We start from the raw sequence: 144179 nt of genomic DNA on the forward strand, positions 1-144179 counted from the left end.
TACAAGTCAAAATAGGGAATTAATCATTTTGTTAACTGATGCGTCGAATTTAGGAACTATGTACGGTTTTATTTCATAACATTATTATGATTTTTTTTAGTCACGAACGTGTCTATCTCCGGCCCAGTTTCACTTTTTTCACATTTTACAAGGTCAAAATATGTCGCGTTGTCTCATTGTCGTCCTTTGGTAAAGATGAAAAATATTATTCAAAATGCGACAATGCGACAAATGGTCACTTTGATGAATTTTGACACTTGATGCTTGTTTTTTTTTATTGACGACAACGGGACTTATAGTCCTTGATAGGCATTTAGAAGTTGTGAGAACATGAATAAATGACACTGATTCACTTGATGAAGAAGCAAGAAGTAGCTCTGAAACATCGTGGCAAAGAATGAAAGACCTTGCTATCCATAAACAGTGTCATGTGTTCATGTTCTCCCAACTTCTAAATGCCTATCAAAGACTTCATTCGACATCAAGATGGAGATGAGGCCATAAGTGGGAGCATTCACCTGACGAAGGAGCTCTCAAACGTCGTGACAAAGTGAGTGAGTGAGTTGGGTTTAACGCCGCTTTTAACAGTGTTATATCACGGCGTGTCAGCTTAATGTGTCAGGAAAGCCCGAAGTGATGCAGGTCTCAGACGTTTACCACTTCGGTGAAACCCACGAGCACGGGTATGGTGCTGACAAACCTAGAAACATAATCGGGGTGAACCGGGATTCGAACCCACAATCATAGGTTTCTGGCGTGCCCAAGGGACGCAACTCTGCACAGCGAATCGCGGCGCCTTAGGCGACTGGGCCACCCGTGCCTCTCGTGACAAAGAATGAAAGAAGTTGCTACCCATACACAGTATCATGTATTAATGTCTCTTCTATACGGTGGCCCATAAGTACGGTGGCCCATAAGGGACATGGAGTCTGTTTTTCAATAGTTTGATATTTCACTTACTTTTATGTTAACCTTTTGCAAATTAAAACAATTCGTCATACAAATATGTTTTAAATCATGAATAAAAACAACCGAAAACATGGAAAATGTACTTTCAAGTAGCTATAGAATCGATGAAAAGTGAAGCGAAAATGTCAAAAACTAAAATGGAAAAGTCAAAAACAAAAACGAAAAGGTCAAAAACTAAAATGAAAATGTCAAAAGCAAAAACGAAAATGTCAAAAACTAAAATGAAAATACAGAAAACTATTTCCACCGCGGTGGAAATAGTTTTCTGTATTTTCATTTTAGTTTTTGACATTTTCGCTTTTGTTTTAGATATTTTCGTTTTTGTTTTTGACATTTTCATTTTAGTTTTTGACATTTTCGCTTCACTTTTCAACGATTCAATATCTACTTTATACATGATTTATCACATATTTTTATGCCAAATAGTGTTAATTTGCAAAAGGTTACGATAACACTAAGTGAAATATCAAAATATTGAAAAACAGACTCATGTCCCTCATGGGCCACCGTACTTCTAGGATTACATAGTATGGGATGTTCTACGTCGTTTTCTTTGCAAGATGTTAGATTTTTATGAACTGCCTTATTGTGAAAGTTTCAAAAATCGTTTATCGTCAAACATATTATAGAAAACAATTATGAGCCTCTTTTGTGTCGATTTCCACATGGTTTTGTTTATTGTTTGTTTGTTGTTTAACGAAGCACTCAGCAATATTCCAGCTATATGACGGCGGTCTGTAAATAAGCGAGTCAGGACCAGACAATCCAGTGATTGGCATCATACGCATCGATCTACGCAATTAGGATAGGATGACATGCATCAACCAAGTCAGTAGGCCTGACCACCCGATCCCAAAGCATGGGTTGCTGAAGACCAATTTGTAACCCGGATATTCACTCGTACAGATTCACTTGATACCTCTAATGATAAAAAGTGAGGTGAGGTGAAATGGGGTTTAACGTCGCGTCCAAGATTATTGCGCTTATATAGCGACGTACATGTACGTGTGTGTGGCTGCTTGTACTAGTCCGGACTGATGCCGATTTATAGTGCTAGCTCACTGAGATACCATGCTTTAACCATTGTTTAACATGAATATCCCACTCAGACACAGTATGCTGACTCCGAGCCGACCAGTCCTTGTTTTAGCCACTTAATGCCGAGCGCCAGACAGGGTAACAAAAAGTACCATCTTTTAACGTCTTTTGGTATGACGCGGCCAGGGATTGAACCCCGGACCTTCCGCTCTCCGGGCGGACGCTCTGCCACTAGACCACGTAGGCGGTCTCTAATGATAAAAACAACGAAGATGGGTAAAATGTAAAACATTTATTCATGAGTAATTCATTTATTTTCTTATCTAAAATGATGCAAACATTAATTCACTTGTCATGTTGTAATTAGCAAACATATTGTTAAATATACATGTACATCTTGTTTTGGAAATATATTTTTTCACGTAACAACAAAAATATAGAATATATTTCAACCAAGTATCTCATGAAAAAATATTTTTGGCATGATGAATGTGTGTGCATGATTCAGGAACTAGAAATATAACACATATGATGAATACCACAAATAAATATATGCAACAATATACATTGAGAACTTGGTCCCAAAATCACCCAGATGAAGATTGAATACTGAAAACAAACTGTATACTGTCCCCCAAAAGAAACACAAAAGAAATAAAACATATTTAAAGCACCAGTGAGAAAAATTTCATTGCGATAAAAATATCTTTATGAGTAATTTGAGGTTCAAGCCTGTGTGTACAGTATTTAAGTTATATCACTGCATGCCAGTCTGATGTTGGAGGAAAGACCGAAATGATTAAGGCCTAAGGACTTATTTAGCACTTTGTTGAAAAGGATATGGTGCAGACAAACCAAGAAACAATCTGGGCAAACCCGGATTTGACCTCACAATCACAGGTGTCTGGCACACTTAGGGGACACAAGTAAGTGAGGGAGTGAGTTGTGTTTAACGCCGCTTTTAACAGTATTCCAGTTTTATCACAGTGTGTCAGCTTGATGTGGGGGGAAAGCCTGAAATGATCAGGTCTTAGACGTTTACCACTTCGGTGAAACCCACGAGCACAGTATGGTGCTGACAAACCTAGAAACATAATCGGGGCAAACCGGGATTCAAACTCAAAATCATAGGTTTCTGGTGTGCCCAAGGGACGAAACTCTGCACAGCGAATCGCGGCGCCTTAGACGACTGGGCCACTTGGCCACCTGTGCCCCTTTAGGGGACACAACTCTGTAAAACCCATTGCAGGACCTAACACCATTTTAAACAATGTATGGAGTTTAATACCATCCCCCATCCCATGTTTATGTCCCCTTAGGGATTCCAGGCAAAACAGGCCACCAGTATCCCATGCTTATCTCCCCTTGGGGATTCCAGGCAGAACAAGCAACCAGTATCCCATGCTTATCTCCCCTTAGGGATTCCAGGCAAAACAGGCCACCAGTATCCCATGCTTATCTCCCCTTGGGGATTCCAGGCAGAACAAGCAGCCAGTATCCCATGCTTATCTCCCCTTAGGGATTCCAGGCAAAACAGGCCACCAGTATCCCATGCTTATCTCCCCTTGGGGATTCCAGGCAGAACAAGCAACCAGTATCCCATGCTTATCTCCCCTTAGGGATTCCAGGCAAAACAGGCCACCAGTATCCCATGCTTATCTCCCCTTAGGGATTCCAGGCAGAACAGGCCACCAGTATCCCATGCTTATCTCCCCTTAGGGATTCCAGGCAGAACAGGCCACCAGTATCCCATGCGATGTTCAAGCAACATCAAAGGATTGGTCTTCACCCATACCCAAGTGTGGAATCAAACCCTGGTCTTGACAAGCGAAGACTATAACCATGAGGCCACCCAATCACCTAGGAGATGGGTCTGCAGTGACATCAATAATTAATATCAAGTTATTTAATCTGGCAAGATAGGATAACTTTTAGGAAGCAGTTCAAGAGTATGATCGATATAGGATAAAAAGCCTTTTTCATACCCCCCATTCCCCATAAAACTTAATTGTAAACGTATTAACATTATCAGTCTCTTGAACTGTAAAAATTGTATTGGGTTTAAACTGAAAATAAAATAATAATGCCTTTCCACTTTATAAAGGATCATACATCTTGGGACAAGGACTAAAGAAGAAAAAAAGCAAAATTAAAGTGCATCAATGCAGTAGTTAAACAAATGTGTCAATGACTGAAAAGGAAATTATGCCAACTAAACTAAATAGGACTTCTTCAACTTTTCCTTCTGATCCAAACTACCACACTGCTTGCACACGAGTTAAATGAACTATAAAGGGCACTACTAAGCCTTTACATTACAAGTGAGTGAGTGAGTAGGGATTTACACCGCTTCGGGCAATATTCCAGCAATATCACAGCAGGGGACACCAGAAATGTACATTGAAAGTGAACTTATTCGTTCGTCATTGGAATCGGAACAAACAGATTGTCAGCTTTGAAAACCCTGGGATCAGTTAATGCTATGTAAGTCAACTGAACCCAAGTATCAGATTATTATACATTAGTCAACTGAACCCCAGTATCAGATTATTACACATTAGTCAACTGAAACCCCAGTATCAGATTATTATACATTAGTCAACTGAACCCCAGTATCAGATTATTATACATTAGTCAACTGAACCCCAGTATCAGATTATTATACATTAGTCAACTGAACCCCAGTATCAACAAATTTTATGTACGTCAACTTGACCCCAGTGTCGGCGAAATCAATGAAAGTTGGTTGGTTTGTTGTTTTACGCCGCACTCAGCAATATTCCATATACATGACGGCGGTCTGTAAATAAATGAGTCTGGACCAGACATTCCAGTGATTAATATCATGAGCATCCATCCACATAATTGGGATCGATGACATGCTTCAACCAAGTCAGCGAGCCAATATAAGTCAACTAGACCCTGTTATCAACTAATTTTATGTAAGTCAACTAGACACTGGGATCAGCTTATCTTATGTAAGTCAGCTAGACCCTGGTATCAGCTAATTCAATATAAGTCAACTAGACCCTGGTATCAGCTAATTCAATATACGTCAACTAGACCCCAGCTTCAGCTAATTCAATATCAGTCAACTAGACCCTGGTATCAGCTAATTCAATGTAAGTCAACTAGACCCCAGTATCAGCTAATTCAATATAAGTCAACTAGAACCCAGTATCAGCTAATTCAATATAAGTCAACTAGACCCTGGTATCAGCTAATTCAATGTAAGTCAACTAGACCCTGGTATCAGCTAATTCAATATACGTCAACTAGACCCCAGTATCAGCTAATTCAATATAAGTCAACTAGACCCTGGTATCAGCTAATTCAATGTAAGTCAACTAGACCCCAGTATCAGCTAATTCAATATAAGTCAACTAGAACCCAGTATCAGCTAATTCAATATAAGTCAACTAGACCCTGGTATCAGCTAATTCAATGTAAGTCAACTAGACCCTGGTATCAGCTAATTCAATGTAAGTCAACTAGACCCTGGTATCAGCTAATTCAATGTAAGTCAACTAGACCCCAGTATCAGCTAATTAAATATAAGTCAACTAGAACCCAGTATCAGCTAATTCAATATAAGTCAACTAGACCCTGGTATCAGCTAATTCAATATAAGTCAACTAGACCCTGGTATCAGCTAATTCAATGTAAGTCAACTAGACCCCAGTATCAGCTAATTCAATATAAGTCAACTAGAACCCAGTATCAGCTAATTCAATATATGTCAACTAGACCCTGGTATCAGCTAATTCAATATAAGTCAACTAGGCCCCAGTATCAGCTAATTCAATATAAGTCAACTAGACCCTGGTATCAGCTAATTCAATGTAAGTCAACTAGACCCTGGTATCAGCTAATTCAATGTAAGTCAACTAGACCCTGGGATGAGCTAATTCAATATAAGTCATCTAGACCCCAGTATCAGCTAATTCAATATAAGTCAACTAGACCCTGGTATCAGCTCATTCAATATAAGTCAACTAGACCACAGTATCAGCTCATTCAATATAAGTCAACTAGACCCCAGTTTCAGCTAATTCAATGTAAGTCAACTAGACCCCAGTATCAACTAATTCAATATAAGTCAACTAGACCCCAGCTTCAGCTAATTCAATATCAGTCAACTAGACCCTGGTATCAGCTAATTCAATATAAGTCAACTAGACCCCAGTATCAGCTAATTCAATATAAGTCAAATAGACCCTTGTATCAGCTAATTCAATACAAGTCAACTAGACCCCAGTATCAGCTAATTCAATATAAGTCAACTAGACCCTGGTATCAGCTAATTCAATATAAGCCAACTAGACCCCAGTATCAGCTAATTCAATATAAGTCAACTAGACCCCAGTATCAGCTAATTCAATATAAGTCAACTAGACCCTGGTATCAGCTCATTCAATATAAGTCAACTAGACCCCAGTATCAGCTAATTCAATATAAGTCAACTAGACCCCAGTATCAGCTAATTCAATAAACGTCAACTAGACCCCAGTATCAGCTAATTCAATATAAGTCAGCTAGACCCTGGTATCAGCAAATTCAATGTAAGTCAACAAGACCCAAGTATCAGCTGACACGATGTAAACACAACTTAACTCTGAGGACAGAGTTGTAAATATAAAATAAATTCTGATAATCTCCTAACAATAAACAGCTGACATCAAAATACAAGGGTCAGACTCATACACCATCAACTGATACATCATCACTTATCTCCCTTCAGCATTCCCTCAAAGACACACTTGCCCCCGTGAGACATAGCATCGGGATGAGGAAATCATGGGACTGAAAGTTCTAAATATTGCCTTCATGCTTGTATTGAATACAGTTCTCATTTTTGACCTCGAGTATCCTTGTGGAATTGTGAGTGAAAGACATTAATTGTGTGACCACAGTAGTATCAGTGTGTCTGGTAACTAAATGGACATTGAAAGAGTGAGTGAGTGGGTGAGTTGGGTTTAACGCCGCTTTTAACAGTATTCCAGTTATATCACGGCGTGTCAGCTTAATGTGGGAGGAAAGCCTGAAGTGATGCAGGTCTAAGACGTTTACCACTTATGTGAAACCCACGAGTACGGGTATGGTGCTGACAAACCAAGAAACATATTCGGGGCGAACCGACATTGAAAGAGGCATGTCAAACTTTAATTATCGCCAGATGAATAATATTACAAAATTCCATACAAAGTAACAAATGTATGACAGAATATGCCCTCATCATGTATAGGACCATCTTTCTGAGGCAAGAGCGTCCACTAGCCATTTTATTAAAGTCTTGTTTCTACCCTTGCTACACCAAGCCCACTTTCCTGTGTTAAATATGATTGGACCATCGTACATATTGATAGTCCAATCAGAGAACGTTAACAAAATCAACATCCACGACGGATACACCTTCGTCTGAAAGTGATTTACTGTTGGAATACATCTTTTTCATTTTCTAAATCCCCAAACAATGTTGTTGTGTTAGGAATGAAATCACAAATGTTTTGTCGCCTATGGTAGTCGCCATCTTTTGTGAAGCTATGCGAGATAAGAACAGTGATTTGATTGGATATCGCCTTTTCACATTACAAGGGGCACAACTCGTGATCTACGCGAGGTGGCGCCAGGATCGGGGCAAGAAAAGTGGCCTTGATGTGGCAAGGGTAGAAACTCGGCTTTGACATGCTTGCCTCAGGAAGATGGTACATGACAGAGATGGCAGGCTCTTGTCAACATATTAATTACTTTAAAAAAAAAGAATTGCTCCGTAAAGGGCGACAGATTGCCCCTTTTCTTTCATTACATGTTGATATTTTGGATTCAACAGAGATTTAGCCAGGATCACTGAATGACTTTGGTGGGCAAATTTTGAAAAATACCTATTATCTTTTTTCTGATGTAACATTGTATTTCAACATTGTATTCTAACATCATATTATGATATTATATTTTAAAATGATATTTTGACATTGTAATAGGACATTGTATTTTAAGATTATATTATGACATTGTATTTTAAAATTGTATTTTAACATTGTATTATGACATTGTATTTTGACATTGTCTTTCAACATAGTGTTACATTGTGTTATGACATTGTATTTTAACAATGTATTTCAACATTGTATTTTAACATTGTGTTATGACATTATATTTTAACATTGTATTTTGACATTTTAGTTTAACATTGTATTTTGACATTGTATTTTAACATTGCATAATAACATTGCATTCAATGCATTTATTTAAAAACAGTAGCATTCAAGCCTCTTCCATTTTATTGGTCCTATTATCAGTGAAAAACAAGTCATACAAAGATATAAAATTTGACGACACAAATATGAATTAGGAAAGTTTTTACTTAAAATTTAGGAATTTTTACTGTATCTGCTGTGGAGTTGCGGCCGTTATCAGCTTCTGAGCAGCCTAGAGGAATCACTGATACATTTATAAGATCATTTCAAAAATATGCTTTTGTAATTTTTGTCAATTTTTCTTAAAGATATTTAACAATTACCGTATATTAAGGATCTGATAGTACTGTTTCTTCTTGTACTTCTTTCCTGCACATTTCCCCCAAACACTACAGCTGTGTGGTAAATATGACATATACAGTAAAAGCAGCAACTTAAATAACCCCAAACTTAGCTGTTTATATTTCTTCTACCATAATAGTTTCATATACGACTACTTCTGCTGTTGTGTTTTTCATCTGAATCCCCTGTAATCACCGGAGCACAACTGCATGCATAAATGATTGCTACTTCCAGCTTATCTTAAGAGAAAATTACAGGCAAAGGTGTTAATCTCTGCATCTGAAACAATATCTATCAGCACAGGAAATACAATTGAAATTGTAAATCATCATATCTGGGGATCTTACTCACAAATTATACATTCATATTGACAAAGTTTGTTTTCTCCAGTTCATTCACCTAAGCGATACAGTATAGTTTTGTTTTTTCACATTCTATGAGATAGCAATTTTTTCCCAAGATGGGACCGTTAACATTAAAGTGTAAAAGTTGGATATAAGTCTTTTGATATCAGAAATCATATTTCTATAACCGGGACAACAGAGAAATTTATTTACATCTTACTACCATCAATAAATCAACCATCACATGGACATTTTTATGGTAAGCAAACACTTAACAAATGCTAAAAGCATGCCTGCAATATGATTACTATTGAATATGCAATAGTTACAAAAGAAAACAAAACAATATCTGTTCATATTCAATGAAAACAAGACACCCTACTCATCAAAATCACACATTTCTTGACCTTCATGTTCTTTAATCCAAAGGACAGAATAAGACATCTATCTGAAGTATAATTCACTGGTCAATGAGACTCCCCACCTCCATACTTGCAAAAGGTCATGAACTTAACCTTGACATCACAGTGACCCTTTTTATCAAGGTCACAAGAGGCACATGACCACTGGTTCACAACACAGTGTAAAGGCCATTTCAGAAAGTTTCTCTCCAAAAATATCCGTACAATAATCCATATTTTGAAAGTCAGGTCCATTTGTATATTGGGGTCAATTCTTTGCAATGGAGTGGCATCATTTTCTCGAAAGGTCACAGGTTAAAGGTCAAAGGTAATGCATGGTCACAAGTCAAGGGTCAAAGGCCATGCATGGTCACAGGTCATAGGTAATATGACTATTCAGTGTGAACCTGAACAACACCAAATGAACTTGATTTCAAACACAGTGTCGACACAGAAAATATATGCTCCATGGATTTTTCAGCTTGTGAACAGGTTGTCCTGTAGTTGTGATTGGGGCACATTATTATAAGTTGGAAAAAAGCTGTGCAGCGGGAGTTTGGCATAGGCAGACTTTATGATCTTGATGCGCTCTGCCCGAGAAACTGTCCGATTGCCATCAATAATTCGTGTAGACAGGCTGTCATGGTCCATGGTGCCTACTGTTGGAGACGGCAGAGGCATCTGCTGATTGTGCGGCTGTGTTGAAGTGTGGCTCGACATGGCCGGAGGACTGGTGTCCCATGAAGGATTACTGACTAGGCTGTCCACTCTGTGCGAATAGTCTAACACAGGCTGGGAATACCCATTGGATAAAGATGGGAGTGGTGACAGCTGCTGGTGATGGGGGGATGGAGGAACGGAGTCACGATTATGATGATTTCTTTGAGCAATTGGCAATTGATGGGTGTGAGAAGTTGGTGAGAAGTTGGAGCCTGAATGAGGAACACTGCTCTGAAGAACAGACATAGACCTGCTTGATTGTGAGGGTGAATGTATCCTTGTGCTGGGGCTAGATGCTGTGAATGAAGCACTGTTCATTGATGACTGTGAGTATGTGCTGCTGGGGGAGGGGGCGAGACTTCCTTGGGGGGACGTCATCATGGAACTTTCCTGGATACTGTGATTGGGGGACTGGCGTAGGCTGCTGGGAGATGTCTCTGTGAAACTGGTGCGGGGAAACTGTCGGCTACCTTTGTCAGAGAATCGATAACTTGTTCCCGAAGAGTGGGAACCTTCACTTGAAGCATCCATCATTGTTGGGTAAAACGTGGGTTCGATCTCGCCAAGGTCAACCTGGGTGATGGTGGCACTAGCTGTCGACTGTGCCCTCGGGAACGTCATATGCCCAAGTGTGCACTGGGGCACGTCTGTCTCTGGCACTGTCGTCTGCTGTGGTGTCCCTTCCGGGGAAGTCATCTGTGGGGTTGATGGACTGAATCTCTTCTGGTGGTTAAGCTTGTCCTGAAGACACTGCAGTTCTGCTTGTTGCTTAGCCTTGCTGGCCTGGAAACAGAGTACATGGGTTTAATGCAGATTATTTTAGTCATATCACAGCATGTGATTTTGTCTTGTTTATCTTGTTACTGTACTTGTAGTTATTCTTGTGACACATGCATGTGCAGAAGCAGATGAGGTTGTCACGTGGTTACATGAAGCTTGTGATCATGTGCATATTCCAACTAACTACACATTCTTCAGTGAACGGGGGATGGGTGACCCAGTCATCTAAGGTGCCCCAATTCGCTTTGCAGAGTTGCATCCCTCAGACATGCCAGAAACCTATGATTGTGGGTTCGCCCTGATCATGGTTCTAGGTCTGTCAGCACAATGCCTGTGCTTGTGGGTTTCACCAAAGTGGTTAACGTCTGATACCTGCATCACTTTAGGCCATCCTCCCACATTAAGCTCACATGCCATGATATAACTGGAACTACTGTTATAAGCGGCGTTAAACTGACTCCCTCAATCACTTCAGTGAACAAGTTATAGCACATGTTGTGCCCAAGAATCTAATAAAACTTGAAAAGCTGTTGTGGGTGCCAGTAACTTCCATATTATGTTCATGTTTAGAACCAAAAATAATCAATATACAACGAATAATTTAAAAGACATCTGGTGCGGTGCAGTGCGGTGCGGTGCGGTGCGGTGCGGTGCGGTGCGGTGCGGTGCGGTGCGGTGCGGTGCGGTGCGGTGCGGTGCGGTACATGCATGTCACCAGTCCTTGCTTTAGCCCTTTAATGCCAAGCACCAGGCAGGGTAACAACAAGTACCAACTTTTAACGTGGTTTGGTAGGACACAGCTAGAGATCTAACAACCCCAACGTGACATTCTCCAGACAGACACACTATCCACCATACCAGGGTCACCAGATGATGGGATCCAATACCTTTATTGAGTGAAGACGTTCACATATTTTCTGGAAAGTGGCAGAACAATGTCCGACTTCCTGCACCTTCTTCAGTTCCGACTCCAGCATCGCAATCACAGCTTCCTGCTCCAACAGACTCCGCTGCATCAACATATGCTTCCGCTTCAGCTGTTCCGTGAAGTTCCGGACAAAGTTCGGCAGAGCTTTCATTGCAGCACTACCTGGGGACTCTGGGGACATATTCTCCTGGAAACATCAAAGAAAGAACACTTCAGAATGATGCCATTCCCTTTCATTAGTGAATCTGGTTTAACATCACTTTGAATTTTATAGTTACTAATCATCAGAGACCATATACCGATATCGGTATATGGTCTCTGCTAATCATGCATGTTAGCTTGATGTGGGAGGAAAGCCTGAAGTGATGCAGGTCTCAGATGTTTACCACTTCGGTGTAACCCATGAGCAAAGTATGGTGCTGACAAACCCAGAAACATAATCAGTGTTAAGCAGGATTCAAACCCATGAACATAACCACTCGCAATTTGCAGCATTCCCAAGAGATGCAACTCTGCACAGAAAACTGCAGCACCTTCGATGCCACCCATGCTCCCCCGACCTTGGGTTTAACACTGCAATGACCACATGTCACTTCTGTAAGGGCATGCAGGAGTGAGTGGTTGTGAGAGATTTATGAGAGAGATTTGGGTTTGACATTGCTTTAAACATTTTAGTTCTATGACAGCATGTCAGCTCGAATAGGTGAGTGTGTATGGTGGGTGAGTATTTACGTTGCTTTTACCATAATTCAGCAATATCACAATGGGGGACACCAGAAAAATGAACTTATTGTACCCATGTGGGGAATCGAACCCAGCCCTTTGGCATGTCGAGCGAACACTTCAACCACTTGGCCATCCCGACACTCACACCCACCCCCCCACACCAACCCCTCCCACACCCACCCCACCCCCCGTGTAAACTTGATGTCAGAGGTAAGCATATGTAATGACTATGCTGGTGAAGACCATGAGCATTGGTTTGGTGTTGAAAAACCAAGAACCTTAGGTTTGAGCCACAGGATTCAACACACCAAAGTTTAAACATTCTGCACATCTGCTTGAAGAGCCATATCCAGCTGGGTCTTCAGCATTGACTTCACCTACAACAGCATTGACGTGACCTACAACAGCACTCACATCACCTACAACAGCATTGACTTCACCTACAACAGCATTGACTTCACCTACAACAGCATTGACTTCACCTACAACAGCATTGACGTGACCTACAACAGCACTCACATCACCTACAACAGCATTGACTTCACCTACAACAGCATTGACTTCACCTACAACAGCATTGACTTCACCTACAACAGCACTCAATTCATCTACAACAGCATTCACATCATCTACAGCAGCATTGACTTCATCGACAACATACCTGGTCAGAAACAGTTGATGATTTACTTGGTGAGGCAATATCCGTACCCACAGACATCTCAGACACTGAAAGAAAACCGGAGTTATTACTCTGTCACAGGTGTGTTCTGTTGTAACAGTCTATTGAATTAATTCATCTAAACCATCATGTACAATGTACCGGTACTAGGATGTAGGAGACACCACTTACTGTTCACTGATGTTGGTAGGTTGGTTTGTTATTTAATGCTGCATTCAGCAATATTCCAGCTATATCACGGCGGACTGTAAATAATTGAGTCTGTACCAGACAGTACAGTGATTGATATCATGAGCATCGATCCACGCAATTGGGATCGATGACATGCATCAACAAAGTAAGCGAGCCTGACCACCCAATCCTGTTAGTCGCCTTTTACGACAAGCATAGTCACCTTTTACGGCACGCATGGGTTGCTGAAGACCTATTCTACCCCGGAATCTTCACGGGCCGTTCACTAATGTACATTTAGGAGATAAACAGTATATGATTTCAAATTTGCAAGCATTGTTGAGTATATCAGCTAAGTTTATAGTTTATAACTTCCTTAAAGAAATAAGAGAGTCCAGGTTTTTAAATATATCAGTTAAACATAAAATGAAATGTGTGTTTTTAGACAACCTCTTTACAGTATTGATATTCAGAGAAAATATAGAATTATATATTTAAAGAAAAATCTACTTTAATTTTTTCACTTACAAAATCAGTAACTGTTTTCAGTATAATAAAATTATTCAACATTTATGAAATTTGGGTCTGCGAACCGTAAACCAAGAAATTGAAAACATGTCAAGTCCAAAAAAAAAAAATCCACAAGTGAACATACTTGGGCTTTCGTTGTTCTGGTGTCTTGGTGATGGTGTTACCCTTGGATCGGGAGTCGATGCTTCCTTTGACGTCCGAGGGGAGAGTCCACTCTCACAAACTGGTGCCAAAACTCTGGGTGACTTCAAAACAGGCATTGGCGCCTTGTCAGCATGGTCTGTCAACAACAGTTTTAACATGGAGCCAGCAGGTCTTTCGCTGGAACAACATCCTTTTGGACTAGACATTTGTGAGTGGTTATCTCCCTTGGAAATGGTGCCCATGCCCGGTGGCCGGCTTCCTTCTGCCCTGGGACAACAGTTAACCTTACCATGTCTATCTATTGACGAGGCAATGACATTCACCCTACTCATATCTGCTTCACTCATGATGCTTTCTTCAATGAGCTTAACAAAAGGATCAACAGCTCTTTTCCGAGAATTTTGAGGTTTCGTAGTTGCAGATGGTGTGGCAGACATTGTTGTGTCGCTCTGGGGATGCTTTTCCACTGATGATCGGATGACATTGCCAAAAGGTGTTGTATACTGTGACTGTTGCCAGTTGGCACTCTCACACGTGTCGTCATGCACTGTGTGGTCGTTGGAGCCAATCAGTGTGTCCGACATCATAGTCAAGATGTCATCTGTGAACATCTTTTCAGCCTTTGTGGAATCAATTTCTTCTTTCTGAAGGGCAAGTTTTCTCTGTCCTTCTTCTTGTCTGGAAAGTACAAAGAAAATTAAGTGTGAGTGAGTTAATCTGCAGTCTTTAAGTCTTTTTTTAAGACTTGGATCAGTCTGACAACAAAAACTTTGAGAACACTATCAACTTCTCTAAGACTTGGTTCAGACTGACAATGAACACTAGGATAACACTATCATCTTTCCTAACACCTGGTTCAGACTGACAATTAACACTTGCATAAGACAAAAAAATTCTCTAAGACTTGGTTCAGACTGACAATGAACACTAGGATAACACTATCAACTTACTCTAAGACTTGGTTCAGACTGACAATGAACACTAAGATAACACTATCAACTTACTCTAAGACTTGGTTCAGACTGACAATGAACACTAGGATAACACTATCAACTTACTCTAAGGCTTAGTTCAGACTGACAATGAACACTAAGATAACACTATCAACTTACTCTAAGGCTTGGTTCAGACTGACAATGAACACTAAGATAACACTATCAACTTACTCTAAGGCTTGGTTCAGACTGACAATGAACACTAAGATAACACTATCAACTTACTCTAAGACTTGGTTCAGACTGACAATGAATACTAAGATAACACTATCAACTTACTCTAAGGCTTAGTTCAGACTGACAATGAACACTAAGATAACACTATCAACTTACTCTAAGACTTGGTTCAGACTGACAATGAATACTAAGATAACACTATCAACTTACTCTAAGGCTTGGTTCAGACTGACAATGAACACTAAGATAACACCATCAACTTACTCTAAGGCTTGGTTCAGACTGACAATGAACACTAAGATAACACTATCAACTTACTCTAAGGCTTGGTTTAGACTGACAATGAACACTAAGATAACACTATCAACTTACTCTAAGGCTTGGTTTAGACTGACAATGAACACTAGGATAACACTATCAACTTACTCTAAGACTTGGTTCAGACTGACAATGAACTTGGCCCTTTTAGTCCACTGGTCCCGGGCAACACAGGAGGAAGATTGTACGAAAATGTAGGTACCACTGGCAGTCTTCACACGGAATATTGTCTGTGGGACAAGGTCGTCTTTCATAACTGTAATGTACACGAGAACATTCATATAACTCCACTGTAGCACAACAGTGAAAACACAATGTGTTTTATCTTGATACACCATGTACCAACATAACAGTTCAATCAGACTCCTCGTGGGCAGTTCCTAAGTCAAAAGCAACATGCCACTTGTTTCAAGAGTTTCAAGATTCATTCATGAAACAAGGACGATGACGATCCAGTGATTGACATCATGAGCATCGATCAATGCAATTGGGATACGATGACATGCATCCACCAAGTCACTGAGCCTCACCAAATCAATTTAGTCGCCTCTTACAACAAGCATAGTCGCCTCATACAACAAGCATAGTCACCTCTTTCGACAAGCACAGTCGCCTCTTACGACAAGCATAGTCGCCTCTTATGACAAGCACAGTCGCCTCTTACGACAAGCACAGTCGCCTCTTACAACAAGCACAGTTGCCTCTTACGACAAGCACAGTCGCCTCTTACGACAAGCAAAGTCACCTCTTACGACAAGCACAGTCGCCTCTTACGACAAGCACAGTCGCCTCTTACAACAAGCAAAGTCACCTCTTACGACAAGCATAGGACAAGCATGGGTTGCTGAAGACCTATTCTACTCCGGATCGTCATGGGTAGGTAACAAGTACCATATTACAACACACATTTGGAAAATGTTGACTGGTGTTAGAACTTGACCTACTGGAGATAATTCCGTTTAATTCAGCGGTATATGACGGAGGTCTGTAAATAATCCAGTGATTGACATCATGAGCATTGATTTTCGCAATTGGGATATGATGACATGCATAAACCAAGTCAGCAAGCCTGACCACCCGATCACGTTAGTCGCCTCTTATGACAAGCATAGTCGCCTTTTATGGCGCGCATGGGTCGCTGAAGACGTATTCTACCCGGATCTTCACTGGTTGACACACTATCAACCAAGCCCCCGAGCCTCACCCAAATCATGTAGTAGCTTCTTACAACTAGCACATGTTGCTGGATACTTATAATGTTCTGAACAGTGATCCCCACAGGAAATAACAATACTAAGAGAGACAGGCCATTTTAAAGGGAAGCCTCGCTAGGACTGTTTTTTCAAAACAATTTGTTCTTGGAAATACTTGAAAAATAATTTGGCCACTGTGTTTTAAACAGACGATAATTATTCACTGGATGTCCTGAAATAATTTAAGTAGTAGGTGATAATTTTGGGGTCCTTATTTCAGAGTGAGTGAGTGAGTTGGGTTTAACGCAAATTTTAACAGTATTCCAGTTATGTCACAGCATGTCAGTTTAATGTGGGAGGAAAGCCCCGAAGTGATGCAGGTCTTAGATGTTGAGCAACTCGGTGAAACCCATAAGCACTGGTGTGGTGCTGACAAACCTTGAAACAAAATCGGGGCTAACCTGGATTCGAACCTACATCATGGATTTCTGATTTGACTTCTTTCATAGAAAAAAATGCATGTCTAAAAGTCTAAGCAAGTGACTGAATTTTGTTGTTGTATCTAACAAAACCACCCCACTAGCATATTTCCCTGAGCAACCAACTGGTTTTATTTGTTCGATTTTGCTGCATTTAATCAGTGCCTTCCCACCAACTAGGGAGGGGAATTACTAGATTTGCTATTTCTGTGCACCGTGATACGATTGAGCCATTTCATGAGCAGCACACTTGGATGGGAATTGTAATAAGTATACTGCACGCAACTGACTTTGCCTGGTGATTCTCAGAGAAGCTATTAATGGAGTGTGGTTGTGGGATTCTCAGAGAAGATAGAAGTGGGGGTTGGGATTTCTCAGAGAAGATAGAAGTGGGGGTTGGGGTTTCTCAGAGAAGATAGAAGTGGGGTAGGGGTTTCTCAGAGAAGATAGAAGTGAGGGTTGGGATTTCTCAGAGAAGATAGAAGTGGGGGTTGGGATTTCTCAGAGAAGATAGAAGTGGGGGTTGGAATTTCTCAGAGAAGATAGAAGTGGGGTAGGGGTTTCTCAGAGAAGATAGAAGTGGGGGTTGGGATTTCTCAGAGAAGATAGAAGTGGGGTAGGGGTTTCTCAGAGAAGATAGAAGTGAGGGTTGGGATTTCTCAGAGAAGATAGAAGTGGGGGTTGGGATTTCTCAGAGAAGATAGAAGTGGGGGTTGGAATTTCTCAGAGAAGATAGAAGTGGGGGTTGGGATTTCTCAGAGAAGATAAAAGTGGGGGTTGGGATTTCTCAGAGAAGATAGAAGTGGGGGTTGGGATTTCTCAGAGAAGATAGAAGTGGGGGTTGGGATTTCTCAGAGAAGATAGAAGTGGGGGTTGGGATTTCTCAGAGAAGATAGAAGTGGGGGTTGGAATTTCTCAGAGAAGATAGAAGTGGGGGTTGGGATTTCTCAGAGAAGATAGAAGTGGGGGTTGGAATTTCTCAGAGAAGATAGAAGTGGGGGTTGGGATTTCTCAGAGAAGATAGAAGTGGGGGTTGGGATTTCTCAGAGAAGATAGAAGTGGGGGTTGGGATTTCTCAGAGAAGATAGAAGTGGGGGTTGGGATTTCTCAGAGAAGATAGAAGTGGGTTTGGGGTTACTCAAAGAAGATAGAAGTGGGGTTGGGGTTTCTCAGAGAAGATAGAAGTGGGGTTGGGATTTCTCAGAGAAGATAGAAGTGGGTTTGGGGTTACTCAAAGAAGATAGAAGTGGGGTTGGGGTTTCTCAGAGAAGATAGAAGTGGGGTTGGGATTTCTCAGAGAAGATAGAAGTGGGTTTGGGGTTACTCAAAGAAGATAGAAGTGGGGTTGAGGTTTATAAGAAGATAGAAGCTGGAACAACCAAATGATCCCTTTGTTCTACTGATTCACCTGCCTACCTCTTGTAAAAGGGTAGAAACAAGTTGTTTTGATTGAAAGTAAAATCCTAGCAACCTTTATGTGTTTCCATTAAATCCTTAATTCAATGGCTCAGCCATACATATGAACACCTTGATAATCAACGGTGATTTCAACATAATATCCGATGCCCTGAGTTGTCTGATGATTCTTGGTTAATGGAATTACGAGATTTCATCGATTAGTTGCCAGTATGTCTAGACAGTGCTGGGATCGCTTAGACAAATTATACTGACAACATCCCCCATGTTGCATGAGGTGCAGTGTGACGTTGGGGTTGGTTTTTTGTTTGCTGTTTATTGCCACACTCAGCAATATTCCAGCAACCTGGGCAGGTAATTCAGTGATCGATATTATGAGCAAAACAGTCCATGTTGTTGAAATACAAAAATGGAGGAAGAAATATAATTTTCACACAAAAAAATAGTTTCACGGATATGCTGGAAAATGTAAACAATAGTCTGCTGTGGGTCCTAACGCAAATGTTTGGTACCTCCATTTGGAGAAACAAATTGTATGTCTTGACAGAGCTACAGCTAAGCAGCGTATTTGTGTAAAATACCCCAAAAAATATATTCAAAACCCGATTACATTAACTTGAGTACAGAAACGCATGCATTAAATGAAAAACTCATATGTATAAAAACTGCATGCGTAAATACCCAATGAAGCTTTACAATTACAAAGGAGCTAATTTTCAAATTAAATTACGAACTAAGTTACTTTCCGAGTCAAGCCTATATATTCAGAACAGTCAAATACATCTATAACATTATTTCATTTTTCTCTAAATCTTAAAATCTTCACTAATTTTGGGAAAACCCAATAGAGTCATGAATAGATGAGTGAAGAAATATTGGTTACCCAATGAAAAATGTATTAGCCCAATTAAAAAAGAAACCCAAGAGTAAAACTCAATTGCTCAAAAAGTTATCTGGAGCTCTGTCTTGAGTGCTGGCTTAAGTTACATTCAATCTCAGGGGTGGTAGGGTAGCCTAGTGGTTGAAGCGCTCACTCATCACACCGAAGACCCAGGTTCAATTCCCAACATGGGTACAATGTGTGAAGCCCATTTCTGGTGTACCCCACCATGATATTGCTGGAATATTGCTAAAAGTGGCATAAAACCATACTCACTCACTCACTCACATTCGGTCTCAAACAAAGATCCCAGTCCCCACCCCTCCATCCCACATCCCACCTAGGGATACACCCATGCATCCAACCTAGGGCTGGGATGAGTCCAAATTTATGACCCGGGTACCCGCCCCCCTATTACCCTACCCTACCCGGGTCCCCCTATTACCCTACCCTACCCGGTTACCCCTATTACCCTACCCTACCAGGGTACCCCTATTACCCTACCCTACCCGGGTACCCCTATTACCCTACCCTACCCGGGTCCCCCTATTACCCTACCCTACCCGGTTACCCCTATTACCCTACCCTACCAGGGTACCCCTATTACCCTACCCTACCCGGGTACCCCTATTACCCTACCCTACCCGGGTACCCCTATTACCCTACCCTACCAGGGTACCCCTATTACCCTACCCTACCCGGGTACCCCTATTACCCTACCCTACCAGGGTAACCCTATTACCCTACCCTACCAGGGTACCCCTATTACCCTACCCTACCCGAGTACCCCTATTACCCTACCCTACCAGGGTACCCCTATTACCCTACCCTACCAGGGTACCCCTATTACCCTACCCTACCCGGGTACCCCTATTACCCTACCCTACCAGGGTACCCCTATAACCCTACCCTACCAGGGTACCCCTATTACCCTACCCTACCCGGGTACCCCATATTACCCTACCCTATCAGGGTACCCCTATTACCCTACCCTACCAGGGTAACCCTATTACCCTACCCTACCAGGGTACCCTTATTACCCTACCCTACCCGGGTACCCCTATTACCCTACCCTACCAGGGTAACCCTATTACCCTACCCTACCAGGGTACCCCTATTACCCTACCCTACCAGGGTACCCCTATTACCCTACCCTACCAGGGTAGCCCTATTACCCTACCCTACCAGGGTACCCCTATTACCCTACCCTACCCGAGTACCCCTATTATCCTACCCTACCAGGGTAACCCTATTACCCTACCTTACCCGGGTACCCCTATTACCCAACCCTACCCGGGTCCCCCTATTACCCTACCCTACCCGGGTACCCCTATTACCCTACCCTACCCAGGGACCCACTCCAGGTCTCAGGACATGTCTTAAAATGTCCGATTTGGAATATTTTTAGCATAGCCCTGGCAAAACATATTTAGATATATGTATTAAACAATCTGGTCATGCAAACACTGAAGTTGACTACCCGAGTTAATCCAACCCAGGAGATATTCTCCCAAGTGTTAAATGTTCGTTCCGTAACAACTCACTCTTTAAGTGGCTTGCTGCAACTGCTTCCAAGTCATCGTGATGAAGAAAGTTGTAGGGCGAGTACCCCACACGCTCGGAGGGAAGGAACCCAGTGATCCAACTAGATCTGGAACAATAATCATAGCTTATTGTTACACCTCTCTTAAGAATCTTGCCATTCCATCGATTAATCCATACCACGTGACAAAATACATTTCAATGTGGTCCCTGAAATCATGTGACTGACACTGACCTCATCACATGATCAGTCTTGACCTGTCCATGATGAATATTGACTCTGCTAGGAAACAAGAAAGATTTGAACTAAAGTGAATTTCAGAATAACGTAACAAACGGTTCCTCTTGAAGAGGTGAAGAGGCGAAAACAAGAACCCTCAGACCCGACCCCTTCCCCGGTCCTCAAGCGTTTATCACAATTATTTGTATAGTATGGTTGCAGAGTGATGCGGGTAGTATACACTTTACCATCTTCTTGAAACCCACAAGCATGTTTATGGAGAGCAAGTTTGGTTGAAATGAGTGAGTATGCATGATTTAACGCTGCTTTGAACAGTATTCAAGTTATATCATGACATTTGGTTAAATTAAGACTCGACTTCAATATTATAATGTTTATAACTCCAAAATGCAAAAACAAACTCAATTCTTATAAAAAAATAAGTCAACAACAACAATCATAAAATAAACTGCACAGACTGTTTATTTAATCAACACAAACAGGCCTGTAGTAGGTGATATGAAATAAGTGACATTGTTCACCCATAATGCAACGCAAGCCTCGTTCTCTTGTCAGCCAATCAGGAAACAGTCATCTGTTAGAGGTGAGGTGAGGTGAAATGGGGTTTAACTTCACGAACAAGATAATTGCACTCATATAGCGATGCGCATGCATGTGTGGGGCTGCTTGTACTAGTCCGGACTAATGCTGATTTTATTGTGCTATCTCACTGAGATACCATGCCGCAGTTTAACATGAATACCCCACTCAGACACAGTATACTGACTCCGAGCCGACCAGTCCTTGTTTTAGCCCCTTAATGCCAAGGGTCAGACAGGGTAACAACAAGTACCATCTTTTAACGTCTTTTGGTATGATGCGGCCGGGGATCAAACCCCGGACCATCCACACTCTGGGTGGATGCTCTACCACTGGACCACGGAGATGGTGCATCTGTTGGAGGCCAAAGCGAGGAATATCATGCTTGGTTAGCCGATCAAATGCCACAGAATCACTTGCAATTTATTTATTGCCTTTTGAACAATATTTCAGTCTTATCAAAGGGGTGAAGGTCATAGAAGTTTACAGTTTTTATGAGTAAGTGAGGGGTTTAACGCCGCTTTTAACAGTATTCCAGTTATATCGCTGCGCGTCAGCTTAACTTGGGAGGAAACCCCGAAGTGATGCAGGTCTCAGACGTTTACCACTTCAGTGAAACTCATGAGCATGGGTATGCTGACAAACCTAGAAACATGATCGGGGCAAACCCGGATTCGAACCCACAATCATAGGTTTCTGGTATGCCCAAGGGATGCAACTCTGCACAGCGAATTGCAGCATCTTAGACGACTGGGCCACCAGTTCCCCCACAATTTTTATAAGATCTTAATTCATGTGCATGTACTGATAGTGCAGGGATCATATAGCAGCAAATCTGTACTGTTGTCGCTGTTCCAATAAACGCCTCCCGGCCAACATTTAGATAGGGCTCAATTTAACCAAGAAAAACATGCACAGATCACTTTTTATAACGCCGAGCGTCAGGCAGGGTAATAACAAGTGAGTGAGTGAGGGAGTTAGGTTTAATACCACCTTGGTCAGTATTGTGGTTATATCCCGGTCACCTTAATGTGGGAAGAAATCCCAAAGAGATGCAGGCATTAGACATTTACTATTTTGGCGTAACCCACGAGCATAGGCAAGGTGCTGACAGTCTAGAAACATGATCCGGGCAAACCAAGATTCGCGCCTACGATCATAGGTTTCTGGTGTGTCCAAGGGAGGTAACTCTGCATAGTGAATTGTGGCACCTTAGATGACTAGGCTACCCATGCCCCCCGTAATGAGAAGTACCATCTGTTAACGTCTTTTGGTATGACGCAGCCGGGGATCGAACCACCATTCTTTTGCAGGCAGACGCTCTATCCACCACCACTCTAGACGTAGTTCGAAAGTCCTTGTATCAAAGTGGCGATGCCATGGCATAAATCATAACAACATGGTTGAAATAAGTTCCAGGGCACTGGAGATTGATAACTTTAAGACCTAAATGCACAGAGTGATTCATAGACTAAACCTGGGCTTTGGACATCAAAGCTCCATGAAGAGGAAGGGGTGAAATATCTAGAGTACAACTGCTTATCATCTAGCTCATGTTGAAATGACATTCAGCAAGTATGAAAAGGATCTAAAGTATTATTCTTGGTGGCACACTTAAATTCCAAAGGGCACATCTAAAAATCTAAGACATCCCGGTGGCATACTTGAAAAAATGCATCTCTCTCACATATTACAATGTATCCAATTTCAGCACAGACCTTTTTGTATTTCATCAAATTCATGGTTATTGAATTTCTTGCAAAAAAAACAAGTCAGTATCTAAGAAAAAATAGTTTATAAGAATCATTTGAATTATTTTGTTTTGTACTTCAAAAAGTTATCTGAATATACTGTCATCCATTCAGAGTAATAAGTCCTCACTGAGATGCTGTGCCGCTGAATGCGGAGATAGGAAGTAACGGATTTCCCAAAGGCTGTGATTGGATGACACAAACATAGCATCAATTGGTCCTTGGTATGGAAATTAATAAATTGCATATGACATAAAATTTGTGAGGTAAAACTTACCAAAATTAGCATAAACAAGACAGATTGTTATCATTTTTCAACATTCAGGAAGTAGATATGTCACTAGGTTAATTGCATTCCTAAAAAAGGACTCTATACAAATTATTGACATCGCTATTTATTATTTATCTTTATTTCAACCAACTATGTGTGGAGAAGCAGGAATGAATCGGTGAAACATAATATTAAGACAGTGTGGCCTTAGTGTTAGTGAAGCTTGTCTTTTCAGATAACACCATTGAAGTCTAACCTATTTACTGGGCAAAGCAACAACCCTTATGCATATTTCTTTTGCAAACAAGTCTGCATTTATGGAATGAAAAAAAAGAGCTTTCAGAAATGTTTTCACTTCTCATTTTTGTTAGGTCTGGAATCAATACCAGCTTTAAAAAACAGCCTCGCCTAAACAAAATAAAACTGTTTTCCTTCTCTTATCACATTTGTAATGTAAACGAAGTAAACAGTTGTCAACGTTTGCGTGCAGAGGACTGAAATTGTCTCCAAGCCAACCCAGCACCGAGCTCCACCTCACTGATCCGCACACTTGTGTTTTCTCAAATATTGTCCAGGTAAACAAGTTTCCGGATGTTTGAATCCCTTGTTAAATGACCAGAATTATGTCCTCTACCCAAATTCTACCGACGCATAAAAAACTCTATTATATACCCTGCTAACACTCGGTCACCATTTTTAGTGCATGTTGATTGATCAGATCATCTCAAACCACACCTAAAAGTCACATGACAGTGACTGCCCAACTAACGATCTAAAACTCTATTATATACCCTGCTGACACTCTGTCACCATTTTTTAGTGCATGTTGATTGATCAGATCATCTCAAACCACACCTAAAAGTCACATGACAGTGACTGCTCAACCAACAATCTACACGTGTTACTACCTAGGATAATTAACAACGAGATCACATGATACCCGCCAATTTGATATTTGAAGGCAGATGATTTGCAAAACAAACATCATTAGAAAGAAGCATTGTATATAGTTTTGTTTTTGTTTTGTGAATATCGTCCAGTAGGCGAGGTTTCCGGGTGTGCAGGTCCGGAGAAGCAGATTTCCACTGTACTTAAGAAATCAGTTATCTTCATTATGATCCATTTGACACAGAAAGGTGTTGCATCTGTTGTTTTTTGATTAATTGTTTGGGTTAATTTTATATTTAGCGGGCTTCATTTAAGTTGTAAAGGGAAGTAACTCTTTCTTGTTGTTGGAATCACTATATGCTCCTAGGAGACTGCTGTGGGCGGGTGACCTTAGAGGTTAAAAACGGTAATTATTCAATTAAATACAAAACTTCAGTAACCGAGAAGTATAACATAATTAATGTGACCATTTATTTAAATATTTGTGTCTAAATATTAGTATATTTCATGCCGTTTCTGCATTGTATTGCAGTCAATCAAGCCTCAAGCGCAATCTCAGTATTTGTGGCAATGGCACCCTTCAACTAGAACAAGTGTTAGAATATGAGACTAAGATCTAGAATATATTTGAAGTTGCAGAATGTTTTGGCTTCCTCAATCCTCGAAACCCACAGCATCATATTGACCACACAGCTCGCCACTGACAGTAAATACACTGTACATTGAGATCATAATACTCGCATGTGTGTCAAACTGATTTTACAAAACCAGTGTCAGAATTCTTGTACTTCAAGAGGGTAATACTAAATTCTTTGAACAAACAATGCCATTTAGGGCAATTTTTAACACTTTCTTAGTAAAACACAGATTCTAGTACTTTTTGGAGATGAGTCCCATCAGGGATTCAAACCCACACTGCCAGCTAATCGCCAGCACACAAAGTCAGTTATCTAACTCCCTCAGCCACTGATGTTTCCACAAAATGAAAGTCTGACAAGTGTGAAACAGTACCAGCCAGTCGGCCAAGCTACATACCGTATTCGATGTAATAAGTGCCCTGCCCTAATTAGCTCCCACAGCGACATTTGCTGATATATTGGCTAGGGAACAATCCCAATTAGCACCCCTTCCGATTGATCAATGTACACAAGACTTACTTATTCGTGTATAATATGCACTCGTGTGTAATATGCACCCTTTATTGTGGGCAATGAAATTCTGCAAAAATGGTATATATACATTTCAGGCTTTCAGTATAAACCACGAAATTTATCTTTCAACTCTGTTCATTTCACGAAAATAATATTCTAATAAGAGCCCCCTATTTGTAATTTTGAGAGCGCCCTGGGTGCTCATTACCTCGAATATGGTAATTGATTATTATCCAATTTTAGATTTCAGTTGCAAATTTTTTGATCCACCAAATTCCACCTGATATCAGATACAGATACTAAACATGTTTCAAGTTTCAGCAAGATTAGAATTTGTGTCTGAGTGAAAATAAATTAATATGGCAGAGCAATAGCCTGTGGAAACACAAGTAAATTAAGAAAATATGACACAATCAGATACCAAAAAGTTGTCTTCTTCTAGTAAAGTTGTGACAAATGAATAATAAGGGATATTTCTGAATATGGATGTAACTATTTTTCAAGTGAACAGTTGCCTTTTGAGATGAGGGAAGAAGGATTATATATTCCAGCTCACAAGAAAATAAGCAGCCAGTCAGGCTACCGTATTCGACGTAATAAGCGCCCAGGGCGCTCTCAAAATTAGAAATTGGGGCCTCTAATTTGAATATTATTTTGGTGAAAAAGACAGAGTTGAAAGATAAATTTCGTGGTTTATGCTGACAGCCTGAACTGTTTATATACTAGAGATACATCTTTCCAGAATTTAAATGCCCTTAATTAAGGGTGCATATAACACACCTACGTATTATACGCGAATAAATAAGTGTTGTGTACATTGATCAATCGGAAGGGGTGTTAACTGGGATTGTTCACTAGCCAATATATTAGCAAATATCGCCGTGGGCGCTTATTAGAGCAGGGTGCTAATTACGTCGAATACGGTATCTAGATTATTTCCACAAGTCAGAAAGTCACGAAAGCAGCCATGGGCCAGTAGGTGCTTATATTGTACACTGGCTCCCAGTGTTGTGGAGTAGGACAGAGCGTGTGCTTGTCATGCCATTACCCAAATCAAATTCCTAGGTGAACCCATCTCTCTAGTCATTAATCAAGTTTCCTAAGTAATTTCTCGATATTTATCAGATGACAAAATCAAGGCCACTTGTACAATTAACTACCTCAAGCTAGACCAATTTGATTACAGTATTAACAGGAAATAATCAAGACCAATAACATTTCATCTAAATATTCACACTTACTTTGATGGTTTGACCGCGTTGGTTCGCGCCCACTTGCAATGTCTTCACATGACCAAAAATGATGGAGCCTTTTCAAAACCTACCCCTATATATGGATGTGCATTATACACAAGAACATAAGGTTAAAGGTTAGCGCAGTTCTAAATTTGGAGATTTATGGTTTAAAAATTATTTTTTTAATGTTTTTTACCACCTGCCTTCAGATACTCAGGGATAAATATCCTTAAAACAATTAATTAAACTGGCTTTAGGTTATAAAAAAGCTCTAGCATGCACACTCATGCACATTAATCTAGAGCTCTTAGAATTCTGTTGAGCCTTGGTAAGAGTGAGTGAGCGACTGAGAGGTTTGTTTAATGCCCCTTGAAACACTCCATCAGTTACTTACTGCCGACATGTGTCAACTCAATCCAGGACAGAACGTCCAACATGATGTAGGTCTTATTGGCTTACCTCCAACGCTGTTGAAACCCATGAGTATGGGCACGGCGCACACTGATCAAAGTTCACAGTTCCATTTGTGCCACTACTTCAACCATTACGCTCTTTGTGAAAATAAAGCAATTTGTTGATATTTCGTTGCTATTTCTCCTGTTAATATAGGGACTTATGTTAGTTTGAGAATGAACACTTTGTCTATCATTGTACCAAGACAATTTGTTTCTCAGACAGGGGCCATCACTTTTTTGTGTAAACCCAAACCAACATCATCATTTTAAGTAAATGAACAAAAAAAACTTTTTCACCACCAGCATTCCAGAATATCTAATGGGTTTGTCACTAAGAACAATATATACCGCTAATCGTGGTTGCTATTGATAATGGTCAGTTGGTGCGATCGGCCCGATTATTTCACAATCGATTTTGCTACAATTAGAGTACACAAGGTTTGATAAAGCCAATCCCACGTGCACGCCTACTGACACTGAGGGTCCTTAGAATTCAGTGATCTTCATGTTCAGCTTTACTTGATGGAGAGTATGTTTGATTAAACACTGCTTTATTTACATGGTATTAAGTAGAATCACAGAATGTCAGTCTAATCACTGAAGGAAAGCCCTAAGTGACACAGACGGTAGACATTTTTCCACTTTGGTAAAATCCACACACCTATCAGGGGGGTATGCTTGAGAGGCATGGCTTCCGACTTCGAAACATTCGAAAAATAACCGTCAGTCAGACACATGAATTATTCATTGTAGATGGTGCCTTTTCTTTCAATTGGGTTCTGTTACCGATCTTTGTTACCTTGGCACTTCCGTTAGACCAAAAGCAATGTCATCCCAAAATGCCGAAATTATTCGACTGGCCATGGGCCATGTTGGACAGGATTCAAGGGCAAAAAGCAGACACAGCTCCCAGACAACATTTCGGGAAAACATTTCTCATTTAAATAAGGATGTGACACAATGAAATGAAACTGACCAGCAAATTTTAACAACGTTCTATTTACTTTTGAGGCCAGCTATGACGCATGTATAAACCCATGAGGAAAAATGTCAAGGCGACTACTTTGTAAGGGACACAACTCTGTCGAGCAAAGTGCAGCATCTTAGGGCAAAGAGCTTTCCCTACCTCTAAGTCTTGATAGGGTAGTTTGTTATATCACATCCATAGACCCGGACAGTGCGATGATGTTTGCTTCAAATGAGTCGTAACATGAAGGCAACTGTTGATGAGCGCATATGAACCTCAAGCTCGTAAAATCAATGCACACCACGCAAGTGACACATGTCATGAATTTAACATTACAAACGAAAAAGTTTGTTTGACATTTAGACAGTTAATGCTCGCCATTGGTAACAATTGCAACTCAGAGTGCAAAGAGGGTCAATTGTGACAATCACTGATCATGAAGTGACTTTCGATGTTCTGTTCTGATATCTGCCCAGCTAACTTGTGTGTGTTTCTAAAAGACTGGCCAAGCAGAAACAAAGCTTGTTTTATGAGAAAAGATCAGAAAGTATCCAAACAGAGGTTTTCTAAATTCAAATAAAGGGTATGTTTTTTTGTATTTTGACATCCTTGACACTAGGGCTGGGATGGGTTACTCGGGTACTCGGGTGGTCGGGTGGGTACTGAGTAGGACCCTGGTACCCACAGGACTACCCAGACCTAGTTTGTAAGTCACATGATATATTGTTTAATGAGAAAAAATATTTAAAACTCTATGGGTACACTACAAGTCACTAATGTTCCTATTTCTTTCTGACAATGTACCCATTCCTTCTGACTTTTATATGTTCGAATAAAGATAAAACTCCATGCATTAAACTTCAGCGTATGCATGACCAGATCGTTTAGCACGTTATCTAAATACATTTTGCCAAACTTCTCCAAATCGGAGAGTCTGTAACTATCTCTAAATATCTACAACGGGTACCCAGGTAGGGTCGGGTAATAGGGTGGAGGGTACCTGGGTAGTAAATTTGGACTCGTCCCAGCCCTACTTGACATGAATGTGTCTGTGGAATTAAGGGCCACGTTTCTTAGATGACATATACGCCAAGTTCCTGTATAAGCACCGCCATGAGTGAGGGTTGTTTAATGTTCCTGCCAGGTATATGAGTGACAGGTTATGTACATCTGGGTCAGAGCAACCTACTTCACATGGTAATTTAACCCACACAGAAAACGCTCTCCTGGCCTACTGTTTCAACAATCAGATAGCTAGGGCCATGTACATCTGGGTCAGAGCAACCTACATCACATTGTAATTCAACCCACACACAAAGTACTCTCCTGCCTACAGTTAAACATTCAGATATCTAGGGCTATGTACATCTTTCTTTGTTTGTTGTTTAACGCCTCACTCAGCAATATCCAAGCTATAGGACGGCGGTCTGTAAATAATTGAGTCTGGACAAGACAATCCAGTGATTGATATCATGAGCATCAATAATTGCAATTGGGATATGATGACATGCATCAACCAAGTCAGCGAACCTGACTATTCAATCCCGTTAGTCGCCTCTTACGACAAGCATAGTCGCCTTTTCTGGCAAGCATGGGTTGCTGAAGACCTATTCTACCCCGGATCTTCACGGGTCCTCAATATTCCAAAAATATATCTTTTTCAAGGTAACCTTAAATGACATTGCATACACATATGTCAAAGAAACTGTTTTCCTACACATGTCTACAGTAAATGATATCTAGAAGGGAAATATGAACACCTTTTGTTTCAGTAATGAGATAAGATAAAAAAAAATGTGACTAAATTCACAGTATTAAGTGCACAGCTCCAATAAGTCGTTTACATAATAATTTTTTATTCCTGATATGTTGTATATATATATGATATGAAAACACGCTCGGTTTACAATCTATTCTTATTACATGTCAACAAAGGACTCCCACGACAGTTCGAGTTTTGCAGCGAACTCAAGCACATAACAGCAGACATCCAGACACATGACTTCACATAAAATCTTTTGTGACATTTATACAAATTCATACATCTATATTGGTGCTAACAAACCTAGAAACATAATTGGGGTGAACCGGGATTCAAACCCACAATCATAGGTTTCTGGCGTGCCCAAGAGACGCAACTCCGCACAGCGAATCGTGGCGCCTTAGACGACTGGGCCACCCGTGCCCCCGAAATTCAGAAAGTGAAGGTCTTACCCTTAGCCTAGCTAGAGTTAGAGGCTAGATGACCCGGGTCACTAACACCATCACTACTATCACTATGTGCTGACCTGACACATAGTGCTTCTTGTATATATATTTATCTACCTGTATAAAGTAAACTTGAATATACCAAAAACCATCTACTCCATGTTGTCACTTCCTACCGAGAACCGCACACCGACCCCTTGCAAATAGGACGATGAGGTAATCACTGTCAAGATAGTATGCAACCAATGCATCCATGCATCACCCGTTGTAACATCTCTTAAAAACTCTTCCCTCGGACAGCGAAGGTTAGGAAAGAAAAAAAGGCAATAAATACCCAATTGATGAATGAGTGAATGTTGTGTTATCTTTTATCACAGTCTCATTCAAATCAGATCTTAGTTTTCGCAACCGCTAAACAAAGATCTGAGGACATCCCACTACTGGTCACGTCAGAACGACCTTTCGCGAATTTTGACCGACGAATGAAATGACTGACAAGAAATCGACATTAGCCAATCAGAAGGCAGCTTTCTCGAGCTTTACGACACTAGTTTCAAACTGGCGACTATGCTTCGAAACATATTTTGACGTATTCTCGATTAAAAAAATTAAAACTGATAAGAAGAACATTCTGGAATGGCTTATAGATGGCCTAGATTGTATGGATATAATCGTAAAACCCATAACTGTTGCATGATTAGAAAACACATTCCAACGGTCACTTTCATGATCAGTTAAGTGACACTCTGATTGGTTAGATGAAAGGTCGTTCTGACGTGACCCCTAATGGGATATCCTCAGATCTTTGTTTAGGGGTAAGGAGAACGAAGATCTGATTTTAATGAGATTGTCTTTTATCGATTATTATAGTTTTCCAAGCACGCATTGAATGGGTTTCAGACAATATACCCATGCATAATACTCTAAGAACTTTGTTATTTTTACAACAAGTCCAGAGGACCAATTGAAACTTTGTGTTCAGTTCACGAGTCTTCAGAGTTTGTAGCTAGTCTGACAGTTTAAATGAGATATAAATGTTTACGTTTTCTTTCAGTTTTAGTCAGTTCCAATTTGTAGCAAACTTGAAGCATTGAGGAGTGGTTCAGAACTATAGCCCTCAAATACTACTTTCATTAGTCAATGAGTGAGTGAGTGAGTTTGGTTTAATACCGCTTTTAACAGTATTCCAGTTATATTGCTGCGTGTCAGCTTAATGTGGGAGGAAAGCCCAAAGTGATGCAGGTCACAGACGCTTACCACTTCGGTGAAACTCACGAGCACGGATATGGTGCTGACAAACCTAGAAACATAATTGGGGCGAACCGTGATTCGAACCCACGATCATAGGTTCTGGCGTGCCCAAGGGACGCAACTCTGTACAGCGAATTGCGGCGCCTTAGACGACTGGGCCACCCGTGCCCCCAATTAGTCAATGAGGACTACCATCATTGGATTTCCTTGTCCTCAGCACCCTCTGGTAAGTCTTGGGGTCAGTAGCAGACCTTAGGTCGTAAACTATCATTTTGGCACCTGGTTTTTCATGATTGTTTTTGATAAAACTCGTAATCATACGCCAAAAGTTGGCTATCATCAAATAATAAACATTGATCTAACTGGAAATACCAGTTTTGTAATATTCAATGTTCAAATATAAATATGTTCTTAGCTGTTATGTAAGAATGTGATCATTGATCTCTCCCTGTAGGGGAGGGTTGATCTCACCCTGTAGTGGAGGGTTGATCTCACCCTGTATTCGAGGGTTGATCTCACCCTATAGTGGAGGGTCGATCTCACCCTGTAGTGAAGGGTTGATCTCACACTGTAGTGGAGGGTTGATCTCACCCTGTAGTGGAGGGTTGATCTCACCCTGTAGTGGAGGGTTGATCTCACCCTGTAGTGGAGGGTTAATCTCACCCTGTAGTGGAGGGTTGATCTCACCCTGTAGTGGAGGATTGATCTCACCCTGTAGTGGAGGGGCAATCTCACCCTGTAGTGGAGGGTTGATCTCACCCTGTAGTGAAGGGTTGATCTCACCCTGTAGTGGAGGGTAAGATAGTTGTTTGATTGTTTGTTGTTTAACGCTGCAATCAGCAATATTCAAGCTATATGACGGCGGTCTGTAAGTAATCGAGTCTTGATCAGACAATCCAGTGATTGACATCATGAGCATCGATCCACGCCATTGGTATACGATGACATGCATCAACCAAGTCATCGAGCCTGACCACTGGATCCCGTTTGTCGCTTCTTATGACAAGCGTAGGCGCTTTTTACGGCAAGCATGGGTTGCTGAAGACCTATTCTACCCCGGATCTTCACGGGGGGAGACAAGCATGGGTTGCTGATGACCTATACTACCCCGGATCTTCACGGGTCGAGGGTAAGAGGTGTAACATCTCACAACAATGACATAATGTGTGTCACATGTTTGCGTCCTGCATGTTGACAGAGTATAGAAGGAATTTCAAAGGTTGCATCACAGTCAGACTCTGAACCCTAGTCAATTCATTTAAGACATTAGCAAACAAATAACTGCTTATTGTAGAAATTTGCTTACCATTTATATGTTGGTTGCACAGATAAGTCTTTTGTAAGTAAATTACCTTCTTCAAGACAGTATTCTGTAAACAGTATAGTAGATTCAACCCATTTCATGTAAGTACTTTTTTCACATTTATATGCATAAAAAACAGAATTTTTAAATCAACAACCACAAATCTTTGGTTATAATTCCTAAAATCCAGTTTAAAAACTGACCTGTTCTAAACCCTAATCACGAAACCTTGCATCATGGCATGTTTAGTATGAACATCACTAAACAAAAATAGCATCATTTAATCTGGCCCTGACAACAATGGAAAACTGAGGAAAAAGTATCTGAAAGAAAACAACCAGAGCCACCAAAGAACAGCATTAGTTGTTTGCCATGTAACCGAATGATTCTTGGGTCCCCAATGCCATGATGGTGCCACCACACATCGGACAATCAATGCCACAGAGATGAGAGATGATTGATGCCAACCAACACCACAAACACACCTTGAGCAGCAAAGTACTTACTTGTGAGAAAGGTAACCTCCAATGTTTAACAGTTGCTATCTACTCCTACAAGCATGACAGTCACAAGGGTACCGAGTACTTGGAGAGCAGGTCAACACAAGACCAATCCATCATGCTTTATCCTGATGAACAAACACTTAAATCTGGAGCAAGCATCATACTTACATACAGAAAGTAGACTCCAGTTATAAACAGTGCGAATCACAATTAATGAGCCTCTCTGAACAAGCCAAGCTAAGGATGTTATCATGGAAGCACATGCCTGAATGTAGATCTATAGCACAACCAATCGTGTGGGAAGCTAGTCATATAATCAATACAAGGTGTCCTAGATACACTATTGAGTGTGTGTGTCCTTGAGGCCAATACCAGCACAAATGATTTACCCTTTGCCCTAGTAATTGTCCTCAGTGTAGCATGAGATGCACACATCTTATCTTTAACTCGGCTTTTCTTAATTCTGTATAATTCACAATCATTTTTTGGAATTCATGTTTCCATCATTGTTGAATTTCATCATAAGTTTTGGGGATTCTGGATTGGCAGATATAGGCAGATTAAGGATATACCTTGATTTGGGTAACATTGTCTTTCAGGGCAACATTGGAATTAGGGCATATTGAATTAAGGGGATTAGAATATAGTTTTGTTTATGACATTTGGGGATTTAGGTCATATTTGGATTTGTTTAGTTGGTTTGTTTGTTGTTTAATGCCGCACTCAGTAATGTTCCAGATATATGATGGCAGTCTGTAAATCATCAAGTCTGGACCAGGCAAACCAATGATTGACATCCTGAGCATCGATCTACGCAATTGGAATATGATGACAAAATTGCATCAACCAGGTCGGCGAGCCTGAGCGCCAGATGCCATTAGTTGCCTCTTATGACAAGCAAAGTCGCCTCTTACGGCAAGCATGGGTTGCTGTAGGCCTATTCTAATTTGGTGCAATGTTCAGGATTTTGTGTATGTTAAACAGAGCAATCGGATTCAGAGCAATATTAGCAATATTCTAACTTCATCATGGCAGCCATTAACTTGTGGATTCTGTGCAAGATAAACCAGGGATGATAAGCCTGGTCACCTGATCCATTTTAGTCGCCTCATAACAAGCATACGCGACTGAGGACTTATTCTAGATACCGGGATTCAGTACACGTCCTGATTTTGGCCATATTGGTATTGAGGCACCATTAGATTTTGGGCGTATTGAGATTTCTGGCACAGGTAGCATATTTGGATTGAAGGCACCATTAGATTTTGGGCGTATTGAGATTTCTGGCACAGGTAGCATATTTGGATTGAAGGCACCATTAGATTTTGGACGTATTGAGATTTCTGGCACAGGTAGCATATTTGGATTGAAGGCACCATTAGATTTTGGACGTATTGAGATTTCTGGCACAGGTAGCATATTTGGATTGGAGGCACCATTAGATTTTGGACACATTGAGATTTCTGGCACAGGTAGCATATTTGGATTGGAGGCCCCATTAGATTTTGGGCGTATTGAGATTTCTGGAACAGGTAGTATATTTGGATTGAAGGCACCATTAGATTTTGGACGTTTTGAGATTTCTGGCACAGGTAGCATATTTGGATTGAAGGCACCATTAGATTTGGGACGTATTGAGATTTCTGGCACAGGTAACATATTTGGATTGGAGGCCCCATTAGATTTTGGATGTATTGAGATTTCTGGCACAGGTAGCATACTTGGATTGGAGGCACAGGTAGCCTTTGGCATATTTGGATTTAAGGCACCATTAGATTTCGGAAATACTGAGATTTCTGGCACAGGTAGACTTGGCCATATTGGGATTTAGGACACCAGTAGATTTTGGACATATTGAGATTTTGGGCACCACTAGATATTGGACATATTGAGATTCCTGGCACAGACAGACTTAGGGATACTGAGTATTTTGGGCACAGCTGGGTTTGGTCGTATAGGGATTTAGGGCATCGTTAGATTTTGGACATACTGAGATGTCTGGCACAGTAGGATTCAGGTAACAGTTTGCTTAGGGCAGATGAATTTTGGACATACTGAGATGTCTGGCACAGTAGGATTCAGGTAACAGTTTGCTTAGGGCAGATGAATTTTGGACATACTGAGATGTCTGGCACAGTAGGATTCAGGTAACAGTTGGCTTAGGGCAGATGAATTTTGGACATACTGAGATGTCTGGCACAGTAGGATTCAGGTAACAGTTGGCTTAGGGCAGATGAATTTTGGACATACTGAGATGTCTGGCACAGTAGGATTCAGGTAACAGTTGGCTTAGGGCAGATGAATTTTGGACATACTGAGATGTCTGGCACAGTAGGATTCAGGTAACAGTTTGCTTAGGGCAGATGAATTTTGGACATACTGAGATGTCTGGCACAGTAGGATTCAGGTAACAGTTGGCTTAGGGCAGATGAATTTTGGACATACTGAGATGTCTGGCACAGTAGGATTCAGGTAACAGTTGGCTTAGGGCAGATGAATTTTGGACATACTGAGATGTCTGGCACAGTAGGATTCAGGTAACAGTTGGCTTAGGGCAGATGAATTTTGGACATACTGAGATGTCTGGCACAGTAGGATTCAGGTAACAGTTTGCTCAGGGCAGATGAATTTTGGACACACTGGGATAAAGGATACAGTCAATCTTCAGGTTATGCATCACATTTCTGAAGGAATTTAAGCATATTTATATGAAGACAAAATGACCAAGAATCAATACTGTAACAATGACCAGGGCTATAATCTTTATATTGTCATCCTTAACTTAATCAAGGTTGAAGACAATACATTCAGAAATAGAACTTAATAGAAATTGCGTAGGAATACATTGTGCCTGGGTGAACTGTCCACATTCATAAATAGTGCCAAGTGATTTACAGTGTTTGTTCACATAAGTACTCACTGTCAGGAAACCTTGGTCAAACCTTTTGGAAATTTGGAATGTTTTGTAGCTCTCCTTTAAAAACCATTGCAATTTTGGGCTCTTTTCTCTGTTTGAGTTGAACTAACACCACCTTGAACAGAATCTAGCCAGATCATGATATTTCAGCTTAACATTGGAAAGAAGTATATATGATGCAGGGTCTTGATATTAGTGGAAGTTTCTGCAGGGTTTAGCATTGTTTTAACAATGGTAGGGAACACCAGAAATAGGCTTCACACATTGTAACCAAGAGGAGAATTAAACCCAGGCCTTTGCCAGAAGAATATACGCTTTACCCACTAGGCTACCCAACCATATCGGTCGCAGATAAATGAAACAAATTGATTTGTCTCTGCATTCTGGTGAACAAGTGGGATCAATTGTCATGAAAGCATACGATGTAATACATTGTTAGACGACCTGGTCTATATGAGACTGATGCCATGTATGTTTGTTTAACAGCTGTCGCAGGCAAAGAGAATGCTATGGAGATTTACTGATAGCTATTTCGCTTTAACAATTAACATAGACAAATATTTTGGGTTTTCAGATTTGAATCAAGATGTTATATAAAAATTTGATGCATGGAAATTTAAAGTTTGAATTAAATTTTGGGGCACTGATTACACAGTAACACAGGAACACTTCATAAAGTTTTTGGGGCACTGATTTCACAGTAACACTTCATAAAGTTTATCTCCTCATTTCAAATATAACAATTTTAGATGTAATGCTGGCTCCATCACTTTATAACAATATATAATGTTTTAGAAAACAGTATGACTTCCACTTCCCGCGAAAATGCCGGGTTAGAATTGGTCTTCAGCAACCCATGCTTGTCGTAACAGGCGACTAACGGGATCAGGCGGTAAGACTTGCTGGCTTGGTTGATGCATGGCATCTTATCCCAATTCCGTGGATCGATGCTCCTGACGTTAATCACTGGATTGTCTGGTCCAGATTTGATTATTTGCAGACCACCATCATATAGCTGGAATATTGCTGAGTGCAGCATTAAACAACAAACAAACAAACAAATCCAAATATAACCTATATCCCAAATCGTCATAAACCAAACTATAAACAAACTTTCATCCAGTAAGCATGACGTTGCAGTGAACATAACACTTGATATTTCACTGCAGTGAACATAACAGTTTGACGGAATTATTGTCAAACAAGAGTTACCTCCCTGCAAATTGTCTCCCTTTATCGTAAGTGTCTGGCCCAAACACAAACTGTTGACTTCCTTTTTACGCTAGTTCTTCATTGACAAGGTAAAATAACAAGATGGTCGTCATGGACTTATATCACTTAAGGTTTATTACTCTCTAGAAAATGTTTCGTTATAAACTGTAAATTTCTCATTTAACTCGTCAATTGAGACTGTTCGTTTCACAATGCGCCATTTTTGTTACTTGACAAGCATATATTCCTTCGCTTCCAACAACAGTTTCATAGCTTTGAAGAATATTTTTTGTTGAAGTTGCTTTTGTATACAATCATATCCAAAAGTATGAGGAAGAATTTTAGTGACCTCAAATATATTTTATTACTTTTGTTCTTATCTTTTAAGATTTTGCAAACTTGGAACTACTTTTGAAGTCGCACTTACAAGCGGTGGTGAAACATCCCTGTGTGTTAGGTAGGGAGAATTTACATTTCAAGAATCAATATTTGTAATGAAAAAAAATAGATTTCCAATAGACAACTAGACAAAAAGTATATGCTAAATAGGATGTGATAGAGAAAGGGAAAATGACAATATTTCCTTTCCCTGTCACATAATGAGAGAAACATGATATTTCACTTGACACATGAAATACCCTCTGTGGCACATACAGACAAATCTATAGAGACCCCAATAGGAGAGTTTGTGGAATTGTTAAATATAGTTAGTTCTATGGTTAGATCAAACGATCAGCTATGAATTTGTTTGCTCAACCTGAAGTGGACTAGTAGTTCAATGGACAAGTAGTTCTATGAACAATAGCTAAAACATACACTGCAACTCGGAGTGGACATAAATATCCTGTCAGAAATTTGCTTACTCATAATTATCACCTAACAAATCACACAAAACATGACTACTCAAATTGGTTTTGGGGATAAGTGTTATCATTTATTTTTATGTCAATCAAAAAGACAATCTATTTCCATCAGTAGGACAATGTATCTCCAACACCAGGTCAATCGGTCTTGAATACCGGGACAATCTATCGCCATCACTAGGAATGAGTGAGTGAGTGAATTGAGTTTTTCGCTGCTTTTAACAGTATTCCAGTTATATCACGGCATGTCAGCTTAATGTGGGAGGAAAGCCCGAAGTGATGCAGGTCTCAGACATTTACCACTTTGGTGAAACCCAAGAGCACGGGTATGGTGCTGACAAACCTAGAAACATAATTGGGGCGAACCGGGATTCGAACCCACAACCATAGGTTTTCAAGGGACGCAACTCTGCACAGCGAATCGCAGCGCCTTAGACAACTGGGCCACCCGTGAAACCCCGCCATCACTAGGACAATCTATCTCCAACACCAGGTCAATCGGTCTTGAATACCGGGACAATCAATCTCCATCAGAAGGACAATCTATCTCCAACACCAGGTCAATCAGTCTTGAATACCGGGATAATCTATCGCCATCCCTAGGACAATCTGTCTCAAACACCAAGACAATCTATCTCAATCACTAGGAGAATCTGTCTCATAACGAGAACATTTTTTTTCCAACACCAGTACCATTAGTGCCCCTACCTAAATCCAAAATTAAATAGATCTACATTCATTGGTATAAAAGGTTCCATGAATAGATCAATATCCGTATTTCCAGAAAAGAGCTACACTCTACAGTTCAATAGGGCTACCCCGAGGGCTGTCAGGCAATGAGAATTTATTGAACTATTAACTGCAGAAAGTCTGCACCAAGTATATATAGACAGCAGCACACATGTAACTGCAGGAATTCTGCACGAGTGAGTGTGTGAGTTGAGTTTAACGCTGCTTTTAACAGTATTACAGTTATATCACGGCGGGTCAGCTTAATGTGGGAGGAAAGCCCGGGTATGGTGCTGACAAACATAGAAATGAGAGCGAACTGGGGGTCAAACCCACAATCATAGGTTTCTGGCGTGCCCAATGGACGCAACTCTGCACAGCAAATCGCGGCGCCTTACACGACTGGGCCACCTGTGCCCCTTTTGAACTGATAAATAATAATGAATAATAAATTAATATTACACGGCTAAGTCACTGTCAACAGATATCCACATTCAACATACATTACTATATACAACAATCACTCTTGTCTCTGTTTCAAATGTTCATTTAAAGTTTATGATTCATACACAGCTATGTCAATACTGAAGCCCAGGAAGTTGCTGTCTGTGTCATCATTGAAGATGCTGTCCATGACGATGTCATCAATACTGTCAGCATAATACATTTCCTGGGTGTCTTCTTCGTCGTCTTCGTCATCTGTGGGTAACTGTCTAACTTCATCTTCGTACAGGATATCATTCTTGGTTCCATCCAAAGCATTTGTGATACAGCACTTCTTGAATGAACGGCTGACCATTTCCTCTGGGATTTCAGACCAAGCTTCCAGTTTCCATGTACACATTCGCCATGATTCGGGACGACAGATGCAGCCAGTTGTTGGTGTTGTCTGCTGCCCTTCGGCCATCCCCTGGTTCCACTTCCATCATGGAAGGGACTAAAGGTTTTTTCAGCAAGATGTCCGGTGGCTGTAGAAGACTTGTAAACCCCCAGGGATGATTGCTAAATCCGTCTTCGATGTTTTTAACTGTCTCTTCACTGATGGCAGTCAATGACATCAGAATGTGTCTAACACAAGTAAACTTTTCTCTCTATACAGGCCACCAGGTCTCCTCTCCCACGCTGTTCTGACCATCCTTCTGTCATGTCTCCATCAAACCAGCCCTTCTCACACATGCAGACTTCGACTCCTTTTGGAAAAGTCTTGTTCTTTGGTAGTGTCTTCCTCTTGAATACCACAACTTGTTGCCGTGTCCTGTGACACGTGGCATCACCGTGAAGCAGTACCCCGTAGTTCTAATTGTGACAGCCTTTTCTCCTTTAAAGCTGACCGTCTGCTGCTATGGTATGTCGAAGATGACAGGTGTCTGGCCTGTGTTTCCGATCTGGGCGGTGCTGTCATTCTCTCTCGGGACTTGATAACAAATCGCTGAAACGCTTGTAGCTTGTCTTTAAAGGTGGATGGAAGTTTCTGTGCAAATTGTGTCTTTCCTCTGACGGACAGCTCATAAAGTTATGACCCCTCTCAATGCTGGCCTTGAAATCACTTGGGTCGATGCCTAACTTCTTGGCAATGTCGAGGCCCTTAATGAGGATATTAGTCGTACTAATACCCACACCTGCCATCCGACGTTCCTTCACCTACTCTATCAGCTCTACCTCTACCCTGGGAAAGGCGGCTGACTTTCCGCTGTCTGCTTTCTTACTTTCTAGCAAGACAACCAACTTGGACTTGTTTTTTCTCCACAGCTTTATGATGGACTCAGCACACCCGTACGTTCGTCCAGCAGCTCGGTTTCCATTTTGCTCTGTGTATGCAACAATCTTTAATTTCTCTCCTCATGTGTAGGATGTTCTCTCCATCGCCATGATTAAGAATGATGAGAAATAAAATATCAGTCTTAAATACCTGTATGTGTTTTTACAAAATTACTCATACTTTACCGGTAAGTAAGCCGCCGAGAGGAAGTCAATATTGGAGTAAGAACTTGTCATAGTACAATTTGAAGGGATTATTTAGGGCCTTTGTTCAAAAATACCTTCCAATAGTGCTTTTCTCAATTACCCGGTACTCTGTAATTGATTCATAAAGAGGGGTCATTTATTAATTGATCCCCATTTTTTAGCGGTGATTGCTGATCCTGAGTTATGGTCCATTGTTTATATGGGTGCGCATTATGCTCGGGTGCACACTATACTCAAGAAAATACAGTATTGGTAGATAGAGTGAGCCCATATTCACTCGGTAGAGAAGCATCCAAGTGACCCGATTCATCTGATTCTGAATCCGTGGATGCATGAGAAATACCGGGACAAGGGAAGGATGATGATGAGGTACATCCAATTTGCATCTGGAATGACTTGAATCAACAATCACGTCCAATCTGCTATTGAAGGTCAAATGGTCTCTAACTGTCCTTTTGGACAAGTGACAAATATTACCCACAGCCATCTATTGGTTGGTTGGTTTGTTGTTTAACGCCGCTCTCAGCAATATTCCAGCTATATGACGGCGATCTGTAAATAATCGAGTCTGGACCAGAAAATCCAGTGATTGGCATCATGAGCATCGATCCACACAATTGGGATCGATAACATGCATCAACCAAGTTAGCGAGCCTGACCACCCGATCCCGTTAGTCACCTTTTACGACAAGCATAGTCGCCTTGTACGGCAAGTATGAGTTGCTGCAGTTTTTTATACAGATATATACAACATATATATAGCAAATGGGCGGGACCAAAAAACAGTTCCTTATATCCAGTATTTCGTTACAAGTGTGTTCGTTTTTCAGTCTTACGACGTCACTTCTAGCTATCTCTGGTCTATGACATCACTTCCGGTGACTTACAGTTATGACCTCACTTCAATGTGATATCCCTCCTGGTTCGGACCTCACTTCAATGTGATATCCCTCCTGGTTCAGACCTCACTTCAATGTGATATCCCTCCTGGTTCAGACCTCACTTCAATGTGATATCCCTCCTGGTTCTGACCTCACTTCAAAGTGATATCCCTCCTGGTTCTGACCTCACTTCAATGTGATATCCCTCCTGGTTCAGACCTCACTTCAATGTGATATCCCTCCTGGTTCGGACCTCACTTCAATGTGATATCCCTCCTGGTTCGGACCTCACTTCAGTGTGATATCCCTCCTGGTTCGGACCTCACTTCAATGTGATATCCCTCCTGGTTCGGACCTCACTTCAATGTGATATCCCTCCTGGTTTGGACCTCACTTCAATGTGATATCCCTCCTGGTTCGGACCTCACTTCAATGTGATATCCCTCCTGGTTCGGACCTCACTTCAATGTGATATCCCTCCTGGTTCAGACCTCACTTCAATGTGATATCCCTCCTGGTTCGGACCTCACTTCAATGTGATATCCCTCCTGGTTCGGACCTCACTTCAATGTGATATCCCTCCTGGTTCGGACCTCACTCCAATGTGATATCCCTCCTGGTTCCGACCTCACTTCAATGAGATATCCCTCCTGGTTCGGACCTCACTTCAATGTGATATCCCTCCTGGTTCGGACCTCAATTCAATGTGATATCCCTCCTGGTTCGGACCTCACTTCAATGTGATATCCCTCCTGGTTCGGACCTCACTTCAATGTGATATCCCTCCTGGTTCGGACCTCACTTCAATGTGATATCCCTCCTGGTTCGGACCTCACTTCAATGTGATATCCCTCCTGGTTCGGACCTCACTCCAATGTGATATCCCTCCTGGTTCCGACCTCACTTCAATGAGATATCCCTCCTGGTTCGGACCTCACTTCAATGTGATATCCCTCCTGGTTCGGACCTCAATTCAATGTGATATCCCTCCTGGTTCGGACCTCACTTCAATGTGATATCCCTCCTGGTTCGGACCTCACTTCAATGTGATATCCCTCCTGGTTCGGACCTCACTTCTCACGTCTGGTCACTACTGACATCAATATCTGTCTTAATCTACTGTGAGGGGCCGTCGGGTGGCCTAGTGGTTTAAGCGTTGGCTCGTCAGGCCGAAGACCCGGTTCGATTCCTGACATGGTACAATGTGTGAAGCCCATTTCTGGTGACCCCAGCCGTGATATTGCTGTAATATTGCTTTAATACTGCTAAAAGCGGCGTAAAACCATACTCACTCACTCCCACTAATCTACTGTGACGCCATTTCTGGTTAATCTGCTTCTAAGCATCCTGTACAGAGGGGTTAAGAAAATCAAAAGGTCCACCAGCTTACAGAGTTAGTCTGTTATGTCTGTGCTCGCACAGATTCACAATATGTATGCTTTCTCCTCTTCCCTTTTAAGATGTCTCATATCTCTGATAAACTTCTCCATAAAATGTTTTCTCTTCATAACTTACAAATTAATTTGACGGTCATCCTGACATGAAGCACTCCAGCAGATTGGAAGTCAAGACAGTGACAGATATCAAAGTCTTGCATAGAACCACTACGCTTGAGGAGAAATAAAACTCACAATGTCACACTAATTACACTAACACAAAGCTTGAGTCTGACCTTTGGCTAATCTCGAGCTCATGCCTAGCTGATCAGCTTATTCCTTGATTAACCTTCCTTGGTCGCCTGCACCAATCAAGCTAACATGAAATAGACACGGAAGTATGCATGCTCTGCCTCTTGACTAGGCAGAATGGTTTGAACTACCGCCTGTGGACAATAAGTGTGAATATATTTCACATCCATGCAGATCATGTGTATAATTTGGGAGGAAAGATCAAAGATATTCTGACTTTCACAGCAACAGGATCAGATTACTGCAACTGATGCCTTGAAATGACCCTAAGTTGTCAGAGAATGGATAAATATATCATTAATGCCATTCTTCAACTCGTCAAAAGTCATATTTGCGGCAGTTTAACTTTTATATGTCAACATAACTTATTTGCAAATAAAATACATGCAGTGCATGAAGTCCCTACAGTGACATATTCGGTAATAGCAATCAGCTTTACCAAAGTGCTACGCTTATGGTTCTAATAAGTTGGAATATATTATTCCTGATAAAATAATATATCAGATACAATTTCTTCCAACCATTGCATCAAAATGTATCAGTCTAGAAGACCTTGCTCTCTACACAAGAAGACAGTTAATGTATCTAGGCCAGAAGACCTTGCTCTCTACACAAGAAGACAGTTTGTGTATCTAGGCCAGAAGACCTTGCTCTCTACACAAGAAGACAGTTGGTGTATCTAGGCCAGAAGACCATGCTCTCTACACAAGAAGACAGTTAATGTATCTAGGCCAGAAGACCTTGCTCTCTACACAAGAAGACAGTTAATGTATCTAGGCTAGAAGACCTTTCTCTCTACACAAGGAGACAGTTAGTATATCTAGGCCAGAAGACCTTGCTCTCTACACAAGAAGACAGTTTGTGTATCTAGGCTAGAATACCTTGCTCTCTACACAAGAAGACAGTTTGTGTATCTAGGCTAGAAGACCTTTCTCTCTACACAAGAAGACAGTTAATGTATCTAGGCTAGAAGACCTTGCTTTCTACACAAGAAGACAGTTAATGTATCTAGGCTAGAAGACCTTGCTCTCTACACAAGAAGACAGTTAGTGTATCTAGGCCAGAAGACCTTGCTCTCTACACAAGAAGACAGTTTGTGTATCTAGGCTAGAATACCTTTCTCTCTACACAAGAAGACAGTTTGTGTATCTAGGCTAGAAGACCTTGCCTGAAATTACAAACCAGTGCATTAATATATCTGTAACAGTAAAATCAAATGGCCACTGCATGATAATTTCAAGTTCAATCTCATTGAAATCAGATCTTAGTTCTCGCTACCGCTAAACAAAGATCTGAGGACACACCATTACGGGTCATGTAAGACCGACCTTGCGTGAACTTTGATCCACTGAAGGAATGCCAGACGAGAAGTCGACATAAGCCAATCAGGAGACTTTCTCGTGTTTACAGCACTAATTTCAAATTGGTGACTACACTTTGAAACATATGTTGACAAATTCTCAGTGAAAAATTTGAAACCTGAAAAAAAGAACATTCTGGATGGCTATTAGATGATCTAGATTGTATGGATTCAGTCGTTAAGCCCGTAACTATCATCGGAATACCCTGTGTTAAAGTTTTCAAGGTTGCATGATTAGAAATCACATTCCGACTGTCACTTTCATGATCAGGTAAGCGACATTCTGATTGGTCGGATGATAGGTTGTTCTGATGTGACCCCTAATGGGATGTCCTCAGATCTTGGTTTAGCGATATCCAGAACTAAGATCTGAATGATACAGCTACTATGTGTATACATCAGTGACACAGCTACTATGTGTATATATCAGTGATACAGCTACTATGTGTATATATCAGTGATACAGCTACTATGTGTATATATCAGTGACACAGCTACTATGTATATATCAGTGATACAGCTACTATGTGTATATATCCGAGATACAGCCACTATGTGTATATATCGGTGATACAGCTACTATGTGTATATATCAGTGACACAGCTACTATGTATATATCAGTGATACAGCTACTATGTGTATATATCCGAGATACAGCCACTATGTGTATATATCGGTGATACAGCTACTATGTGTATATATCAGTGACACAGCTACTATGTATATATCAGTGATACAGCTACTATGTGTATATATCAGTGATACAGCTACTATGTGTATATATCGGTGATACAGCTACTATGTGTACATATCAGTGATACAGCTACTATGTATATATCAGTGATACAGCTACTATGTGTATATATCAGTGATACAGCTACTATTTGTATACATCGGTGATACAGCTACTATGTGTATATATCAGTAACACAGCTACTATGTATATATCAGTGATACAGCTACTATGTGTATATATCAGTGATACAGCTGCTATGTGTATATATCAGTGATACAGCTACTATGTGTATATATCAGTGATACAGCTACTATGTATATATCAGTGATACAGCTACTATGTGTATATATCAGTGATACAGCTGCTATATATATCAGTGACACAGCTACTATGTGTATATATCAGTGATACAGCTACTATGTGTATATCAGTGATACAGCTACTATGTGTATATATCAGTGATACAGCTACTATGTCTATATATCAGTGATACAGCTACCATGTGTATATATCAGTGATACAGCTACTATGTATATATATCAGTGGCACAGCTACTATGTGTATATATCAGTGATACAGCTACTATGTGTATATATCAGTGATACAGCTACTATGTGTATATATCAGTGATACAGCTACTATGTGTATATATCAGTGATACAGCTACTATGTGTATATATCCGAGATACAGCTACTATGTGTATATATCAGTGATACAGCTACTATGTGTATATATCAGTGATACAGCTACTATGTGTATATATCAGTGATACAGCTACTATGTGTATATATCAGTGATACAGCTACTATGTGTATATATCAGTGATACAGCTACTATGTGTATATATCAGTGATACAGCTACTATGTGTATATATCAGTGATACAGCTACTATGTGTATATATCAGTGATACAGCTACTATGTATATATATCAGTGACACAGCTACTATGTGTATATATCGGTGATACAGCTTCTATGTGTATATATCAGTGATACAGCTACTATGTGTATATCAGTGATACAGCTACTATGTGTATATATCAGTGATACAGCTACTATGTGTATATCAGTGATACAGCTACTATGTGTATATATCAGTGATACAGCTACTATGTATATATATCAGTGACACAGCTACTATGTGTATATATCAGTGATACAGCTACTATGTGTATATATCAGTGACTAAGCTGAAAAAAATGAAATAGCTGAATTAGTCTTCAGTTACGACAGATTCATTATGTGTACTAAATCCCTGCAATTACCAAATAGTTAACAGTAAACCAATTTGAGTATCAAATGAATAATATGTTGTGTTTATCATTGTTTTGGAAGGTCACAGACCTTGCTAATAAGCCCCCCACATCAAAAGTAAATGAGCAATGTCATTACCATCATGTCATTTCCATAACAAATGCAATGTGATGGTTAATGACAGATTTTGCGACCACTCAAAAAATGTTTGAACAGATGTCATTGTGTCACAGCTAGTCACTATACCGTCACTTGTCACTCCAGCAACACATACAAAAAACATTATTTTTAGTATTTTTTACAATTATAAAGGGATAAAATCAAAGTAAACAAGACATTCCTGTTGAGAGTAAATGCTCAAATAAATGTGTATGGGCTAATAACATTTTCAATTCAAAATAATACAAATAATATTTTTAATTTGAAGAAGGGGCCGATTAAGTCTTTTTCTAAATGTTTGCTAACTATTTGTTATTAACATGTAAATTGAATAATTCAGGTAGAGTCTTTAGAGACTTTTTGTTCAAGTAAATGACTATGTTTGTATTTTGTTTACTGCATTGTCATACACGCAATTACATGGGAGTTGTTATTTTTATTTTTGTAATGACAATAAACAACACACCTGTTTATTTTATAAGTAATCAACAAAAATCCAAAGTAAGATGTGTTCATTATGCTTTTTAGACCAATTACACCTCACTCTGTCAATTCCCTGAGCAGAAAAAAAAAAATGACAGGGTGTTTAAAATTGACACTTTGATAAACCTGATTTTGGCAACCTAGTTTTATAATTACTTAAATGTAATATGTGATATAACTACAATGTGTATATATCAAATATAACAAATAAATGTACTTGAGCTTAGTCTCCATGAATATATACATTTACCACATTACATGCTGTGGTGGTTAACAAATATGGGCAAAAGTTGATAAAATAGGCCACTATTAAAGAAATTCGCACCAAGCTTATTCACGCTGGTTGAAACATTGTAACTATGGCAACCCAAGTGATTATATCTGAGACCACCTTTTAAATAAAACAGCCAACACTGTGTTTTTGTCAAAGTTAATAATTGCTGGCTGTGAATAAAAACACATTCACAGGACTAGTTTGACATATACATAGAATAGGTCATTTCCCTGCCTAGTTAACTGTATGTGAAATATCATAATTTCCCATGTAGAAATGGCTGCATGAGTCATGGACAATAGTGACATTACAAGTATGGCTTCCCTGGTATCCAGCTGTTTATAATTAGACAGGGATTCTGTGAGCACATTATAGAGACATCATTTTCTCTGGTCTTTTTTTCAAATATGGCACTGTAGCTCACCTTGATGTGAAGTCAATAAGACAGAAATCTAAGTTTTAGACAAGTACATTTCACCCATGGTCTTAATCTGCAATTCGTCTTTTTCTCAAAGTAACCTGTTCATTTTGCTGATCAAACCTCAACCTTATAATGGAAATAGACATGTCTGCTTAGTTTCAGCAAAGTTGTGAAAAAAGTCTCTGTGTCTTATAGCCATTTCAATGAATACATTGGGGTGTCATCACTTGTGAGAACAGCAGGATCCAAGGCCCCTTAACGATGACACCCAAATGTATTCCTCATAATGGCAATAAGAAAGATTCAAGGCCCACAAAAGATGACACCCAAATGTGTTTATCATAACGGCCATAATAAAGATTCAAGGCCCACAAACGACGACACCCAAATGTGTTTATCATAACGGCTATAATAAAGATTCAAGGCCAACAAATGATGACACCCAAAAGTATTCATCATAAAGATTCAAGGCATCATGAATTGCATTTAACTCTGGCAGACACAGACATTATTTTCAAACTATGTTCATCTTCATCAGCATTTAGGAGAAGAAGATATTTACAACAGAAGACAAACAACAAAAGACTAACCATAGATACATGACTAACAGGCCGAAACAAAAGACCACTAGACATGTTTCGACTCAGTATTTCACTGGCAGCCAATGTGAGCATAATAACAATTTCTGCCACACTGCCTACCAAGGTCACTTGGTTCCAAATACAGTAAACTAAGGTTATAACGAACTAACTTTTCAGTCCCGACTATATGCTGTAGTTATGTTGTATATATGCTTATAACGAATTACGGTTATAACGAACTAAAATTAGTAGTCCCTTTGAGTTCGTTATAACCGTAGTTTACTGTACTGTATTCACACAACATGAAACTCTGACTTGTTTTAAAGTTGATAACATCAAATATTCACACAACATGAAACTCTGACTTGTTTTAAAGTTGATAACATCAAATATTCACACAACATGAAACTCTGACTTGTTTTAAAGTTGATAACATCAAATATTCACACAACATGAAACTCTGACTTGTTTTAAAGTTGATAACATCAAATATTCACACAACATGAAACTCTGACTTGTTTTAAAGTTGATAACATCAAATATTCACACAACATGAAACTCTGACTTGTTTTAAAGTTGATAACATCAAATATTAGTTGAGTCCAAATATCAGAAAAAAACAAGAGACTAATTCTATAAACTATAATTTGATATCATAAATTGTTCAGCATGATGTGAATTTAATAACCTAATTCGTTTGATTATCACAAATAGTTTTCCTTTTTTTTTACTAATAGCTGATGGAGAACAACGGACAGAAGGACAAACGGAAAGTCAGATGGATGAGTGAATGATAGCACCCATTCCAATATCCCCCTCACACTCCATGGCCGGGGGGATAAAAAGTCATGTTGAAACTCATGTTGAAAGCAATTAACAAAAACATCTTAAAGACAACAGCTTGAGCATTTACAGTGGTGACATCGTTTGATGTTCAACATCAAAGGATAGAAGATAACATGTTCAACAAAAAAACACTCAAAAAGACTACTGTCAGTGCTATACAGTGTCAGTGACAGCTGTACATATACTCAGCCATTTAAGAAAGTATACACAGAATTGGACCATAGTTAATTTCATATAAAAAACTGGACAATGAAATCACTCACAGATGCAGAAACACTACATTACAAAGGGTTGCGTTAAATTTATGTGTGACACCAACAGTTTAATGTCATGACAAAAAGCTCATGCACCCTAAATTAAAGACAAGAAATGTCAAAACTTCACCCATATCATATAGTTTGTCGTTTAATGTCGCACTCAACGATATGACAGTAGTCTGTGAATAATCAAGTCTCGACCAGACTATCCAGAGATTGAAAATCAGATTTCATGTGCATCGATTGAATTTTGACGTGTTTTCCAACCCAAGGGCTGACAACTACATGGAATAGATACACATACACATGATTAGCATATGTATGGTGAAATGATGTGTTCGGGATAATGGGTTCAAGGTTCAAGGTTCAAGGAATGTATACGTTTTTGGGGTTGAGTATATATACAAATATACTACTCAAGAAAAGTTAAAGAATGCCCAATTATTTCATATTACAATCCTTAATCTGTCATGCTGCAACAGATTGACAGTAACATGAAAGAATCAGGTGTTCTTTTATTTATTTCGAGTGGTATAGATTAAGACAATCTTTTTCTTGCTTACAGATGTTCTTATCTAACATACCAAGATGAAAGATGATCAATAAATATAATCAAAAGCACATTATTATCATGGCTGACTTGAGATTAATTTTTGAAAAAACCTCTAAAAACCTGTTTTATTACGAACATATAAATCTTCGTTACAATAAAACATGTGACATCAAAGTATGCTTATTGGTAAAACAAGAAAAAGAGGTTGAGTGGAGGTATTATACCTAGGATCTTGGTAAAATATTTCTCCCGTCATATGATGCTGGGATATCCACTCAGTCTTGTTGATGTCAATCAGGGAGATTTCTTGAATACTGCGCGTTCTGTGGATGCGACATACCGACACTAGCCACTTCTCATTGAGATTGTCTGAAAGAGAAGGTGCAAATAAATAGGACTGCAGTCTCCATCGATGCCACTCCTGTGGTTCTTCGCATATAATTGATAATAATGAATGTGTACTTGCTCATCTCATTGTGTGGGCGACTGATCGATGATTTATTTATAAATGTTTAAAATGCAGCCAACTAGTTCCTTATGTCCTATCTATTATCCCACACTTCCATCTGTCTGCTAACCCATCCATCAGTTCAATAATCCATCAGATAATCTAATCTTCAATCAGTCGATTCACGCATCAATCTATGCACATATCATTCTATCTGTCTTTCAACCCATCAACTCATCATTCTATCTGTCCTCAAACCCCTCCTCACACAAGTCCATCAACACACCAGTCAATCCACAAACAGCCAATCCACCCATCAGTCAAGCGAGATACCATCCACACACCAGTCCATCCACACACCAGTCCATCCACACACCGGTCCATCCACACATCGGTCCATCCACACACCGGTCCATCCACACACCAGTCCATCCACACACCATCCACAAACCAGTCCATCAACACACCATCCACACACCAGTCCATCCACACACCATCCACACACCAGTCCATCCACAAACCAGTCCATCCACACACCATCCACACACCAGTCCATCCACAAATCAGTCCATCCATACACACCAGTCCATCCACACATCAGTCCATCCACACATCAGTTCATCAACACACCATCCACAAACCAGTCCATACACACATCAGTCCATCCTCACACCAGTCCATCCACACACCAGCCACACATCAGTCCATCCACACACTGGTCCATCCAGACATCGGTCCATCCACACACCGGTCCATCCACACACCGGTCCATCCACACACCATCCACAAACCAGTCCATCAACACACCATCCACACACCAGTCCATCCACACACCATCCACACACCAGTCCATCCACACACCAGTCCATCCACACACCAGTCCATCCACAAATCAGTCCATCCACACACACCAGTCCATCCACACATCAGTCCATCCACACATCAGTTCATCAACACACCATCCACACACCGGTCCATCCAGACACCATCCACACATCAGTCCATCCACACACCATCCACACATCAGTCCATCCACACACCAGTCCATCCACACACCATTCCATCCACACACCAGTCCATCCACACACCAGTCCATCCACACACCATCCACACATCGGTCCATCCACACACCAGTCCATCCACACACCATTCCATCCACACATCAGTCCATCCACACACCTGTCAATCCACACATCAGTCCATCCACACACCATCCACAAACCAGTCGATCCACACACCGGTCCATCCACACACCGGTCCATCCACACACCAGTCCATCCACACACCATCCACACATCGGTCCATCCAAACACCGGTCCATCCACACACCATCCACACACCAGTCCATCCACACACCGGTCCATCCACACAACAGTCCATCCACACACCAGTCCATCCACACATCAGTCCATCAACACACCATCCACACACCAGTCCATCCACACACCATCCACACACCAGTCCATCCACACACCATCCACACACCAGTCCATCCACACACCATCCACACATTGGTCCATCCACACACCGGTCCATCCACACACCGGTCCATCCACACACCATCCACACACCAGTCCATCCACACACCGGTCCATCTACACACCATCCACACACCAGTCCATCCACACACCAGTCCATCCACACACCAGTCCATCCACACACCATCCACACACCAGTCCATCCACACACCAGTCCATCCACACACAATCCACACATCGGTCCATCCAAACACCGGTCCATCCACACACCATCCACACACAAGTCCATCCACACACCGGTCCATCCACACAACAGTCCATCCACACACCAGTCCATCAACACACCATCCACACACCAGTCCATCCACACACCATCCACACACCAGTCCATCCACAAACCAGTCCATCCACACACCATCCACACATTGGTCCATCCACACACCGGTCCATCCACACACCAGTCCATCCACACACCATCCACACACCGGTCCATCCACACACCAGTCCATCCACACATCAGTCCATCCACACACCAGTCCATCCACACACCATCCACACATCAGTCCATCCACACACCAGTCCATCCACACACCATCCACACACCAGTCCATCCACACACCAGTCCATCCACACATCAGTCCATCCACACACCGGTCCATCCACACACCGGTCCATCCACACACCAGTCCATCCACACACCAGTCGATCCACACACCGGTCCATCCACACACCAGTCCATCCACACACCAGTCCATCCACACACCAGTCCATCCACACACCAGTCCATCCACACACAATCCGCACATCGGTCCATCCAAACACCGGTCCATCCACACGTACATCATCTACACATCAGTCCATCCACAAACCAGTCCATCCACACACCAGTCCATCCACACACCAGTCCATCCACACATCAGTCCATCCACACACCATCCACACATCAGTCCATCCACACATCATCCACACATCAGTCCATCCACACATCAGTCCATCCACAAACCATCCACACACCAGTCCATCCACACATCATTTACACATCAGTCCATCCACAAACCAGTCCATCCACACACCAGTCCATCCACACACCAGTCCATCCACACACCAGTCCATGCACACATCAGTCCATCCACACACCAGTCCATCCACACACCAGTCCATCCACACACCAGTCCATCCACACACCATCTACACATCAGTCCATCCACACATCAGTCCATCCACACACCATCCACACATCAGTCCATCCACACACCAGTCCATCCACACACCAGTCCATCCACACACCAGTCCATCCACACACCATCCACACATCAGTCCATCCACACATCAGTCCATCCACACATCAGTCCATCCCATACACCAGTCCATCCACACACCAGTCCATCCACACACCATCCACACATCAGTCCATACACACACCAGTTCATCAACACACCAGTCCATCCATCCTTAACCCAATCCATAAATAACTTTATCAAACAGCTCATCAACACAACAGTCCATCCACCCTCAAGCCATTTGTACAGAATCCTCCTATCAATCCAACAATCAGTCCATCTAGTCAACCCACCTGATAACCTTGACTTTGAAAGTAAGGAGAACTGTTGCAAGTTCCCGATCAACTGGACGTAAGAATATTCTGATGTGGCAGCATTAGCTGTATTCAGGTTCAGCATGCGGAGATACAGTGAACGATGGCCTGATGGACCATCTCCATCTGGAAAACAACATTATGACAATTCAGTTCATGACATGCTTGTTACTGAAATCTGAATAGTATGGAAATTTGTGCTAACACTCATGTTTTCACATCTTTGGCCTTATCTATGGAAACTAGAAGGGGGGTTGGGGGTTTAACTGCCACTAAGAAGGCAGCTTTCTAGAGCTTTGCAGAACTAGTTTCAAACAGACAACTTCCATTCCAGACTATGCTTTTAAAAGTATTTTGAGTCATACATCCCGTAACAGTAGGTTTGTGTTCAGCTTTAGAGGTTGCATGATTAGAAATCATATTTCATTATCAATGTAAAGTGTTAAAAAGGACACACCAGATATAATATGGGAGTGAGTGAGTGAGTTGGGTTTAACGACTATTTAACAGTATTCATGTAATATCACGGTGTGTCAGCTTAATGTGGGAGGAAAGCCTGAAGTGATGCAGGTCTCAGACATTTACCACTTCGGTGAAACCCACAAGCATGGGTATGGTGCTGACAAACCTAGAAACATAATCGGGGCGAACCGGGATTCGAACCCACAATCATAGGTTTCTCCGGGCCAAAGGGATACAACTCTGCACAGCAAATCGCGGCACCTTAGACGACTGGGCCACCCATGACCCCTATAATATGTTAAGAAGGGCACGCCAGGTACAACATAAGGATGGGCACACTCAGTATAACATTCACTTCAATTGTTTTGGGGTCGCTGAAATCGCTGTACTGTCCATATGTATGTGGTACTGATTCCTGTTCTTTTAAGAAGAAGAATCTCAAAACATTTCCCCCAGCTTGAATCAAAATCATGACGATAATATGAATTGAAATTCTGACATTTGCCTTGAAATAACAATGCTTGGATGTCCTTTGCACTGTGCATCAAAGGAAAGGCAATGGTAATTCTAAGCGTGATCAAAGTCGGAGAAAAAAATGCTTCTTGCTTCTAATGAAAGTACTCCAGCATTATCCATTGAATCTATATCTTCAATTGATACTCTGTTAATAACAAAACAGAGAAGATGCAGCTAATACGCATCATATTCAACAAACCAAGATCTATCAGTTTCTGATAATTATCTTTGTGAAGTTCTTGCAACGGTAATTCAGTCATGGAACACTGATCCCTGCCTTATTAGGAAATCATTTCAAAGGAATAATATGGAACCTATTCTTGGGCTTGGAACTGAGTGAAATAACACAAATCAGCAAAATGTCTGCGCTCCCCTTTCATCAACCAGAACCCTCTCACTTTCAGCCTCTGCCCAGCACCTCTTCCTCCTGACAGACCCCTTCCTACGTCAGCCCCCTCCTCTATCAGACAACTCTCTATAACAACATCCCCTCTCTCTATCAGACCACTCTCTATAACAACACCCCTCCCTCTATCAGACCACTCTCTACAACAACACCCCCTCCCTCTATCAGACCACTCTCTACAACAACACCCCCTCCCTCTATCAGACCACTCTCTATACCAACAACCCTTCCTCTATCAGGCAACTCTCTATAACAACAACCCCTCTTCTATCAGACCACTCTCTATACCAACAGCCCCTCCTCTATTAGACCACTCTCTATAACAACAACCCTCCTCTATCAGATTACTTTCTATACAACACCCCCTTCCTCTTATCAGACCACTCTCTATACCAACAACCCCTCCTTCTATCAGACCACTCTCTATACCAACACCCCCTCCTCTATCAGACACTCTCTATACCAACACCCCCTTCCTCTATCAGACCACTCTCTATACCAACACCCCCTCCTCTATCAGACCACTCTCTATACCAACACCCCTTCCTCTATCAGACCACTTTCTATACAACACCCCCTCCTCTATCAGACCACTTTCTATACAACACCCCTTCCTCTATCAGGCCACTCTCAATACCAACACCCCCTCCTCTATCAGACCACTCTCTATACAACACCCCTCCTCTATCAGACCAATCTCTATACCAACACCCCCTCCTCTATCAGACCACTCTCTATACCAACACCACCTCCTCTATCAGACCACTCTCTATACATCACCCCCTCCTCTATCAGACCACTCTCTATACCAACACCCCCTCCTCTATCAGATCACTCTCTATACCAACACCCCCTCCTCTATCAGACCACTCTCTATACCAACACCCCCTTCCTCTATCAGAGCACTCTCTATACCAACACCCCCTCCTCTATCAGACCGCTCTCTATACCAACACCACCTCCTCTATCAGACCACTCTCTATACAACACCCCCTCCTCTATCAGACCACTCTCAATATCAACACCCCCTCCTCTATCAGACCACTCTCTATACCAACACCCCCTCCTCTATCAGACCAATCTCTATACCAACACCCCTTTCCTCTCCCTACCTTCCTAATCTATAATTTAACAAGAGTCTTCATCCCATTTCAACAAGAAATATTTAATGGTTACGGAATTCTGGTCCAGAAACAGAAAACTGACGGCTGACGGACGCACAGGACCAGGATATGGTGATCGCTAATGAAAAATGAGGGGTCGAAAATGTAATCTGATGAAAAACATGACTTACTTGATGAAGAGAATGGCAGGAACTGTGCACTGAACACTTTGTGGTCTTGTGGGTGGAGGATTTGATACACCGATTTCCCAATGAGCTGGAACTGTTGGCACAATGAAGAAGAATATTTTCAGTAAGTGGCATGTCAGATGACTGCAGGGCACAGTTAATGGATGTTGACCACTTTGGTGGAACCCACTACCATGGGTATGGTGCTGATAATTCAACAACAAATCAGTGCCTCAAATATGATGACCAGTGAATCTCATAGCTCTATTTCATTAAAATCAGATCCTTTACTCTGGATACCTCTCTGTATAAATATCTGACAACACCTACATAACAGTGTGTGTCAGGTGAGTTTTCCAATCAGACAATCAGGCATTTAGCGTCTAAATTTCTCTAGAAGCATGAGCAAATCTTTCAAACCAGCATAACCCATTTCTGTATCTCAAAGACTAAGCTAATCAGCCTGTTCTGAATGAAAATGATAAAGGCTGTGCCATTATCAAGTTGTTGATAATTCATATACCCTGTTATTTCTGAGCACAAGGATTGACTTTGGCTGCGATTCCGCGATATTCTCACATAGCTGGCAAAGATATTCCATCAACATTCATTCAGCATGATTGAAAATCAACAATATTTTCTTCAATAGGGTACACACAACAGACGGAAATAGACAGCGAAACTGATGAAAACAGTGATAACGGCAGATTGTTGTCTCCTGCACTCCAAAGAAATGAACAGCTGATTGTGGTAAACATGTCTGCTAAATAATCTATAATTCTACTTGTAGATTATTCCTCCTAAAGTCCACAATGAACAGAAATACATCAATACTAATGTACTTAGTATTTTATTTCAGTTGACAATGCTCTTTTCCCAATAACATCCGCTTATTTATAAATATTTGCAGAGGACTAATTAAGCGTTCGCACATGGGATCCGTGAGAATATATCTGCATAATCTAGTAACATTAAGTGCATCATAAGTCGAGTCCCAAATAACGAAAATGAAATAAAATTTCCACTGTTTGAAGAAGAAATATCTCTCTTAAAAAAAATCAGTAAAATCTCATTGCTTTCAGATCAGGGGAGATTTTTCTCTATTAGGTAAAATTTTGTAGGATAAACTCTGTGAGTGCCATGTGTCTTTCTGGAGTACCATGGAAGAAATATTTGTATTCTGAGTTTGTTGTCTTCAGTTAAAAATTTTCATTCCAATTTAAGGTAGTGGGAGAGGCTCGGGACTTTTGTCGGGTTAATTCAAATATTTAGATATGTAGCAGGTAGTTTAGACTGAGGGGATTTGGGCAGCTGGCATATTACCTATCTTTATAGTCATTTTTATAGGAGCTTTTTGCCCATAGTGTAGCGCTGGGACGGGTAGCTCGGGTACTTGGGTCGGGTGGGTACTGAGAAGGACCCGGGTACCCAGAGAACTACCCGGACCGTGGTTAGTCACGTGATATATTGTTTAATGACTAAAATGATTTTGAACTACATCATTACACCACAAGTCACTAATGTTGGCATTTCTTTCTGACTATGCACCCAGACACTTATATGTTTGAATAAAGATAAAACTTCAATTAACTTCAGTTAATGCAGGACCAGATCATTTTATATGGGTCTCTAAATACATTTTGTCCAGGGCTAAAGTCAAACTATTCCCAATTGGACATTTTGTACCTATTTCCAGGGTCGGCTAAAATGTGGATGGGTACCCTGGTAGTAAATTTAGACTCATCCCAGCCCTAGTGTAGTGAGTGAGTGAGAGAGTGAGTTTGGTTTTACGCCGCTTTTAGCAATATTCCAGCAATATCACGGCGGGGGACACCAGAAATGGGCTTCACACATTGTACCCATGTCGGGAATCGAACCCGGGTCTTCGGCGTGACGAGCGAACGCTTTAACAACTAGGCTACCTGACCGCCCCCCCTAGTGTAGTGACTGGGGAGACGTGACGATGGCACACTCCTTGCATCCTCAGCTAGGCAGAAGACATGATTGAGAGTGCCGAGATATAAGGAGCGTGTCCATTGGTTGAGTCCATTTTCCTGGTCACATGGTTCACGTGTCGGCTATCAAAGCGTTCCCTGGGTAGGGTTTGATCCAAAATTCCAAAATTGTTCCCCAAATTAAGTAAGCAACCCTAAAGAGCCCCACCTAGGTTGCCTCACCTTTTGGGACATACCCTTTTCTACCAAACACCAAATGGCCTGGCGGGCCCGTGCGCGAAATACGCATATGTCGGAAAGCGCACTTTAAATTCCTAATTTAAATAAGTAAGTAAGGGTTTGATCAGTCCCCTTTCATCAGCATCTGGGAAAGTAAGTGGTCGAACCAAGACCTCTTTTGTTTCCTTTTTCACTAGTTGTTTGTTTTCTTTGTTTGGGATAATGTTTTTTAAGGGTTAGTGTTGGTTATGGGTGGGAGAGAAATAGAGTAAAAATTGAAAAGGTTTGTTTGGGGATTTTTTATTTTAGGGAGTTAAGTCAGATGGGTGGTTATAACATCTTGTGGGTTTGAATTGAATTACATAGGTAGGGAAAGGGGGGTAATGTAGCAAAGATATTGTGGATGAGGGTTTGACGGATGTTGTTTTGGTTAAAATTAACTTTACATTAAACTTCATTCCTGTTTTTTTTTTTTCTTATAATTAGAATCGATAACCCAGCCAATACAGCAATACAGAACATATAAGAAAAGTATCCTTCATAGAGATGAGAGAAGACAACGCAAACCACTGCAGTAAACATTGACCTTTGCCTTTAATCTATATTGTACTTCTGTCACTGGGCGCCTAATAGATGGCACCTACTACATTAGTAAAGAAATTAAGCCAAATTGTTTCAGAATGCTGATTGAATTGGCTGAAGGACCCAAGCACCCTTTATTTAGATTTTGTAGGTTAAACTTCGCTCATTGTATCCCTGTTGGAGCTTCTATGGAGATCTCAGGTCTCACATACAGAGGTATCGTATTGGAGAAAAAGAGACAAGTAAACCAGTGGCTGTGAGATGCTTTTATCTCACAACAATTTGCAACTGAAGCGTGTATGACAGGCACAAGTGCAGTAATCTGTTTCACCACCCTAATATCTCACTGTTTTAGCATCGAATTGATGCATGTTTATCTATTCTTGTGATCGCAGTTGCCGATAAAACGTAACTTAAAGATGATGAGTGACGTCATCAGGCTTACTGTTTCATACTTAGCGCGACCCTCCACCAAAAAAAAATCCCCATATCTTTAGCGATGATGACGCAACTAGAAAAGAGCAAAGAACATCTATTAACACTCTCAAAAAATAACGTACAATAACAGACGTAGGTGAATTGGAATGAAACATGATTAACTTCAATGAATCACAATCAGGAACGTAATCCGTCATAATCTGACCCTAGGTCATCACCATGGAGTAGCCAATCACAGACCTGGCATTCTATCACACATATATATTTGATACCTGGAGTTATCTCACATGGTTTTTTCATCCACATGTGTATGAAAATTGTGATCTTTCCTGATAAAGCCATACTTCATGGCATTAAGCTCAAATCCCTGTTTTATAGGATTTTCTTTTATTAACCACGATAACGTGGCATTATTATTTTCATAAGTGTGGATCACCAGCCACATCTAAGGAGCAATTTTATCTACGACTTGTTCAAGAGACGAGGGGGACAGGACTGCCCAGACCTCTAAGATGCTGCAGTTCAATGTGCCGAGCCCCCGTGATCAGGTGGCCAAATGGGTGGTCAAACAGGTGGCCATACGGGTGGTCAAACGGGTGGCCAAACGGTAGTCAAACAGGTGGTCAAACAGGCGGTCATACAGGTGGTCAAATGGTGTCAAACAGGTGGTCATATGGGTGGTCAAACAGTTGGTCAAACGGTAGTCAAACAGGTGATCAAAGGGTGGTCAAATGGGTGGTCAAACGGTGGTCATACGGGTGGTCAAATGGGTGGTCAAACGGTAGTCAAACAGGTGGTCATATGGGTGGTCAAATGGTAGTCAAACAGGTGGTCAAACAGGCGGTCATACGGGTGGTCAACCGGGTGATAAGGCTCATTGACTTAGTTGATACATGTCATGGTATTGGTATTCATGATGTCAATCACTGGTATATCTGGTACAGATTTGATTATTTTACAGACTGCTGTAATATAGCTGATACATTGCTGAGTGCAGCGTTAAACACAAACAACAACAAAACAAAACACAAACAAACAAACTCAAGGCAGGAAAGGTTAAATGTACGCAATACGGTGGAAATGATGATATTATTAACTGATTGTACAAACAACTCGATACCAGATGACAACAATCATGGGGAATAATTACCCTTACAGTCTTCAAGCCTGCAGTTACTGAACATGTGGTACTGTCTGTTCCCCGTGTTGTGGGCGTCAGACCTGAGCACAACACAGCACTCAGACAACTAACAGTCCCCTTGGGCAAGCATGTGCCACTGCTGGTCTACAGATGTTTTTACCCAGTTGCAATTAGGAGCTATTAATAGCAATGTCTTTCAGCTGCAGGTAAGGCATTATGGCCCGAGGAACATATTGTATATCGCAGGCGACGACCATTGTGAGAACAAAGTGTGACAAACAATCTTGCCTTGTCATGCAACAAAAGGTGGTTTCAAAAAAAGATCAAAACATAATATCAGATGCCATTAGCTATCTGTGTACATGTCAATTATTTCAAAATGGTTGTTTTTCAACTGGATTATTTGTTGTTTGTTTGTTGTTTAATGCCGCAGTCAGCAATATTCCAGCTATATGAAGGTAGTCTGTAAATAATTGAGTCTGGACCAGACAATCCATTGATTGACATCATGAGCATAGATCCACGCCATTGGGATACAATGACATGCATCAACCAAGTCAGTGAGGCTGACCAACCAATCCGTTAGTTGCCTCTTACGACAAGCATTGGTGGCCTCTTACGACAAGCACGGGTTGCTGAAGACCTATTCTACCCCAGATCTTCCGGGGTCTTTGGATTAATGTATGTTTTCATTTATTCACTGCATCATGGTTTCCAGACTTTAAAGAAACAAGTTAAGATTTTCATCTTAAACGGATACAGCACTCAAACTTTGAAAGTATCGAAATATGGATCAGCTTTTTCTTCTCAATTTTTTTTTTATTATTGACTAATATTTTGACTGGTTTGACTTGTGTTTGGCGCTAGTCTCTCTGCGCGAAGTTGTTGTTGTTTGTTGTTTTACTGTTTAACGCCGCACTCAACAATATTCCAGCTATATGATGGCAGTCTGTAAATAATCAAGTCTGGACCAGACAATCCAGTGATTAATATCATGAGCATTAATCCATGCAATTGGGATTGATGCCATGCATCAACCAAGTCAGCGAGCCTGACCACCTGATCCTGTTAGTCACCTTTTACGACAAGCATAGTCGCCTTTTACGGCAAGCATGGGTTGCTGAAGACCTATTTTACCCCAGAAGTTACACCTATCGAAGGATCTAAGAATGAGAAGTCGTATATCATAAGAAGGGATATACAATAAAGAGCTGCAGCCAAACGGACATGCGTTTTTGTTGGTGATTAATGCATACAGGCCTTGAAATGGTGAAGCTATCGGTCAACATTATGCACAATAAAAAAACTACATTCTATCCCTTCAGAGAATTCAGGTCAACGAACAGGTGATAACAAACTTGGTCAATAAAAAATGTAATATTTGAGACAAATTCTCACCAGACATGATTCACCATTTAAGTTGTATTTCTGTTCTGAGTGAGTGAGTGATTTGGGTATAACGCCACTTTTAACAGTATTCCAGTTATATCGCGGCATGTCAGCTTAATGTGGGAGGAAAGCCCAAAGTGATGCAGGTCTCAGACGTTTACCACTTCGGTGAAACCCACGAGCACGGGTATGGTGCTGACAAATCTAGAAACATAATCGGGGCGAACCGGTATTCGAACCCACAATCATAGGTTTCTGGCGTGCTTAAGGGACACAACTCTGCACAGCGAATCGCGGCACCTTCGACGACTGGGCCACCCATGCCCCCTATTTCTGTTCTGCTAGGCATTGTTTTATATGCAGAAATTTAGACTACTGCGTGTATTTGCTCGTAAACTAAGCCAGAAATAGCAATCAACTGTATGCACATCTTGTACGATTACATCCGTGAATTGGTTAGAAAATACCCAGTAATATAACTTCAAAGAACCTCCATGCAATGGTTGGATAAATCCAATCTGAAACTATTATTTATCAGAAATAATATTTTCCAATATTGAGTTGTTTTAGTTGCAGCGAGTTAATAACCATTTTTCACCTGACAAAACATCTGAGGATTAGGATTGGGATGTGTAATTGCATTTTTTTCAATACGTCAAAATTGGAAATGACCTCCCTAAAATATTTTGAAAGCTTTACCGAGGCCTTGAATGTATATCACAGCATGTGAGGTTCACAGGAGAGAAAGCCCCAACTGGAGCGGGTCTGAGATTTCAACCACCTTAGTGAAACCTACTAGCACAAGTGAGCAGTTGACAAACCACGCATTATTCACAATGACTAACTGACAAACCACTCATTATTCACAATGACTAACTGACAAACCACACATTATTCAAAATGTCTAGCTGACAAACCACACATTATTCACAATGTCTAGCTGACAAACCATGCATTATTCACAATGACTAGCTGACAAACCACACATTATTCACAATGACTAGTTGACAAACCATGCATTATTCACAATGACTAGCTGACAAACCACACATTATTCACAATGACTAGCTGACAAACCACTCATTTAATTCACAATGACTAGCTGACAAACCACTCATTATTCAAAATGTCTAGATGACAAACCACACATTATTCACAATGACTAGCTGACAAACCACGCATTATTCACAATGACTAACTGACAAACCACTCATTATTCACAATGACTAACTGACAAACCACTCATTATTCAAAATGTCTAGCTGACAAACCACACATTATTCACAATGACTAGCTGACAAACCATGCATTATTCACAATGACTAGCTGACAAACCACACATTATTCACAATGACTAGTTGACAAACCATGCATTATTCACAATGACTAGCTGACAAACCACACATTATTCACAATGACTAGCTGACAAACCACTCATTATTCACAATGTCTAGCTGACAAACCACACATTATTCACAATGACTAGCTGACAAACCACACATTATTCAAAATGACTAGCTGACAAACCACACATTATTCACAATGACTAGCTGACAAACCACTCATTATTCAAAATGACTGGCTGACAAACCACACATTATTCAAAATGACTAGCTGACAAATTATGCAGTATTCACAATGACTAGCTGACAAACCACTCATTATTCACAATGTCTAGCTGACAAACCACACATTATTCACAATGACTAGCTGACAAACCACACATTATTCAAAATGACTAGCTGACAAATTATGCAGTATTCAAAATGACTAGCTGACAAACCACACATTATTCACAATGACTAGCTGACAAACCACTCATTATTCAAAATGACTAGCTGACAAACCACACATTATTCAAAATGACTAGCTGACAAATTATGCAGTATTCACAATGACTAGCTGACAAACCACACATTATTCAAAATGACTAGCTGACAAACCAAGCATTATTCACAATGACTAGCTGACAAACCACACATTATTCACAATGACAATCAGAAATATCAAAACTCTCTTCAAGTAAAACTAAAACCCACCTGGTTGTGACCGAGGACAGTGGTGATCTCGGTCGATATGAAAACAATCGTGCCATTTTGTGAGACAACAAGAAAAAATCCATCCACAATCTGAAAGGCAAATGAAAACACAAATCAATACCTACATGGTTGCCATGGATATCTTGTGGCATCTATTGGCCAAAATCAGAACTTTAGTCTGTTAAATGCAATAACCTTCTCAAAGTGAAACTGGAACCATTAAACTTCAGAAGGTCTTAAGTGTCAAATAAGTATGGTATGTAATATGAATGATTTGCATGATTAGAAATTAGAAATATTGCTGATATGACAGCTCTCTCTCTCTCTCTCTCTACAAACATATGGAGTAGCTGATGTGAAACCAGTTTACGAATCAATATAATTTTTATGCATATATTTATATATATATATGACTCTCGTGCTGATTTAGAAATGCCTGATCTAAAATAGCATGATCTTCCACAATACCATAGTATATTTTTGGTAAAACTATTCAAAAAGTCTATGTTTTATGTGGGACTCACACTTTCAGAAAATATTCCTTTGCCTAAAAATACATCGGAAGTCCGGTACTTTTATGTGATATGTACTCCTAGCTTATGGCATAAATACAGAATGAGCACAGATGAGGAGATTGTAACCATGGTGATGTAAGAAACCGTCTTGTCTAAATCAAGACTGCAACACTTGATGTCAAACAATCAGAGGTGAGTGAGTTGGGTTTAACGCCGCTTCAAAAGTAGTTTATCAGTAATATCACATCTTGTCAGCATGAGGAAGGAAAGCCCCAAGTGATGCAGATGTCTGACATTTACCACTTGACTTTACCAATGAGTCAGGGTATGGCGGTGACAAATATCAAGGATTTATCAAGGATACCTAACTATATTAGTGAGTGAGTGAGTGAGTATGGTTTTACGCTGCTTCATATTCCAGCAATATCATGACGGGGGACATCAGAAATGGTCTTCACACATTGTACCCATGTCGGGAATCGAACCCGGGTCTTCGGCGTGATGAGCGAACGCTTTAACCACTAGGCTATCCCACCGCCCCAACTATATTAGTGTCTTGACAGGTAAATTAGTGAAGATTATTATTTTATTGAAAATTTGGATTTTAAATAAAAATCATACCTAATAATTAAAATAGTGAGAATCAAAGCCTCTTCTTAATTGTCCCTGTAATCAGTGAAACGTCAACTCTATAAGCCTCAACATAAGTTGAACAACATTTCAGAATGTTCACTAACATTTGCTACTGACTCTTGGCCAAATATCACCCTCTGAGCATGTCCAGATAAGTCTCTGAACACAAAAACATCACATGACTTTTTAAACCACAATGACAGCATTCCACACCTCAGAGATTAAACTATTCACAGTAAATTGCAAATAAGACATATGGGCCACCACCTACGGCAATTACTGTTTATATACCAGAAAGAGCAATGTGTCCGCAGGTCTTACACACAAAGAAAATCACAGCTGGAATGGAAGTGTGGACCCCCCAAAAATGCTTTGCTTCTTTTGCAGTACTCCAAATATTAAAAAGTTTGTCACTGAGCATTTTAATTTTCATTGGATAATTGGGGTTTTTTTTAATCCGGACACAGTTGCCAGTTTTTTAACGAAGGAACGTGATAAATATAATCAGCATACCTCATGGAGTAGTCTCCCTCGGTTTTCCCGACTGAAGAAAGATGGACACCAGTCATTCAGGTGTGACTTCATCTTCTTCAAACCTAAATTAGAAACAGGGGAGGTAATCAGATGATGTACAGCGACAAGCCAAGTTATCAATGAATGCACGATATCCTATAAGTTGGGAGGTACTATAAAGAGATACAAAACCAAGAGGTTCTGCAGCTCACCTTCTCCATCATTTATGTTTAGGTACTTCCACATCAAATACTAAGGTATATGATATTATGGACAAACCATTTGATTTTAAGGGAGGGGGGTGCTTAGGGATGATAATCAATGATAAAGACTGCCTTAGAAATGTGAATCAATGATAAAGACTGCCTTAGAAATGTGAATCAATGATAAAGACTGCCTTAGAAATGTGAATCAATGATAAAGACTGCCTTAGAAATGTGAATCAATGATAAAGACAATCTTAGAAATCTGAATCAAAGAGAAAGACTGTCTTAGAAATCTGAATAAAAGAGAAAGACTGTCTTAGAAATCTGAATCAAAGAGAAAGACGGTCTTAGAAATATGAATCAAAGAGAAAGACGGTCTTAGAAATATGAATCAAAGAGAAAGACTGTCTTAGAAATATGAATCAATGATAAAGACTGTCTTAGAAATGTGAATCAAAGAGAAAGACAGTCTTAGTAATGTGAATCAAAGAGAAAGATTGTCTTGCAATATGAATCAATGATAAAGACAGTCTTAGAAATATGAATCAAAGAGAAAGACTGTCTTAGAAATATGAATCAATGATAAAGACTGCCTCAGAAAAGTGAATCAATGATAAAGACTGTCCAAAATAAATACTAAGATAGAAATTTCTTCTCAGAAAGTTCAGTTTCCGTTAAATCTGTTTCTCATTTCAGTTGTCCTTTAAAACTCAACACTGTAGTCTACTTTCATAAACCCTGTTACCATGTTTAGGTACTTCCACATCAAATACTAAGGTATATGATATTATGGACAAACCATTTGATTTTAAGGGAGGGGGGTGCTTAGGGATGATAATCAATGATAAAGACTGCCTTAGAAATGTGAATCAATGATAAAGACAATCTTAGAAATGTGAATCAAAGAGTAAGATTGTCTTGGAAATATGAATCAATGATAAAGACGGTCTTAGAAATATGAATCAAAGAGAAAGACTGTCTTAGAAATATGAATCAATGATAAAGACTGTCTTAGAAATGTGAATCAAAGAGAAAGACAGTCTTAGTAATGTGAATCAAAGAGAAAGATTGTCTTGCAATATGAATCAATGATAAAGACAGTCTTAGAAATATGAATCAAAGAGAAAGACTGTCTTAGAAATATGAATCAATGATAAAGACTGCCTCAGAAAAGTGAATCAATGATAAAGACTGTCCAAAATAAATACTAAGATAGAAATTTCTTCTCAGAAAGTTCAGTTTCCGTTAAATCTGTTTCTCATTTCAGTTGTCCTTTAAAACTCAACACTGTAGTCTACTTTCATAAACCCTGTTACCATGGTTACAATTACAAGATTAAGGCAGCATGTGTTACAAGGACAAGTGTAGTCATAGACCAAGATTTTCACACATCCATTGGAGAAGGGATAGATTAAACAGTTAAAAAGAGGGAGCAACACTAAAACCAGGCACTTTATAAGGTTAGTGCCACAAAAAGGACTTGGACATTGTTACACACAAAAACTCAATTAAAAATTACATATACATATTATGTTAAGGACAATGCACATTTGAGTATTGTTGATCTGAAAATATCCTAAAACATGAAAAACTATTTCCAATTGCTTATTTTTGCTTTGTTCATGTTAGTTATACAGCTCCATTTTCTGTCCTGAAGCCCTACGGAGAGCTAGCGATACAGTCACTTCGATCTATAAATCTTGAAATTAACACGAGAGTTAATAAAAAATAACTAAACTTCACATTTATGTCTCCAAAATGATTATCAACAATAAGACGGCTTCACTGCACACCTTGGATAGCGGAAATACCAACTTGAATATCAACACAAACAACTACTGTAAATCTTGAAATTAATATCTGCTGATCCTCAGCCAAAAATGTGACTCAATATTTATGCAATATTAATACAGTGATTAATATCATGAGCACCGATCCACGCAATTGGGATCGATGACATGCATCAACCAAGTCAGCGAGCCTGACCACCCGATCCCATTAGTTGCCTCTTACAACAAGCACGGTTTCCTGTTACGGCAAGCATTGGATGCTGAAGATCTATTCTACCCCGAATCTTCACGGGTTCAAGCCTATCGGTTTGTGTTGGGTCGTGTCGGCCTTTGACGAAGTGTTGCATAGGCGGCAGCTGTCTAGACTGCTGGAGTGGTCAATGATGCCTAGTTTGACACAAGTGTGTGGAACTCTTGACCCCTGCAGTGATAACTCAAGGATGCCTGTTGTGTAATTTCTATTCATTGAATGACATCGTAATATACTTGTTACAACTGCTGCTCAATAAACCATGATGCGGAAGGGGACACCCGGTGTTAGCTTAACCTTAGCTAAGTTACGAGTGAGGTCGTCCTTTCTGTTCCCTGACCAAGACTTACACAGCCTTGGTCACCTGACAGGAAAGGGGTGTTGTACTACTGGTATACTAAAACTTGAAATGCTAATGAATTTTAGATCACAATACGTTTGGAAAATATCTGTACATTGTGTTTTTCAAAGTCATGCAAATATTTATCTTGTTGGCAAAGTTTACATACGTGACAATTATAATTATGAATTTCAGAAATTAATAACTGCTTCAGCAACTGCACTCACTCACTTGTACTTTTACTGACTAATGCCTGTTTTAGAGTGCTTTAGCCCACTGAGACACCATGTTACAGTGTAACATTGATACCCCACCAGACACAGTACACTGTTTTATCCCCTTAATGCTTAACGACAGGCAGGGAAACAACAAGCACAATGTTTTAAGTGTTTCGGAAAGACGAGGCCGGGGATCGAACCCAACCAAGCAGTCCTCCATCATGATACAGGGAAGGGACTCTGGCTGATATTGCTAATAATGAAATAGTCCAATTATCATCATAGGATTTGTATATTTCATTCCTAACCATTCCCATTTCCATGAAACCCTATTATCTTATATTTCAAGCGCCAGAGAGTAATGAGCCGATTGAAATTAGGTGCAATACAATTTTATTTTTTTTATTTTATTTTATTTTTAGTACACAGATTAAAATAAAAAATGGAACAAAGAGGGTTTTGATGATCCTAGTCATGATTTTGTCAGTCTGGTAAGGCTCATCATCAGCTCAGGGCCCTTGGTCCCTCTACACGCAGCCCAGACAGCGAAAGGGACTTCTCCCAGGAAACGCTGCCTAGTTAAACCCACCCAGGACTTTTTGGAGAATGTGAAGACTCCCCAACACTGCAGCCTTCTGCATGACCCAGATTGTCAGAAGGTCTGTATAACTGGTAGCAAACCCGGGTATTCTCCCAATGTATGTCAATAGATCGGGAGGCACCAAACCTTGAAAATGGGGTCAAGGTCACCAAAACCGACTGGTGTCTGCGTTGTCTGTATATACACCATAGTTCCAAATATGAAGACAATCCAGTGTTTAGTTCTTGAGATATCGCAGCAACAAACAGGTGGGACATACGGACGGACGTACGGAGGGACGTACGGACGGTCGTCCGCATTCGCGTGGCAGGGGACAAAAAGGACAAGATCAGGTTTGTTGGCCTGGATACATCTGAGACTGTATACAGGCCTATTCCAAAGTATTTTATATTCATCATTTTCCATGTCGCCCTCTACATATTCTGGGCCATACCATGGATGGACCTCTGTGTCAAAACCACAAGCATGGCAAAGACAGTAATAAAATCGAGTCACTCCATTATGTCACTTAAGATACTGCTTTTGTTGCCAAAGCTGGGCATCAACTGATAAGGTGCTGGATAACCTCATTAAATTTCGTTGCATAGCCTACATTTCAAATTTTACATTTTGATGCAAAATCACACATTGAATCACACGTTTCACTTTTCAGGTCAGCCGACTTCATCCAGGCAAAAGACTCTGCGGGGATGCAGTTCCAGCAGTACAGAACCACCAACAAAATCAACACTCACATTGAGATTACGTCCAACATCCTTAGCTCATTTAAGAAAACTGTGGAATGCCTTGTTTTCATCATGAGTCTTGACATGCTTCACAAGAGGATCATCAGACAAATAAATGTGTGCAAAAGTGCACAAAACAATTCTATCACGACAAGCCTCCGCGTTAATCAAACCATGTCCTCCCATAATGATTGGTAAACATAAGCGACTGAGTGAAGAGCGAGGCTTCTATTGTCCGACATGCTTGTTTGCGATAGTTTGTCAATACCCTGAATTTCTTGTTTCGTCCAATCAACAACCCCAAAAGAATACGAAAGAACGGGTACAGTATAAGTACGTGTGGCTAACTCTTTTGTGAACATTCAGCCCTGAACTCAAGATTTCACATTAGTATTCTAGACAAAGATTGTTTAACTACTAATTAAGAACTATTTCTATTGAAATGCCTTGTGAATGATTATTCATCACTGACTGTACCACACTACTTCCATGAGTTGTTGAAAGCCACGTGCTTGATACAATATACATAATCCAAGACTAGAAGAATTTGGCAAAGTAACAAACATGTCTGACAGATGAGGTGAAATCGGGTTTAGCGTCACGTCCAACATTATTGCACTTATATAGCGACGTGCATGCACGTGTGTGTGGCTGCTTGTACTGGTCCAGACTGATGCCGATTTAAAGTGCTAGCCTACTGAGATACCATGCCACAGTTTAACATGAATATCCCACTCTGACACAGTATACTCCAAGCCAAACAGTCCTTGTTTTAGCCCCTTCATGCCGACCACCAGGCAGGGTAACAACAAGTATCATCTTTTAACGTCTTTTGGTATGATCGAACCCCAGACCTTCTGCTCTCCGGGCTGACACTCTACCCTTGGACACAGAGACGGTAAACATGTTGGAGATAAATTGCTGAAGATTTTAGTTGCACAAAGCATGAGTGAGTGAGGGAGTAAGTTGGGTCTAATGCCGCTTTTAACAGTATTCCAATTATATTGCGGCGTGTCAGTTTATTGTGGGAGGAAAGCCCGAAGTGATGCAGGCCTCACACGTTTGTCTGATGTCTCATATCAGCATCTGGTGTGTGATTTCACAGTGTATACTGTTTGCTATCAGTGTATAAATGGTCATATCAGTATCTGATGTGAGATATCACTGCCGTATCTATGAAATGGAATCTCTGATATGTGTCATCTGTTATTGTTATGCAGTATGTATGTTTTGTCAGAATGTTTATGTTATCTCACGTATCTCATGTCCTAGTGGTACAACCACGACTGCTAACCATTCACTTTGGTGAAACCCACGAGTGAGGAAGTCGCGTTTAACGCCGCTTTTAACAGTATTCAAGTTATATCGTGGCGTGTCAGCTTAATGTGGGAGGAAAGCCCAAAGTGATGCAGGCCTCAGATGTTTACCACTTCGGTGAAACCCACGAGCACGGGTATGGTGCTGACAAACCTAGAAACATAATCGGGACGAACCGGGATTCGACCCCACAATCATAGGTTTCTGGCGTGCCCAAGGAATGCAACTCTGCACAGCCAATCGATCACCTTAGACGACTGGGCCACCCATGCCCCCACACATAGCATGAAAAACATGACTGAACCACTTCCTTGTAGACACAAAGAGATTACCATGAGAAATGCTCCACATGTCACAAGCTTTGTCCTGATATGTTATCTATTGAATTCTAAAGATTTTTATTGTCAAGCAAAAGGTTATTCAGTTATTGCTCGTAGTTAGAATTACTAGTATCTATTACTTAGAACCATTTACTGTTTGAAAACATATTGAGGGTACCTTTCTCAAAGATTACAGCTCTCAGTTTACATCCATTACTTGTGAATATAGGGCTTTTCTTTTACAAGACAAATAAACGTTGACAAGCGCAAAGGTGATTTGTTGTCTGAAGTGTAGCTAAACTGGTCATATTCCTGTATTTCATTGGTTAAGCAGGGCCCCAGTTCTAGACAACTGCTCTGGAGACAATCCATGGAGCGTAAGCACGCATTTTATGGCTTCCTGGTTGCTAAGGATGGCTAAATCAGCAAAATGAAATCATGTCTCGACATTGCAGAGGCCTTGCCAAGTGCAACCTTTGTGTATGGATGAGCCTTAAATTGGGAAAAATGTTGTGAGTCCAAGCCACCTGAAAAACTAAACTTAAGGAAACACTACCGTATTCGACGTAATAAGCACCCAGGGCGCGCTCAAAATTATAAACAGGGGGCTCTTATTAGAATATTAATTTTGTGGAAAAAAACAGAGTTAAAAGATAAATGTCATGGTTTATGCTGACAGCCTGAAATGTTTTTATACGACAGATATATTTTTCCAGAATTTAATTGCCCATAATTAAGGGTGCATATAACACACGAGTGCGTATTTTACACACAAAAAGTCTTTTGTACATTGATCAATCGGAAGGGGTGCTGATTGGGATTGTTCAATAGCCAATATATTAGGAAATATCACTTATTACGTTGAATACTGTATTTTAAATTTAATACATTATTTCGTTTTTATATTTAGTATTATTTGCTTGTCTTTTCAATTCTCGATTATTAGAGCAATTAAGAGAAAAAACAACCAAAATGCATTCATGTGGTTTGTGTCCAGTGTAATTTACACAATACAGAGATTCTGGTGTCAAGAGTTGGATACAAATACTGGTTTCAAAGAGCATTACAGTAGACCAACACAGAACATATGGTGCGCATTAAACCAATTAGCAATTAGTTATCTCAGAGGAACATCAAATGCAAACCAATTGATGACCAAAAAAATATAAAGCATTGCTCCTTGACCTAAATTTGTGATTGGACCTATTTGTTTAGTAAGTGTTTTATTGAAAGAGATAAGACAAAACATTTTTACCTGTTTGATTTGAGGTTAATTGCCACAATTTTGCACATCACAGAAACAATACTTAACTCCTCAATGACAAGACTTGTGAGTCATCAACCTTTGGCAAAAGTCATGAAATGTAAACATGTTTTCAATTATTTCTGAAAAGAAATGTTTAAAAGACTCTTTAAATACAAAGACTTCCTTCACAATAACAGTGGTGATCTCTCTAGAAGAACTCCGAAATGTCCCAAAACATCGTGTGAAACTCGTTAGTGAGACTCAATTGTATTCTTTTGTCTTTTCATAAAACTCCTCTTGTACTACCAGTAGCATGGCTTATTGCTCTGTAAATTCCCTAATATACATAAAATATGGCAGAAGTGCCGAGACAGGGGGACCACTAAGTCTTAAGTTGTAAAGTCGGATGCTGATGAGGAATAGGTACCTAGTAGAGATGTTCGGATAGAACAGGTTCCTAGCATCTCTCTGTGGCGATCTGGAGGAGAATAGGTCCCATGTACCCACTGCTCGTCTCCCTATGGGGATACAGGGGCAGAGTTGTTTCAGGGTAGACAGGGGACCAGGTCGTTATCATGGCTACAAGTTACCCTCTGTCTAGTTCTGTGCCATAATTCCAGCGACCCTGTGTCAAGTTCTGTGTCATCACGCCAGTCACCCTCTGTCTAGTTCTGTGTCATCACTCCGGTCACCCTCTGTCTAGTTCTGTGTCATCACTCCAGTCACCCTCTGTCTAGTTCTGTGTCATCACTCCAGTCACCCTCTGTCTAGTTCTGTGTCATCACTCCAGTCACCCTCTGTCTAGTTCTGTGTCATCACTCCAGTTACCCTCTGTCTAGTTCTGTGTCATCACTCCAGTCACCCTCTGTCTAGTTCTGTGTCATCACTCCAGTCACCCTCTGTCTAGTTCTGTGTCATCACTCCAGTCACCCTCTGTCTAGTTCTGTGTCATCACTCCAGTCACCCTCTGTCTAGTTCTGTGTCATCACTCCAGTTACCCTCTGTCTAGTTCTGTGTCATCACTCCAGTCACCCTCTGTCTAGTTCTGTGTCATCACTCCAGTCACCCTCTGTCTAGTTCTGTGTCATCACTCCAGTCACCCTCTGTCTAGTTCTGAGTCATCACTAGGGTCACCCTCTGTCTAGTTCTGTGTCATCACTCCAGTCACCCTCTGTCTAGTTCTGTGTCATCACTCCAGTCACCCTCTGTATAGTTCTGTGTCATCACTCCAGTCACCCTCTGTCTAGTTCTGAATCATCACTCCAGTCACCCTCTGTCTAGTTCTGTGTCATCACTCCAGTCACCCTCTGTCTAGTTCTGTATCATCACTCCAGTCACCCTCTGTCTACTTCTGTGTCATCACTCCAGTCACCATCTGTCTAGTTCTGTGTCATCACTCCAGTCACCCTCTGTCTAGTTCTGAATCATCACTCCAGTCACCCTCTGTCTAGTTCTGTGTCATCACTCCAGTCACACTCTGTCTAGTTCTGTGTCATCACTCAAGTTACCCTCTGTCTAGTTCTGTGTCATCACTCCAGTCACCCTCTGTCTAGTTCTGGGTCATCACTCCAGTCACCCTCTGTCTAGTTCTGTGTCATCACTCCAGTCACCCTCTGTCTAGTTCTGTGTCATCACTCCGGTCACCTTCTGTCTAGTTCTGGGTCATCACTCCAGTCACCCTCTGTCTAGTTCTGTGTCATCACTCCAGTCACCCTCTGTCTAGTTCTGTGTCATCACTCCAGTCACCCTCTGTCTAGTTCTGTGTCATCACTCCAGTCACCCTCTGTCTAGTTCTGTGTCATCATTCCAGTCACACTGTCTAGTTCTGTGTCATCACTCCAGTCACCCTCTGTCTAGTTCTGTGTCATCACTCCAGTCACCCTCTGTCTAGTTCTGTGTCATCACTCCAGTCACCCTCTGTCTAGTTCTGTGTCAACCCTCCAGTCACCCTCTGTCTAGTTCTGTGTCATCACTCCAGTTACCTCTTGTCGAGTTGTACGTCACAATTCCAGTTACGCTCCATCAAGTCATCATAGCTCCTGCTTTCAAACACAGATTTGCCTGACGTGATAAATTGACACATGTATCCTCCCTCGTTCTTAAAATCATACGTATTTGCACAAAATCTTGTCCCGAAATGTTGGTTTCAATCTAACTTTCACCATGATCATGCTTCTTGGGTTTCATTAAAGCAAAGCTGTAAACATCTAAGACCTGCATCACCTTGGACTTCTCATCCCACATACAGCTGATTCACCTGAGACTGGGTTCCCAAAATGGAGAAAATGTATCCTTCATATTTTGGCGTCCCCTGACTTCACAATTTCAATTTCACAGGTGCTTCAATTCATCAAAACGTTCGGAACATGAAAACTGGGAGACCATAGACACTACCAAATATTATGACCAAAGTATGAGGCCAGTGGCGCCATCTGATACAAGACAATGAGTAGTGTAGCCTCTGGCTTGAGTCACACTATATATAAATAAACACTATCTGTACCATCCAAGGCCATTTACAACAACAATCCCACACACGCCTGCTTCTAGCAGCAGAAAAATCAATAACTCGACTCATCCTTTGCAACCTTATCATAAACTTCAGACTCTTTGTACCTTGAACAAGCAGCATCATAGTGTCAAAGCACCACTGCTCCAGATGTATGTATGTCATGCTGCATATAGCTGGAATATTGCTGTGTACAGTGTCCAACAACAAACAAACAAAACATCCAAATTGGTACATGTCAAAGCTGTTTACCACTTTAGTGAAACACAAGGTGACGACCACCAGGTGTCTTTGGGCAAAGGGGTTACGACAACTAGAGGTTGCTAGGGGCCTATCTTACCCGGAACCCCGAAGGGTTTACACCAGGATAGGTTGCTGGAGACCTATCTGACCTGGAATCCCAAATGGGTTTACAACAGGATAGTTGGTGGGGACCTACCAAACCCGGAATCCCAAATGGGTTTACAACAGGATAGTTGGTGGGGACCTATCTGACCTGGAATCCTAAAGGGTTTGCACCAGGATAGGATGCTGGGGACCTATCTCACCCGAAATCCCAAATGGGTTTACAACAGGATAGTTGGTGGGGACCTATCTGACCTGGAATCCTAAAGGGTTTACACCAGGATAGGATGCTGGGGACCTTTGGAACCCAGAATCCCATAGGGTTTACACCAGAATTGGTTGCTAGGGGCCAATCTAACCCGGAATCCCAAATGTTGCTGGGGACCTATCTAACCTGGAATCCCAAATGGGTTTACAACAGGATAGTTGCTGGGGACCTATCTGACCCGAAACCCCAAAGGGTTTACACCAGAATTGTTTGCTAGGGACCTATCTAACCTGGAATCCCAAAGGGGTTCTGTCTTTCATCTGTGTTATCAAATTACATATACAAAAGACAAAGGTGGAAATTCAGATTGAGATAAAATCTTCAAAGAACCACAACTTGGTGACAAGTGTAGTGTTAATATGTGAACAAATAATCAAGGAATATGAATCAATATGGAGCAAATATTGATGAAAAACAAATTAACGTGGTAGAGGTGATAATATGGAATGGTCAGACTTAAGAAGACGATCACATTTCGCTGACCTCTCCCACACAATCAGGGAAAAGTAGATCAACGAATGAATCAGCCATAAGTCAAATGGCACCACCTTCCTCAATTTGTGATGTGATGATGCGAAAGTCCACAAATATCTTTATTTGTTTTATTACAATTGAATATTGGAACTGCCGAACTCCAGCCTCGAAATGAATCACTGATACTGGAGATAATGTCTCAAGGAATACAGATAATTTGAAGATATGTGGGTGGCTAAATCATGTTTTAATATCTCACACTTTTCTAACAAGATTCTTAAGTTTTTGTGCTCAAATTCCCAATTACTGGAATAAAACATGCTACAGATAAATAACATTATGCTATACGACAAAAACAAGCCTTGCTGTTATGCTTCAAATCTGTCTGTCTGTGTAATGAGGCGAGTGTGCAAGGACAGCCAGCATGGCACCAATAAGATTTGATAAGTGGGTCATCTTATGAGTCACAGAAGACCATGAAGAAGAATTTTTTTTGTGTTTAACGCCGCTATAATGATATAACATTTATACTAAGTTTTCCTATAAAAATAAGATCTACATCAAGTGTTTTTATGAGTTATCAAGGTGTAATATTTATACATCATTTCATATAATTATAGTTTAGCATGTAATACTTATCATCAGGTAAAATGCACATATAAAATATCAGTAGTTTCAGTTATGGCTTTTTAGATAGATGCTAGCCTAAGGTAATTGGAGCGCATCTCCTAGGCATACTATTCAATAAGACAAGGGTTATGTCTACATAGTTAAATAGATTTGAAGCTTTTAGATAAATGTTAGCCTAAGGTATCAAGATCCCATCTCCCAGACAAAAGATACATCTACATAGTCTTATAGATTGCCTTGAACTATTTTATTCAAGTAAATCTGTCATCACCTATATTAGAATAACATTCAGCAATTACTTCAATTTAGACTCATTAAGGATTAGCCCCATACAAGCTCATCTATAGTGATACCATAATCTCTTTCCAAGCACCCAGTAAATATGTCAACAAGATTAGTGCCAACAGGATTAACAGGATAAAGTATTCACCTCTGTCAAGCCATTCATTTAACACAGGGCACAACCCATCGTGTATCAACCACTCATATCCCTTTTTATTGTTCTAATTTTTGTTAAATACATACTGGAGCAAAATGTTAGGCAGAAGGGGTTTGACATTCTAACCAAGCAGAACTCTCTCTCACAGCCCGGAGGGTTGTACCGACTCTCTGTGGCACCCCCAGCTATTTTCTAAGATTTTGTAAATTGCTCATTGTTAATTGTTCTTGTAAATAAATTTGTGATTAGTCTCCTGTGACTCCGGCTCTTTGCTGACTAATTCCCCCAAGAAAACCAGCATGCCATTTGGAAGGTTTTGTTCAAAGGAATAGAACCATAAACATACCATAATACCGCACTCAAAAATATTCCAGCTATATGACGGCGGTCTGCAAATAATTGTGTTTGGACCAGACAATCCAGTGATTAATATCATGAGCATCGATCCACGCAAATGGGATCGATGACATGTATCAACCAAGTCAGCCAGCCTGACCACCCGATCCCCTTAGTCGCCTCTTACGTGAAGCATAGTCGCCTTTTACGGCACACATGGGTTGCTAAAGACCGATTCTAACCCGGATCATCCCAGGTATGAGGTTTTACTTTTTCCTAGTAAGACTTCATCCCAGGTATGAGGTTTTCCTTTTTCCTTGTAAGACCTCATCCCAGGTATGAGGTTTTCCTTTTTCCTAGTAAGACCTCATCCCAGGTATGAGGTTTTACTTTTTCCTTGTAAGACCTCATCCCGGGTATTGGGTTTACTTTTTCCTAGTAAGACCTCATCCCGGGTATTGGGTTTACTTTTTCCTAGTAAGACCTCATCCCAGGTATGAGGTTTTTCTTTTTCCTAGTAAGACCTCATCCCAGGTATGAGGTTTTCCTTTTTCCTAGTAAGACCTCATCCCGGGTATGAGGTTTTCCTTTTTCCTTGTAACCATGGTAACACCTGATGAGTAGTAGATGAAATTTGTGTTCCAAATGTCCAATGTTCTAAAATCGAAGACACGATATTGAAAATGTGCATAATAGATGACGGGAATCGAACATGCAACCTCACATATCATGTTTAGTTTTGTAACCACTGCTTTCCCATTGAGCCACCGAAGCAGATGATAAAAGGTGTTCAGTTTTACTTTTCATTACTTCAGTTTGTGCTGCATGCTGCATGTGGTCTTTTTCTCACACACCTTGATCCCCTTATATTCCCCTTATACTGTGACACACTGTATTGTATTACTGAAAGTTTCCTAATGTTTTCGTATTTTTTCTGGTATTTATTTCATTTAGATGGTCATAAGTTGGATAAAACACTCCCCTTCTGATTTGGTTGTCATGGCAATCACCATTCTCGAAAGTTGACTGGGAGATAAAGATACTTTCAGTGTCGCTAATGCTGTAGGCCTTGAATGGTAGAGGGCCTCTTCAACCAGCAATGTCGTTTTAAACCATGACACGATCATGAAATTCTCGTGCAGCGACAGCTTTCACCAACAGTCGTAGGCCTTTTTGTTCAAGTTAAACCCTTTTGATGGTTTATAAGCCAGAGAAAACCCGTCTGTTTTGTTGAAAACGTTAACACTCGAGAGTCAAGAAATCTCCCTGATGTCTACATTTTCCACAAAACTTCAGAGACGTGTTTTCTCTTAATCATATAACTTTCATCACTACTTTGTCTTTTACGTCCTATTGAATCTTTTTCAGCAGATATTCCTGACATAATTCTCTCGCATTGACATTTAGCATTTACTCATCGAACAATACTTTTAAGGTGATAAGCAATGTCTTTAAAACTGCACATTTTATACATAAAAACTGATTTGCCAATCTTTTAACCAATTTGCTACCAACAAGCTTGTTTACTGAACTAATTATTTCATGGGCTAACACCATCATGCAGTTAAGTATTTATATTGTTTTACTTTAAAAGACCTCCTGCAAGACAACCTAAAACTAGCAGTAAGTAGGGTTATGAATATTAGCACATGTTCAACAGTATACAAATATTGGCGTTGGATACAATAGTTCATGCTCACCTCAGTTCACAAATATTTTATTTTTTATTTCACTGAAAAGCAGCTGGAAAAGAAATAAATGAAACCAAAAACTATTTACTTTCATTATGTCCCCCACTAGTAATATAGTCCCCTTAAACAATAAAAAATGATATATATAAATTCTATGTCTATATCACTATCAGTGATTCAAGAGGCCACCTGCGGTTTAACCTTAACGGCAGAATGAATGAATAAATGAATGAATGAATGAATGAATGAATGAATGAATGAATGACATAGCTTTTCATATTATTTTTATTTTGACCGACCATAAAATAAAAAATGTGTGGCTTTAGCAACATTTGTGGCTTTATAGAAGTCATGCTTAATATAAATATTGCATTCAAAATCATCGGGATTAATGGGAGTGAAGGTAGTTAATCATATGACAATAAACGAAGGCAAGTCAACTTGACACAAGGTAACCATAGAAACAAGAAATTAGTTACACATAAAGTCCTCTACAAACATCTAAGGGCTTTAAGCCTTTTGGCATTTTGTACTGTGTGAGCGAAGATGATGAAAAATAGAATTGGAATAACAAACAATATTAAGGAAGGCTATCATGGAATCAGAGAACCCCGGCAACACCAGAAGCCCTTGAAAGAAAACAAAAGCATTTACATTCGCATCCCTGGTCAATCCCATTAACTTTCTTATCAGCAGTAATTCGCTGTGAGTTGCATCCCTTAGGCATGTCAATACTTAGTATCGTGGGTTCAAATCCCTCTTTGTTTGATTATGTTTCTAGGTTTGTCGGCACCATACTTGTGACTGTAGGATTCACAGTTGTAAACGTCTAAAACCTACTTCTCTTTGGTTTTCTTCCAACATCACACCGTGATATACTGAAATACTGTGATAATGTCATCAGACCCATGAAGACCCGGGGTAGAATAGGTCTTCAGCAACCCATGCTTTCCAACCCGTGAAGAACCGGGGTACAACAGGTCTTCAGCAACCCATCCTTGCCGACCCGTGAAGACCTGGGGTTGGATAGGTCTTCAGCAACCCATGCTTGCCAACCCATGAAGACCCAGGTTAGAATAGGTCTTCAGCAACCCATTTTTGCCGTAAAAGGCGACTATGCTTGTCGTAAGAGGCGACTAACGGGATCAGGTGGTCAGGCTCGCTGACTTTGTTGATCCATGTCATCGTATCCAATTGCATGGATCGATGCTCATGGCATCAACCACTGGATTGTATTGTGCGTTGACTGTCTGCCATCCCGAACAAGCAGTGCAACTATGACACTGATTAATTGCTGTTGTTCATATCTATTATTAATCCATGTCAGGTGACCTTAACTATATACGCCTTGGTTCAGAGATGAAAATGTGCATGGCATATATTAGCATGGCTTATTTGAAAAATTTAAATTTCCGCCAAAATTAACTAAGCGACCATAAAGCCCCTCCAGGTTACCTTACCTTTCGGACATACCCTTCTCGACCACATCACAAAATGTGCACAAAATATGCATATGTCACAAAGTGCACATTAAAACCCGAAAGAAAGTAAGTCTGAAAATGTGAAGAGAAGGTCTTACCCTTAGCCAAGCTGGGCACCATCACAACCACCACTATGTGCTGCCCTGGCAAAAAGTGAGTGAGTGAGTGAGTTGGGTTTAACGCCGCTTTTGACAGTGTTCCAGTCATATCACGGCGTGTCAGCTTAATGTGGGAGGAAAGCCCGAAGTGATGCAGGTCTCAGAAGTTTACCACTTCGGTGAAACCCATGAGCATGGGTATGGTGCTGACAAACCTAGAAACATACCTCAGTACTAATAGTTGAATACCACAGTACCAATAGTAGAATACCACAGTACCAACAGTAAAATACCACAGTACTAATAGTTGAATACCACAGTACCAATAGTAGACTACCACAGTACCAACAGTAGAATACCACAGTACTAATAGTTGAATACCACAGTGCTAATAGTAGAATACTGCAGTACCAACAGTAAAATACCACAGTACTTATAGTTGAATACCACAGTGCCAATAGAAGAATACCACAGTACCAATAGTAGAATACCACAGTACCAATAGCAGAATACCACAGTACCAATAGTTGAATACCACAGTGCCAATAGTAGAATACCATAGTACTAATAGTTGAATACCACAGTACCAATAGTAGAATACCACAGTACCAATAGCAGAATACCACAGTACCAACAGGAGAGTTCCCATTTACTGATAATGACCAGTTTTTTACTTGCAATATTAGGCCTGGACTGGTTATTCTTGTGAGATTGTGTGGACCGGCAAATAAAGTACATCATTAATCTTTGCTGTTGAACAAAAAATCTGCAGTAATCAATAAAGTATACATTTCAAACCAAGTCAGCTTGTCTTTGATCATGAGAGCTTGCCGTTGTCTATTTTTAGTGCAAGAAAATAAAATTCCGCTTTCCTTTGAGGTTAAATATCCATTTTTAGAGACTTAATCTCAAACCAAAATGGAGGTTGAAAATAATGTTGAAAGAATTGAAAATAGGTCAATTAAAGTATTTTTATTTCTTCTTCTCATTTGGGACCGACATAACATGGAGGGGCGCTTACTTTTAAGAGTTGTCAGTCCACCGGGGCTTGCAGTATCAATAGCCAGCAGAAACACTTCAACACTTTAACACAACAAAATGAATAGAATGCCAAAGCACCACTTTTAGAACCCCACAGCGCTATAACATCAAATCCCCACAGTACAAATAGTAGAATACCACAGTACTAATAATAGAACACTACAGTACTTATCACTAGTACTAATAGTATAACAACTGTATGAAAGAAGAAAACACCACAGTACCAACAATCAAATACCACAGTATTGAAGTACCGTATATCGCCGTCTATAAAGCGAATCGGAATGAAGCACGTCACCAGTGCATATACAATCCCTACAGTTGCAATAAAAACGTGTTTGTCTTCCGCAGACAAAAATTACATCGAATCCCTTCATCAAATTCACGGAAGCAAACAGATCATAACAATTAAACTTGGCCACGACAAATTTAAAAGTTGAGATAAAAAAACACTAGACATGATTATTTACCGATTAAATTGAATTTCCTGTTCGGATAGGCATTGTCTTGTATGGAGAGATTAAGATTACTGTCTGTATTTTCTAGTAATCTAAGGCAGAAGTAGCAATCAGCTGTACACAAATTTCTTGGAATCTACCGGTGATTGGGTTAAAAATTACCCACTAATATAACTTTAAAGAATTTTAATACAATGATCGGAAGAATTGTATCTGAAACTATTATTTTATCAGGAATAATTTATTCCAATATCATGTTAGTCACTCTGGTACAGCTAATCGCTATTGCCAGATATTTTGTTGTATGGTACAATTTGTCCAATCACAATCGATGCTCCCCTGCTCGCGATAGCAAAAACTTTATGTTGACCTATAGAAGTCAAACTACAATAAATATGACTTTCAGCGAGTCAATGTATGGCATTTATGATATATATATATACATTCTCTATCCACTAAAGTTTGTTTCAAGGCGTCAATAGCGGTAATTTGACCGTGGTTGCAGTAAATAACGGTGAGTTGTGCCATACAATATTAAATGAAATATTGAACAAAATTAATAAAATAGATTACAAACATCAGTCCATACATACGAATAGCATACATGATGGCTAATATATGAAGAATTACTCATATTCAAGAGACATTAGATAGGTTTGATGCACAAGCATACATACTGTCATGTTGTGTGAACACATCACACGTGACATCTTAGATCCATGACTCGAGATGCACCATTTGTCTCATGCAGTATTAGCGTGTAAAGTTTTGAAATCATGTGCAGCATATCATGATAAGATTCAAGACAGTCAGTGGCAATACTTGAATGATTGTTAGTTTTGTCATTAAGTGGTACACACTGGAAACATCTCTCCTTAATGTCCATTCTTCCCTGTATGTTCCTACGGTTCGCGTTTCTTTTGGGACTGAGTATATATATTATATATATATATACTCACTCCCAAAAGAGTATATATAGGTCCTGTAAGTTTTGATTGTTGTTTAACGCCGCACTCGGTAATATTCCAGCTATATGACGGCGGTCTGTAAATAATCTAGTCTGGACCAGACAATCCAGTGATTGACATCATGAACATCGATCCACATAATTGCGATACGATGACATGCATCAACCAAGACAGCGAGCCTGACCACCCGATCCCATTAGTCGCCTCTTACAACCAGCATAATCGCCTTTGGCAGCGAGCATGGGTTGCTGAAGACATATTAAAGTAAATATCATATCTTACAGTACAATACACTATCCATTTGATTACTTTAAAGGACACTCATATTTCCTGTCTGGACCCTTGATATTTATTTTTAGGGTCCCCTGGACCCCTAGTATTGAAGGTCAAGGTACACACCTGCCGCTGCATTTAGAACAAGTAGGACTTTCAAACAAGTCCTAATTTTGGATAACATGACATCTTGTTTTCTGCTTGAAATCATTGACAGTTGTTTTGTCATCAGGAAAAGCAAGCACTTAACTATGTGCAAACAAGACTTACCTATATGCATTCTAAGATATGCAACGGTGAGACGCAGAATATTGCACTTGTCAAGTTTTTTGTCGTACATCGCCACCAGGGGGACTTTACAGGCCAATTGTTGGACACAGGCTTGAAGTCTGTCGCGACGCATCTTTTCACATTTATTTCGGGACAACCTGTAGAATAACAACAATAACGGATAACACAGTGGGGAATAACAGATAACATAGTGGGGAATAACAGATAACATAGCGGGGAATAACAGATAACATAGTGGGGAATAACAGATAACATAGTGGGAATAACAGGTAACATAGCAGGGAATAACAGATAACATAGCAGGGAATAACAGATAACATAGCGGGGAATAACATAACATAGTGGGGAATAATAGATAATATAGCAGGAAATAACAGATAACACAGTGTGGAATAACAAATAACATAGTAAGAAATAACAGATAACATAGCAGAAAATAACAGATAACATAGCAGGGAATAACAGGTAACATAGCAGGGAATAATAGCAGGGAATACCAGGTAACATAGCAGGGAATAACAGGTAACATAGCAGGGAATAACAGATAACATAGCAGGAAATAACAGGTAACATAGCAGGGAATAATAGCAGGGAATAACAGGTAACATAGCAGGAAATAAAAGGTAACATAGCAGGGAATAACATATAACATAGCAGGGAATAACAGATAACATAGCAGGGAATAACAGATAACAGCAGGGAATGGGATAACAACAACTGGCTGAAGATTGATTGAGTGAGTGAGTGTAATCTTGTCAGATATTGGACAGGTGGACTGGTTGGTGTGTTTTGGGCAATTAGGTTAGCCTGGATTCTAAACATGTAAATATTCCAGCAAACAGGCCTGAAACAAGATATATTGTTGACAGCTGCCACACTTTTATGACCCTACTGGTGTCATACATTTACCATGTGTCATGCCATTAACAAGATTATTTAGATATCTGAATGGTTGTTCTGCATACTGAAAGGAACCGTAGGTGATAATGCAGCTCTACAACACTATGTTACCATGGAAACAAATGTAGGTACTAAATTCATTTGATGATTTTAATTTAACCTTTAGGTCTGTTGAATTTCTAGCACACTTCATATTTTCATCACTAACAGGTAAGGAACAAAGCATGCATAATTTTTTTACATTGTCTTAGATTTACCTGAAAGATGTGACTAGTGAATACAACTCAGATGAGGAACCTGTTTAAACCACTACCCTTACATAACTGGATTCAGGTAAAATATTTGCGATACCTGAAATAAAATTTGTTAAGGAAGCCTTTTAGGGCCATTTATTTTTTGTGGTTTTTTTCTTGAAATTTCAAGATTCTAAGTTGACATTTCAAGATACTAAGATGAAATTTCAAGATATTATTTTGAAATTTCAAGATATTATGCTGAAATTTCAAGATACATACTTAGTTGAAATTACAAGATAATGATCTTGAAATTTCCAGATACTAAGTTGAAATTTCACGATCCATAATAAGTTGAAATAACAAGATAATGATCTTGAAAAATTCAAGACACATACATGTAGTTGAAATTTCAACTCAGTACCTTGAAATTTCAAGAAAAAAAGAAAAAAAGAAATGGCCCTAAAAGGCTTCCATAACATTATGAACCATTTCAGGAAAACAGTATACACAAACGCGTCAGACCCTAATCGTGGGAAGTAACCCTCCAGTGACACAGGTCTCAGATGTCTATCACTTAGGTAAAATCCACAAGCACAGGATGGGGTTGAATAGAAAGGTCATATGTACGTAACTGGATAATCGATCAGTTTTATGCAAGACCTATATGGGTACAGTGAGTGAGTAAGTATGGTTTTAGGCCGCTTATAGCAATATTCCAGCAATATCACAGCGGGGGACACCAGAAATGGGCTTCACACATTGTACCCATGTCGGGAATCGAACCCGGGTCTTCGACGTGACGATCCAACTTTTTAACCACTGGGCTACCCGACCGCCCCGTATCTGGGTACAGTACATGCATGTTGATATATGCATGTCGTATGCATGATTCAGATTTGAATACGTCATATGCATTCATTCCTTGTAACAGGTGAAACATTAAAAGCAATTTAATCACATCACATCTAGTTGTATGCAGAACTTCAAGATGTGACATATTATCATTTCATATGCTATACGGGGGCACTGGTGGTCAAGTCATCTAAGGCGCCGCGATTCGCTGTGCAGAGTTGCATCCCTTGGGCATGCCAGAAACCTATGATTATGGGTTCAAATCCCAGTTCACCCCGATTATGTTTCTAGGTTTGTCAGCACCATACCCTTGCTCGTGGGTTTCACCGAAATGGTAAACATCACAGACCTGCATCACTTTGGGCTTTCCTCCCACATTAAGCTGACACGCTGCGATATAACTGGAATACTGTTAAAAGCGGAATTAAACCCAACTCACTCACTCACTCACCATTGCTCACTCACTCATATGCTATACCCTAATATTGTACAAAGTTATTAACACACATAAAAATTTACTGGTAATCTAACTCAAACTCTTATCTTACTTTATATGACAATTATCATATGAATGTGTGTTATATGACATGCATAATTTTATCAGGCATTAATATCAGTTTATAATCACATATCCTCAATAAATAAACATTACACAATGTATATATATATGGCATAACTCAAAATCTCACTCACTGGTCGAGTGGTTTCTGAAGGAAAAGTGTTTATGATACAAAACTGATGATGACTGAAGACAGAAAAACAGGAAATTTTCAGTCAGGTGAGCTAAAAGCCCCAGATCTGAAAAGGGTACAAGGTTCAGATGGTTGGTTGGTTTGTTGGTTTGTTGTTTAACGCCGCACTCAGCAATATTCCTATGGTTCGCGTTTCTTTTGGGAGTGAGTATATATATTATATATATATATACTCACTCCCAAAAGAGTATATATAGGTCCTGTAAGTTTTGATTGTTGTTTTACGCCGCACTCAGCAATATTCCAGCAATATGACGGCGGTCTGTAAATAATCTAGTCTGGACCAGACAATCCAGTGATTTACATCATGAGCATCTATCCACGCAATTGGGATCGATGACATGCATTAACCAAGTCAGAGAGTCTGACCACCTGATCCCGTTAGTCGCCTATTACGACAAGCATAGTCGCCTTTCATGGCAAGCATGTGTTGCTGAAGACCTATTCTACCCCAGAATCTTCACGGGTCAGGTTCAGATGGATATGAGACACTAAACTTCAAGGCTTTTTCAAGGCTTCCAACTGTCGTTTTCAAGGTTTTTTATTTTTGTAATTAGCCAACATACCCTAATATTAGTCATACCTAGAATCAGTATAAACATAAAATATTTTCCAACAGGGTTAATTTTCAAAACAAATAAAATATATTAAGCCATAAATTTTGATAATTTCAAAAACAAGTATAAGTCCTTTTGTACAATTTCAAGGCTATTTAAGCTATTCTGGTGATTTTCAAGGTTTTTCACACTAAAAACCAAGGCTTTTCAAGAGGGACCTTAAAATTAAAGGCCTTTTCAAGCCTGTACGAACCTTGATCCTATATATCTGAGAACCAGACATGACTCTGTGGGTAGTATTTGCAACTACTTAAGGAAACCATCCAGGTGTATTTGTTCATCAACTTATAAGGATGCAGAGTGGTAAAAAAACCAATTCTGTGTTGTAGTCTTGACTCACTTCAGTGTAAGCCTAATTGGCAAACACTTCAATAACACAGCCAGCCAGGTTATAAAAGTGATGTCGACTTTCATTCTATTTCATTCAGACATGGCCGACTTATTGGTTTCAAGGTCTTTATTAATCATTATTTCAGTCAAGTATGCCATGGTCCCATCTAGACAAGAGACAGTTTTGACTTATCAATTGTTTCATTTCTTTGCATCTTCCTGAGACAAGGGCGTTAACTGACTATTAAAGTCCAGTTTCCACCCTTGCCAAACTAGGCTGGAGTTACATTTTGGCTGGACTAATGAGTCTATGCACAGTCCAATCAAAATCGCGTAATAAAGTAGACTTCTGGTTCATAAACAACATGGGTTTAAACGTGTATATTTTGGTCAAATGAAGTATTTGCAAAGCATGTGTACCGCCAAATGGGCGTTGACAGATCTTTTGCAAATATTTTCATGTTTTTAATCAAGTTACTCAACTCGTAGCCACAATCAAGCCTGGAAGTTCCAGCCTAGTTCAGCAAGGGTGGAAGCTGGACTTTTATAGTCAGTAAACGCCCTTGCCTCAAGAGGATGATTCCTTGTTGTTTCAATGCAATATTCGGTACAGGTGCAAGTGCTTGATTAACACACTGTACCTGTACCGAAAAAAAGTTGCTTTGCAAGAATACAAACATCAAAATCCACAAGTCAACCCTGTCTTCATTCTGGACTAATTGAGTGAATTTAACGCTACTTCCAACAGTCCGATTTATTTGTTTGTTGTTTAACGCCACACACTGCAATTTTCCAGCTATATGACAGCCTTTTGTAAATAATCATGTCTCGACCATCAGACAATGAGCATTGATCTACGCAATTGGGAAACAATGACATACATCAACCAAGTCAGCAAGCCTGACCATCCGATCCCATTACTCGCCTATTACAACAAGCATGGGTTGCTGAAGGCCGATTCTTATCTAGATCTTCACGGAAACCTGATGACAAGAAACCAGTGAAGAAAGGGTCAGGGCAGATCAGGGTCAGTCTGTAAAACCGAAAACACACATAATGTTTTGGCCTCCGTGCTAATTACAGGGACACAGACTGTAGCATCCGGCTTGCCAGTTTCAATTCTAGCCATTTGAAATTTTCAGAGTCAAAATGGCAAAATAGTTTCACCCATAATGACACATGAATAATGCAAACACTAAAATTGATCCTTCGTAAAAATGAATTGTTAGGAATATTCATATAAATCTCTAACCATTGCTTCATATATATATATAAAAAATTAATAAAGTCCACATCAGTCCAACATCTTCTTTATATCAGTTTAAATCAGTCTGAAACGGATATAAAGAAGATGCTGGACTAACTATTACATGTACACTGACTGAACATTTGTTTGCCTCGTTTTTGTATATATATATATATATATATAATTATTAATATTATCAATATTACATAAAATACATGAAGTTCTATATGGTTTTTGTTTTCTCATTGTTAGCTCAGTGGTTTCCTTGGTTACAGAGATATATATGTAACAGGGATACAGAAACAGAAATATCAATTGAAAAAAATTAAAAAGTATATGATTACACACATTGGATTTTTCTATTTCTAATAATAATATATTTCTCACATCAACTGTGTAACGCATTAAATAACGAGTTATACATCCCATCTTTATCATACAGCGCTGCATGTATACATCATGAATTAGTCATAGGTTACCATAACAACCACCTGATGTCATTCTTTTTCAATTGTAGTATTTGCTCAGCGCGGTTCAGCTACAGGAAATCAAATAGTAAACAAGTCATAAATTTGGGAACAAAACTGCAGCTTAAATTTTAGGTTTTCTAGCCACAATTGGATAAGGAATCTATTGATACAATTACATAGAATAATTTTGTAATTATTCTTAAGTGAATGTTTGTTTCTTGATGAGAAATGTTTATAAATAGTAGTTGTCATATCACATAGGCATTGGGAAAATTCTTTTAGTAGTCCTATAGGTTAAACAGTGTTAATGACAACGTAGTAGTTAATTAACACGTTACATTCATGTTCTCATACAAATACATTTACAATTCACACATTAGAATACACCAACACACAATTCATTGTTACGGTTATTTAAGGAAACAATCAAACTAGTTGCTTGGGTCTAAGTAGGAAATGTAAATTTAGGTCAAAAAGCTCTTCAAGTTTGACAAAAGTAGCTGAACTCGTATTCATTCTAAAATATTCACAATAAAGACGTTTCCATTTATATTATCAATATTAGACCTTGGCATGATTAATTGAGATGCTCATGGGTTTGTGATTATTTGCATACCGTATTTACTGTATCAAGCACCCCTGACCAACTTCTATTTCAATCATATGATCACTGGTACTAAGCAATGAAATGTACATGACCATGATGACAGTCCTCATGTTCTTGTGTAAATTTTTTACAGAAAACACAGCAGTGAAGAAGGATATAATTGTCTGTTAACTACATGTATATTATAAAAATGTTTGAATTTCATCAACATTAGCACTAAGCTTGTTTTCTACAGCTCAATCTCCGACAACAAATTTAACTGTGTAAGGTTTTAATAAACCCCCCTTTGCTAATTTTCTGATCACCCAAAGTGTTTATTATGGCAAACACGGTATGTATTTGTTTATATGCACACGCACGTGTACATTACATATATTATACCCACATAGACATGAAAGTATATAAAAAAAGGTTTTTTTCAATACTTATTCATGTATTGTTCATAACTTTGACCTTGTAGAATTGTTTACCAAGTCATTTCTCACCTGACAACCTACATAAAATACTTATCTACTATTATCAGATACCATATTCAAAGTAATAAGTGCCCTGCTCTAATAAGTGCCCAAGGCGATATTTGCTAATATATTAGCTAGTGAACAATCCCAATTAGCACCCCTTCCGATTAATCAATGTACACAAGACTTATTTATTCATCTATAATACGCACTCATTTGTTATATGCACCCTTAATTATGGGCAATTTTATTCTGGAAAATATATCTGTTATGTATATCACGAACAGACTTTTCTTTTGTATCATTTTAGGCTGTCAGCATAAACCACAAAATTTACAATCTTTCAACTCTGTGTTTTCTCTCACCAAAATATTATTCTACTAAGAGCCCCCTATTTCTAATTTTGAGAGCGCCCTGGGCGCTTAATACATTGATTAAGGTATATCAGAAGTGGTATCTATGGATCAGCATTCTATACTATTAATAGCTATATGCAACCACTTATGTGTTTCTCAAGCACTTTGCCATAAAAAGATTAATAAACTGAATAAATTTTATTTAACGAACTACCAACCGAAATGGAATATCATCTGCCATTGAAAGCAAATATATTTTAGGATACATATGTAATGGCGATGTGAAAAGGGGTTCAATGTCATGTTCGAGATTATAAGAATGTTATAAATATTGCATTTGCGTAGTGGCGTGTGTGTGTGTGTGTGTGTGTGTGTGTGTGTGTCTGTGTCTGTGTGTCTGTGTGTCTGTGCTTGTACTAGTTCAGACTGAAGCTGAAGTCGATTATTTCCAGACCATCTTCATATAGCTGAAATATTGCTGTGTGCTGCTTTAAACAAGAAACAATCTGGCTTGTCTATATACTAAAACTTGTTTTGTTTTGTTTCAAGTTTTGCACAGTATTCACTTTTTTTACCGAATACTAAAACTGATTTATGACTTAAATATTGATTAACCTACTCATACCAGAGACCATACCAGGGTTCCAATCCTGGTTCACCGTGATTGTTTCTTGGTTTGTCAGCTTTCCCCACACATCAAACTCAGGCAATGATCTAACTAAAAATATTTTCAAAGCGGTGTTAACCCCAAACCAGTCCCTCACTTATGAATGAACGTATTGTCAGATCATTGGTTTTCGGACATCATACATTTTCGGACAGGTATGTTTATTGTGATTACACACGCTATAACAAGCGGTGTAGTGAGTGAGTTTGGTTTTACGCCGCTTTTAGCAATATTTCAGCAATATCACGGCGGGGGACACCAGAAATGGGCTTCACACATTGTACCCATGTCGGGATTCGAACCCGGGTCTTCGGCGTGACAAGCAAACGCTTTAACCACTAAGCTACCCGACCACCTTTCAAGCAGTGTAACATCACACAGACATTGTAAATACTCAAAATGATGGCTTGTTTTTATGAGAAAGTTGTCTTTTATAAGTGAATGAGGTGTTTTACAGTTGTAAAGCAATTAGAGAGAAAATCATGAATGTTTCTTTAGTGTCCGAAAACCAATAACACAGGGATATATTAAAAGCTTAAGTATAGAGTGAGTGAGTGGGTATGGTTTTATGCCACTATTAGCAATATTCCAACAATATTCCTGCAATATCACCGTGCGGGACACCAGAATTGGGCTTCACACATTGTACCCATGTCGGGAATCGAACCCGGGTCTTCGGCGTGACGAGCCAACGCTTTAACCACTAGACTACCCCACCGCCAATTAACCATATAGAAACATTTGTGTGGACAAAACAAAATTTTAAAAAGTTGGATAATTTTTATAGTCTTGAGTCAAAATATTGTACTGTTAGTCAACTGTCACTTCCTATTCGTCTGACAGCTGCTGTTCAATTTAACTATTGTGGTTGAGGAAGACATCTTGCCATCTTTGGATGTGTATTCAAACAGAAACTGAATAAAATAACAAAAGTTTTCTTACCTCTTTTCAGTACCAGAACACGCTGCTTGGTCATTTTTGCTCTTTGCGTTTTCGATCGAGCAGGCTTCCATGCGACCTTTGACCTGGACAGGTAGGTCGCCGAGTTGGGCATCACATTGCATGGACGTGGTAATGTCGCGCGTTGTTCACTTGATAATTTAACTTGACTGTCATTCATCTGACTACCATCAAATTTTCAATGTTTAATATCCCTGCTTGTAAAAATGACGGGAAAACGGTAGTCGACAAGCTTGTGGTGACATATTCTCTCTCTGATTGGGGCACCTGTTGAAATCGGCGGCACGATTGATCATGGTCTGTTTCATGTCCGAGTGAAACGTTTCAATCCACATTATCGTCAACTGCCAATGGCATTATGAATCTGTAACTGAATTTAGCTTGTTCCGACGAGAGAACACGTTTCAGACTGAAACGTATTTCACAATTGTAGCTTTCCTCGCAGCGTGCCATTGACATTGGCCTTGAAAGTGAAGAGGTGACCCAATTATGTGGGCGCAGTGTGCTTCTCGTCGCTGCGATACAGAAAGCCGCACGCTGAGTTTAAAAGAAGTAGGCAAGTGGGAGAATAAATATCATACATTTTAATAGACCAAGACTTACATGGAATTTAGAATTCTGTGAGAGATGTCATGAAAACTGGTCAAAATTCGGACATGGTTTGAAATTGATTTCTTGGGTGAAAAACAGAGTAAAAGCAATTATCGATCTGTATTATGTGAGATCGATTTCTACTTACATAGGAAAGTGTTTCAGCTGCAGTTCTATCAAAGCTCGAACACATACCACCACGCCATGTACAAATTGTGTGAATGGCGGGTGCAACGCCTTTTAGCGGACACCTGGCGTCGTCACTGATTTTCAGCGATCCATTCATATAATTTTTCAACACTATTTTGCCTTTTTGCCCAATAGAATTTCTGTTGGTGGATAATTTAATCTGATTATTTTTCTTGAGTTGGCGTTTTCTGATATATATTTATACACTGCACAGGCCTTTGTGACAAAACCGGCCCAAAGTACGCCGGTCTGTGTCACTGTGTTTGTTAGTTGTTTAACGCCGCACTCAGCAATATTCCAGCTATATGACGGCGGTCTGTAAATAATTGAGTCTGATCCAGAAAAATCCAGTGATTTACATCAAGGGCATCGATCCACCCCATTGGGATACGATGACATGCATCTACCAAGTCATGCGAGTCTGACCACCCGATCCCGTTAGTCGCCTCTTTCGACAAGCATAGATATATATATAGATATCCCAATAGCGTGGATAGATTCTTACATATGACATCAATCATATGAGTGTCTGGTCCAGACTCGAATATTTACAGACCGCCGTCATATAGCTGGAATATTGCTGAATGCGGCTAAACAACAAACAAACAAACTAAAACAGTTTAAACCTAACGCCCCAACGCATCAGACACATTGTAGACCGACCGTGCAACCTCTCCGTGCATATGGGTAGGGGTCTCTTGATTTTGGTACTTTAGTGAAAGGTCGTCAAATCACTCTGTTAGTTTTCATTATCCACAGTAACACGTAAGATATCTACTCTTGCTTCAATACTTAGTTGGTTGGTTGTTTTGTTGTTAAACGCCACACTCAGCAATATTCCAGCTATATGACGGCGGTCTGAAAATAATCGAGTCTGGACCAGACAATCCAGTGATTGATATCACGAGCATCGATCCACGCAATGGGAATTGATGACATGCATCAGCCATGTCAGCAAGCCAGTATTTGTGATCAGATTGGGAATGCGCCGTCTACAATGCCGAGCTCCAGACAGGGCAACAAGAAGTACCATCTTTTAACGTTTTTTGGTATGACGCGATCGGGGATCGAACCCACGATCTTCCGCTCTCCGGGTGGACGGTGTACCACTAGACCACGGAGTTCAATGAATGAATGAATGGGCGAACATCTTAGGAATGAATAAGAATTCAGTAAATCACGACGGCCATCTTCAAAAAATTCCTATGTGGGTCAAGATAAATCTATGTTATTGAATATGTTAAATTATGTTAGGATGATTCTGATATATACACATATCCATATGCAAGGTAATAGGGGTCCGTTTACTTTGTCAAGAGTGAAAACATATTTGAAACAGGCCTTGGCTCCCATACTACGTAGAACTCAAAACAAAAAAAATCGGTTTGGTTTGTTGTTTTACGACGCACTCAGCAATATTCCAACTATATGACGGCGGTCTGTAAATAATCGATTCTGGACCAGACAATCCAGTGATTGACATCATGAACATCGATCCACGCAAATGGGATCGATGACATGCATCAACCAAGTCAGCGAGCCTGACCACCCGATCCCTTTAGTTGCCTCTTACTACAAGCATAGTCGCATATTACGGCAAGCGTGGGTTGCTGAAGACCAGTTCTACCCCGGATCTTCACGGGTCGTTACCCATCGACATCTGAAGTATGGAAAGAGCGATGTCTCATTGATAAAATAACTTGCATGATCACTCACACTATTTCAACATAGAGCCTATCAGGCATATTTAATCAAGGTAAAGTCCTCGTTTCAATGTTTAGTTAAGTTCAATATTTATCCGCCAAATCTGCCTTCCACGGGAGATATCACTCTAGGTTAAAGATATAGAGAATCTCACCCGAGTGTCTTTTGATATCAAATATATTTACACGAGTTGATAAAAGTGGAAAAAATCCGAGGCGTGCCGAGGATTTTAGCCACTTTTATCAACGAGTGTTGATATATTTGATATCAAAAGACACGAGGGTGAGATTTTATTTATCATCCAACATCATTCTTTCATCTTTTTCAATTTGTAGACAGTAATTAGCAGTGTCTTCAGTGTAAAAAGTATTGCAAAGAGCTTCAGTAGCAAAGCCATAAGCGATGTCATTTGATTGTGACGTCATGGTAACCAGTGACGTCACAATGGTCTGCAAAGCATTGTGATGTAATTTCATTGCAGCGATATCTACAGTGTAGATATATAGAGGATTAACCACTGTGTTCGGTTGTTACCGAAAAATCTACACACGAGTGATTAATCTGTCACGATTAGAACGAGGCTTTGCCGAGTTCTAATTGTGACAGATTAATCACGAGTGTGTAGATTTTTCGGTAACAACCGAACACAGTGGTTAATCCTTTTTCTCCCATAACAATATGCCATAAAAAGTCGAGCTCGTAGTTGAAGATTTCCCGTGTTTAGTAACCACTCGGGATTCCCCCCAGCCTCGTTTTCGAATATGCTCAGTAAGACAACTGTAACAGGTAAAAAGGTTCTAGCGAAGACAACTCACACGAAGAGTCCGTGACAGGCAAGCCACTTGTTAGCATTCGTGTTATGTTTTTTTGTTAACTATTAAAAGCTGATGGGGGTAACGTTTTGAGAATTAGTAATGTGATTTGATATTTGTTAATGGTTTTGGATTTCTCGGCCCATAACTTTATTTGCATTCGTCTCGCCGTGACTATCATTTTCAATGCGCAACACTAAATAGGCCCACCTTTTTAGTGTATGTAAATACGTTATTCGTTTATTTGTTCGCTAGAAACAAATGTTATAAACCCAATTAAGAGGAAATTAAAGATTGTCTTATATATTGTGAACTATTGTTAACGAAAAACAAGTGCCCAAAGGAACTGTCAGCAGGATTGATCAGGCAAGATTTTATAATATTACCAACTCAGGCAACTGATCAGCTGATTACGTCTTCTCAAATCCTTCAATGGATTGTAAATTGTTTGGACGAATTTACCTCTTTAAAACTAGTTTTACAGTGAATAATTTAATGTGTAAAATGATGAATATTTCTTGTCATCTTTTTAACAATTTTTTTTGTTCCTGAACATTGTGAGCCCATGTGCTTTTATGATATAAAGAAAAACCCTTTTCAGTTGACAGTTTTTCTTTTGAACATAATATTTAACATCATGACACCAAATGTTACTAAATAAGTCATCTAATTTCCCCATATTTGTGAATGACAAGACACAATGTGAATTTGACAAGCACAATAATTTTTTGTGTGTGAAACATAAATACATAGGATAGTATGTAAACAATAAATTATCATTTCAGTAGTTCCACAAATATTTGCATTTTAATACCCTTGTAATTTTACATTGTAATTTTACTGCAACAGTTACCTCCAAACTTTATTCTTTTGTTATTTTATCAGATTAGAATTAAGACTTACTGATAAGGTAGTTTAGAATTAACATGTTCCTAACATTCTTTTTATCTTCATGAAAACAAGACTTAATAATAAATATGTATTTGAGTGACCTGTTCATATGTGATTTTTTTTGGGCAAAAAGTATTTAAATTAAAATTAGACATTCCTAATGCATTTCTAAAGAAGTGGGTTTTTTCAGTAATCATGGTAAATAATAAATCTTTGGTTTAAAGAATATACTTGAGACAAACCTCAATACTCTGTATTGTCTGTAAATTCTGAAAATAATTGACTGTGATATTGAGTTTCTACCTAAAACTTATAATAAGAAATTAATTTTGAGATTATATCATCCTATCTAAAATACACAATATATTTTAAGATGCATAAATGTACATCATTGTTGAAAAAAAAGAATATTGCTTTTGAAAAAAATAACTATAAAAGGTTGATTGGTGCCCACCATCTTTATCTTCATCATTTTGTCTGCTCCCTATAATAAATCAAAATAGTTAAGAAAAAATATAAATACATATATTACTTTCTGGAGTTTATTTAGATTTAGGTATGACTTAATATATTCAAGTTTTAACGGGGTAATGTTGTTTTTTCATAATGAGTTTCTTAATTGTCCTGAGATGGTATGTTTAAATAATTGAAGTCTTAATGTTTAAAAAATACCAAATAATTATAGGCCAAAATACATTAATTATATTGATCTTGGTAAACTCCACCTGTTGAAAGGGGAAACAACTGCTGTGGTTGCAAAACATCTTGGTCGTGAGATGTACGGTCCGTCCAGCAAAGATTGATCGTTTCCTGCATTAAAATTGAGTATTGCTCTAGATCCAAATTATCTGAGTGTTTATTTTCTTAAAATATGAAATTTAAGTCTCGATTAATTTAATAGATCTATGAAATATGTTTTTGATCGGTCGGCTCTAGATCAAAACTTTGTTGGAACGTGACATTTCTTATGTGGTTGACAGTTGTTGTTTTTTAAAAATACCAAACAATATGGTTTGTTTCACTATTTCATCCGTATTTTTACATGAATTAATTAACTGTTTCATGAGCTTTGTTATTAGCCTTGAAAACGCCCAGTAAAGAATGTACTGGAGTTGCTCCCCTGGTCCCGTAATATCGATGCGGTATCTCGCTTCGATTACCGTCTTCTCATTCTGCAACTGAATCTGGTACATTGGGAAGCCGAAATTCTCTGATATATCTCCATATATCATACCCCTTCTTCCCCAACAAACTTTCCTTCGGTCATCAACTTTCGGCAATGGAAACATTGTCACTACGGTAATGTTTTGCCTGCTGGGGATTTCCTGTACTAGACGACCTCGGGTATCCCCGATCCGAAAATAGTGCCGTCAATTATTTTTAGCCAGCCAATCAAAACACGATGACACATCTCTCCACTCTCAGGCAGCCAATCAGATTAGGTGAAAAAAAATAAACCACTGCGAATAAACCACTGCTGGCGATGGAAGATCAAGCCCTGTTATGGGAGAACGCTTGATCTCATCCAAGCGATATCTCCTGTGGGAGCCAGTTTTGGATGATAACAAGCGATGTCTATATGGCTTCATTGAAATTGCACCACAATCCACTGCGGGCCATTGTGACGTCATCGGTTACTATGCTGGTTAATGTACTTGTTTACACCCAAGACACCGGCTATTATAAATATGAATAGAATACCCCTTGTGCCGAAAGCAATCAACACTCGTCAATAAAAGTTGAACGGTACTCTGCAAGCCACACACTTTTAAACTGTTATCGACTCCTGATGAAATGTATTTGATATCAAAAGGTACTCGGGTGAGATTCTCCGTCAAAACAGTGAGTATGGTTTTACGCCGCTTTTAGCAATATTCCAGCAATACCACGGCGGGGGACACCAGAAATGGTCTTAACTCATTGTACCCATGTCGGGAATCGAATCGTCAAAACACATTGACTGCTTGCGTGTCATCGTGACCCACTGTCACAGAACTGTTGTTGCTCATGCCGTCGACCACTAATTTGCCCGACTCCCGCAGGGCTATTTACAGGATTCACATCGTATCCAAAAAATAATAATTATAATTTATCTGAGTTGCATGTTAGACTGTATATTAACACTTTTGGACCCGTGCTGTAAAAGGTGACTCTACATGTCGTAAGTGGCGACAAACGGGATCGGGTGGTCAGGCTCGCTGACTTGGTTGATGCATGTCATCGGTACCAATCGTGTGGATCGATGATCATTATGTCAATCACTGGTTTGTCTGGTCCGGACTCGATTATTTACAGACCGCCGTCATATAGCTGGAATTTTGCCGAGTGCGGCGTTAAACAACCAACCAACAAACAAACACTATCAGTTGTTACACTGCAAGTCGCTAATGTTCGCATTTCTTTCTGACGATGCGATGTACACATGCCTTTTGACTTGTATATGTTTGAGTAAAGATAAAGCTTCAGTCAACTTCAGTGTACACATGATCTGATCGTTTGAAACATGTATCTAAATAGTTTTTTGCGAGGGCTGCGGTAAAACATTTCCCAATCAGACATTTTGTTCAACTCTTGAGACCTACAGTGGGTAGCTGGGTAGGGTTGGGTAATAGTAGGCCGGGTTTCCCGGGTAGTAAATTTGGACTCGTCCCAGCCCTATCATTTAGTCTATAGTCTATAATCTAGTGGTTAATATGTTTACTCGTCTCGCCCAAGTCCCGATTCGATTCTCCACATGGATAGAGTGTGTGAAAATTATTTCTGGTGACTAACCATAGTCATATGAAGGAATCGGGTGTTCTTTAACTTCTTTTGAATAGTATGTGCTGAAAATCTTGAAGTTAACGTTAATTATAAATGCAAAAAAATTAGCGTAGACATAATTACCGTATTCGACGTAATAAGTGCCCAGGGCGCTCTCAAGATTACTATTTTGGCGAGAAAAAAAAAGTTGAGTTGAAAGATAATTTTCGTGGTTTATGCTGACAGACTGAAATGTTTATGTACGACAGATATATTTTTCCCGAATTTAATTGCCCATAATTAAGTGTGCATATAACCCACGAGTGCGTATTATACCCGAATAAATAAGTCTGGTGTACATTAATCAATCGCAAGGGGTGCTAATTGAGATTGTTCACTAGCCAATATTTTAGCGTGGGCGTTGATTAGAGCGGGGCGCTTATTACTTTCGAATTTGGTAATTATTCTTTGCATTTATGTCTCAGAAATGACTGTTGATAAGACGGCCTCACTGAACACTTTGAATAGCGGAAATACAAACTTGAATATAAAACCAATCAACTATCTATTTCCACATTACGGTTATTGAGAACAATATGTCATCCAAAAACTAGAAATTACATAAAGGACATCCGGTAGTGTTAACCATTGCTTTGGTGAGGACTTCCACTTTGATGACATCTACTCCGCAAACAGAATAAACGTTGATATAAGCGTTGTTTTTAGGAAAACACTATTGCTTTTTAGGAAGTACGTACTACTCAGCGCTATTGAGCGGTGTTATTTGCTATTTGTTTTGATAACTTGGCCTGGGGGCGGGGGATCCAATAGCTAAATCGGGTCATAAATCAATCAAATTCTTTTTACGCAGAAATACGTGGATTGTTATAAAAGCACACGTGTCTGTACTGTTAAATTATATTTCAGTAGATAGTGCGAAAATTTCAACATTCCGTCCATATGTATAATTTGAAATGCGACTGGAAAAATCTTAGCTCTCTTTTATGATTAAAACCCACAAGAGGGAATATTGCTATACCGCGAGAAAGCGATAAAACGATAGAGCGAGAAAGCGATAGAGCGAGAAAGCGATAGAGCAAGAAAGCGATAAAGCGAGAAAGCGATAGAGCGAGAAAGCGATAGAGCGAGAAAGCGATATTTCCCATAATGCCGTTCATTAAAACGGTTTTTGCTTATATCTAGTGATCCTGTAATTCTCTAGATAAATATGTTACAAAATACACAGGTAATTTTTTCTCGTTTAGCTTGCATATTTTCTTGTAGTGTAATAATGAGGAAGATTCAAAGAATACAGATAGGCACTGTTCATATTTTCATTTTGTTCATAGTACACCCCCCCCAATTCCTCCATCAAACTTAAAACGGATAAAAAAGAGATCATATATGTCAGTTTGTATTGTTTGCAACGTCCAAAGAATTATTTTGTTCGGTAATTAGATTTGGAATTGAAGCCGAGTATGTGCTCGTCCGATTTCGGGATCACGATTATGTTCATTAAGTTGCATGTACATTATGCATACATGTACACAGTTATGTTTCCCTTACGAAATACAGATGAACTAGATATATGTTTCTACCTTAAGTCACATATACGACTTTCGAGAGCGCCATTAACCCGTAACCCCATTCCTTGGACAATAGAAATGAAATGCGTTTTGAAAATTTATTTTAAACAACTCGTTTCTTATAATGACTTTCGATCAAACTGTCTTCGGGAATTAAATTTAATGCTAAAGTGCTTGTAAAATAAAGTTTAACTCTCCCGCAAGGAGAGACTAGATATCCAATTATAGTATAGGCTCAGGCAGGAATATACATATTCATGTAGCAATTCTCTATCCATTTAAACTGTATGGTTAACAATCGTGCGTTCTGATGTGAGTTATGTTGTTATCTACTACCTTTTTACACAGACAATGAGTCGGAAACACACACACACACACACACACACACACACACACACACACACACACACACACACACACACACACACACACACACACACACACACACACACACACACAATTTTGACAAAACTATACTTAAGATATACATAACATATGATAGCTGATTTAATATATGTTATAGATAATCATAGTAATGCATTTCATATTGTTATCAACCTTAACTATGTGGCCGGTAACACTAAATATGTCTCTCCATAGTTTACACAATTACACATATCAACTGTGGTAACGCCACAGCGATGGGGGCAGTGGGATAGCCTAGTGGTTAAAGCGTTCGATCGTCAAGCCGAAGACCCAGTTCGATTCCCCACATGGGTACAATGTGTGAAGCCCATTTCTGGTGTTACCCGTGATATAACTGGATTATTGTTAAAAGCGACGTGAAACCATTCTCACTCACTCACAGCGGTGTTTATAAAATTACTATATGCAAGTACATATATTTGTAGATTTGCACAAGACAAGAAACACAATTCAAGTTAAACATACATCAAATGTCAAAAAGAACATTTACGGACAACATGACACACTGTAAATCATATACTACCGAAAACAAGTTATAGAACACCCACAATTATAAGATTGTATTTTTGCAAAACAATCAGCCATGACTAATTAACCATAGTCTTCTTAACTTCTTTTGGAAAGTATATATTTAGATTTTAACCTGATTTATTTAGAGCGTATTGCCATGATCTGCCTCGCGCTTTCGGCGTGATGGTCACATACAACTGAATAAGGCCATGAATAAATCAATTACATTTTACGCAAAAATCGGTGGATTGTTTTAAAATCACCTACGTCTGTACAGTTAAATTATGTTTTAAGTAAATAGTGAGAAAAGTTCAACATTGCCTCCCAATTGCAGCAGATATCACATGCGGCCCCTGTAGTGGTCAAGAGGGGATACTGCTTAACCGCGATAAAGCGATAAAGCGATATAGCGAGAAAGCGATGTCCCCTCTCGGCCACCATATTTCTTAGGTATCTCGTGGCCGGTGAAAAGTGGCCATGTGAACTGCGGTAATATTAAACCTTGTGTAACAATTTGTTTCAAGTGCATAACCACAGCGGGGCTCGAGGGCAGAGTTGCGTCCCTTGGACATGCCAGACACCTTTGATCGTGAGTTTGAATTCCGGTTCGCCCTGATTATGTTTTGGGGTTTATCATCACCATACCTGTGCTCGTGGGTTTCATCAAAGTGGTAAACGTCTGTGACCTGCATCACTACGGACTTTCCTCCCACATTAAGCTGGCACGCTGTGATATAACTGGATACTGTTCTCTCACATATTGCAAAATGGTCAATGAAACAGGGTGCAGCCAAACCCGCCCGGGAATCACACCAAGAGCGCACGTAGGGAAAGTCACGCCATGGTGTGCAGAATAAATATATAGTTTATATCATCAAAAATGTGTAAGGTGTCTATGCCAGGTATATGACGCATACTAGATATTGATCAGAACAAACAAAAACAACAAATATTGCCGAAGGTTAAATTGATTTCTATTCCCAACATCTTCTACTGTTGCTATGCATGGCTCGCAAACATGAAGGTGCCCGTCTCTACGTGTATAGAAAACGATTGTTGATCAAGCCAGGGGAATACAATTACTGTAAATGCTATAGAATCCTAGAAGTCTCGTTGTTGCCCTTTCAAAACCAAGTAAAAGGGGACAACATTAACCAAAGAACGTCATTTTGTCTAACTGTCGCTTTGTCGCGGTTTGAATAATATATTTGTTTTTTCAACAAAGATCGAAAACGCGACAATGTTCCTTCTGGGGTTCCATAACATATTCTAATGACGATGAATTCCTGCATACAAATATTTGTGTTCAATAACATTCACACTAACACGCACGCATACAGACAAAGCACACACACGCTACACACACCTTCACAACCATGCACACACATGCACAACTTTGTTTCACACACACATGCATGCATACCTACGTTGCACACACACACGCACGCACGCACGCACGCACGCACGCACGCACGCACAGCTGTCATGGTTAAGCCCCGGCATCTCACCATGGTCGTCATCCATGAATAGGGGGCGCGGATGACCCAGTCGTCTAAGGCGCCGCGATTCGCTGTACAGAGTTGCGTCCCTTGGGCACGCCAGAAACCTATGATTGTGGGTTCGAATCCCTGTTCGCCCCGATTATGTTTCAGGGTTTGTCAGCACCATACCCGTGTTCGTGGGTTTCACCGAAGTGGTAAACGTCTGAGACCTGCATCACTTCGAGCTTTCCTCCCACATTAAGCTGACACGCCGCAATATAACTGAGATAGTGTTAAAAGCGGTGTTAAACCCAACTCACTCACTCACTTAAGTCTATTAGGACTGGTCCATTGCCACTACAAGTACATCACATATGTTTTGACAAGCCATCTCTACTCCACTCTAAACACTGGGGTATCTGATAAATGGGGTGTGACCAACAGCTTGTACCAAGTAATCTGTGGCTGGGTAAATTTGTGTTAAAATAAATAGCTTCAATGACGACTTATGTAAGAAATGAATTTGCAGCTAAGTCTCCCCTACCATATTTGAAATGTTATTCTGTGCAGAAAAAACAAAACAAATTAAGATGTCTAAGATGCCCATCAGCAGTTGTGTGTGTTTTGTATTTTTTTAAATTAATTTCTAAAAATATAATCATGTAAAAGAATTCTTTGAAGGCTAAGCTCTTGTACATTCCATTTTTTTCATTTTTTTTTTGTATAGAGTGCGTGCTGCAAACATTTATAACTGATGAAAGATAGCAGACTAGGGCAAATACCGTAAAACGAATGTGTAGGTACCGAGTTGGTTAAAGGGTGAGCATTTCTACCCAGTATGTGTCAGTGTGTTTTAATATAAGGGTAACGCTATTTTTCAGGGCATTATGATTTGCAGAAGCCCGAGGTCTTCCATTAACTGCCCGGCGAAGGAGGGCAGTTGAAAAGACCGAGGGCTTCTGCAAATGATAATGCCCTGAAAAATAGCGTTACCGTTATTATAGCTAAAATGGATGACGTCACCTAATAACGGGCGTGATAATGGCCCGTCGTCAAGTTATATGAGGGCATTATCAAGTTACAGTGGCCCGCTCATTTCTGATAACATGCGGGCGTTTTTATGATAATTCTATCCATTTTAGCTATAATACGGATTTGAATATTCCCACAATCAGGGTTAGAATTGGTCCCCAGCAACCTATACTGGTCGTAACAGGCGACCTATTGGAGCAGGTGGTCTGGCTTGGCGACTTGGTTGATAACGTGCCATCGTACCCCGACAGCGAGGATCGTTGCTCATAATATCAATCACTGGATTGTCTGGTTCAGACACGATTATTTACGGACCGGAGGCAAATGGATGGAATATTGCTTAGTGTGGCGTAAAACAATACACGTCCACGCCCGAGCCCACGCCCACGCCCATGCCCACGCCCATCCCCACCCCCACCAACACCCCCACGCCAACGCTCGCACGTGCACGCACGCGCACATGCACGTCAGCTTTAAATGGGAGAAAAAAAACTTAAGTGAAACAGATCCGAGACGTTTAAAACTTTGATTGAACCAGCAAGCACTAGTACGCTGCGGACAGACCAAGAGTCATAATCGATGAGGTTCTGGTTTTCCTATCCGGGAAGAGCAAATTTGGTACTACCATGGATTGCAACTTTGGGCTATTGAGTTATCATTCCACGAGCGTCCCATACCCTTTAACGAGGTTACACACATGAAAACGTGTGCGTAAGGGTATTCCACTGTGACGCATTTACGTCACGTGTCAATTAAGGTCTTCCAGCCTTTGAGTGACGATCGATGGCTTCCTCTATGTTTTCAAGTCATCGTTTTCGTTGAAGAAATGTAAACCTCTCAGATCAACAATGTGACGTTTTGAAAGATTGGCGTGCCAACCAGTTTGATTCAAGTATTCTATAGGGTGTGTATAAAATTTATAACTCGCAATGTCTCATATTCACACACGGCACTAATTAAAACGTCTAGACACTGACGAGAACTGGGCAACGGTCCTTGGATTCATGCAACTGTCTCATATCCATGCAAAAGAGAGACCAATTGATTCTTGCCTCAGTCGATCGAAAGACATTCAGTCTGACATTTTGTTTAGCCCACTTACGAGTTCAAACGGTTGAAACAGTTGCAGCCAAATATCGCTTTGTGAAACAAGCCTGAGAGAATCGTTAGTCTACGGACAGGTGGGATTCACGGCTGGAATTGATCACAAAGCGACCTTCGTGCTTACGACTTGCGACGTACGACTTACGACAGTCGCAGCGCAAAGATCTTGGACAGCGCCAGACCAACGATTCACAAACAAATGCTTACGAAGAAAAATTAAAAAACCAGCTGAACTTTATCAAACGAACATGTATATATCTGCAAACCCAACTTTATAATTTGCGTATGTGACATAGCCAAAGGTGAAAAAACATTCATCTCATGACGTTGAAAAGAATCGTGGCGCAAATAGTAACGAGACCAGTCTCCTGGCTACAGGTATAATTGTAGAAGTCGGCGACATTCGTGACCAACTCGTGTTATTCCGGGACAAGCCGAATAGCGATCTTCTTGCAGGTTACGGAAAGGGGCGAGTGGTGACGAATGAAGTCGGCGAGTTGTGTAAGACAAGGAGCGAATGAATCTTTTCACTAGTAGGAGGGAGATTTGAAGGAACCACGCCCCCAGGCTTCACGTAGACATTCTGTAACCTTGAGCTGCCAAAGTACTGCTCCCAATTTGTATTGCGAAATGTCAGTAGGATCTTTGGCTTTATGCGTCGTGAGATTGTGTCTTGAACACTTGTATTAGCCTGCGAGAGATAGAGGGAATTGTCACGATCGGTTCAACTGTGCAGACTGAAATATGTGCCGCTAGCGCTCAATTGGGTGATTGAAATCACTTGTAAGTTGATACGAAGTCTGGGGTTTTGTTGTTTCTTGTTTAACTCCGCACTCGCAAAATGCGAGCTAAATGACGGCAGCCTGTGAATGATCGAAGCCAGTGTTTGGTATTATGATCATCGATACACACTGTCGGGTTTAGGTGATACCAGCGAGTGAGTGAGTGTGGTTTTACGCCGCTTTTGCAATATTACGGTGGGGGACACCGGAAATGGGCTTCCCACATTGTACCCATGTTGGGAATCGAATCCGCGTCTTCGGCGAGACGAGCGAACGCTTTAACCACTAGGCTACCCGACTGTCACGTGATACCACGGAACCACGCTGCCGAGTCTTGCCACCTGCTCTATTAAATCGCCCCCTTCGTCCAGCAGAGGTTGCTGGGGAACAATAAAAAATATCCCGGAGTTCCCCAGGGGTTGATAAAGTGCTAAGACTGTTGTAAATGTGGTTTTAAGTAAATGTGAGGTGAGGTGAAGTGGGGTCGCGTCCAAGAGTATTGCACTTATATAGCTACGTCCATGTGTGTGTGTGTGTGTGTGTGTGTGTGTGTGTGTGTGTGTGTGTGTGTGTGTGTGTGTGTGTGTGTGTGTGTGTGTGTGCGCGCGCGCTTGTACTAGTCCGTACTGATGCCGATTTATAGTGCTAGCTCACTGAGATACCATGCCGCAGTTTAACATGAATACCCCACTCAGACACAGTATTCTGACTTCGAGCCGACCAGTCCTTGCTTTAGCCACTTAATGCCGAGCGCTAGACAGGGTAACAACAAGTACCATCTTTTAACGTCTTTTGGTATGACGCGGCCGGGGATCGAATTTACTCAAAATGTTAAGTTAGTAAGAGAGAAAAAGTGTGTGATCATTTGTGTCATTAGTGATGTCATTTTAGGGTTGTAGGGTTAGTTCTTAGAAAATATCGCTTGACCTCACCCATGCGAGATCCCCCCGTGGAAGCGAAGAAATTGTGTTTACGCGTCGTTTAATGTTCTTAAGCGCCGCACTTGCAAATACTGCAGCACTATGACGACGTCATGTTAATAATCAAGCCTCGACCAGACATATTAGTGAATCATATAGGCGACGATCCACGCCACCTGGTACGTCCACACCCAGCCACCCTTGTAACCACCCAACCCTCATTAAGTGCGTGGGGTGACGCATGGATTATCCAACTATTGTCTCAACTCTGTTATATACCCTTGTCCCACGCGACCGACTCCGTGGTCTAGTAGTAGAGCGTCCACCCGGAGAGCGGAAGGTCCGGGGTTCGATTCCTGGCCGCTTTACCAAAATACGTTAAAAGATGGCACTTGTTGTTACCCTGCATCGTGCTGGACATTAAGGGGCTAAAACAAGGACGAGTTGGCTTAGAGTCGGTATACTGTGTCTGAGTTGGATATTCATGTTAATCTGCGGCATAGTATCTCAGTGGGCTAGCACTATAAATCGGCATCAGTCAGGACTAGTTCAAGCAGCCACACACACACACATGCGCGCGCGCGCATGCACGTCGCTATATAAGCGCAATAATCTTGGACGCGACATTAAACCCAATTTCACCTCAACTCACCTCATCTCACCTCACCTCACCTCACCTCACCTCACCTCACCTCACCCCCATTTGACTTTGCTATAGGCTAGTGAACACGCTTGCCTCGGGAAGATGTCACCTAGGCAATAGGGATGAGAGAAGTAAAGACCACCTGTTCTTTCAAATTACTATAGTTAATCTGTCATGTTATGGCTTATAAACTAAAGTAATATGAAAGCATCGGGTAATCTTTAACTTCTTTTGAGCAGTATATATAGTTTCCTCATATTGATAGTGTTGACTCTGCAAGTCAAACATGCTGTTGGCTTCAGTTACTTTATCCCATCATTGCTATACGTTATGGTTTTACCGACCTCTTCACCAATCCTCAATGTTTAACGAGGATGACGCACAAATGTTTTGGGGATTTTTAAAATAAAATATGAAAAAAAATTGCGATGACAAATTGTTCTATTACTTGATTTTTCTCTTTCCGTTTCATTTCAGGTTCGTCGTTCACACACAACTGTCTCCACTACCCAGAGGGGGGAGACACAATTCGAGTTCCGTGCTCGTGTTAATTACACGGTGTCTCTGTGGAGAAAACATATGTATCGGATAACTGATTGAATCGATCGTGAGATGCAAGCCAATAGCCTTGCCATGTCGTGAAAAGATTAAACCGAGTCAGGGCCCAATACCGAAGCAGTAGCATTAGAACCATGGGTGCTCAAACCCATTTTCCTGGAGTGGTAATTGATCTGTTCTAGGTTAGGGACCAAGGTTCAAGGACTGGCATGCTGTCTTGCAGCGTCCTCTGCCGCTCTCATAGATTACCATCAGGTAGTAGACTTGGGGTTTTCGTATGGATTAATGCAAAGTCCTATTGATTGATATCTTCGTGGATATTTTCGGAACAAGAAAGTGATACTTATTTCACGACAGCTCTTGGGAGTCGTAGTTTGTGTAATGATTCCTTACTTAGTCGCGTCTATGTTTAGATTTCTAATGATCCTTGGTAAATAAATGTGTACTCCGAAAACCATATATAAAACTATTTGTAGAGTTTCAAACTATTATTAGTTTTGGTTGTGTAATCTGTAGTTTTGGTTCTAATATATTTAGAAAGATATTCCTCCTTGACCTTCATGGAGTTATTTATCTTGATAAATTACGCTTTAAAGGTTTCGCAGTTTATCTCGGCTGAACAAAAGTCCACCAAAACAAGATCAGCATTGTTCAGAAAATTATTTAAACGTTTCTGGCACTGGTCTTTATGGTAGAGTGAGTGAGTTGGGTTTAATGTCGCTTTGGGCAGTGTTTCAGTTATAGCACGGCGTGAGTGAGTGAGGAGGGGGGCACGGGTGGCCCAGTCGTCTAAGGCGCCGCGATTCGCTGTCCAGTTTGTCATCTTCCCGAGGCAAGGGAGTTAACTGACTTTAAAAGTCCAGTTTCCACCCTCGCCGAACTAGGCTGGAATTCCTGGGCTCGATCGTAGCGCCACAAGTGGTTATTATGAGTTAAGTCCCTTCTGAGCCTCTCCCAAGGACCAATCCGATTCCATCTCTTGCATTTGTTTCAAACAAAATGGCGGCGTCAAGTCAAGACGATCTTTTTGTGCTAAAACGGGTCTTACATCGCGAAGTGCATCAAATCAAGCGAGCACCTTGATTAAAATCATGAAAAGGTTTGGAAAATATCTGTTGACAACGAGTTGGTGTTGTACATGCTTTGCAAATCCTGCAATCGACCGAAATCTGCACGGCAGTTTACAAACCGGATTTCGATTTCGTTGCGAGACTATGCATAGACTCGTTAGTCCAGCCGAATTGTTACTCCATAATACCAGCCTAGTTCGGCTAGGGTGGAAACTGGACTTTTATAGTCAGCTAACTCTCTTGCCTCGGGAAGGTGCAGTTTGTAGACAGTGATAAGAAGTGTCGTAAGTGTAAAAAGTACTGCTAACAGCTTCACTTGTAAACCCATTATGGATGTCATTTGATTGTGACGTCATGGTAACCAATGACGTCACAATGGTCTGCAAGGCATCGTGAAGCAATGTAGATATCGCTTGTTCTCACCCACATGTTCACTGCTTAGGTGAAACCCGCGAGCACGGGTCGATGATGACCAAGAAACATAATCTGGGCGAATTTGGGGTTAAAACCCAATATGTTAGTTTATCTGGCACAGCTAACGTAGCCCCTGGGCAACACATTAACGTCTAACGTTCTTGATACATTCTACTTCAAATATACACTTTACGATGTCAACAGTTGGCAATCTATAAAAAAGCGCTCTTTTGATATTTGTCCTGCCTTGAATCAATTACTTGATACAGGAACAGTAGACCTCAACAGTCTGGCGTGTTTGTATAAGAACTTGCGAATTTGTAAATGGTGGATTTTTTTAGAACAATCAACTGATCTTCATCAAACACAATATATCAATTGCGTGATCTATAAAATGTATATATTATTGATATTAATATGAATTATGTATATAATTAAATACGGAATAGGCTGTGTAACAATCGAAATTGTCACTGAATTAATTGCAACCGGATTTTCAGAGAACTCTCTCCTGTTGACCGGACCACACCCAATAGCTACAATAGCAACATACACACATAAGATTCCGTGCTGTACATATCATACCTTGATATAGATTCCCAAGCACGAGAAACCCTTGTATGGATGTCACAGGAATCGATCTGTTAGAAGTACTTACAAAGCATGCCATTGTACATCATAAGATAAGTATGGTCTTCGTCGAGAGTGGAGAAACATTTTAACCCATATCTCAGACACTAGCCATCCTATATCATTGTATTATATAATGCAGAAGCCAGAGCAATAATCAAGCTGAATTTAGATATGTTGGTGGAGTGGTTTTAATGTATCTTTTGTTTTAATACTACATGAGTATATTTGCCTTTCATACCAGAATTGTAGATGACAAAACGTAGGCACAGCAAGGTACCAACAACAGAGAGCAAACAACAGGCTACACACACCAGAGTACACACAAATGGGTACACACAACAGGACACATAACAGACTGCACACAACAGGGTACACACAAATGGACACACACAACATGACACAAACAAATGGGTACACGCAACAGGACACATAACAGACTGCACACAACATGATGCACACAGCAGGACACACTAAACAGGCTACACACAGCAGGGTACACACATCAGGCTACACACAACAGAGTACACACACATGGGTACACACAACAGGACACATAACAGACTGCACACAACAGGGTACACACACAACAGGACACAAACAAATGGGTACACGCAACAGGACACATAACAGACTGCACACAACAGGGTACACACAAATGGACACACACAACAGGACACAAACAAATGGGTACACGCAAAAAGCCACATAACAGACTGCACACAACATGATGCACACACACACACACACACACACAATGGGTACACACAACAGGATACACACAATAGGGTACACATAATAGGACACATAACAGGCTACACACAACAGGCTACACACAACAGGCTTCACACAACAGGACACACTAAACAGGCTACACACAACAGGGTACACACACCAGGACACACACACAAATGGGTACACACAACAGGCTTCACACAACAGGACACACTAAAGAGGCTACACATAACAGGCTACACATAACAGGCTACACACAACAGGGTACACACACCAGGACACACACACAAATGGGTACACACAACAAGACACATAAAAGGCTACACACAACAGGATGCACACAACAGGACACACTATACAGGCTACACGCAATGGGACACATAACAGGCTTCACACAACAGGATGCACATAAATGGACACACACAACTGGCTACACACAGCAGGACACACAACAAAGTGCACACAATAGGACACATAACAGGCTACACACAACAGGATGCACACAACAGGACACACTCAACAGGCTACACATAATGGGACACATAACAGGCTTCACACAACAGGATGCACACAAATGGACACACACAACTGGCTACACACAGCAGAACACACAACAAAGTGCACACAATAGGACACACAACAGGACACACAACACGATGCACACAATAGGGTACACATAACAGGCTTCACACAAGAGGATGCACACAAATGGGTACACACAACAGGAGACACGCACACACAAATGGGTACACACAATAGGACACATAACAGGCTACACACAACAGGATACACACATCAGGCTTCACACAACAGGATACACACATCAGGCTTCACACAACATGATGCACACAAATGGACACACACAACTGGCTACACACAGCAGGACACACAACAAAGTGCACACAATAGGACACACAACAGGGTACACACAACAGGATGAACACAACAGGGTATACACCAGGGTACACATCAGGATACAAACAACAGGCTACACACAACAGGCTACACACAACAGGCTACACACAACAGGCTACACACAACAAGGAGGACTGTCTCTTAAAGACGTTTTCTACTTATTCCTTGTATTTCATCCTTTCTCGTCTACAACTCCATCGGCATTCCTGTTAAATGTCGTATAACCATGACAACCTCATCCAAGTGAATATTTACGTTGATTTAATAGGGGAAGGAGCCGAGAAAGAATAGAGAATATTCAAATGGTTAACGGCGTACTTCACACCTCAGCTGACATTCAGACTCATCCTAATCCCATGTCAGGTCGACCAGCGTTCATATTGGCATTCATGACCAGGTTGCAAATATGGAAATCGTGGCCAGCCTGTTTCTTCAAAATCAAAGTGTTTACTTCAATGCTGTTAAACATTTCAGCCGTCGTAATGCGAACTTGATGCGGAGGAATCTGGCGGCAGACAAATCACAGTGAAATCCTACATTATCACTACGCCAACGGATTCCCCTCGACTATGAAATATGCAATATAGAACCTCCCGCACAACTACCTACAGATACATTCTAAGGTAGACATCGAACGTATAGGACGTGGAATTTTATATGGAGACTAGATATGTTTTTCAGCTCATCTGCAAACCCATATATGTTTTTAATAAAAATAGGATCCTAGGTACTTTTTTTTTAAAAGTCTTTGTGACGGACTATTTCTATATTTTTCTTAAGTCTGAAGCAGTGTTATTTCTTTCAAGCTTTTTCTGGGACAATTTACTTTTTTCGATAAAACATCAACTCAAACACCCGAAAAATAAAAACATCAACTCAAACACCCGGAAAATAAAATTGTCTGCCCCTGACCTGGTTTTTGTGGCGAATCGAACCCGGATCTTCGGCATAAGGAGAGAACACTTCAACCAATGCTAGTCTACTGGATATTACATATGTAAGGTAGATTTGTGTCAATAACGGGTGTATTGAACGGCAAAGGGACCCTCTTTGCAATTTGTATGCTGACAAACCTGTAAACATAATCGGGGCGAACTGGGAATCGAACCCACAATCAAATCCCGCCACCTTGAACTGGGTCACCCGTGGCCCCTTTTAGCTGTCAATATATTTAAAAGTGTAGAGTAATTTTTAGTAGTTGCAGTTACTTTCAGAGTATATTTAGGGTAACAATGTGAATCACGTTTTGTCTCCCGCCAGCAGACGCACAATAGATTTATTTTTTCAAAGACATACACTGGCTCATGAGAAATAATCTTGAAATGAAACCGTTGCTTACAACTTGGTAACGCAGCGCAAATACAGCCAGTAACCAGTGTCATTTATCACATCTACACACTATGGGGAGGCTTAAGTATAAATATTGCTTCCACCTCTTCAGCAATTTTGCGTTAAAGAATGAAAGTGGATTTTGTCACGTAGAAACAAAAAAACTTTTAATGCATTCATCTGTACAAAACAAATCCTGACAGAAAGGTATTGCCAATTATTACCCAATATGACTTCATGGTACAGCTGCGCTTGCGTTATACTGAGTAGCTCGGGCGCAGCTTACCCAGTTGGGGCAGACTTATGAGTGAGTGAGTGAGTGAGTGAGTATTGCTTTACGCCGCTTTAAGCAATATTCCAGCAATATCACGGCAGGGGACACCAGAAATGGGCTTCACACATTGTAACCATGTGGGGAATCGAAACCGGGTCTGCGGCGTGACGAGCTAACACTTTACCCACTACGCTACCCCACCGTCCCGGCAGGCTTATGGTTTACCTGAACGGTTCGCCTCAAGCTGTTCACGAGGCAGGAACCACATGATTGACAACAGCAAAAACACCTATCAGTAATTTGATATAAAAAATACCACCTAACTATCTTTTAAAAAACATTCTGGGTCTGAGCTCTTGCATAGTATGCTCTTGCGAGCCTAATGACGTCATCGGCGACGTAGAGTCGCAAACCGACGTCACACTAAGTCATGTAACTTCATCATCCATCACATAATAACTATTTTTATTCGACATTCTACTTCAATGAACCCGAACTTGGAAAATAACTGTTATTTTCGGATAAACTCTCTGCACAATATTTATTAAGGGAGCACACTTTCCACATCTAGGCTTTTTCTAGCTGTTTTTTGGGCAAAAGCGTTTAAAGCGTTGTTCATATGGCGACAGTTCGCCGGTTAATGAAGTATGTTGAGGACGTGTTTGCCGAAAGCCGAAGTAGCGTTACTGTCAATCTCCTTGACCTGTTTTTGAGATACAAAATCGATAGCTACCGTTATGAAACGATGGAAAGTTTACTTCCTTTTGGACTATAAATGTTGTGAACCGTATCACTTGTGCTGTTTAAAACAGAATGCCAAGATGTGCAAAATAACGTAATATTTTTTTAGCAAGTTGCAATTTAAAAAGAAACGTACATTGTATCTGGTTAGAGACGTCACAGAATGGGATGTGTTACCATGGATTGCTAATAATAAATATTTCACATACATATATTATATTTATTTGTCTTTTATGGACATCGTTCCATAAAGGATGTTAACCGTCTTAATCGTGTCAAGTTTAAATTGTAGTCATTTCAAAGCAAATTTGACTTTAATCTAATACTTTCTAAACTTGTTTTATTTTTCACAAATTCAGTTTTTCAAATGTATTTTTTTACAGTTCAACACTCTACAATACAATTATCCCATACGTAATGTATCATACTGACAACAGCAGTTTGTTCAGTTTACGTATTATAGAATGAGTTCTTAGAGGGCTTTTTGACCCGTGGATTTCCGGTGAACGTGCCGAGCGAGCGAACAGAGGTGATTCTTTAACTTAAGCTCTTGTTTTGGCCCCCTTTACCCGAATTACAAAAAAATGTTATACAGTAACTCTATTTGGCCCCTATTGTCGTATTTTATGAGGTATCAATGTTGAATGATTGGCATTGAGATCAAGACTTCAAAACTAACTAATCGTATCTAAGAGTCAATAACGTTTTCCCTGGAACGACACTTCAGTCTACGGACTCGAAACTTGAGACGACACCCGTGGAGGTCCGGGTTTGAACTGATCTTCAGCAACCCATGCTTGTCGTAAGAGGCGACTGGCGGGACTTGGTGACTTGTACTTCATCGCATCCCAATTGCGTGGATCGATGCTCATGGTGTTAATCTTATTGTCTGGCCCAGACTCGATTATTTACAGACCGCCGTCATACAGCTGAAATATTGCTGAGAGTGGCGTTAAACAACAAACAAACAAAACTGCATATTGCAACAACTATCACGGCATCTTGACGTAATCACGACAGACACGCTTATCAATAAGCGATTGGCGTTAAACAACAAACAAAGTAAATAAACAAAGGGAAACGTTCCACCCGAGGTCGAATACAGTGACACCAACAAGATCATGGCGAACTGGTTCTATTGAACTTAACCAAGGAAACTACACATGTATATCACAGCATAACATTCATATTAGCATTGAATGACGGTCAAAATGACATTCGAAAGAAAACGATTCAAGATCGGTCCACTTTCGGCGAAACTTATGCAGTCGCTCATGGTGGTGATTATTAACTTTTATCATCCAAGATTGGCCCCCACGGGATATCGTGTGGGTGAGATCAAGAAAATGTATGACAATGTTTTTCAGACCATTGTGACGTCATCGTTACATGGCGTCACAATTAAATAATTAGTCTCTCTGACACTTAAAGCTGGTTAGCTGTACTTTTGATACTCAAGACGCTGCTTTTTACAAGCTAGGAAATTTGGAAGAATGAAGCTGGATGATAATTATAATGTCACCATAGTGTCTTTTAATATCAAATATATCGTTACAAGTTAAACGTTTATCTGTTCGTGTTGATAGGTTTTTTTATATCAAAAGACACGAGGGTGAGATGTTCTACCCAGCAAGCACATGACATTGTTTCAAAGTTGAAATTTGGTTGATCTGATGTTGATACATTGAAAAACATTGTATCGGCATTGTTTCAACATTATCCCTTCGATATTGAAAATATAGTGAAATCTGACATTGTTATTAACATTTATTCAAATCTGGCATAATCTAACACTGAATCAACACTTGTCTTTCAACATTAAAAACTATGTTGAAATTTGACATTGTTTTCAACATCGACTCAACAGTGGACTTTCGATATTGAAAATATGTTGAAATCTGACATTGTTTTCATCATTGTTTGTTTGTTGTTTAACGCCGCACTCAGCAATATTCCAGCTGGCGGTCTGTAAATAATCTAGTCTGGACCAGACAATCCAGTGATTTACATCATGAACATCGATCCACGCAGTTGGGATCGATGACATGCATCAACCAATTCAGCCAGCCTGACCACCCGTTCCCGTTAGTCGCCTTTTACTACAAGCATAGTCGCCTTTTACGGCAAGCATGGGGTGACATCGATTCAACACTGACAGTTCGATGCTGAAAATACATGTATGTTGAAATATGAAATCCGAGATCATTCTGGAAAAACCTGTTGACGTTGATAACGGAATACGAGTCGCCTCCTTGTCTCCAATGTGAAGAAAATGGCATGCCCTCGACACGAGATAAACCATGGACCGCAGCCAGCGCCATCTAGTGTCTAAGAAGGTGCACCTCAGACTAGAGTAGAGTCCATATCAACTGAATATATAATACATCTATATGTATCAATGCAACCGATAGTCAACCAAAAATTCAATATTTATATCTGATGTCGATTTTATGTCTACAAGAAACTTTCAAATCCAAAACTGCTGCAGCATTGATATCTGATGTTGATTCAACGTCGACGTTTCAACATCAACACAACTGTAAATCCAACCAATCATTAATGTCAGTTCATCGTTGAGCCATGACGTCTAGTCAACACTGATTCAACATTGTCTCGCCTGTTTGGTATGTCACCAGCTCCCCGTCGTTGTGCACGTGGTAGCGCGTGGTCGTGTAATTTATTTACCAACAGTCCTCCGTGAATCGTCGCTAAAGGGGACCTGGTAGATTGTAAATTATGATAAAGTGACAATTTAGCCTTTTTCGAAAGAGGAACATGAACGTGATTTTGTATTCCCCTTCACCATGTTCGATCCCCGGCCGCATCATACCAAAAGACGTTAAAAGATGGTACTTGTTGTTACCCTGTCTGGCGCTGGCATTAAGGGGCTAAAACAAGGACTGGTCGGCTCGGAGTCAGTATACTGTGTCTGAGTGGGGTATTCATGTTAAACTGCGCCATATTATCTCAATGAGATAGCACTATTAATCGGTCTGGACTAGTACAAGCAGCCACACAATATACACATGCACGCACGCACGCACGGACGCACGCACGCACGCAAGCACGCGCGCGCGCGCACGGACGCACACACACACACACACGCACATCGCTATATAAGTGGTGTAATCTTGGTCGCGACGTTAAGTCCAATTTCACCTCACCTAATCTCATCATGTTCGTCAAAAGGCCATCGGAATACCAGAGCTATGTTCGGGGGTCCTAAGAAAGCCATGAAAAACTGTAATCTGTAATATATTACGGCGCTTCAAACAGGCAACACTCGGCGCTTGGTACAAGCGTCAGCCATGGGACCGATCAGGAGGGGGTCGGACTCGGAGGAGATATTTAAAGCAATGTAATCTGTTCCATACAATAAAACTGGCTATAAAAAGTTTAGTATCGGTTTTATGTAAATACAGTAAACTACGTTTATTGCGAACACGCTTATAACGAACTGACCGATATAACGAACTTATGTTTTAGTACCGGCCATTTGTTGCATATATGCTGTATATATACTTTTAACGAACTACGGTTATTACGAACTAAAATCAGAGATCCCTTTGAATTCGTTATAACCGTAGTTTACTGTTTGAATAAATTGTTCGCTGTTCACATGTTTAAGATGTCCCGATTTTCTTTACAAAATAAGCAATTGTATACTCCTCTTTTAAAAGACAATTGTTTTTCTAATTATTTATCATCCAAAACTAGCTCCCACAGGAGATATCACTTAGGTGAGATCAAGCGATATCTACACTGTAGATATCGCTGCAATGAAATTGCATTACAATGCTTTGCAGACCATTGTGACGTCATTTGACCCCCCGCAAGCCTCGGAGTATTTCCATCTTTATCAACTCGTGTTGACAGATTTGATATCAAAAGGCACTCGGGTGAGATTCTCTATATGTCTTGGTGCTGTAGAAAATATTCAGTCTCTACGAAACAGCACAGCCACCCTTCCCAACCCGTGGTCACGTGACACGGCTGTGCGAGTAAGAGAAGCGCTGCGTCATAGTGAGTGAGTTGGGTTTAACGCCGCTTTTAACAGTATTACAGTTATATCACGGCGTGTCAGCTTAATGTGGGAGGAAAGCCCGAAGTGATGCAGGTTTCAGACGTTTACCACTTCGGTGAAACCCACGAGCACGGGTATGGTGCTGACAAACCTAGAAACATAATTGGGGCGAACCGGGATTCGAACCCACAATCATAGGTTTCTGGCGTGCCCAAGGGACGCAACTCTGCACAGCGAATCGCGGCGCCTTAGACGACTGGGCCACCCGTGCCCCCTCTGTGTCATAGACATCCGACTGTGAACATGTTCTGTCCCTGGACATGCATTTAGTGTCCTTTATGTTATGCGCAAAGCATACCCGGAGGCGCGTCACTTTTGTTAAGACAGACTCAAAACAGTGATTTTTGTAAGTAGTGACGCTTTCATTGTTTAATCACTAATATTATATTCGACGTAGACGCCTAAAACATCGAACTGTGTGAATAAAGAAAATGTCATGCACGCAGTTATTTATCACAAATATTAAACTTATTTCAATTTTTTTTCATTATTGAAATAGTTCAGAATAATGATGTGAAAAACTTCTTAAGGTTATGCTCTTTGTGTGCTGTAAGTATGGAGCCGCCTCCGTTGTCTGGTGGTGGAGTATCTGCCCGGAGAGCGGAGGGTCTGGGATTCGATCCCCGGCCGCGTCATACAACGTTAAACCATCACGTTAAAACACTGTACTTTTTGTAAACCTGCCCGGCGCTCGACATTAAAGGGCTAAAACAAGGACTGGTCGGCTCGGAGTCAGTATACTGTGTCTGAGTGGGGTATTCATGTTAAACTGCGGCATGGTATCTCAGTGAGCTAGCACTATAAATCGGCATCTGTCCGGACTAGTACAAGCAGCCACACACACACAGAGGTGCATGCACGTCGCTATATAAGTGCAATAATCTTGGACTCCATTTCACCTCACCTCACCTCACCTCACCTCACCTCACCTCACCTCACCTCACCTGTTGGTTTGACAGGTCCTTTAACCAAGAATATATTTGTAAGAACTAACATGGAAAAATGCCAGAAACGACATTCTAGATACATTTATAAGTATTTTAGAATTTAATGTTTAAGATTTCCTTTAAGTTATTTTAATAGATATAACAGGCTGTACCCTGATGACTTTACCAGTCATATTTAACAATATATGTTACCTCTAATCTTAAAATTTGGACCGATTCGCTGAAACAATTATCTTTCATATCCCACAAGACACTCACAATACATGACCGTTCCCGTACCATCAACGAGTGACAGGTCAAAAGGCAAAACTTAATAGCATGGTATTTAATTGGATACGTGTATTCATGCATGCGTGCGTGCATGTGGGAGTTCATGGGTGGATTGAGTTGAGCACAGTTCTCCTTGTGAAAATGTATGTATAAGTTCGGGCCGCGCCTATGAAATGACATAACGCTCTTGTTGTGCAATAGATTTGTGCAATTCCCGTTCATAAAAAAACATCCCTATTTCAACAGAACACTGACATTTCATCGAATGAATGACTATGGCTCCCTTACCATACATGACAATTAGTCACAGCGCTTTGTCTCCATTCACAAACCACGGGGACACTGTAATCTGGCCACCCAAACCACGGGGACACTGTAACCTGGCCACCCAAACCAAGGGGCACTGTAACCTTACAACAAACCTTATTCAAGCTTTCCCGGAAAACCCGAGGCCTTCCTGGAAAAACCCATTGACGTTGATAATGGAATACGAAAATGACTTCCTGGTTCCCAGTGCTGAGGACAAAAACAACATTCTCATTCTCTAAGAGCCCCGAACAAATATGTAATACCTCATTCATTCTCGAGGTATTTGAAAAGCTTGTCAAGAGCTGTAGCTGAGGATCAAAAGACACCATTTTTCAGTTGATTATATGTAATATTTGATTTGCAATTGGAAATATCTTAAGTTAGCGATATTATATCCAAAACATGAACTGTTTACGTACTGGCGGTTAGCACTCAAAGAATACTTCTACATGGATTTATATTTATAAATAGAATTTGATTTAAATTATTTAGAAATTTAAACAAGAAATCGCATAATACACAACTGTCGATGGGTATCTTAGACATCTGATCTTTGAAAATCTATAAATCTGCTTTTTGTGGCACAAATTTACAACATTTCAAACATGGTAGGCGGCATTTCTTACCCAACCATAGACCAACCATAGATTACTTTGTACAAACTGTTGCAGGAATAAATAATGGTTAAATAGAAAGTTAACACCAACTATTTCAATGTTCAATTGCATAATAAAAACTCGGTGCACTTTGTTTTCCCCGTGAGTTTTTGTGACCTGTGTGTAGTCTTTGTTCAATGGTGTTTTAGTTACATGTACATCACGGCGTATCAGGTGAGGTGAGGTGAAATGGGGTTTAACGTTGCGTCCAAGATTATTGCACTTATATAGCGACGTGCATGTACGTGTGTGTGTGTTTGTGTGGCTGCTTGTACTAGTCCGGACAGATGCCGATTTATAGTGCTAGCTCACTGAGATACCATGCCGCAGTTTAACATGAATACCCCACTCAGACACAGAATACTGACTCCGAGCCGACCAGTCCTTGTTTTAGACCCTTAATGCCGAGCGCCAGAGAGGGTAACAACAAGTACCATCTTTTAACGTCTTTTGGTATGACGCGGACGCTCTACCACTAGACCACGGAGGCGGTCCTCACGGCGTATCAACGTTATATGGGACGTCTCAAGTGTTCGGCACGGATATGGTGCTGACACACCCAAGAACAATAGTAAGGGTGCATCTGGGATTCGAACCGTCATGAGATGAGGTGAGGTGAAGTGAAATTGGGTTTAACGTCGTGTCCAAGATTATTGCATTTATTTAGCGACGTGCATGCATGGCGTGACGACGAACGCTTTAACCACTAAGCTACCCCACAGCACCCGTGAATTAGAACTTGTCGTTTTTAACTCATATTTATTTTTATATTCTTACCAAGATAAAACTTAACATATCAACTGTGTGTTTAACGTGTGCTGTCATCATCAGTTTACCTTTAGATAATCACATGGGTACAATGTGTGAAGCCCGCTCCTTGAATCCCCCGCCGTGATATTGCTAGAAGAGGCATTCAGATAAGCAAAATTTGCTTGTTTGCCAATCCCTCCACTTTATGGAAATAAATATGTTTATATCATATTGCTAGAATATTGCTAAAGCGGCGTGAAATAAGCCTGCCGGGGCGGTGGGGTAGCCTTGTGGTTAAAGCGCTCGCTCTTAACGCCGTAGACCCAGGTTCGATTCCCCACATGGGTACAATATGTGAAACCCATTTCTGGTGTCCCCCTCCGTGATATTGCTGGAATATTGCTAAAAGCGGCGTAAAGCAACACTCACTCACTCAGAATGACATGGAATTCCCCATTGTTTGTGGTTCTCAAGATGTTTGTAAATGCATTCCTTGTGGGATCGTCGTACTTCCTGCTGTTATACATCTACAGCGTAGAACTTCATAAAACATTCTTTTTTTAAATGATGGGACAGTGGGCTGGGAAGTATTCTTATCATACCCCTATTCAATCTCATCCAAGGTTGTTTTTTTCTTTAAAGGAAATAACATTTTGAGTACGAATAATTTACAGTATATACCCGGATATGATTATCCAACTTGAACAGTGATACATGTATGCAGACATATATACAACAGATAGTTGTGCAATAACATCCTTTACAGGATTTCAGAGACGAAAAGAATAAGATTTACGTATAATCTTACTACGGTCATGAGTTTTTGTTTGTTGATACAGGACACGATAAAACAAACCCATCAGCGGTGACAATGCATTCGTGATGTCGTAAGAGAGCTTTCGACGTTATCTTGACGTGTTTTCAAAAGGGCATCGACATTTACAGCCCTGTTAACGTGCCTACGTTTATTTCTTACACACCTGTGAGTGAGAAACCCATTTGAGATAACTGGTATGAAACATATGCGTAAGATCGAATTCCAGGTCCGTGATTGGCTACTCAGATGATGACAGACTACTTTTCTGATTGCAAGTCATAAGTTGCTCGTGCTTCAGTCGAATGTTCACCTACGCCTGTGTTGAACTACATGACCGTGTAATTGATAATAATAATAAACAAACTCGTCCTCTTCTGCGAATTTGTTAGTTATTATTATCAGTTACATTATCTGTTGTTCAGAGTGTAAACCCCCTGGATGCCACAGCGACACATATGTCCCTCCTCTTCAACCCTCAATTCGAAATCGAATAAATTTCAAAATACACCACGCACACTAATACACATCACAGTTTTGAATCCCCCCTTCTGTTTATCATTTACTGTCATTTTAGGCAGGGGAAAATTAATGAAAGTGACTTCTGAAAACTAGGTACATCGTAAATCTCGCCAAATCACAGTTCACGGCGTTATTTACTGTGTGTTTAGAAATTATCGGATATTTACTAAAATAATTAACGTAGAAAAATAGCATATTAGTGATCACGGGTATCAAACCAATAATTATGATTCTGAAACGTCGCTGATAAGCCTAGAATCGTTTGGAATGTTTGGGAAAATTACGCATACACCTACGCTGAAGTGTACGTTCCGCCATATTTGGCTTCTGTTTACAAAATGCCGGTTATGAGACGCCTATTCGATCAGGTATATTTCAAACTCATGCTAAACATGCATCCCTGAATTCCTCGTACATAACACATAACACTCGTTGATAAAAGTGGCAAAAATCCTCGGCAAGCCTCGGAATTTTTCCACTTTTATCAACTCGTGTTGATATATTTGATATCAAAAGACACTCGGGTGAGATTCTCTATTACTGCACTCGTGCCTGTCAGATAACATTTATCTTCGCTTTCGCTCGATAGATACGTTTTGAAACAACTCGTTGTAAGATCAATGGTATCTGACAGACACTCGTGTAGTAATCTCTATTTATTATCCAAAACAAGCTCCCACAGGAGATGTCGCTTGATCTCGCCCACGCGATATCTACATTGTAGATATTGCTGCAAAGAAATTGCATCACGATGCTTTGCAGACCATTCTGACGTCATTGTTACCATGACGTCACAATCAAATGACATCACTAATGGCTCCGCTACTGAAGCTGTTAGCAGTACTTTTTACACTAACTACTTATTACTGTCTACAAACTGAAAATAGTTGGAAGAATGATGTTGGATGATAAATAGAATCTCACCCTTGTGACTTTTGATATTAAATATATCAACACTAGTCGATAAAAGTTTAAAACTCCAAATCGCCTCTTACTGCCAGCACGGGTTGCAGTGGACCAATCCAAACTAAGAATCCCCACAAGGGATTGAGAATGAACGATCCTCAGTGGGTGTAGGGACCTATCCCCACCTGTCTTCCACGGGGCTGGGCGACTATGCTTGTCGTATGCTTATCGTAAGAGGTGACTAACGGGACCGGATGCATGTCATCGTATCCCAATTGCGTGGATCGATGCACATGATGTCAATTGCTGGATTGTCTAGTCCAGACTCTGTTATTTACAGACCGCCGTCATATAGCTGGAATATTGCTGAGAGCGACGTTAAGCAACAAACCAAACCAAAAATCCACGTGGCCGGGCCCTATAGATATACAACTGACTTATATTACGAATAAAGTAGGCATTGTATACCAAGTCCAGGCTTTATTCCGTATAGCTAAACATTCCTGATGTGTGTGCTTGATATACACTACAAATGCTTATGCATTTTAAGGCGACCTCACTTGGTTTAAGAACTTTTTCCACCAACAACCATTTCACTTCCCAAATCAAATGATATATATTCAAGAAATTAACGACGAGAGGGAGTTGTGTATCGTACAACAAAACACTGCAGCGAGAATAAACCATGATGATGCATAGAGAATCTCACCAGGGTGTCTTTTGATATCATATATATCAACACGAGTTGATAAAAGTGGGAAAACTCCGAGGCTTGTAAAACGTACTGCTAACAGCTTCAGTAGCAGAGCCATTAGTGATGTCATTTGATTGTGACGTCATGGTAACCAAAGATGTCACAATGGTCTGCAAAGCATTGTGATGTAATTTCATTGCAGCGATATCTACAGTGTAGATATCGCTTGATCTCACCCACGAATGCAAAATGGACACCTTAAACCATTCGGGTCCCCTATGCTTATTCCGTTACTCATATGAACCTATTGGACTGAAAGGTGACCCTGAACTTATAACCTGTGCACGGCATTCGTCACCACTCGCCCCTTTCCGTAACCTGCAAGAAGACTCGTCCCCCTATCGATGAATGTTTTGTGCGAAAATACGACACCAATCAGAATGCCCGTATGATTTCAAGTTCTTCGTCAAAGAATCCCTCAGAAACAATTTTTGATTTTACATATGTCTTGCATATAAAAATATACCCTAGACACAGTTAAATGTGTTCAATCATACTGTATTAATCCGCATGTCCCGATGTGCTTTTTATTGCATCTGAAATATATATAACATATATCGGGAAATATATGTGAACCATTACGCAACGAGTTGACAATTGTTTTAGGTATGACCGTTTGTGGTAAGATGGAAACCGGGCACGAGTCGCTATTCGGCTTGTCCCGGAATAACACGAGATGGTCACGAATGCTGTGTATGGCAGCTCTTCTCGGTGCTTTTGTCACAACTTTCTATTGTCCTTTCCCTTTCTGTCATATGGTAATTAGGCTTTCCCGACCTCGCAGGTTCCTAGAAATTGTCCTCCACATGTGATTCGGCGGTGTGGGGATTCCCCTAGCTGAACAAGGACGTGATTCATTCCAGAAGCATTCAAGCTGCGTTTTGCTTTAGAAATATCTACATTTTCTCTCGAAGTGATTAGCTCCATCACGAAATGTTTTCTTTTTCCTTTCTTAATTGAAAACATCTGGTTTAAAAGTTTTCTCAACGACGAGAGTCGTTGCAATTTAGCGGTTATAGATAGGAAAGATAGGCGTGCAAATTGGCCATCCTGAAACGTACTGATAACCAACTTTATTTGCCAACTCAAATCTATATAGCTTATTAATCAAGTGGTAAATTCAGACTCATTTCAGACATGAAAATAATTTCATCATGTTGACAAAAATTCGAAATGGATACCAGTGCCTGGGGAAAATTATGTGTATGGATCGTTGAAAATCAGTGGTTACACCAGGTGTTCACAAAAAACAACGCTACAAAATAGCCTTTACCCGTGAAGTGACACTTGACAAAAATAATCTCAAATGTTGAATACTAATGACAAGAAGTAATATTCTTGCTGCTATCCAATTGTTATCTTATATTTCTTATATAGATTTTTATGGTTTCTTTTAAAGCGTGACCTTGACCTTCATCAAGGACGGGTGCTTCCGGTAGGGGAAAAATAGGAGATAAACCATACTGTCTTTTGTCTTTTCTGTGTAGGGTTACGTTACCTAAGATTTAGATTTAACCGCGTCTAAATTGAATTTGGAACCGAACGAGCAGCTAGAGGTTCCAAATGTTAAATTTAGGGTGGTTAAATGTACAGGTGACCTCGCTGTACATTAAAAACACAGTATGTTTATCTCCATTCTAAAATGACAAAATAGAACCCGAACTCTTTGGTGTTAGCAAATATATTGAGTGAAGCCGTGGTCCAATGAAGCCGTGGTCCGCATCCTGCCCATTCGTGTGTGTGTGCGTGTGTGCGTGCATGCGAGTGTTTGCGTGCGTGCGTGTGTGCGTGCGTGCGTGCGTGCGTGCGTGCGTGCGTGCGTGTGTGTGTGGAGAGGGGGGAGAGAATTTGGTGGAGACTGATAGGGGAAGTCGGCAAGGGAGGTTGACGGGCGGTGTGGGCGGATGCAGGCAATAGTGTTCCTATTATTAACAATTTGAACCTGCTCAGCATTGCAAATGTTGAAATTGTTGACGTGTGTCATGACGTGATTGTATGTTGATAAAGGAAGAGGAAAATCCTTTTTTTATAATGTCACGAGCTGCAGACTCGAATAATAAATTTGGGCAGAACATATACATTCATCAGCATAAAGCCCAGCCTGGGCATAATACCAGACAAGTAGTCACGACCAACTCGCGAGAACACTCCATCAAATAACCAAATAATTTCATTCTGCTGCACTCTCTGAGGGGGGCCTAAGCAACATCCATTCTATGCAATATCCCATGATAAATAAGGCACTCCATATAATCTTGAACGCGGCGTTAACGCCAATTTCACCCCGCTCTAGCTATAAGAGCCTATAACCGGATGCACACTGACCTGGGCCCCGTCCCACAAAGCATTGGGGTAGCCCTTTTGTTATAACATTTGCCCCAAGCAGAAGGCCTGAGTTCGATTTCCCACCTGGGCTCACTTGCACAAAGCGATCTTAGCGCTAAGATAATCGTAACTCCCATACTTTAACAAAGGCTTACAATAGTCGTAGCGCTAAGATCGCTTTGTGCAAGTGGGCCCTGGACACCAGGGTCCACTTGCATAAAGCGATCGTAGCACTAAGATGGTGGTAACTCCCATACTTTAACATAGACTTACGACAGTCGTAGAACTACGATCGCTTTGTGATGCGCGTGCCGGTCGTGATCACGTCAAGATGCCGAGATAGTTGTTGCAAAATGCAGTTTTGTTTGTTTGTTTGCTTGTTGTTTGTTTGTTTGTTGTTTTACGCCGCACTCAGCAACATTTCAGCTATATAACGGCGGTGTGTAAATACCCAAATTTGGAATAGACAATCCAGTGATTGACATCATAATCATCGATCTTCGCAATTGTGATTCGATGACATGCATCAACCAAGTCAGCCAGCCTGACTACCTGGACCCACTTGCACAAAGCAATCTTAGCGCTAAGATGATCGTATCTCCCATACTTTAATATAGGCTTACAATAGTCGTAGCGCTAGGATCGCTTAGTGCAAGTGGGCCCTGATCACGTTATTCGCCTCTTACGCGTATACTACAGTTCAATACGACGTAAAGCTAATTTCACTCACCCACTCTAAAAACATGTTTGAAGCCGGAAATGAGATTCATCTTGTTTCAGGGAAGGTCGGGTAGCCTAGTGGTTAAAGCGTTCGCTCGTCACGCCGAAAACCCGGGTTCGATTCCCGACATGGGTACAATGTGTGAAGCCCATTTCTGGTGTCCCCCGCCGTGATATTGCGGGAATATTGCTAAAAGTGGCATAAAACCGCTCTCACTCACTCACTTATCTTGTTTCAGCATATATAGTGCGAAATGTATTGAATCCACGAATTAAGTCCTGTATTTATCATAGACGGGAACAGTTTTCCTGCATGTATTTCTCGCTCGTGGGGATTCCAAAGTTAGAATTGGTTCCCAGCAACCTATGCCGGCCGTGAGACGCGACTTAATGGATAGACGGGGTATTGATGGCCAGGTCGTCTTTGGCGCCGCAATTCGCTGTGTAGAGTTGCGTCCCTTGGGCACGCCAAATAAAACTATGATTGTTGGTTCGAATTTCGGTTCGCCCTGATTATGTTTCTAGGTTTGTCAGCACCATACCTGTGCTCGTGGATTTCATCCAGCTGTAAACGTCTGAGACCTGCATCACTTCGGGCATTCCTGCCACATCAAGCTGACACGACGTGATATAACTGGAATACTGTTCAAAACGACGTTGAGCCCAACTTACTCACTGACAATGGGCAGACAGACAGAAATAGTTTATGAAAGTCAGTTATAATAAGTTATACAGTGAGCAATGTACATTATGTTACAAAAACTGACATCTAGACATAAATTCGCTTGCGAGACATTAAGTCAGTTGATACGAAAGAGTAAAACATTAAATATGACATATTTACACGTATCTACAATTGGCATAGTTTGTATCGGTTGGTCATGCTCAATGACTTTAATGATGGAGTGGGTCGCTGCTCACGGTATAAATAACTGGGTTGTCTGGTCAAGACTATATACATGCCGCTTACGGTCGACATGTGAATCTTTAACACACAGGGCCGCCAGTAGATGGGGAACGGTAGGTTACAGTGAATGCTAAGTGTGAATCACCATTATAGCTAAAACGGATAGAATTATCATTAAACAGCCTGCATGTTATCAGAAATCAGCGGGCCACTGTAACTTGATAATGCCCTCATATTGCTTGACGACGGGCCATCATCACGCCCGTTGTGAGGTGACGTCATAGGATAGGGGATGAGTGACGCTGCGTTGAATAGTGACGTCATCTGGTTTGTTCTAAGACGTTTCCATATTTGTAAAAGTTGGTCAGTGACATTGTTGTCGATTGCAGTAAATGTTTCAAAAGCGATATTGTTGTTTCTTTTTATTTGATAAAAAATTCCATCCATTTTAGCTATAATAACGGTAACGCTCTCTTTCAGGGCATTATCATTTGCAGGAGCCCTCGGTCTTTTCAGTTAATGGAAGACCTCGGGCTTCTGCAAATGATAATGCCCTAAAAATAGCATTACCCATATATTATAGAGTACCAGCTCTGACCATGCCCACGTACCCCGACGACGCTGATCGATGCTCACACTATCAACCCCTGTTTTTATCATCACTGACTCGATAACCTTAAGGAAGTTAATAGAGAGACCCCTAACAAATTCCAATGTCAATTAAATCGACGTCGTCGTCATTCAAGACCTTTGGACAATGTCATCAACTGTCCCTAAATGATGAAACAATGTTAACGATTATATCATGACGTGAAGTTGTAACAACGACCTTTTTGTGCCTATGAACATCTAACCGTAGATTTAAATATAGTCAAACACCGTTGTGTCGAACTACGGTTGTCTCGAAGTAAAAGTTTGGACACTGCGTATTCCTTTTTTTTCGTCATATTGGTTGTGCTGAACCTCTAATAACTCGAAGTATTTACGCAGGTCTTCGGCGTGACGAGCGAACGCTTTAACCACTCGACTACCCGTATTACGCATAATATATAAAAGCAAATAGTATGAATTATCTCAATAACCCTACACCATTAATCTGTATCTAGTTTCTGCAATACTCTCCTGTGTTGAAAAATGACACAACACCAGGGTCCTCTTGCACAAAGCGATCTTAGCGCTAAGACTATCGTAAGCCTATGTTAAAGTATGGGAGTTACGATCATCTTAGCGTTAAGATCGCTTGTGCAAGTGGGCCCAGATCCGATTGAAGCCCTCGATTATCCATTATTCCATGTCACCATGGTATATCAAATACTGGATACTCGAGGTTGGCTGGGGTGAGAATGGGATGCCGGTCGACAAAGGGGGTGAGAATGGGATGAGATGGGATTACATTATAACATATACGCTCTTGGGTCTATAAGAACTAATACTGACAACTGTAAAGCTTATATTATATTTTGATAAAAAAAATTGCCATACATGTACACTTGATACGTGTCAATATGCAGTGTGACGTACATGTACGTATTATATGGTGTGTGGTGTTCGCTAAATTAAGAGATCATGCAAGCAACCGATAACAGCTACGTTAGTGCTCACTTACCCAATCAACGATACAGATACGATAAAGTACCGCGCTTCGCCGAGAACCAAACGCGTCACGAACACGATATTGTTGGAATTGTTCCACAAGGTTCCACAAAAAAACGATAATTGCACAAAGAAAAGAACGAAGTTCAATACTAGAGTGGCAGGGTTAGGTAATCAAACGAACATCTAACTTCCTCAACTTACTATAGCTGACAGACACACTACATACATGTACACCACTTCCTGATTGACAAACTCATATTATCCATACATTAAAGCAGTAAACTACGGTTATAACGAACTCAAAGGGGCCACTAATTTTACTTCGTTACAACTGTAGTTTGTTATAAGCATATGTACAGCATATTACAGAAAACTTCCGAGGCCAAAAAGTTCGTCATATCCGTCAGTTCGTTATAAACGTTTTCGTTATAAACATAGTTTACTGTATTGCATGTACGTATGCTTATGTAGTTGTCATACATATAAATGTATAAATGCACTTGCACAGTAACACTACTAACGGGGTATTTTCATATAGAAATGGCCATTTTTTTAAATCGTATTCTGTATTACTTTCCGGACGAAATACATTTTTGTCGTTACGTCTTGAAATATTTATTGAAATACTGACTTCAAAATCGATGTTTGTAATGACATGTTTTGCAACTGTTCCATGGTAACAGTTATTTGTCTTCCCTTTATTCTCCCCTCAGCATCTCAGCATCCTGTGACATGAGTGAGTGAGTGAGTGGGGTTTAACACCGCTTTTAACAGTATTCCAGTTATATCACGGCGTGTCAGCTTAATGTGGGAGGAAAGCCCGAAGTGATGCAGGTCTCAGACGTTTACCACATCGGTGAAACCCACGAGCATGGGTATGGTGCTGACAAACCTAGAAACATAATCAGGGCGAACCGGGATTCGAACCCACAATCATAGATTTCTGGCGTGTCCAAGGGACGCAACTCTGCACAGCGAATCGCGACGCCTTAGACGACTGGGACACCAGTGCCCCCTCCTGTGACATGACCTTGCACTTTTAAACATGCGGCGATCACGCACTTGCACGCGTTGTGCAGGAGTCGGTGGGTTCGTAGACATTCATAAAAATTAGGCCAATATCGTATGGATATATTTCCCAAATACGGTACACTACGTTCATAACGAACACGCTTTTCCCGAACTGACGGATATTACGAATTGTTTTTCGGTCCCGCCCATTTGCTGTATATAGGCTGTATATGTGCCTAAAGCGAACTACGGTTATAAAGAAATAAAATTAGTGGTCCCTTTAAGGTCGTTATAACCGTAGTTTACTTTATACATGGAAATACGGGTTACGTGAACAAAGTGGACCTAATTTATGGATAACAACCTCTTTGTACTGTTAAAGCACCGTTATCAAGCAAGACTCTACACACCTATAATGACCTGCACCGATAGTCGCTATACTAGTGCTTTAAAGAAGTTGTTATCCATAAATTGCGTCCACTTTGGCATCCTTAAGCTTCTAAAATATGTCTGTCAAACAAAACAGTTCGGTATACATTAAACTAGAGAAATGATACTGGGTTTTTTTAAAGGCTCGTTTATAAAAGGAGGGGTGGGGCTTAAGATCAATTCACAACTTACTCTGCTACCCCATCCAGATACCTGTCACTTGCTATCTTGATGCTATCAGTATTTGGTACCAGGAACTCTCCGATTACCTATTTGATGTCAGGACCCCTATTGTGCTATCTCTCAATGACCTATATTTGTATTTTTCCGACCCCACTCAGGTGTCACTATTATTATTTTTGGATACTTATTACTTTTTCTTATATAGACAAATAACAAACTACCGTTTCTTTAATCGGTTTATTTCTTCCTTGTTTATGTGAAATATACACTGTAAAACACCATTGACATACAGTGGTGGGTAATATAGCCACCAATACATTATTTTAAAAAAAAATTAAGATGCCCAAGCTGTTGTAAAATGTTTGAACTTTAAATAAAACTTCAAGTCTATTTTATCAATGTTTGTTATACACATTGGTTATAATTTGTCTCTTGGCATAAGTCTTACAAACGAAAACTGCAAAGTTATTTGAGATAATAATGTTCCTGAAATGTAAGGCATTAATAAAATAATCAAACGGCAACATAATTTTGAATATGAATATAAAAGCACCTACCCCGGGTCCTCGTTATTGCTGTCTTCGGCAGTTTTCAAGTCACCCATATTTAACCTGTTCCCGGTTAAATCTTATCGATAATGGTCCAGTTCCGGATTTTACAAATGTTTATCCCTTGTGCGAATGTGTCATCCCATTGGCCAATGGGCCGGTGTAATGTCACGTGATCGTCACGACAAATCTTCATCCCAGGACAGAAACCGTAAGAGTGTCTTTGAGTTATTGAAAGTCTAGTGACGCCCAGAAGTGCATTACTTTGAATGACGTTATAAATATATTCTGTGTTGCTGTTAAACCGGTTGTTACATGCAGCTCGAGTTTCACGCCCTATCCGCTGTGAAGTTACTCGTGGAGCAACAGACAGTGCCGGTCACAATGCAAGTACATACATGCGTACATGTATATTTGTACACGCGTCTTGTGGCTGTAAATGTCTAGCTGACGGACAAACAGCGTGTGTTACGGGTCTGGGTCTGTGAAACTTGGCTGGGTGTCGGGGGATATATGACAGAGAGTGTGGGTGGTAGGGGAGTATATTCCACGTACGTATATTATTACCTCTAACCGTATCTGTCGTTAATGGTTACGTACTGCACTATGTTACTTATCAAACTATACACACCCAGAGTTGACTTAGTACTTGGGAAGCTTACTATTGTATTTAAAGAGTGACATGAGAAAAAGATAACGAAATAATGCTGATGTCATCAAATTTCAATATACACAAGATTGCTGGAAGGGGATTCATTCATTCATTCATTCATTCATTCGTGTAGTTGTAGAGTGTCCACGCAGAGATCGGAAGGTCGCGTCATACCAAAAGACGTTAAAAGATGGTACTTGTTGTTTCCCTGTCTGGCGCTCGACATAAGGGGTCTAAAACAAGGAGTGGTCGGCTCGGAGTCAGTATACTGTGTCTGAGTGGGATATATTTATGTTAAACTTGTATCTCAGTGGGCAAGGAATAATTTTTAAAATCGGCATTAGTCAGGACTAATACAAGCACGCACATATATAAGTGGGGAAGGAATAATTTTTAAAATCGGCATAAGTCCGGACTAATACAAGCACGCACATATATAAGTGCTACATTCTCACCTCATTCATTCAGTCTGGCTTTGTTTTATTTTGTTGACGTATGACGCATTTACATTCATCATCTGGTATTCATTCTCTCATTGCAGTCAGTTACCCACCCAGTTCCGTGAAATACTCGCTTTCCGTGAAGATCCGGGGTAGAATATAGGTCTTCAGCAACCCATGCTTGCCGTAAGAGGCGACTAACGGGATCGCGTGGTCAAGCCTGGCTGTCTTGGTTGATATATGTCATCGATCCCAATTGCGTGGATCGATGCTCATGATGTCAATCACTGGATTATCTGGTCCAGGCTTGATTGTTTACAGACCGTATTGATTGTTCCCTTCTGTGATAAATACAGGACTTAATTCATGGATTCAAAACATTTCGCGCGACATATAGTGAAACACGATGAACTCCTATTACTGGTTTCAAACATGTTAATAGAGTGGGTGAGTGAAATTAGCTTTACGTCGTATTGAACTGTAGTAAACGTAAGAGGCGACTAACGGGATCGGGTGCTCAATTTCTCTGACTTGGTTCATGCATGTCATCGTATCCCAATTGCGTAGATCGATGCTTATTATGTCAATGACTGGATTGTCTGATCGAGACTCGATTATTTACAGACCGCCGTCATATAGCTAGAATATTGCCGAGAGCGGCGTTAAACAATAAACAACAAACTTTTGGCGAGAGCAACGTACTGCATATAGTTTGGCATTTGTTTTCATCGATACCTTGAACCAATGAATGCCATGTTTAGTATGGTCAAATCCGAGTCCACGAGAATTCAGTCACCGCCTGTCTAATCGCTCATCCATCCCATTTCTCACCGACTCCATGGTCTAGTGGTAGAGCGTCCGCCCGGAGAGCGGAAGGTCCGGGGTTAGAACCCCGGCCACGTCATACCAAAAGACGTTAAAATATGGTACTGGTCGGCTCGGAGTCCGTATACTGTGTCTGAGTGGGGTATTCATGTTAAACTGTGGCATGGTATCTCAGTGAGCTTGCACTATTAATCGGCATCAGTCCGGACTAGTACAAGCAGCCACACAAACATACACACGTACATGCACGTCGCTATATAAGTGCAATAATCTTGGACGCGACGTTAAACCCCATTTCACCTTACCTCACCTCATCGCAGTCGATCAGATTCAATAACCGTCTTTCTTGCATCAGAGACCATATACCAGTATATGCATGTGGCCACTGCTTGTATCACTCGGGTCACCCCAATCCAATCGGTCATCTCGGCCAGATTTGGGAGCACTCCATATTAGATTTACTAGTTTCATCCGTTCATGTGACATGTGACACAATAACCGTCCACAACACAATCTATCGGACGCTGTTACCCTAAAATATATTTTAATGTTGCTCGATCTTATATTTTACTCCTAATTTCTATTAAACATTAAAAAGCAAAGTAGTACGAACTTGGTCGTAGGGATCGGTCGGTTTACGGTGTGATCATGCAACAACCAAACTCCATTGTTGTCTGAGGTGTTATGTAGGTGACGAATAAGCCGAATGGACCCTGATGGTGTACCTGTGTTCTCAAAGCGTGTGAAATAGTCAAACGACGACAACCAACACACACTTTGTAGTCGATTTAAAAGCGCCTGCTTACGACAATATAGCTCGGTACTAGCCATTCGCATCCTCCCGAGGCAAGGGAGTTAACTGACTATAAAAGTCCAGTTTCCAACCTTGCTGAACAAGGCTGCAATTATGGAGTTATACGTTTGCTGGACTAACGAGTGTATGCATAGTCCAATCAAAAATCGTGTAACGAAAATCAACATCCGGTTCGTAAACAGCCGTGCTGATTTCGGTCGATTGCAGGATTTACAAAGCACGTATACCGTCAACTTATCAGCAACCGATATTTTCCAAATCTTTTCATGTTTTTAATCAAGATGCTCACGTGATTTGATGTACTTTGCCCCTATGGTATAAAATAGATCTTGATTATCAGACCGTCTTCACTGGCCGCCATTTTGTTTGAAGAAAATGCGAGTGATACCAGAGGTGAAATCCGATTGGTTATTGGGAGGGACTTAGAAGGGACATAACTCGTAGTTAGCACTGGTGGCGCTACGATCAAAACTAGGAATTCCAGCCAAGTTCGGCAAGGATGGAAAGTGGACTTTTACTGACGGTTGACTACCTTTGCCTTGGGATGGTGGCCACCACTCAGTCCTTTCCGTAACCTGCAAGAAAACATTCGGCTTGTCCAGGAATGCCACGAGTGATCAGGAATGGCTGCAAGCATCGGTAAACATGTAAACATAGTCTGAATGTTTAATCAAGTGATCTCGATTAACAGGTTGATTAGCATACTTATTGTGGCCAAGTCATGTTTTAAGTATTTGTACATATAAGTTAGATATTTTAGATGTTTCATTTTAGCTTTAAACTTTACATACAGTACCCTACAAACAAACCTTTAGAGTTATACAAGCCCTCAATACAATAAGCCTATCCCTGCACCCTGCATTTAACAATAGCCACCTTACTGGGTCAGGCCAGGTTCTGACCCATGCGTATGCACACTGCACAAGTTTCTTTTGTCTGTCTGCTTTAGTTTCTGTGGTCAGCTTACTATCTATTGTGTATGTAGATTTAAAGGTTTCTGTCCGGCATATCCTGTTGGCAGTTGTACACAATTATTCAAGGAGGTCACTTAGATTTGTATTAGATCGTTTTCCTTCATATCAGCCCCTTGCTGATTGTGGATGTTGAACATTGTACATTCAGGGAACTCGATGTTTGTGTATTGAGGATTTCATTATCCAGAATGATGTGACCGTAAACAACATTGAACGTGACTGCGAACCACTGAGATAAGCTCATTGCCACACAGTGGGTTTAATATGATTAGTATCTACTCTCGGAATAAAGATGGTTGTCATGTGAACTGACGAGTAGCGTCGTGTTGTGTGTGCCCCACCAACATCCACCCCTTACCCGCTACTACATTTTGGAGCCCCCGGTGAGGAGTGACAACCAGAGAGTGATACCCGTCCCCTGGAGACAGACACCGTGAGAGACACCATGTTATGTGGTGATATGTGAGCCAGTGACTATATGATTTTTGTGACATCTGACTGTATTCGGTGCTAGTGCCACTGACTATGATATAAGTGGGAGTATATTGGTGCTTGTGCCAAAACATGTAGTAGCGGGTAAGGGGTGGATGTTGGTGGGGCACACACAACACGACGCTACTCGTCAGTTCACATGACAACCATCTTTATTCCGAGAGTAGATACTAATCATATTAAACCCACTGTGTGGCAATGAGCTTATCTCAGTGGTTCGCAGTCACGTTCAATGTTGTTTACGGTCACATCATTCTGGATAATGAAATCCTCAATACACAAACATCGAGTTCCCTGAATGTACAATGTTCAACATCCACAATCAGCAAGGGGCTGATATGAAGGAAAACGATCTAATACAAATCTAAGTGACCTCCTTGAATAATTGTGTACAACTGCCAACAGGATATGCCGGACAGAAACCTTTAAATCTACATACACAATAGATAGTAAGCTGACCACAGAAACTAAAGCAGACAGACAAAAGAAACTTGTGCAGTGTGCATACGCATGGGTCAGAACCTGGCCTGACCCAGTAAGGTGGCTATTGTTAAATGCAGGGTGCAGGGATAGGCTTATTGTATTGAGGGCTTGTATAACTCTAAAGGTTTGTTTGTAGGGTACTGTATGTAAAGTTTAAAGCTAAAATGAAACATCTAAAATATCTAACTTATATGTACAAATACTTAAAACATGACTTGGCCACATACTTCCCCTCCCCCAGAAATGACGTCCTCGTCATTTGGAAGTTCCATCCAGAATAGAAATAAAAGCCTGGGATAAACTCTCACTAATATGCTTTAAAACACCACTAGCTGCAAGTTCCTGGATTGCTCTAGATCTTCTGTCCATAGTAGCCTCTGAACCTGTCACTCTGTGACTCATCAAGTACTCCCCTGATGTCATCCAAGAAGGCTTCTTTGAGTCTCTTCCTGAACGTCTAGGTGCAGATGCAGTTGGAAATATCGATGCAGTTGCAGCAGCAGATGTTTCGTCATCTATCCCTGAAGCGGTCTGAGCCCCAGGTTCCTCCTGTTCAGTTTCGTCCTCATCAAGTTCCTGTATTTCTTCTTCACGGGTCTCTTCTGTGTCCTGCTGTTCCTCTGACAACACTGACGAGTGACCGTCGCCACCAGAAGAAGATCCCTCTACCTCAAGAAGTTCTTGGTCGTCACCAGTCTTTGCTTGGGTAGATTCCTCATCCCTCTCTGCAGATTCTGCGTTCATCACTGTGGAGCCATGAACGTCTGCTGTATCTTGGGACGTCTGAACAGGCACTGTAAATGTTCCTATCTCCATGATATCTTCATTTCCAGTAGACATCTCTGATGTCGCGTCTTGAGTGTATGCTGGGGATAACACAGTTGATGTCCTTCGTCTAGGAGCTGGAGTTGGCCTCTGCTTGACCTTGGCATCCTTTGACTGTGAAATGGCTCCAATGGGCAGGAGATGGTTCCGGTGCAAGGTCCTCTTCCGTCCTTCACCAAATTCCTTCTGGACCACAAACACAGGAATGTCTAAATTTGGCTGTTCCAGAACTACATTAACATCCTCTTCCCATCGGTCTGCTAGTTTATGTCGTCCATCGAAAGCCAAAGCTTTGACCAGCACTCTGTCTCCGACCTCTATGGTTCCGCCTCTAACCTTCAGGTCATAACCTGCCTTCTGTCGACCTTGAGCATCTTGTGTGGTCTTGGCTGCCTGCTCATAAGCACTCCGGAGTCGTTCCCTGAGGGCCTTGGTGTACTGAAACACTGATTTCTTCTCTCTGTTGAGCTCCAGTCCAAAAGCAAGGTCGATTGGTAATCTGGGTTCACGTCCAAACATAAGGAAGAAGGGTGTCTGGCCAGTGGTCTCGTGGCGGATGCAGTTATAAGCATGAACTAAAGGTCCCACATAATTCTTCCAGTCCCGTTTCTTGTCAGGCGATAGGGTGCCAAGCATGTCACAGAGGGTCCTATTAAATCTCTCACACATGCCGTTGCCCATAGGGTGGTATGGAGTGGTCCTTGACTTCTTGATGTTCAGTAAGTCACATAATTCCTTCACGAGCTTGCCCTCAAAGTTTGCTCCTTGGTCGGTGTGGAGACGCTGTGGCATTCCATAGTGTTGAACAAAGTGGGTGTAGAAAGCCTCTGCAGTTGTCTTGGCTGTCTGGTTCCGTGTGGGAATGGCCATGGCATACCTGGTAAAGTGGTCTGTAATTACCAACACATTCTCGTAGCCTTGGGATGATTCCAGTGAAAGGAAGTCCATGCACACTAACTCCAGAGGTTGGCTGGTGTTGATGCTCACAAGAGGTGCTCTGGCGTTGGTAGGAGACTTCCTTCTGAGGCATCTTCCACAAGCACGTACCCACGCTTCAGTATCTTTGGACATCCCTGGCCAGAAAAATCGGTCTCGCAGAAGTGATAGAGTGCGGTCTCTTCCAGGGTGTCCCACTTCGTTATGGCATCCTATCATGGCTCTTTCTACACAGGAGGCAGGGAGAACCAGCTGTAGTCTCTTTTCTTCTCCTATGGTGACCTGTCGATAAAGGACTCCATTCTTCAGGATGAGTCTGTCAAAAGCCTTGAACAGAGTTGCATCCGTCTTTGTTGATGGAATCATGTCTTTTTTTGGTTTGAGACCAGCTCGCACATTGGCTATCCATGGCCTGAGAGTCGGATCTTGATACTGTGTTTTCCTCCAGTCTCTGTCAGTCATGAGGCGGATGTCTTGTCCTTGGTCTAATTCGATATCTATGACCTCAGCTGATAGGCACAGGGTTTCTACAAAGGGTTGAGAATGGATTACATTACAAACAGCTTTGACAGATTCTATAGGAACCTGTGATCCTTCCTCTTCCTTTCTTGACAATCCTGGAAGCCTGGACAATCCATCTGCATCTGCATTACTCTGACCTGGGCGATACATAATGTCGAAGTTATAAGCTGCAAGTGCAGCTAACCAACGATGGCCAGTAGCATCGAGTTTGGCAGTGGTGAGCACGTAAGTCAGTGGGTTGTTGTCAGTAAATACAGCGAAGGTATTGCCGTACAAGTAATCCCGGAATTTCTCAGTCACTGCCCACTTGAGGGCCAAGAACTCCAACCGGTGTGCAGAGTAATTCCTCTCTGACTTACTCAACCCGCGACTTCCATAACAAATCACTTGCTTCTTCCCGTCGTCTGTCTTCTGGTATAGAACTGCGCCAAGTCCGTGAGTACTAGCATCTGTATGAAGTTCAAAACTCCTCGTGTAGTCTGGGTATCCTAGGACTGGTGGTGATGAAAGAACATCCTTCAATGTCTGAAAAGCTGACTCTTGTTCTGGACCCCAAGACCATGGCTTACAAACGTATGTCTTCTTCTTGGTCCTCTTGCATTCCTTGGGAGCTGGCATGAGGCTTGAGAGTGGTTGAGCAATTCTGGCAAAGTCCTTCACAAATTTACGATAATACCCAGCGAAGCCCAAGAACTGGCGAACTTGCTCTGGTGTTATAGGACGTGGCCAATCCTTGATACGTTGTACTTTATCTGGATCTGCTTCAACTCCTTTCGATGACACAACATGTCCAAGAAACTTTATCTTCTCCTTGAAGAAAGAACATTTATCTGGTGTTAACTTCAGGCCACACTCTCTGATTCTCTCGAAAACTCGGTCAAGTCGATCCAAGTGTTCTTCATATGTGTCGGAGAAGATAATGATGTCATCTATGTAGATTAGACAGATCTTGAGATGAAGCCCATCAAAACACTCGTTCATTAATCTCTGGTACGTTGCTGGACTGTTACACAAACCAAAGGGCATCCTGGTGTACTCGTAAAATCCGAGTGGTCCTACTGTGAAAGCTGTTCTCTCTTTATGTTCTTCAGCTAACTCCACCTGGTGATACCCACTCTTCATATCCAAAGTCGTGAAGAATTTGGATCCAACCAGAGCATCAAACATCTCTTCCACTCTCGGCAAAGAATAGCTGTCCTTGATAGTCCTGTTGTTGAGCTGGCGGAAGTCCACACACATTCTAAGTTTGCCATTCTTCTTCCTTGCGAGCACAACATTAGACGACCATGGTGAATAGGATTTACGAATGATCCCACTGAGTAAAAGTTGTTGAAGATGGTCTCTCACTTCCTGATACATCGGTGGTGGGATCCGTCTGTGTCGCTGTTTGAAGGGATGCTCATCAGTCAGCTTAATCCTATGCACCACCCTGTCAGTATAACCAACATCTGTATCCCCAGTTGAGAAGATGTCCAAGTGCTGTCTAATAACATCTTTGCCTCTGGCCAGTTCATCAGGAGTCACAGCAGCTTCTTCAAAGTCCATCTTCTCAATCAATGGTCCATCACTAGTGGTAGATGTCTGGGGTATGTCTTCAATGGTGACTGGCTGTACTTCACAAAGTATTGCATTGGGTGGTATAGAAACGGTCCTGGTGGTGACATTACAGATGTAAACATCAACTCCCATCTTCTGTTTACTGTTGTAGGAGACTAGACTTGGGGCAATGTCAAGGTCATCTGGTATTGTGGAAGTCTTCGTTGCCTGCAGTACAGCACAAGTCGAGTGGTACTCAAGAGGTTTATCAAGATATCCATGAATCTTTACTTCACTATTTGGTGGGATGATAAATCTCTTGAACTCGGCGCTCTTCACTAAAGCTAACCTATTGTGGCGCTTGACTAGCTCCTTCTCCCTAAGTACGAGACATCTGAAGGCAAGGTACCACGGGGTAAAGAGATTAGCACACTGTAAAAATCTGTTCCCATGATGCTCCTTACAATTAACCATAAGCGCATTCAAAATGTTTGTGCCCATAAGAATAGGTACAGTCTCATTGTAGTCACTGTCAGGGACAACAAGAAATAATCCTTGCTGGTCAGCTGGTGACATACCAGTTACCTGAAGCGGTGTCTCTACATATCCAAGATATGGTAATGGCTTACCATCAGCACACTCTACATGCAGGATACCTTCAAGTGGCTGTATAGGGAGGTGGGACAGGTGATCTCGATGGAAGGACTCGCTCATGGTTGAAACTGTAGCTCCGGTATCCAGTAGGGCTTTAGTGTTCACTCCATGAACGGCAACTTCCACTTCTGATGCAGTACCCACAAGGCCAGTTATATCATCATCTTTGGGACCCTGTACACTGAAATCCATAACATGTCCCACCTTATGGATTCTCCTCAGTTTAACGGATTCCAACTGTGGTCCATCCTAACTGTACACTTGTAGCTGACGTGTCCAGGTTGTCCACAGCGGTAGCAGATGGGGGTAGGCTGTCCATATGCATCAGTTGTCCACCCCTGCCTTGGCCGAACTGTCCTTGGATGAAAGGCTTGCTGTCCCCGTGCATTGTTGTTTTGAGCCTGAATAGAAGCAGGGGATGAAAACCGAACTGGAGGACCCTGAGGGTGCCGTGGCATCTCTTGGACTCCCTGAAATGGTGGATACCAGGCACCTGCAAAATCAATGGCGGGTCGTGTCTGTGCTTGAGAGGTATTGTCGCACTTCTTCTTGAGATCAGCTACTTCACCTGAAAGTTTTCTGATCATCCCCTTGATCTCTGCCAATTCCTTGTTCTCCTTGGAGACAGCCGCCATACCAGGAATAGGATTCTTCTTAGTAACAGTAGAATTGGGAGTAAAAGACAGGGGCCCTTCACGTGTCTTTAATTCCTGTTCTATTCTTCTGAGGCTGATTAGAAGATCGCTGAAGGTGAGGCTCTGGTCGTACTTGTGGCCGGAAATGTCCTTTAAGTCAGGCAGAAGTCCTGTCCATAGCATGGATTTAAGCATTCGGTCTTGCTTGTTAGCTTCCACTTCTCCGGCATCTATGGCCTGTCCCAAGAGGTCTTCTAGACGCACAGCCCAGGTAGCTACTGACTCAGTCTTGGTCTGTTTGGCGGAATAGAACTTGGCTAAAAGTGTCTCCGTCGCATCCACATCGCCAAAGACGCTGTCCATTTTGGCTAAAATAGAGCTTCCATCAACGTGTGGGCCTAACCTAAGTAATACTCTGGCAGCAGGTCCCTTCAGTGATCTCCTGATGGCTTGCTTGATGTTGTCCTCCGAGTGTAACTTATCCTGATATAGACACTTCACTTCATATCGCCAAATGTCATAACTGGCATCCTTGTTACCTTCCCCAGAAAAAAATGGTAGGCGAGGTACCTCTGCCACCTTTAGAACCGTCTCTGTACCAGTAAGAACTCCAGGGGTCTCATGAGTGCCTGTCTCAAATGGTAATTCTGAATGCTTAGATTCGGTCTTTACCTGTGAAGTACCAGAACACTCACGCATCCAGGCCATAAAGTCTTCTGGGGAACCCAACTTGGGGCGCATCTTGAGTGTATTGAGAGTAGACACAAGCTGGTCTATCTCCTCTTCAGTCATACCATCTGGCTCCATAATGAATAAGTAAACAAACTAGTAGATAGAAAATGAAAAATGGTAACACTTCTCACCAAATGTACTATCTGATGATGACTCAGCAAAGTCAAACACAAAATTGTGCCCTAAGTAATATACATGTTGGCGGAAGAATAAGCAGTAAACTTGTTTAGGAAGACATACTTGTTGTCGACTGGTAAAAAGCACAAAAATTGAGTAGTAACACAACTAAGAAGGAACACAAAAACAGCTAGAGTATATACTGCAGGTATGTATACTATCTACTTGAGTCAGGTATGTTGTATACTTCAGGCGAGTATACAAGTATAATATATACTTCAGGTAAATATACTGGGTACACTATACAGTGTATACATTGATATTTGCAATAGGATACTGGGGAATTTATGTATGATCAATTATGTGTAGGCTAAGTGCTCAGGTTAGTACAAA

At 40.6% G+C, this 144179-nt stretch overlaps 2 protein-coding genes across 2 annotated transcripts; both read right to left on the minus strand.

The window, feature by feature from the left end:
• Positions 1 to 8211: 8211 nt before the first annotated feature.
• Positions 8212 to 93792, minus strand: LOC139449736 (uncharacterized). The gene is made up of 13 exons (XM_071231257.1): positions 93322 to 93792; positions 84868 to 85025; positions 66574 to 66656; positions 64913 to 65002; positions 57153 to 57243; positions 54454 to 54600; positions 51179 to 51323; positions 20973 to 21079; positions 15569 to 15716; positions 13951 to 14648; positions 13107 to 13171; positions 11679 to 11906; positions 8212 to 10794 (listed from the first exon to the last, which is right to left on the minus strand). The coding sequence occupies exons 1-13, from the start codon at positions 93441 to 93443 to the stop codon at positions 9769 to 9771; spliced, it is 3108 nt and encodes a 1035-aa protein (XP_071087358.1). The 5' UTR covers positions 93444 to 93792; the 3' UTR covers positions 8212 to 9768.
• Positions 93793 to 142520: 48728 nt separating this feature from the next.
• Positions 142521 to 143940, minus strand: LOC139450033 (zinc finger CCHC domain-containing protein 18-like). The gene has a single exon (XM_071231661.1). It carries the CDS (start codon positions 143742 to 143744, stop codon positions 142521 to 142523), a length of 1224 nt encoding a protein of 407 aa, XP_071087762.1. The 5' UTR covers positions 143745 to 143940.
• Between the last annotated feature and the right edge of the window lie 239 nt (positions 143941 to 144179).

The sequence above is a fragment of the Haliotis cracherodii genome, unplaced genomic scaffold (assembly GCF_022045235.1).
Source record: "Haliotis cracherodii isolate W230 unplaced genomic scaffold, xgHalCrac1.p SCAF_8, whole genome shotgun sequence".
Taxonomy (NCBI): domain Eukaryota; kingdom Metazoa; phylum Mollusca; class Gastropoda; order Lepetellida; family Haliotidae; genus Haliotis; species Haliotis cracherodii.

Excerpts from the sequence above, each read along its gene's own strand:
- LOC139449736 (XM_071231257.1), bottom strand. The coding sequence starts at position 93,443 with ATGCAATGTGATGCCCAACTCGGCGACCTACCTGTCCAGGTCAAAGGT. Across the intron at positions 54,601-57,152 it reads CCTGCCATTCTCTTCATCAA|ATGGAGATGGTCCATCAGGC; the intron begins GTAAGTCATGTT and ends GTTGTTTTCCAG. Across the intron at positions 15,717-20,972 it reads TGCAGCAAGCCACTTAAAGA|TTATGAAAGACGACCTTGTC; the intron begins GTGAGTTGTTAC and ends TGTACATTACAG.
- LOC139450033 (XM_071231661.1), bottom strand. The coding sequence starts at position 143,744 with ATGGAGCCAGATGGTATGACTGAAGAGGAGATAGACCAGCTTGTGTCT.